This window comes from Cetorhinus maximus, chromosome 21 (genome assembly GCF_964194155.1).
Source record: "Cetorhinus maximus chromosome 21, sCetMax3.hap1.1, whole genome shotgun sequence".
NCBI classification, from domain to species: Eukaryota; Metazoa; Chordata; class Chondrichthyes; order Lamniformes; family Cetorhinidae; genus Cetorhinus; species Cetorhinus maximus.
The window spans coordinates 5,206,970-5,351,148 of NC_135899.1; the positions used below are offsets into that span (position 1 = coordinate 5,206,970).

The 144,179-nt window shown below is 44.9% G+C and overlaps 1 protein-coding gene across 2 annotated transcripts; it reads left to right on the forward strand.

The window, feature by feature from the left end:
- The first annotated feature begins 57,013 nt into the window (after positions 1–57,013).
- Positions 57,014–88,326, forward strand: LOC144695591 (zinc-binding protein A33-like). 2 transcript variants are annotated; one of them, XM_078566486.1, is made up of 6 exons: positions 57,014–57,475; positions 58,673–58,768; positions 59,403–59,636; positions 61,272–61,294; positions 61,388–61,503; positions 87,734–88,326. In XM_078566486.1, the coding sequence occupies exons 1-6, from the start codon at positions 57,044–57,046 to the stop codon at positions 88,309–88,311; spliced, it is 1,479 nt and encodes a 492-aa protein (XP_078422612.1). In that variant the 5' UTR covers positions 57,014–57,043; the 3' UTR covers positions 88,312–88,326. The 2 variants fall into 2 exon arrangements, with proteins under 2 accessions (XP_078422612.1, XP_078422613.1); XM_078566487.1 differs by having other exon boundaries at positions 57,014–57,454.
- The last annotated feature ends 55,853 nt before the right edge of the window (positions 88,327–144,179 follow it).

The following is a 144,179-nucleotide window of genomic DNA, read 5'->3' on the forward strand; positions in this document are numbered from 1 at the left end:
ATGCAGTGGTCAGGGCATTCCTTAAAGCAGAAGTCTCAGGCAAAATTTAGCAAGCTTTACGGCATTGCATAAGATCATCAGAGATAAAGTTTAATCCTGGGGATTTAGTATGCTATGAAAGAGAGAGCGAGAAAGAGTGGAAAGGTCCAGATAAAGTGACAGGGTGTGAACGGAAGACAGTAATTCTCCAACATGGTAGTCAAACTATTAGGGTACATACATCTAAGTTAATTGGGACTGATAATAAACTTTCACAATGTGAGCAATTAATAGAAGATGAACAGGTATCCTGTACCTCACATACTCAAATGTTTGACAGTTAAGAGGAACAGAATACAATGGACAAAGGGCCAGATGAATGTAGACAAAGTGATGCCAATGCACAGGATAGGGCTAAAATATCCAAAATACAACTGCCTAAGGTACTTGGGTAATGTGCATACCAGGAGGATCCGGTGAAAGGAGAGATGTAACCATTATAGGGAGAGCAGGGGAAGCCTCTGGCAATATTTAAACTGGGCGAAATGTCCAACATAGTGGGCAAGAGATATGATCTATGGTTGGCAAAATGAGGTGGAAAGCAAGGAAATGCAGCGTGAGTCCCCATAATGGATCTAGAAGTGACTCAAGCACCAGGAAACAATCACGTTACTGGAAACAGATCTTCTGGTTACGGGAGGGAGGTAGGAGGGCAAGTAGAGGTTGTAGTTTGACTTGGCTATGCGATAGAACAAAGGCAACAGAACAACCCAGAAACAACGCTTGAAGTGGAAGCCCTAATGATCTGGAAGTTTTGTGGATGAAACAAATTGGAAGATAAATTAATAAGAGAGGAAAAACAAAAAGAATATTTGGAAGGAATTTGGTGTCCACCCTAAAGTGCCAGATAGAGTACAGCCAGTCTCATCCCATAGATGGAAAAAGTAATCCCAGATGGGACACGTAAGGCTAAAGTGAGACTGATGGTTTTTGAAGAGAGACTTGTTGTCCAAGATGTTACAGAAGACTCCCCCATGGAAGGAAGAGTGATTGTGAAAGTTCTCTTAGCTCTGTTAGCCACATTCGTGGCAATGTAGGGCGATTGATATGAAAGCTGCATTTTGCAGGATGAAAAATTTCAAAGAAAAGTGTTTTTGAAACTGGCTGAAGAAGTGAGTGATATAGAAGGGAGGCTGTGGAAATTTTTTAAAAATGCATTTCTGAATTGAATGATGCATTAAGGGTCTTGTATTTCTTGGTTAAGCCTAACTTGCTGAAAGTAGGCTGTATTCAGCTGAAAACATGTTCTACTGGTATCACAAAGAGAGACTCACAGGCATCATTATGATGCTTGGTGATTATTTTCTATGGGGAGGCTCTGTGGAATTTGAACAATTGATTCTAGGTAAGATCAAAAGGGAAGTTAAGATTGGAAGTCAGGCCTAAGGCAGCCTTTAAATATACAGGTTTAGACATTAATCTGATTAGGTCAGTAATAACCTGGAATTAACAATCGTATCGAGAAGGCATTAACCATATCATGATAAATTGGGCCAAAATTGTCACAGAAAACTGATCTTCCATCCAAAGAAGGGACTGAACATCTAAGAAGCTTGATTGGACCGAATGACAGTTTTAGGTGTATTGGAACTGATTACTGTGACAAAACACTCTCCATTTAGAGAGATTTTGAGGGCAAATAAAAGATTAAAGAAATTATGTTCGGAAATATGTTTATTCATGTTTCCAGCCCTTGGTGACCCGAAAGATATGAAAATAATTTTTTCCAGCGACGCTTCCCATGTCACTCTACTAGGTGGGTATCCAAGCACAGATGGGTTTATAATATTCTTTCCACATCAAATTGGAAAATGTTGACCCTTGGCCAGGGAAGCCAAGAAAATAGAAAGGTTGGTGAAAAGTACCCTAGCTGCAGAAATGTGGGCTCGAGCAGAAGGGATAGATATGGTCCTTCACTTTTCAAACATTTTGAAGCAAATTCCAGACAAAGGGAAAGAGAAAGGTTTACCCATTGAATGGCATGTGGGTAACCGTTCCTTGTGAGATAATGTACATCTGACCAAGAGCTTGACTGAGAAAAATTTAAGGCTTGACTTTACAAGTATAAACTAAACGTTAGAAAGAAAATAGACCTGTTAAGATACATGAGTCAATCCAAGTCAGCGTTTATTGAATGCTTTACAAAAAGGAATATTAGCTCGAAGAAATTGTTAGAGATCCTAAAAGAGAGATATATTTTTTCATGATGGGTTATATGTAGAGATGGAAAATCAGTTTTTTCCCTGATTGGTTTTGTAATTGCTTGAGTGTGTTTTAAAGTTTTTGTTTAAGAAAGGAAGGGGAATCTGTAAATGGTCTGTTAATTAGATTAAGATACAAAGCTGAAGGGCTATGTTTAATTACTTAGACTACTCATGAAGGGACACTGGTCACTTTAACCCCATCCCCGGAGTTTGTCACAAAAACCCAAAAGATGCTCATCGACTTCTTCTGGGACAAAAAGCTGCACTGGGTCGCTGCTGAGGTTCGGAGTCTCCTGCTTAGGGAGGGCGGTCAGGCGTTGGTGTGCATTCGTACCCAGGTGGTGACCTTCCACCTTCAGACCCTACAACAATACCTTCACGTAAAGCCCTCTCCTAGATGGTGTGCCCTGGCGATGTATTTTTTCACCAGCTGCACGGCCTGAATTACGACGTGCCGCTCCCGTTCATCAACCTGATTCGTGGCTCCTTGCAGGTGTTGCCCATATTTTGCCAGGACCTGATCAAAGCCTGGATCATGGTCACCTGGTGCCGCAGCTCTCACCCATCAGGGAACCACTGCTCAGGAATCCGCAGCTCCACCAATAGCACTTCAGGTGGCTGGCGGAGGGGAGGGCTGTGGTTGCCGGGGTGACCAGAATCAGGAACGTGCTGGGGGGTGGAGGTCTGGGCTTGATGACCCCAATTAAACTGGCTCTTTGTGCGTCAGTGAGTGTCCAGCTCACGTCCAATGTCGTCCAACACCTTAAAACGGTGGTGCCCGGCCACGACGGCACACGTGGTTTAGAGGCGGTTCTGGTGTGCGGTGGGCACCGATCTGACTGTATCCCTGCTCGGACGGAATTCCATGTTGGACCCAAGCCATGGAACCTTCCTTGGGAGCTGGAGCCCAACCACTTGACCTGAGCTGTGGAAATTCTTTCCGTGCCCTTTCGGTGCAGAGGGGTTTTCTGTTTGGGCTGCTCCTGCACACCCTTCACCTCCTTACCCTCACCCGCTGTCCAGACCCGCCTTGACATGCCCTTTTCCCATCTGGCAATGGAGATACCCAGTGGGGAGGTCTATACGCATGAGTCCTCCCCCTTACCATCAGGGACCTGGGCTGGAGGGTGCTGCATGTAGCAGTCAGAAAGAACCGTAGGTTGCGTTGGTTCATGGACTCCCAAGATTCCTGTGTTTTTGCTGCCTTTTGGAGTCCGTGGACCACGTGTATATTAAGTGCATTAAAATACACCCCTTTTTTAGCTTTCTTAAGGACATTTACTTAATTTCTGGTTGCACTTCAGCCCCACGCCCGTGATCTTTGGGCACCCGTTGCAGAGCGGGCGGTGAGGGAGGAGGACCTCCTTGTGGGCCTGTTCCTGAGCCTGGCCAAATTGGCCTTTACCAGGTCCAGGCAGCAGGCAGCTGAGGGGGTCCCCTGGCCCAGCTGTCTGCCCCTTTCCCACGGCTGTGTTCACACTTAGAGAGGGAGCATGTGGTGTCTGCCAGCACGATTGAGGCCTTCTGTAACTGGTGGGCACTGTGGGGGCTGGGGTGCATTGCTGACCCCCAAAACAACATTTTGATTTAAAGTTTAGTAAGTTCCCTTTTCCGATTTTGTTTTTGTTTGTTGGTCCTTTAAGGGACTGCCCCCATTAACTTGTTAATTTGATAGTTTGTCCTTTTGTTATTTTGTTGATTCAATGCCATTTGTTTTTCGAAAAAGAGTATAAAGGGAGACTGGGTGGGACACTGGGTTAATACATAGGAGACAGACATATGTAATGCCACATTCTGTAAATGAACAGGCTATCAAGAATTTGCATCTAGTTTCATATTTCAGCTCTGGCTTAGCATCCATTTATCACTACGGGGAGAAGGCTGGGCAGTGACTAGGTAAATTGCTCCTATGAAGAGGCAATGCAGACACGATGGGCCAAATGGCCTTTCTGTGCTATTAACAATTCTGTGGTACTGAAATTTGTGCTTTAAATTTAAAACCACGACCTGACTCAGGGCCACATCAGACATCCAGTACCTGAGAAATGATTGTCACGGTGATAGAAATGAGTTTGTACATCACCGCCCATCATTTCTAGCTCACTACACATTGTTTCCATCAGCAGGAGGCCTGAACATTAACACCAAAGAGATTCAATATGTGGACTGAAGTTCCAGATAACGTAATAGAGACAAAAGCCTTGCAAACATTTCAGAAACAATTTGCTGTTGCATTGGGAGGATATTAAATTGTGCTGGAATGGATCAAATTGTCAGAATGACCTCCCTTATCTGTAATTATCTTGATATTGAATTTTTTTATATTGTACATTCATGAGATGTGGGCATCACTGGCGAGACTAACATTTATTGCCCATCCCTAATTGCCCTTGAGAAGGTGGTGGTGAGCTGCCTTCTTGAACCGCTGCAGTCTATACAGCTTAGGTACGCCCATAGTGCTGTTAGAAAGGGATTTCCAGTGTTTGGTCTCAGCGACAGTGAAGAAACAGCGATGTATTTCCAAGTCAGGATGTTGAAAGACTTGGAGGGGAATTTCCAGGTGGTGGTGTTCCCATCACCCGCTGCCCTTGTCCTTCTAGATGGTAGTGGTCATGGGTTTGGAAGGTGTTGTCGAAGGAGCCTTGGTGAATTACTGCAGTGCATCTTGTAGAAGCTATTTAAAGACACATCCGAACAATAGTTTTTCACCAACCAATGAATCACGCTTTTCTTGTGATGTTGCTCTTCATTTTTTTCTTCAATCCTATCAGCCTAGAACTGAAGCTGAAACAGCCTCTCTCCCGGGTAAATGTAGGTGTCGCCTGTACCTTCTCCAACCAGGGTCGCTCTCTGCCTCTCTCCTGGGTAAATGTAGGCCCCGAGCTGCGCTCTCTTTACATCCTCACTGTCTCCTGTATGTTCTCCAACCAGATTCGCTCTCTGCCTCTCTCCTGGGTAAATGTAGGCCCCGAGCTGCTCTCTCTTTATATCCTCACTGTCTCCTGTACGTTCTCCAACCAGTTTCTCTCTCTGCCTCTCTCCCGAGTAAAATGAGATCCTTTAAAGTGGGGGATTTTTTTGGTGAATGTTTTTCAGATTGACAGCGGGATCTCGGTTATCTATGAGAAAATGAGTTGGAGTCAGACTGGGTTTGAATAAAATGAGTATATGCAACAGAGCGTGTTTTTAAACTGATTTTTCACAGACTCCGGGTTACTGCCCCAGCAGGATAAGACGTTGTTATCTGGGTGGACATGGAAATCCATTTGTCATTTAAAATGGAAACATGGTTTTGTGGGCACACACTGGACACGTGGTCATGTCAACAAAATAAAACAAAAAGCTAAACAACTGTGTGTGAGACTAATTACGGGAAACTCGATTATTGACCCATTTCCATATCTATTGGGGTTCCCAGTCTCACAGCAGATGATTGAGGTTCTAGTATTGTTTATTTCGAGAGAGAGGGAGATGGAGAGGAGATTATTAGGGTCTCTCTCTCTCCCTCTCTCTCTGCACTGATTAGATCAATTCCTATTGCTTGATTACAGTTTATGTTTTAGAGCTCCTCATGTGTGGCTCTGATTGCTCAGTGGTTAAATGCACCGACTGGTGTGATACTGAGACACACAGAGCAAGGAGGGCTCCTGTACTGAGTTCACTGGTCTCAAACAGAACAGTGCTGGGGATATGACAGTTGTCACAGAGTAGCCTGGGTGATAGATTTCTATTACACATTATTACACGCTACTTACAGCTCAGAAACTGCTCATTCAATCCAGCCCATCTATGTTGATGTTTAATTTCTACAGAAGCCTCCTCTAACCTCTGCTCATCTCACCCCATCAACATATCCCTCACATGTTTATCTAGTTTCTCCTGAAATGTTTCTGTACTAGTACTCAAGTACTCCATGTGGCAACGAGTTCCACAATCTAACCACTTTCTGGGTAAATGTTAGGAAATAGAAATAATTTCATTTAGTCATTTGGTACTTGTGGGTGTTAGGAATGAGTTTTAGCTTTAAAGTTTAAGTTCAATTTATATTTCTGTATCTGTGTGTTAAGAAAAGTCAAATTGAGTTTCAATTTCACTTTAAAAGGTGCCTGCATTTCTAATCAGGTTTTTACGACTGTTGCAACTTGGTTAAACAAACAGGAGTGGAAAAAAAAACAGGGCTGTTGCCTAGCAACAAGGGTCCAGAGAGGCAGGTCCCTCCCACAGACACACACACAGAAAAGCTAGAAACTGCAGTTTGACTTATAAGCTGTTTTGAGTTTAGTTTTGAAGACAGCTGCCAGGCAGAAGCAGCCGTGGAGGCTCAAATAGCCAGTTCCAAGCTGAAGTTGGTTGAAAGTAGGTGCCAGGAGAGACTGGAGCAAAGGGGACAGATAGACAGTCCCAAGCTAAAGAAAAGACCACAACATCCAGGGGATTGGAGCAGGAGAAAGCCCCAAGAAGACCTTCTAGCCAAAGGGAGGACAGGAACCTGGAAAAGGTCTGGTTAAGAGAAGTTAAGAGTGAGGGGCAGATAGAACGGCTCCAAGCCTCAGATTTAGAGACAAAAGCTGCCAAAAGCGAATTCTGGCAATGTCTGGAAGTCCATTCAGTATCTGTGATAGGGAAAGACAAGTGAATGATGTTTTAAATGTTTATCTGTTGATCAGAACCCACGAGGGGGTTTCTGTACCTGAAACACCTTTTCCATTTCAGATTTATTTCATTGGTCGGTTTTATTTTTATAATCTCATTCTCGTCAGGTCTCTGCTGAGACACCAATGAATCCTGAAATGAAGCTTTGAAATGCAAGGAATGAAGCTCGGAACTGAGATGAAGCTGTCGTGTTCAAACAAGCGACCAGCAGCAAACTATCTCCTAAACTCCTCACTACTCACATTGACAATGTTGCTGGCCCTTTTTACCCCACCCTTGGATGGGGTTTTGCCAATTGTGGGCTGCCCGCCTGCCTGTTTTGACTGTGCGACGAGGATGAAATCACACAGGCGGCAAATGTAAAATCAGGTTCCATTGTTCCAGAGTCTGTGGAGAGGAAGGACTAGGTCAGTCTGAGCCCAGAGACTGGATTCTGGACCATTGGACGGTTTGGGGATCAGCTTTTTATCTTGTGTCTCTCCTTCCTTCATTTACTCCCTGCTTCAGTCAGTCAAACCACCCAGTCCCATCCTTCATCTCTTCACCTGTTTCCCAGTCTGTAGCTGGGATTTCTTCTGTGTTTCCATTTCTCACTCTGCACTCAGAACATGAAAACCTGAGAGTGAAATCCAGATATTGAAGGGTGACAATACTGCATTTCCACGGCGATTGGGAATTTACATTTTTCTCTCTTCAACCCCCTCACTTGGAGCTGACCCTTCCCCCAGAGTTCATGCTGAGACTCTCTTTCCACATTCCCTCTCAGTTTAATATTGACACACTCCTTCCTCACACCCTAAAGAACCAATCCGAGGATCTGCCCCTTTCCCTCTCTGCTCCTCTGTCACCCATTTCCCCACTTTCCCTTCATTTCACTTATGACTCTCTGGAACATCACCCATCTCCACCCCCACCTAGCTCACACCCAGTGCCTTATCCCTGCCACTATCATCCCCACACTTGATAACTCCAACACTTTCCTCGTTGAGGTTCCATGTTCCACCTTCAAACTGAGAGGATCACACTGGCAGAGCAGAGCAGAGGTGCTCAAAGCTGTTCCCTAATCATTATCTCTGCTCAATGTTCCTGAAATGTAATAGGATAAAAATATTGTTGGATAGTTTTCTAATATTCTTCAGGAAAATGTGTGCATCCGGCAACAGCTCCATCAGCCCTTTCTCATCACTCCCACTGTCACGTATATTAAAAATCAGGTTAATATTGTATTCTGAAAATGGGAAGATTCCTCGGGTATTCAGCACCTCAAATACACAAATTAGCTTCTTCAAGGATACGGGGAGTTTGGAAATCTTGGTTTTAAAGAGCAGAAATCACACGTGTAAAACACGCGCTGATCCGCTAACGCCAGTTTTGTGACCGCTGATCAAAGTGAAAATTCCTCCCAGTGTTTAACTTTCCCTTGCAGTTCATTGTAGTGCCAATTGCAGCCAGCAGATGGTGCTGTTGAGCTGTACAAAGATCAGTCAAGTTTTACAGCGCAGTACCGCCACCTGCTGCTGGATACCTGGGACTGGCGGCAACACCAAAAACAGAAAATACTGCAACACTCGGCTGATCAGACAATTCAGGCAGGGACCTTTCTTCACAACTGAAAGAGAATTGGATCAGAAAAATAGGAGGGAAAATAAACATGAGCCTGTACTTCCCACTTCCATGTTCCTGTCACACACCGAGTCCCTATCGGGAAATTCCACACTGCCGGTCTGTATAATGTTCAAAAAGTCCAGGTTGGGAGTGTGAAATTTCCCAGTTTGGGATCTTGATGTGTGTCAGGAGAGACAGATTCAAAAAGCTGCGCCTGTATTCTGAGTACAGAGAGGAGATTCACATTTCCAGCATCCGCAGTATTTTGCTTTTAACAGAGAGGATAAGAACTCCCTCATAGTTAAATAACTGGGGACATTGATGGATAGTTAGAATGTGAGAATGAAAGGAAAATTAGACTGTGCAACACCACCACCGCCTGGCCCAGACGGGTATTGCAGGAATAAAATCAGATTGCAAAAAACCGTGCAGCGCCTCCACCTAGTGGCTTCTGGTGATACTGCAACATCAAGTTTCCTGTTCTATTCACCAGCAAATTAAAATAATAAAAACAGTCAGCGCTGGAAAAGTGCCCACCAGATGCAGTCTGTGGGGAGAGAAACAGAGTTGACGTCTCTTCTTAAGATGATTTCCAGCATCCGCAGTATTTTGTTTTAATTACAACAGACCAAATTGTTAAATTGTATAAATATAGTTTATTGGTGCAACAACACTACTTGTCAGCAAAACAGTAAACCTAAAACCACAAACTGTCTACGATTTTTTTCCTAACCGAGTAATTTCTCAGAATCTTTGTTATTTAGTGAGAAGAGTTGGTGGCCATTCAGGCCCTCGAATTTATTTCCATGCTCAATGAGATCACTCAGCTTCATTTACTGCCTGAAAGACGATATCAGAACTTCAGTCACTACTGTCTGATGTTAGCTCTCCAGGGCTCCTGTGTATCGATGTTGATGAAGATAGTTGGACAAAAACACTTTTTTGACATCAAAATCCTATTTTGCATGGAGCAACACCGCCACCTGCGGGCTGTGATCGGGACTCCACGGATTTATTTTCTCCTGCATTACCGAATGTAGTCAGCTGGTGGGGGTAGAGCACCGTCATTCCTTTCTCTTTGGAGCCGATTCTGTTGACTGGATTATCAGCTTTAAATGACTTTAAATAATGACTTTTTGTGCCAGTGAATGGCTCCATTAGTCTGTGTAGATATTAGGGATGGGCAACAAATACTGGCTTTTCCACTGACTCCTACCTGTTCTGAACTGCCACCATCTTCTGAGATTGGGTTTATCTGTCTTGGACACCAGGCGTGGGACTTGGTTCTTTGACAGGCTGTAGACATACTTTAGTATCTGTTTAACAATTGTTTATTAGTACTACTTCTAAACAGATTACAGAGTAGGCAGGTAGCTCTTAGTCATGATTCCAATCTCTCATGTGAGAGTCTAATTCATGACTGACTCATCATCCATGTCATATATTAACATATCCCGTCTGTTAATCCTATATACTACAAGTTAACCTCTCCCCAGGTATGCTGTCCTACTTTTAACAACAGCATGAAACTATGTCTTTAACTATTCACATTGCATTTCTGTGACTTGTTTTTTACAATTTCTCCAAATCCCATTTTGAATTGATCTTTTCCACTCCTTTTTGAACAAAGTCAATTATATTCTCCCTGTGGAGTTTCATAGTTTGTTCCAACACTTCAATTCTTTTGCATAATCCATGAACTATATCATTCCACTCTTTTCCAGGTATAGAATGGTCTTTTGCAAACTGTCCACTTGCCTGGATTCTAACTGCTATATTTTGCATATTAGCACTGGCAAGCACTTTCAAATCAGTGTCTCTGGTCATTGACTTTGCCAGGCCATTTTGCATTTTGTTCTTTTTGTTGGCAATTCTTGATTTCCAATTTTGCAAGCACTTTAGCTGTTTTCACATTGTCCATGACTGAGGTTGATATATCAGTAATTTTACTTGGATCAGCTCTCTGCTCAACTGGGCCACAGTTCAGAGTTTTTATTCACAGGAACAACTTTGGAACTCTGACACTCCATACCACATATCTTCTCCTTCATACTCATTTTATAAGGATTCATAGATCCAACCAATGTTCAAGGTTTTCCAATTCCACCTTATCATGATAAATCCTGAACCAGTTATTATTCCGCATCCAATCACCCGCAGTCCACGTTTCAAATCCGGCAATAGCCCCCAGTTTGTTTTGATCCCTGGACAAGCCTGATCCCAGGGTGGAAGCCAGCTTGATAGATCCGAACTTTTATTTGTTTGATAAGATAAGTGGAGAGTGGCTACTGAACAGTCATATGAGTCAGCTGATGAACTTTTAATAAAAGAATAAAATATTTATTCAACAAGATGAAGTATATTACAATACTCCTTCACCCACCACTATACCTTTAAGATATATGCAGATTTGTAAGGATAACACAAGTTACAAAATTTATCTTATACAGTAATGTTCAAAGAAAATACACAGTACATGTACTAATGGGCACCAACTGATACAGTGCATAAAATGAATGCAACATCCAATATTGATGGAACATCTCAGAATAATTTTTCTTCTCAGTTCTCTGCCCAAAAGCAGTTCAAACCCACAGCACCATGATCTCCAGCGCAGGTAAGACAAGGAGGCAGCTCCCAGATCCACCCCAGCCGGAACACGGATCAAACCCCATGCTGTCGGCACCAATCGGATCCTCACCAGCCAATTGGCCCCACAAAGCCTCTGAGTTGCTGAGGAAACACACACTTTAACACATGGGCAACCATGCCCACATCCCATGAATGAATAAAAAAATGTTGTGATCTGGAGCTATGAATATTGCTGGTAAGTGCTCCAGATTTCTTTCCATCACATGACTGACCAGGAATCGTTCCCATTCTCATCGCTGCCATTAGCACATGTTGGAAGCTTTTTCAGGTTTCTGCTCAACCTGTTTAGCTGCCTTCAAAACAGGTGCCTTGCCATGTCCATCAAGCCCTATGATGGGTCTTGAACTGTCAGCTCCTAACTCAGCGGCAGGGATGGTACCACTGCGCCACAAAACCTCCTCTCAAGTTAATGCAGCACTTCAAACTACACCATGGCTAGTTAGTACAGCACGGTAAAATAATACAGTATGTCAAACTAAATCCCAACACAAACTAATGCTAACTCCACTGCCGAGCTCCCCTCTTATCAACCCCCCCGCTCCCCCCCAGTAAAATTAACTCACTGCCTGTGAATCTCTTCACCTGTGTGTAACTCTACTTTCACTGGGAAACATCTCATGCCTTGAAGCTCTCCCCGCCTGTGAAATTCCCAATCTGAAACACAGCCCCTTAAAATCCTGAACACTGAAATCCCAGGCTCTGTGGAAAGCTCCCTTTGAAACAGGGAAAACGGTGAAACTCCATCAACTGTGAAATTGCTCCCACTATATGTGGAACTCCAAAACTCAGCGTGTGCATTTCCACCCTGTGAAACTCCTCCCAGTGACACCCACCCCCCAGTGAAACTCCTCCCTGTCACACCCACCCCCCACCGCCCTGTGAAACTCCTCCCAGTCACACCCACCCCCCACCGCCCTGTGAAACTCCTCCCTGTCACACCCACCGCCCTGTGAAACTCCTCCCAGTCACACCCACCCCCCACCGTCCTGTGAAGCTCCTCCCAGTCACACCCACCGTCCTGTGAAACTCCTCCTGTGATACGAATCCCCGTGAAATTCCTGCCCTGCGTAAAAAATCCTCTCAATGTGGGACTCCAAAAATACCCCCATCTATCCCCTCCAGCGAGATAAGGTGGCCATTAATGGAACTCAGGAATCCCAGACAGTCTCCCTCACCATCCCCCCATGCATGCAAATTCACAAACATAATTAGGAGCTTATGGCCAGGCCAATATAATTAATTAAAACAAGAACTGAGATTGTATTGATACACTGAATTACTTTATTATTCAAGTTTAAATAATAATTGTTAATAATGACTGTACTAATAACTGATAAAAATACTGGATATATATAATGTAGTAATAGTGGGGATGTGCACAAGACCAGCTCCTCTGCTCCTTTCTCCTTGCCTCCTGGTCCTGTGCTTTCTTCTTCAGTTTCTTTCCTATTCTGTCAAGGGAAATGAGCGTCATTTGCTGCCCATCCCTAGTTGCCCTTGAGAAGGTGGTGGGGAGCTGCCTTCTTGAAGCGGTGCAATCCATGTGGGGTAGATACACACACAGTGCTGTTAGGGAGGGAGTTCCAGGATTTTGACCCAGCGACAGTGAAGGAACAGCAATATATATCCAAGTCAGGATGGTAAATGGCTTGGAGGGGAACTTGTAGGTGATGGTGTTCCCATGCGTCTGCTGCCCTTGTCCTTCTAGATGATAAATGTCCTGGGTTTGGAAGAAAAGAGAACCAGAGGGCACGGATTTAAAGTAATTTGCAAAAGAAGCAAAAGTGATATGAGAAAAAAACTTTCCCACTCAGCAAATGATTAGGCTCTGCAATGCACTGTCTGAGAGTGTGGGGGAGACAGGGCCAATGGAGTGGTTAGGATCTGGAATGCACTGTCTGAGAGTGTGGTGGAGACAGGTTCAATCGAGTGGTTAGGATCTGGAATGCACTGTCTGAGAGTGTGGTGGAGACAGGTTCAATCGAGTGGTTAGGGTCTGGAATGCACTGTCTGAGAGTGTGGTGGGGACAGGGTCAATCGAGTGGTTAGGATCTGGAATGCACTTCCTGAGAGTGTGGTGGAGACAGGGTCAATCGAGTGGTTAGGATCTGGAATGCACTGTCTGAGAGTGTGGTGGAGACAGGGTCAATCGAGTGGTTAGGATCTGGAATGCACTGCCTGAGAGTGTGGTGGAGACAGGGTCAATCGAGTGGTTAGGATCTGGAATGCACTGCCTGAGAGTGTGGTGGAGACAGGGTCAATCGAGTGGTTAGGATCTGGAATGCACTTCCTGAGAGTGTGGTGGGGACAGGGTCAATCGAGTGGTTAGGATCTGGAATGCACTTCCTGAGAGTGTGGTGGAGACAGGGTCAATCGAGTGGTTAGGATCTGGAATGCACTTCCTGAGAGTGTGGTGGGGACAGGGTCAATCGAGTGGTTAGGGTCTGGAATGTACTGTCTGAGAGTGTGGTGGAGACAGGGTCATCGAGTGGTTAGGATCTGGAATGCACTGTCTGAGAGTGTGGTGGAGACAGCGTCATTGAGTGGTTAGGATCTGGAATGCATTGTCTGAGAGTGTGGTGGAGACAGGGTCAATCGAGTGGTTAGGATCTGGAATGCACTACCTGAGAGTGTGGTGGAGACAGGGTCAGTCGAGTGGTTAGGATCTGGAATGCACTGTCTGAGAGTGTGGGGGAGACAGAGTCATTCGAGTGGTTAGGATCTGGAATGCACTGTCTGAGAGTGTGGTGGAGACAGGGTCAAACGAGTGGTTAGGGTCTGGAATGCACTGCCTGATAATGTGGTGGAGACTGGGTCACTCGAATGGTTAGGATCTGGAATGCACTTCCTGAGAGTGTGGTGGAGACAGTTTCAATCAAGTGGTTAGGATCTGGAATGCACTGTCTGAGAGTGTGGTGGAGACAGGGTCAGTCGAGTGGTTAGGGTCTGGAATACACAGCCTGAGAGTGTGGCGGAGGCAGGTTTAATTGACTCATTCAAAAGAGAATTAGATTGTTATTTGTAAAGGGATAATTCGCAGTGTTACCAGGAGAAGGTAGGAGAATTGCACTAATTTATTGGTCATTTGGAGTGTCGGTGCTGACATGATGGACTGAGTGGCCTCCTTCCGCACCTTCTGCTTCCCATTACCTCCCACATGTGTGGTTAAAGGAAGCACAAGTCTTTTTCCCAAAGGATCCTCTGCCCATGACCAGCTGTTGTCGCTGACGGTTTGAGCTCTTCCACCATCACCACCTAAAATTTGCTGGTTCCACCGTGGGCCTTTTCTCCGAACCCTGAGCGAGGAACAATTAGCTGAGCCTGGGCGAACTCACAAAAGGGCGGAGGCAAGCACCCCCTGAGTTCTCACACAACCCTGCTGCCCTAAACAACTGATACATGTGGTGTAAGAATTGGAAATAAAACCAACAACTTAAAACCAAAGTACCCCCCCCTGGAAATGAGCAGTGTTTATCTGTTCCTCAGTGGCTGCTATTGGCACAAGCTGCAGAATGCAGGATGGTCTTTCTCTTGGGGATGGTGAATTGGTGAATGGTGTCAGAGACAGGGACACACTGTTCATCGTGTTGTGGAATGTGAGGGTGGTGTTGTCAAGACAGACACAGCAACCATACAGATCCCATAGGATCATTAGTCACGGACACACACTGATAACTGGAAATGATTTGACATGATATTGGTGTCAACTAATGAGAATTCGAGGCTGGTAGAGGAAACAATTGGCACCACCCAATTTCTAATCTTCATTGGTTAACATAGACTACTTGCGTGTCAAACAGCATAAACAGCAAATGATAGACAGAGCTAACCGATCCCACAATCAACGGATCAGATCTAAGCTCTGCAGTCCTGCCACATCCAGTCGTGGGTTCTGGTGAACAATTATACAACTCACTGAGGAGGAGGCTCCACAAATAATCCCATTCTCAATGATGTGGGAGCCCAGCACATCAGTGCAAAAGATAAGGCTGAAGCATTTGCTGCAATCTTCAGCCAGAAGTGCCGAGTGGATGATCCATCTCAGCCTCCTCCGTAGGTCCCCAGCATCACAAATGCCAGTCTTCAGCCAATTCAATTCACTTCATGTGATATCAAGGAACGACTGAAGGCACTGGATACTGAAAGGCTATGGGACCTGACAATATTCCGGCAATAGTACTGAAGACTTGTGCTCCAGAAGTGGCCGCACTCCTAGCCAAGCTGTTCCAGTACAGCTACAACACTGGCATCAACCTGGCTATGAAGGAAATTGACTGGCCAATACTGCCCTATCAGTCTACTCTCGATCATCAGTAAAGCAATGGAAGGGGTCATCAACAGTGCTATCAAGTAACGCTTGCTTAGCAATAACCTGCTCACTGACGCCCAGTTTGGGTTCCACCAGGGCTACTCAGCTCCTGACCTCATTACAGCCTTGGTTCAAACATGGACAAAAGAGCTGAACTCTCGGAGTGAGGTGAGAGTAACTGCCCTTGACATCAAGGCCGCATTTGATTGAGTGTGTCATCAAGGAGCCTTTGCAAAACTGGAGTCAGTGGGAATCAGGGGGAAAACTCTCCACTGGTTGGAGTCATGCCTAGCACAAAGGAAGATGGTTTGGTTGTTGGAGATCAGTTTGCTCAGCTCCAGGACGTCACTGCAGGAGTTCCTCAGGGTAGTGTCGTCGGCCCAACCATCTTCAACCGCTTCATCAATGACCTTCCTTCCATCATGAGGTCAGAAGTGGGGATGTTCGCTGATGATTGCACAATGTTCAACACCATTTGCAACTCCTCAGATACTGAAGCAGCCCATGTCCAAATGCACCAAGACTTGGACACTATCCAGGCTTGGGCTGACAAGTGGCAAGTAACATTTGCACCACACAAGTGCCAGGCAATGACCATCTCCAACAATAGAGAATCAAAGAAAGCAGGCAGGTTGGCAGAGGGGTGGGGTTGCTTTGTTAGTAAGAAATGAAATTAAATCGATAGCAAGAAATGACATAGGGTCAGATGATGTAGAATCTGTGTGGGTAGAGTTGAGGAACTGCAAAGGTAAAAAAACCACAATGGGAGTTACGTACAGGCCTCCGAACAGTAGTCAGGATGTGGGACACAAGATACACCAGGAGATATAAAGGCGTGTAAGAAAGGCAAGGTTACAGTGATCATGGGGGATTTTAATATGCAGGTAGACTGGGAAAATCAGGTTGGTAGTGGATCCCAAGAAAAGGAATTTGTGGAATGTCTACAAGATGGCTTTTTGGAGCAGCTTGTGGTGGAGCCCACTAGGGAACAGGCAATTCTATGTTTAGTGATGTGTAACGAGGCAGATTTGATAAGGGAGCTTAAGGTGAAGGAACCCTTAGGAGGAAGTGACCATAATATGATAGAATTTGCCCTGCAATTTGAGAGGAAAAAGCTGGAAGCTGGTATTACAGTTGAATAAAGGCAATTACAGAGGCTTGAGGGAGGAGCTGGCCAGAATTGACTGGGAGATGAGCCTAGCAGGAAAGACAGTGGAACAGCAATGGCAGGAGTTTCTGGGAGTAATTTGGGAGACACAGCAAAAATTCATCCCTAGGAAGAAGAAGCATACTAAAGGGAGGACGAAGCAACCATGGCTGACAAGGGAAGTCAGGGACAGCATAAAAGCTAATGAGAAAGCATACAATGCGGCGAAGAGCAGTGAGAAACCAGGGGATTGGGAAGCCTACAAAGACCAACAGAGGACAACTAAAAAAGAAATAAGGAGGGAGAAGATTAAATATGAGGGTAAACTAGCCAGTAATATAAAAGAAGATTGCAAGAGTTTTTTTAGATAAATAAAGGGTAAGAGAGAGGCAAAAGTGGACATTGGGCTGCTGGAAAATGACGCTGGAGAAGTAGTAGTGGGGAACAAAGAAATGGCGGAGGAACTGAAAAGGTACTTTGCGTCAGTCTTCACAGTGGAAGACACGAGTGACATCCCCAATGTTTAAGAGAGTCGGGGGTCAGAGGTGAGTATGGTGGCCATTACCAAGGAGAAGGTGCTAGGAAAGCTGAAAGGTCTGAAGGTGGATAAATCACCTGGACCAGATGGATTACACCCCAGAGTTCTGAAGGAGATAGCTGAAGAGAGAGTGGAGGCGTTAGTGGTGATCTTTCAGAAATCACTGGAGTCAGGGAGGGTCCCAGAGGACTGGAAAATCGCTAATGTAACCCCCCTGTTTAAGAAGGGAGTGAGGCAAAAGACGGGAAATTACAGGCCGATTAGCCTGACCTCGGTCGTTGGTAAGATTTTAGAGTCCATTATTAAGGATGAGATTTCAGAATACTTGGAAGTGCACGGTAAAATCGGGCAAAGTCAGCATGGTTTCATCAAGCGGAGGTCATGCCTGACAAACCTGTTAGAATTCTTCGAGGAGGTAACAAGTAGGTTAGACAATGGAGAGCCAATGAATGTTATCTACTTGGACTTCCAGAAGGCCTTTGACAAAGTGCCGCACAGAAGGCTGCTCAGTAAGATAAGAGCCCATGATGTTTGAGGCAAGGTACTAGCATGGATAGAAGATTGGCTGTCCGGCAGAAGGCAGAGAGTGGGGATAAGGGGGTCCTTCTCAGGATGGCGGCCGGTGACTAGTGGAGTTCCGCAGGGGTCAGTGTTGGGACCACAACTTTTCACTTTATACATTAATGATCTCGATGAGGGAATTGAGGGCATCCTGGCTAAGTTGCAGATGATTCAAAGATAGGTGGAGGGACAGTATTGAGGAGGTGGGGAGGCTGCAGAAGGATTTGGACAGGTTAGGGGAATGGGCAAAAAAGTGGCAGATGGAATACAGCGTGGGAAAGTGTGAGATCATGCACTTTGGTAGGAAGAATAGAAGCATAGACTATTTTCTAAATTGGGAGAGAATTCAGAAATCTGGAGTGCAAAGGGACTTGGGAGTCCTAGTCCAGGATTCTCTTAAGGTTAACTTGCAGGTTGAGTCGGTAGTTAAGAAGGCAAATGCAATGTTGGCATTTATTTCAAGAAGACTCGAATATAAAAGCAGGGATGTGCTGCTGAGGCTTTATAAGGCTCTGATCAGACCACATTTAGAATATTGTGAGAAATTTTGGGCCCCGTATCTCAGGAAGGATGTTCTGGCGCTGGAGAGGGTTCAGAGGAGGTTCACGAGAACGATCCCAGGAATGAAAGGCTTAACATATGAGGAACGTTTGAGGACTCTGGGTCTATACTCGATGGAGTTTAGAAGGACGAGGGTGGATCTGATTGAAACTTACAGAATACTGAAAGGCCTGGGTAGAGTAGACGTGGGGAAGATGTTTCCATTAGTAGGAGAGACTAGGACCTGAGGGCACAGCCTCAGAATATTGGGAAGACCTTTTAGAACAGAGATGAGGAGAAACTTCTTTAGCCAGAGAGTGGTGAATCTATGGAATTCATTGCCACAGAAGGCTGTGGAGGCCAGGTCATTGAGTGTATTTAAGACCAAGATAGATAGGTTCTTGATTGGTAAGGGGATCAAAGGTTATGGGGAGAAGGTGGGAGAATGGGGTTGAGAAACTTATCAGCCATGATTGAATGGCGGAGCAGACTCGATGGGCCGAATGGCCTAATTTCTGCTCCTATGTCTGATGGTCTGATGGAATCTAACTATCGCCCCTTGATAGTCAATGGTATTACCATCAATGAATCCCCCACTATTAACATCCTGGGGGCTACCAATGACCAAAAACTGAACTGACTAGCCAAATAAATACTGTGGCTGCAAAAGCAGGTCAGAGGCTAGGAATTCTCAACGAGTAACTCACCTCCTGAGTCCTCAAAGCCTGTCCACCATCTGCAATGCAAAATTCAGGAGTGTGATGAAATATTCCCCACTTGCCTGGGTGAGTGCAGCTACCACAACACTCAAGAAGCTTGACACTGTCCAGGGCAAAGCAGCCTGCTTGATTGGCACCACATCCACAAACATTCACTCCCTCCATCATCGACACACAATAGCAGCAGTGTGTACCATCTACAAGATGCACTGCAGGAATTCACTAAGGCTGCTTATATAGCAGCTTCCAAACCCAGGACCGTTGCTATATAAAAGGACAAGAGCAGCAGATAGATGGGAACAGCCCCACCTGTAAGTTTCCCACCAAGCCACACACCATCCTGACTTGTAAATATATTGCTGTTCCTTCACTGTCGCCAGGTCAAAATTCTGGTACTCCCTCCCTAACAGCACTTTGGATGTATCTACACCACGTTGACTGCAGCGGTTCAAGAAGGCTGCCCACTACCACCTTCTCAAGGGCAATTAGGGATGGACAATAAATGCTGGCCCAACCAGTGAAGCCCACATCCCATGAATGAATAAAAAGCATCGTTTGGAGTCTTTTCCATTATTTGAAACTGACAATTATTGCCTGTGAATAAAGAGACTATTGGACCAGCCGCAGGATGGCCATTTCCAAATTCCAAATGCTGGACATGAGGACAGCCAATAATGGAATGGAGATGGACCCACTGACCGTCAGACTGTCTGCTACAAAACCTGACAAATGACCACATTACCTCTGAGGCACCCCACTGAGGAACTCCTCCTCACTGTCAGGATCCTCATCTTGTGAGGCTCCACTTCCTGTGAGACTCCTCCCCATTTTAGCCTCCTCCCCCTGTGAGACTCCTCCATCTGTGAGACTCCTCCCCATTAGACGCCCCACCCGTGAGACTCCTCCCCGTGAGGACCCTCCCCCCATGAGACTCCTACCTGTGAAACTCCTCCCTGTGAAACTTCTACCCGTGACACTCTTCCCCTGTGAGACTCCTCTCTGTGAAACTCCTCCTTGTGACACTCCTCCCTGAGACACTCCTCCCCCTTGAGACTCCTCCCCATGAGACCCCTCCCTGTAAAACTCCTCCCTGTGAGACTCCTCCCCGTGAGACTCCTCCCTGTGGGACTCCACCCCCTGTGAGATTCCTCCTTAAGAGACTCCTCCCCTGTGAAACTCCTCCCTGTGAAATTCCTCCCCTCTGAGATTCTTCCCTGTGAGATTCCTCCCTGCAAAACTTCTCCCTGTGAGAATCCTCTCCTGTGAGACTCCTCCCTGTGAGACTCCTCCCCCATGAGACTCCTCCCTGTGAGACTCCTCCCTGTGAGGCCCCTCCCTGTGAGGCCCCTCCCTGTGAGACTCCTCCCCCATGAGACTCCTCCCCTGTGAGACTCCTCCCCTGTGAGTCTACTCCCTGCGAGGCTCCTTCCCACCTCCCCGCTTTGAGTCTCCACCGCAAGTGAAACTTCGCCCCTTGTGAAACTCTTCTCCTTCTGAGGGTCCTCCCCCTATGAGACCCCTCCCCCTGTGAGAGCCCACTCCATGTGAGACTCCTCCTCTGTCAAAAACTACAAGGTGTGGCTCTCCGATCTGCCTTCACTTTCATCACTTGCTGTAATATTTTTAAATGTTCGCCAGCTAACTCGCATACGCTGTTCAACCTTTCTCTGAAGTTTTATGCATAACCCAGGAGAGTCATTTCCAACTTTTGACTCATCAATTTCTCATCAATTTACTTTAGTGGCCCCCTTACCTCATGACCATAGACTAATTCAGAAGGACTAAGATCAGTCAACATATTAGGAGCATCCCGAATAGGAAATAACAAAATTCCTAAATGTCTCCCGATTGCAATTTTATGAGCCATTCTCAGTATTTCATTTCTATACCCAGATGGTATAATATCTGATGCACTTCCATCCATTTATCTGCTGAATCTTGATATGATCGCCACTTTCTCATCAGCACATTACCCTTCAGGTAATAACATTCTGGAATACACTCCTCTGTTTCTGAGCAAGCTGAGTAAACTGCTTTATTCATGGATCCTTTTGCTGTAACTCTATCAACTGCCTTGAGCGAAGCTCTTCAGCTGCATTCTCTTCCATTCTCTCTCTCCTCCTCAACAATCTTATCAAAGGCAGCATCAGCTAATTGAATTTCAACACCTTTTCCCTGCCTTTTAATTCCCTCTTCTTCCTGTTTCAACCTGTGAGCTTGTGATCTTATTATCACACAGTCTGGAAACATTCCAGAATGCTCCTTCTACAGCACTTCTGTTGAAAACACCTCTACTGGTGCTGCTCAACTACCATAGGCAGCACCCACATCTATGGCCCAGCTATATCATTATCTAAAATAAATTGACCCCTTGCAATGGCAATTTTTCCACTCTCCAACAATCACATCATGTGTTTTCCACTTACTCTTTTAATTCACCTTCCACAATGGGATAGGTTTAGCATCTCCATGAACCCTGCTTATTATCACCTGATCCTGCAATACTCCCTTTGAACAACAAATGTCACTATCCCACAACAGTAAGGATTGACTAGCCCCTGTGTCTCTTAAAATTTTAAAATCTTTACCTGCTCCACTCTGTACACATGGAAAGACGTCCCCTTCACAGACAAAATCTTTAGACATTTCTGCAACCTGCTCCTCAGAAACCCTTTGGGTAAATTGTGAACTCATTCCCACTTCTTTACCTATCACTGATTTTTCTTCCTTTACCTGTATAAAAACCACTGGTTTTTCCTGTGCCTGAACCTCAGGACACAAAGTAATTTTCCTTCCACAACTTTTCTGCATTCCAATTATTGCAACAGATTTTTCCTGTAATTTCCAACACATTGACTTCATCTGCTCAACTTTATTACATTGAAAACACCTCAATTTTTGAGTGTCATATCTACCCTCAGCACCTTCCATTGAAGTCTGAGAAAATAAACTTCCTGGGAATTTTCACCTACTCCTTCTGGCTACCTGGCTAGCTACCTCCTCTTATCTTCCCTGATGTAAAAGGATGACGGAAAAAAGTTTAGATCTATGAACTAATTCATAATCATCAGCGATCTCTGCTGCTTGTCTCCCCATTTTAACTCTCCATTCCTCCACATGAGTTCTTCCTACCAAAGGAATTGAATCTTTAAATTCTTCCAAAACAATTACTTGGTTGAAAGTAGTTGCCAGTAGAGACTGGAGCAAAGGGGACAGATATCCTGTCCCAAGCTAAAGAAAAGACCCCAACATCCAGGGGATTGGAACAGGAGAAAGCCCCAAAAAGACCTTCTAGCCAAAGGGAGGGCAGGAACCTGGAAAAGGTCCTGCTAAGAGAAGTTACGAGTGAGGGACAGAGAGAAAGGCTCCAAGCTTCAGATTTAAAAAGACAAAAGCTGCCAAAAGCGAGAACAGTTTGTAAGAGGCAAGGAGGTCCAAATAGATGGCTGAAGGACTGTAACTCTTTGCTCTTGGAGATTGGAGATTGGAGATTGGAAATCCTCATGTGAAAGATGGAGTTCACTGAGACCAGTTGGCTCACAGTGTGACAAGCGTCTGGGGGGAGTTGATGAGAGATCCATAGCATCTGATTGAGGTGGCATCTGGCTCTTGGTTTCAGAGTGTGGTGTGTCTGACCACAGGGTGCCTATTGGTTTACGTGAACTGTGTACTTACTGTGAATACTGAAGTATAAAATAGCTTTTGTAACTAGTGTTATCTTTACACATCTGTATTTATCTGTAAAGGTACAGTTGTGGGTGAAGGAGTACTGTAATATAGTTAATCTTTTCTTGTGTAATAAATGTTTTATGCTTTTGTTAAGAGTTCATCAGCTGACTCCTGTGACTCTGTTCAGTGGCTACTCTCCACACATCTAAACAAACAAATTAAAAGTTAGGATCTATCAATCTGGGGTCAAGTTTGTCCAGGGGTAACCTCAGCTGGGGATCATAACAGTGAAGAGGTTTCTCCCAAATTTCCAATTGGATTTATTGGACCCTAGGTCAGGTCTAACGAGATGTTGAGGCATCAGGTGGAATTGTCCCAGATTTGTAATCCTTCACACAGCGAGTGGTTCGGGTCTGGAATACACTACTGTGAAGTATGACCCTGGCAGCATCAGTCGAGGCATTTAAGAGGGCATTAGATGATTATTTGAATAGAAACAAGGTGCAAGGGTATGGGGAACAAACAGGGCAATGGCACTAGGTCAGACATGATGGGCTGAATGGCCTCCCTCTGTGCCATTAAGATTCAGTGATTCTGCAGGTTCTGGTGGGTAAAGGAACTTTTTATTAGCCGGCTGCAATGGCAGCTTCTCATGCCATATCATCCCAATCCCGCCTAATTATTCATGCATTCCCGGGAAACATGCCGTTTCGATGCTGAGCAGGCTCCGATTTGCTGCCATGCCACCACCTCGCCACTTCGTCACGCCGGACGCCACATTTAAAGTTCAGTCGCGCGCACACCTCTCAGTGCTTCCAGCCCAGGACTGCTGCACAGAAGACATGGCCCCGAAAGGCAAGAATACTGCTGTCCCCAGGTTTAGTGACCCGCCCCTCGAGCACCTTTTGTACACTGTGGAGGCTCACTGTGATGTCCTCTAACCCCACTCTGGCCACAGGAGGGGCAGCAACATTACCACTCAGGCTTGGGAGGCGATTGCAATGATGGTCAGTGCCAATGATGCACAGAAGAGGTTGGCTATCCAATGCAGATAGAGGGTGAATGGTCTCATCCTTGCCGCCAGGGAATGGCAACCATCTCATCACTCTAAACTCACAAACTCAAGCCCATCACACATTCACTGGCATCTCACTCACTGCCAGCTCAAGGGACATCACTGCTCAGTCCCTCACACACACCCTCACATGTCCATCTGGCCTCCTCTGCTCTGGAGACTGCCTCCTCAGCCCTCATCATCTTGAGGCCACTTTCAATCAACAAGATCAACTTGTGCCCCACACACACCCTGGGATACTCCCTTCCCCAGTACAGCCCTCGCCCTGCAGCCTCTTCCCTTGCCTGAGGCCACTTCTCCCCCTTCCCCAAGCAAGCCCTAGCCCTGCAGCTGTTGAAAAGTCATCCACATATGGCTGATGTGGTTAGTAGAAACCTGCCTGTGTGCCCCATGAAAGTGATGTGGCTCTGTCTGTGAAGCCTGGCACTGATGACTGCCCGTGCTGCCCGAAGCAAGATAGGCAAACAAAGCTTGAATTCGCTTGTGAAGTGCAGCCGGCCAGGTGCCCGTCGCTTAACTGATACATTAAACTGGGAACAGGATTTATTTTTACATTGAGGCTCCAGTTCCAGCTTTTGCTCATTTTCTTATTTCTATCCCCACACAATCCCACAGAGCTGAGGAGGGTGGGTGTAATGTTTGATATTTCCAGAAGCTGTGACCTCCCTCTGTGGAAGTCCCAGTGTTTTCTGCTGTTGTCAGATTCTCATTTCCTCCCCTCAGGGCGGCTCTTTTTCATGTTGAGTGACAGGAAAACAAATCAACAACGGTCAGATCGTGGAGAGAATCTCCCCCGATCCCCAGCGAGTCTCTCCCCCGATCCCCAGTGACTCTAATTCTCTGCTTTTCCCTCCCAGTCTCTGTGACCCTGGATGTGGAAACAGCGAATCCCGGGCTCGAGGTGTCTGAGGATCTGAAGAGTTTGAGACTTTTGCAGGCAGAGCAAAGATGCTCAAAGCTGTTCCCGAATCATTATCTCTGCTCAATGTTCCTAAAATAGGATCAAAATATTGTTGGACAGTTTTCTAATATTCTTCAGGGAAATGTGTGCATCCGGCAACAGCTTCATCCAAGCCCTTTCTCATCGCTCCTACTGTCACTTGTATTTAAAATCAGGTTAATGTTGTGTTCTGAAAATGAGAACGTTCCTCAGATATTCAGCACCTTATATAAGTCACGACAAATAAAGATGTGATTGCACTAGAGAGAGTGCATAGGAGATTTACCAGGATGTTGCCTGGGCTGGAGAGTTTTAGTTATGAGGAGAGATTGGATAGATTGGGGTTATTTTCCTTGGAGCAGAGGAGATTGAGGGGGCACATGACTGAGGCGTATAAAATTATGAGGGGCATAGGGTAGACAGGAAGGAACTTTTCCCCTGGGTGGAGGGATCAACCAGGGGGCATAGATCTAAAGTAAGGGGCAGGAGGTTTAGAAGGGATGTGAGGAAATTTTTTTTTCACCCAGAGGGTGGTAGGAATCTGAAACTCACTGCCTGAAAGGGTGGTAGAGGCAGAAAACTTCATAACATTGAAGAAGTATTGGGATGTGCACTTGCGATGCCATGGCATACAAGGCTATGGGTTTAGTGCTGGAAAATGGGATTAGACTAGATTAGGTACTTGTTTGACCGGCACAGACTCGATGGGCCGAAGGGCCTTTTTCTGTACTGTAGACTTATATGACGCTATGACGAAATACACAAATTAGGTCAAAGCAAAATACTGTGGATTCTGGAAATCTGAAACAAATGTTATTGAATGGAGCAGGCTCGAGGGGTCAAATGGCCTCTTCCTGCTCCGATCTCTAATGATATTATGAAACATCATAAAGCAGATACATAAACAGGCAAACACAAATTCCTATTCCCAATTCCCTTAAGCATCAAATTAAAGAGCAGGCTGTCTTGATCAGGAGAAGAAGGGTCGTGCATGGTGGGGGAAGAAAGGCTACAAGATAGAATGGAAACCATATGACTGTTGTCTCCTATTCCTTTGTCAGATGACCAAGTCTCCTCTAACCCCATATTGGGCAATACTGCCCTACTTGACTCTTTCCCTTTAGAGTGGAACCTTCATTTAATGTGAAAACATTACAATTTAAGAATCCCCTGTTTGCCTGGAGGAGGCAATGGTCTGCGATCTGAATCCACTCCAGGTCCACAAAATAAGTTCAGATTGTCAGTTGATGCACCCCAGAGCTCCAGACTGGAGGGAATGTTATCTGAATGGAAATTGGCTGACAGCTCATCTCTGTTAAAATAGTGTTGCTTTGGATTTACACATCCATTTGACCGATGATTTTTCTTTCAATAAATCCAGAACAAATATATTTCATTTGCTACTTTCCAAGCTCAGCCTGTCTTTTAAATTGCACTTCTGATGAACGTCGGCAAATTCAACAATTGAATAACTACAGAACGCAATTGGCGACGAACGCATTGTGAATGTCATCCGTCCCCAAAACCACTCAATGAGAATCCCAGCTCAGTTGCATGTTGCCTGCATGTTGCATGACAATGAAGTTGAACAGCGAAAGTCTTGTTTGGGAATGTGAGAGGATTTGTAAGGAACTATTGAAGGAGTGCAATTTTTTCTCTCTATTGTTGGTTTGATGTAAAGTTGCTCAAATGCTCTCAGGTATGGCAGCGCTTAATGGTGGACTCGGAGCGACCGGCTTGACGAATGGATCGGGTGGCACCATGGACGCACTGACCCAGGCCTACTCAGGAATCCAGCAGTACGCAGCGGCTGCACTGCCCACATTGTACAGTCAGAGCCTGCTTCAGCAGCAGAGTGCTGCAGGCAGCCAGAAGGAGGGTGAGTGCTTGTCTCCCTCCCCCCACCCCCAGCCCTTCTGATTCTTTATCTACTTTGCTGGTTAGCACTCAGATTGCAGAGCTTTCACCTCACTGATACAAAACATCCAGTAAAACCAAGAGTTCATTCCTAGACATTGAAGAGTTTAAGAGACTAAATTAATTAGGTCAGTGCATGAAAGGGAATAATTTGCTCAAAAATTGGATAACTCTTTCAAAAACCCGGCACAGGCAAGATGGGCTGAATGGCCTCCTCCTGTGCTGTATCAGACCATGATTCTATAAAAAAAAATGCTGGGAAAACTCAGCATCTGTGGAGGGAGAAGCAGAGTTAACGTATCGAGTCCGTATGACCCTTCTTCAGAGCACAAATTAGCTTTACACAAATTAGCTTCTTCAAGGATATGGGGTGTTCGGAAATCTTGGTTTTAAAGAGCAAAAATCAGACGTTTGCTGCAATGCTGGTGTAAAACACGCGCTGATCCGCTAACGCCTGTTTTATGACCGCTGATCAAAGTGAAAATTCCTCCCAGTGTTTAACTTTCCCTTGCAGTTCATTGTAGTGCCGATTGCAGCCAGAGGATGGTGGTGTTGAGCTGTACAAAGATCAGTCAAGTTTTACAGCGCAGTATCGCCACCTGCTGCTGGATACCTGGGACTGGCGGCAATGCCAAAAACAGAAAATACTGCAACACTCGGCTGATCAGACAATTCAGGCAGGACCTTTCTTCACAACTGAAAGAGAATTGGATCAGAAAAATAGGAGGGAAAATAAACATGAGCCTAGACTTCCCACTTCTATGTTCCTGTTACACACCGAGTCCCTATCGGGAAATTCCACACTGCCGGTCTGTACAATGTTCAAAAAAGCTCAGGTTGGGAGTGTGAAATTTCCCAGTTTGGGATCTTGATGTGTGTCAGGAGAGACAGATTCAAAAAGCTGGGCCTGTATTCCGAGTACAGAGAGGAGATTCACATTTGCTTTTAACAGAGAGGATAAGAACTCCCTCATAGTTTAATAACTGGGGACATTGGTGGATAGTTAGAACGTGAGGATGAAAGTAAAATTAGACGGTGCAACACCACCACCGCCTGGCCCAGAAGGGTATTGCAGGAATAAAATCAGATTGCTAAAAAACCGTGCAGCGCCTCCACCCAGTGGCTACTGGTGATACTGCAACATCAACTTTCCCTGTTCTGTTCACCAACAAATTAAAATAATAATAAAACCAGCTAGTGCTGGAAATGTGCCCACCAGATCCAGTCTGTGGGGAGAGAAACAGAGTTGGCGTTTCTTCTTCATATGATTTCCAGCATCCGCAGTTCTCATTACAACAGGTCAAATTGTTAGATTATATAAATAGAGTTTAATGGTGCAACAACACTACTTGTCAGCAAAACAATAAACCTAAACCCGCAAATTATCTACGAATTTATTTCTAACCGAGTAATTTTTCAGAATATTTATGTTACGTAGTAAGAACAGGAGGTGGCCATTCAGGCCCTCGAATTTATTTCCATGCTCAATGAGATCACTAGGCTTCATTTACTGTCTGAAAGACGATATCAGGACTTCAGTCACTACTGTCTGATGATAGCTCTCCAGGATTCCTGTGTATCGATGTTTATGAAGGCAGCTGAATAAAAACACTTTTTTAACATCAAAATCCTATTTTGCATGGAGCAACACCGCCACCTGCGGGCTGTGATCGGGACTCCACAGATTTATTTTCCCCTGCATTACCAAATGTTGTCACCTGGTGGGGGTAGAGCACCGTCATTTTTTTGGTTTTGCGAGCCGATTCTGTTGACTGGTTTACGAGCTTTAAATAACTTTAAATAATTACTGCTTGTGCCAGTGAATGGCTCCATTAATCTGTGCAGATATTAGAGATGGGCAACAAATACTGGCTTTGCCACTGACACCCACCTGTTCTGAACTGCCACCATGTTCTGAGATTGGGTTTATCTGTCTTGGACACCAGGCGTGGGACTTGGTTCTTTGACAGGCTGTAGACATACTTTAGTTTCCGTTTAACAATTGTTTATTAGTACTACTTCTAAACAGATTACAGAGTAGGCATGTAGCTTTTAGTCATGACTCCAATCTCTATTTTGAGGGTAATTCATGACTGACTGATGTAAGTGGTGCGAACATACAAACATACAAAGGAACAAGGATCAGGAGTTGGCCATTCAGCCCCTCGAGCCTGCTTCACCATTTAATAAGATCATGGTTGATCTGATAGTAACCTAAAACCTGCATCCCAACTACCCCTGATAACTTATCACCCCTTGCCTATCAAGAATCTATCCACCTCTACCTTAAAAATATTCAAAGACTCTGCTTCCGTCGCCTTTCCAAAAGACTCATGACCCTCTGAGTGAAAAAAAATTGCCTCATCTCTGTTTTAAATGGGAGACCCCTTATTTTTAAACAGTAAGCCAACTTCTAGATTTTTCCACAAGAGGAAACATCCTCTCCACATCCATCCTGTCAAGACCCATCAGGAGCTTATACGTTTCAATCAAGTCACCTCTTACTCATCTAAACTCCTACAAGCCTAGCCTGTCTAACTTTTCCTCATAAGACAACCTGCCCATTCCAGGTATTAATCTAGTAAAACCTTCCCTGAACTGCTTCCAATGCATTTACATCCTTCCTTAAATAAGGTGCCAATACTGTACACAGTACTCCAGATGTGGTCTCCCTAGTGCCCTGTAAAACTGAAGCATTACCTCCCTACTTTTGTATTCAATTCCCCTCACAATAAGTGATAACATTCCATTAGCTTTCCTGATTACTTGCTGTACTTGCATACTAGCCTTCTGTGATTCAGGCACTAGGACACTCAGATCTCTTTGCAACTCAGAGCTCTGCAATCTCTCACCATTTAGATAATATAATTCCCTTTTATTCTTTATGCCAAAATGGACCAATTATACATTTTCCCACATTATACTCCATTTGCCAGATCTTTGCCCACTCACTTAATCTATCTATATCTTTTTGTAGCTTCCTTATGTCTTCTTCACAACTTACTTTCCTGCCTACTTTTGTGTCATCAGCAAATTTGGAAACCATCCCTTCATCCAAATCATTTATATAAATTAATCCCAGCACTGATCCCTGTGGCACACCACTCATTACATCTTGCCAACCTTAAAAAGACCTATTTATGCATATCTGCGTTTTCCAGTTAGTCAGCCAATCGTCTATCCATGTCAATATGTTGCTCCCTATACCATGAGCTTTCATTTACTGCAATAACCTTTGACGTGGTACTTTATCAAATGCCTTCTGGAAATCTAAGTACAGAATATCCACCGATTCCCCTTTATCCACAGCATGTGTGACTCCCCCAAAGAACTCCAATAAGCTGGTTAAACACGATTTCCCTTTCACAATACCATGTTGACTCTGCCTGATGACCTTGAGCTTATCCAAGTGCCCTGCTATGACGTTTTTAATAACAGCTTCTAGCATTTGCCATACGACAAATGTTAAGCTAACTAGCCTGTAGTTTCCCGCTGTCTCCCTCCTTTTTTGAATAATACATTTGCTATCTTCCAATCTAATGGGACCTTCCCCGAACCTAGGGAGTTTTGGAAAATTAAAACCAGTGTGTCAACTATCTCACCAGACACTTATTTTAAGACCCTAGGATGAAGTCCATCAGGACACAGGCTCTTGTCAGCCCACAGCCCCAACAATTTACTCAGTACCACTTCTCCGGTGAGTGTAATTTTCCTGAGTTCCTCCCCCACTTCCATTTCTGATTTATAGCTGCTTCTGGGATGTTACTTGTATCCTCTATAGTAAAAACTGATGCAAAATGCCTGTTCAATTCATCTGCCATCTCCTTGTTTTCCATTACCAATTCTCCAGACTCACTTTCTATCGGACCAACACTCACTTTGTTAACTCTTTTCTTTCTAAATATTTATAAAAACTTTTGCTATCTGTTTTTATATTTCTGGCTAGCTTTGTCTTATACTTTAATTTTTCCCTCCTTATTCGTTTATTAGTCATTCTTTGCTGTTCCTTATATTCTGTCCAATCTTCTGACCTGCCACTTGTCTTTGTGGAAATGTTTGCTTTTCCTTTAAGTTTGATACTATTTTTAAACTTTCTAGTTAACCACAGATGGTGTGTCCGTCCCTTGGCCTTTCCCATACTTGTTGGAATGTATCTATTCGGTGTATTCTGAAACATCCCCTTAAATATTAGCCACTGCACATCTGTTGACCTATCCCTTAACCTAATTTGCCAATTCGCTTTGGCCAGCTCAGAGTTCATGCCTTCATAATTGCCTTTATTTAAGTTTAAAAACTTCTTCTCAGACCTACTCCTCTCTCCCTCAAACTGAATTTAAAATTCAAATATATCATCATCACCTATGTCATATATTAGCATATCCCATCTGTTGACTCAGTAAACTACACATTAACCCTTTATGCTACACATCGCCCCAGGTATGCTATCCTACTTTTTAACAAAAATATAAAACTATTCTTAAACTATTTACATTTCATTTACGTAACTCCTTTTTTTACAATTACAGATTCTACTCCAACTCACAGTATGGAGTCCTCCCATGCCCACCAGCATTTAATGGCATGTGGGGGGTGGTAGAATTCGGCAGGAGGACCAAAAAATGGTTCCACACTGGTGTAAAATGACGTGGGATCTTACTCTCCAACCCGCCAAGGTGGATCGCAATTCTCTCCAGAGGCCAGTGTGAAACTGATTTGCGTCCAGTTAATGGGCGGCGGATAAAGGATCAACCAGAATAACCCCACCAAATTGTACAGGACGCCAGCGGGAAATCACACCAGCCCAGAACACATCTCGACCAACGTGGCATGCGAACGTTGCAACTTATGTTAAGACGACTTTGGACAACCGCGGAGATGAGGAGAAGATGGAGTCTGAGGGTTTCCTTCTCCACTATGGAGTACTATTTCTGATACTTGTTTAGTTTTTTGGAGAAGTACCTGATTGGTTTCTCTATCCCCGATTAGTCTTCCTGGAGGAGGACAGCCTCTATCCCGATGTCACTCACATCGATGGCTTCTTTAAATGCTGGGTTAAAGTTCACCGCTGCAAGCGCAGGCTCACCTATTAAAATGGCTTTCTGCTTTTCGAAAGCTGCCTGGCATTTCTCAGTCCATACTACCTTTGCTTTTTTCTGTGGTCGGCCTGTCAGCTGGGCGGCTACTGTGCTGAAGTTTGGGTCGAACTTGCGGTAGAACCTACACATCCCCCAGAACCTCATGATTTCCCGTTTTGTTGTGGGAATGGGGAACCAGGCTACTGCTTGTACCTTTGCAGCTCTGGGCAGTACTTGTCCTTGAAGATAGGTCACCTGAGCCTTAGTGAACTCACTTTGTGAGATTGACCACTTGGTCAGCTGCCTGTACTTTTTGGATGAGGACTTCCAGTTGCTCTAAATGAGTTTCCCAGGTGTCACTGTACACTAGGAGGTCATCTTGGTTACTATGCAATTGGATAAGCCGCCACTACCTGGTTCATCAGCCTTTGAAAGGTGACTGGGCAATTTCAGAGTCCAAATGGCCCCACACTGGTATAACCCATCCAGAGTTACAAAGACGGAGATTTCCTTCACGCGGGCAGCCAAGGGAACCTGCCAGTATCGCTTGAGTAAACGTATCTTTGTAATGTAGGCTGCTTTACCAACCCTATCTGTGCTGATTCCAGCCGGGGTATCAGGTGGGAGTCGGCTCTGGTCACTGCATTAACCCTTCGGTAGTCAATGCAGAACCTTGTGCAGCCGTCCGGCCTGGGCACCAGCACAACAGGGAGCTCCAGCTACTGCTGCTGGGCTCTATTAGTTAGTGCTCCAGCATATAGTTAACCTCCTCCTGAACTGGGCCAGCTTTCCTGGGCTGAGACGATAGGGATGTTACCTTATGGGAGGGACCTCTCTCACATCCACATTATGTCGAGCTAGTGTGGTGCAGCCTGGCTTGTCTCTGCATAAGCCTTTAAATGTAGTGAGCAGCCTCATCAAGTCTGCTCGCTCTTCTGTGCTTAGGTGGGTGAATAAGGAGTTTCGTTCACTGGTATCTCTGTGTTGGTTAGTCGGGCAGTAGGGGGTTCAATGTGGGTCTCACCCACGTCTCATACCCAGGTTCCCCATAACTTCCTGGAAGATTTGGATATGAAATTTGAGCCCTGATCTGACTGGATCTCGGTGGGCAGACCATACCCGGTAAAGAATTGGGTTAATTCCCCCAGCCACTGTTTTAGCAGATATGGTCCTCAGGGGAACAGCCTCTGGGAAGCGGGCAGCCACGCCCATGGTGGTATGGATACACTGGTAGCTCCCTTTTGTTTAGGGTAGAGGCCTCACATAGAACACTAACACCTTGCTGAATGGTTCCCCAAAAGCCGGAACGGGAATCCGAGGTACAGCTCTTATTGGAGTATGGGGTTTTCCCACAACCTGGCAGGTGTTGCAGGTTCTGCAAAACCGTACTACATCCCTGTGGAGAGCAAGCCAGTGGAAATGCTGGTAGCTGCGGGCTTGGGTTTTGCGTTTACCGACATGCCCAGCCATCGGAATTTCATGAGCTCACCCTAATATTACCCCACGGCACCTCAGCGGCACCACTACCTGGTGGATCACTGTCTGCTCCTCATTTGTAGCTCTGTGAGAAGGTCTCCATTTCCTCATCAGCACCTCATTTTTAAAATTCATTTCACATTCATGTGGGCATTGCTGGCTAGGCCAGCATTTATTGCCCATCCCTAATTGCCCTTGTTCAGAGGACATTTAAGAGTCAACCACATTGCTGTGGATCTGGAGTCATATGTAGGCCAGACCAGGTAAGGACAGCAGATTTCCTTCCCTAAAGAGCACTTGTGAACCAGATGAGTTTTTACAACAATTGACAATGGTTTCATGATCATCTTTAGGCTTTTAATTCCAGATTTTAAAAAATTGAATTCAAATTCCACCATCTTACATGGTGGGGTTTAAACCCGGGTCCCCAGACCATTACCCTGGGTCTCTGGATTATAAATTCAGCAACAATACCACAACGCCATTGCCTCCCCACTCAGGGACAGTTTCTGCCTCAGCTTCAGTGTGGGCAGTCTGAGCTCATGTTTTTAACAGTGTTTTGGTTTGCTGAGCTACAACTAAGGAAGACCTAGTTATTACCTCCTTAGGATCTTCCAGACTCCCAAAAAAGTCACAGATAACCAGACCGTCGGCTCTTCTGCCTGCAGTGCCACTTCAACCTCCACTGACAGAGCTTGTCTGGCCGTAGACCGCATTACCACACAGTCAGGCAAAATGACAGGCACTTTCTCCTGCACCTGTTCTGACTCCTTTACCTCAGTGGGCTTCTCTGAGACAACTGGAGATGCAATCACTTTTGATCCCGCCACGTCATTGCCGAGAAGCAGGTCAACCCTGTTCACAGGCAGACTGGAGACGACTCCCATGGTCACTGGTCCTGACACAAGGTCACAATCCAGATGCACCCGGTATTAGGGGGGATGGGATTGTTGTTGTTAGAGGTCAGTCAACTCAGTGTGAACAGCTGTGTGTGTGTGTGTGTGTGTGTGTGTCTGTGTGTGCCTGCATGTGTCTGTCTGTGTGCGCACAGGTCTGTCTCTATGTGTGTGTGTGTGTCTGTGTGTGTATGTGTGTGTGTCTGTATGTGTGCGTCTGTGTGTGTCTGTGCATGTGTCTGCCTGCGTGTGTCTGCCTGCATGTGTCTGTCTGCGTGCGTCTGTCTGTGTGCGCGCATGTGTCTGTCTCTATGTGTGTGCGTGTCTGTCTGTGTGTGTGTCTGTATCTATTTGCCTGTCTGTGTCTGTCTGTCTGTGTGTGTGTTAATCTGTCTGTGTGTGTGTCCCGATGCTTCACATCGTGTTTTTATTATTTCTCTCGGATTTAGTAGTTAATAAATTTGCTCTTTCTTGGACTCACAAAAACCTTGTTTGATTGGTTCTTTATTGCTCACAGCTTAAATAGTTAAATACATTCTGATTTGGAAAACCTTTGTTGTAATCAACTGAGGGGGTTGGATAGAGGGAAGCCAGTCCACTCCCTCTCACCTGGCTGGAACAAAATTGGGGGCTCATCCAGGAATTTGTTCCCACAGACTGAGGAAAGAATTGGAGTGGGGAAAGTAAACTGTTCCTTCAAAAGCAATTTTAAAACTGAAAAGTGTTTTCTTGGGTCTGTCATACTAAAGTGTTAAAATGTCCACATTCAATGTCAATGCTTTCATAGAACAGGATGAAATAACTGGAGAAAAGTTAAGTGCAATGTCCTTGGAAGAATTAAAAGGTGTAGTTAGGCACTTAGAGCTGGAGCTTTGCCCAAAAGCTAGAAAAAAAGGACATTTTGAAATGGGTGGCAAAACTCTTAGAGGAGGAAATTGAAGAGACTGAAAGACATAAATTAGCAGCAGAGAAATTAAGATTGGAACAGCCGAAATTGGAACTGGACTTTCAGGAAAGGGAAAAAGAGAGGGAGAGAGGGGCAGGGATGGAAGGAGGAGAGATAATGCCAGGAAAGAGAAAAGGAAAGGGAGTTTAAATTAATCTAGCTCGGCTGAGACGAAAGGATTCCACTGTGCCCAGTGAAGACCTGCCTGATAAGGGAACCACACCGAGCTCATAATTAGGAGCTGAGGTTTTCAAGTTTGCCCATTTAATCCCTAGAATTGATGAAGAGGAGGTGGAAGCTTTCTTTATCTCTTTCAAAAGGTTAGCACGGTAGTTCAAGTGGCCAGACCAACACTGGTCCCTGCTGTTACAGAGTAAGCTGACAGGAAAAGCCCACAAGATTTACTCCCTCGTGCCTGAGGAAAGTGCAACGAGCTGTAAGACAGCAAAAAAGGGCTATTTTAAGTGTGTACCAGTTAGTGCTAGGGGAATACCGTCAGAAAATCCACACCCTCAGGAAACGGTCTGATTAGGTGTCCCTGGAATTTGAATGACTTTAGCAGCTTTTGACCGGTGGGTATGGGAACTTAAAACTGAGGCCACCTATGAAAACCTTCATGAAATAATTCCCCTTGAGGAGTTCAAAACGTCTATGCCCTTCCTGATAAGAACTCACATAGAGAAACAGAGAGTAACAGGGGCCAGACAGGCAGCAACCCTAGCTGATGAGTATGAGCTTGTCCAGAAATCCTCATTCCAAAGGAAACCCTTCCCTCAGAACTCACAACCATCTGAGAAGGATAGGAGGTGGGAGAGTGATAGGAAAGTTTGGGTCAAAGATGGACAAAAGAGCTGACCTCCCGAGGTGAGGTGAGAGTGACTGCCCTTGACATCAAGGCCACATTTGACCGAGTGCTGCAGCAAGGAGCCCTAGCAAAACTAGAGTCAATGGGATTGAAGGGGAAAACTCTCTGCCAGTTGGAGACATACCGAGTACAAAGGAAGATGGTGTGGTTGTTGGAGGTCAGTCATTTCAGCTCCAGAACATCATTGCAGGAGTTCTCCAGGGTAGCATCCTCGGCCCAACCATCTTCAGCTGCTTCATCAATGACCTTCCTTTCATCATAAGGTCAGAGGTGGGGATGTTCATTGATGATTGCACAATATTCAGCACCAATCTCAACTCCTCAGATACTGAAGCAGTCCATGCTCAAATGCAGCAAGACCTGGACAATATCCAAGCTCGGTCTGATAAGTGGCAAGTAACATTCGCACCACACAAGTGCCAGGCAATGACCATCTCCAACAAGAGAGAATCTATTCATTGCCCCTTGACATTCAATGGCATTACCATCGCTGAATCTCCCACTGTCAACATCCTGGAGGTTACCATTGACCAGAAACTGAACTGGACGAACAATATAAACACTGTGGCTACAAGAGCAGGTCAGGGGCTAGGAATCCTGCAGTAACTCAACTCTTGACTCCTCAAAGCCTGTCCACAAGTCAGGAGTGTGGTGGAATACTCTCCACTTGCCTGGATGAGTGCACCTTCAACAGCACTCAAGAAGCTTGACACCATCCAGAGCAAAGCAGCTCACTTGATTGGCATCTCATTCACAAACACTCACTCCCTTCACCACCAATGCACAGTAACAGCAGTGTATGCCCTCTAGAAGATGCACTGCAGGAACTCACCAAGGCTCCTTAGACAGCACTTTCCAAACCCATCACACCTACCATCTAGAAGGACAGGGTCAGCAGATAGATGGGAACACCATCAACTGGAAGTTGCTCTCCAAGCCACTTACCATCCTGACTTGGAAATATATCACCATTGCCCATCTTTTGATTGTCCTTGAGAAGAAGATTTTAAAATGTTGCTAGGATTTGGGTTGGCTAATTTCTTGGTTGTGGTCACATGTAGAAACTGTTGCAATTATTACTAGATCTCAGTTCGGTGGTAGGTTTCTGGTAGAGTTGGGCTCTCAAACCAGGCAACACACTTATTCCATAAAGAGCGAGGGAGGCAAAGAGAGAAGCCCTCAGCCCGTTTTCTCTATCGAAGACTTTCTTGACATTGCCTTTGTCACTTGTAATCTCTCTCTATTGCTTGGGCAGCCTTGGCTTGAAATTCTTCACACATTGTGTATTTCCAATTGGTTTTGTGTGGGTCTGTTTGTGACAGCCATTGTTTCAATATCCAGTACTTTGCATTTTTAATATCTCTTCCTCAGACAGTTATGAGTTTCGATGAGTGTCTAGATTATAGGGAGTGACTCTCTGTTCACACTTCCCCGAGGGTGATGTGTTTGTTTCTCACCTTCACTTTGTAATGTGGTTTTGCATTTTTAAGCAATTTGCCCTGTCTCTGTTCAAATTGCCAAATTTCCTGTCAGTTGAAAGATGAAAAATCATATTTTCAAAAATACAATACCGCAGTATAGTTGATGATTTACTCATCTATGACGAGAGATTTCACGAGTTCTAAGACTCTACATACTGCAACATTTGCACCAAGGATATTTGGGCATCACAAAATGTTGAGCCAGAGCAAAGAATTTTGTTTGGTGACCAAATTTCTGATGGTCATTGGAGGAGACGATGTCAAGCCATATAACTTGCGCTATTAATCTTCAGGAAACAAGAGAATCATTGATGTCATCTTCCTTTCTATTACAACCATGGGAATATTTTGGGATAGACCTTTTTGAACAGAAGCAAGATGCCCTTGATCATAGTACACTACTACTCCAGGTAGATAGAACTCAAGCAACTGCAGGGCCACACGCCTTTAGCAATAATTACATCAATGAAGGGGATAGTTGAACACATGGAATCCCAGACATTGCAATCTCAGACAATAGACCACAGTTCACCAATGAATATTTTAAAGAGTTGATGCCATCATATGGATTTGCCCATACTACCAGCTCATTGAGATACCCTCAGGCCAACGGTGAAGCTGAAAGAGTGCATACAGTGAAAGCATTGCTGAAGAAGAATGGAAACATCCAACTTGCACTTCTGAGCTATCGTTCAACTATCGTTCAATGGTCTAGCACCATGTGAACTCCTCATGAGAAGAAGACTGAGAACTCAACTCCCCACCCTCACACACATACTCAAGCCATGAGTACAAGCTGATGACAAAATGAGAGAGAAAGAAGACGAATATCATTCCAGCCAGACGTGGAACTATGACAAGCTCCACAAAGCACACACTGCCAGTTTGGATCCAAGACCAAGTTCACTATGACAAGTGGTTGAACAAACACCACATTCACAGTCTAACCCCATCCAAACAGACAACAGTACAGTGATCAGGAAGAGAAATGCACTGGTTGCCACACAGAAGAAGCCTCCTACTCTGTGGAAGCAGTTAGCTACCCAATCGAACAGGCCAGAGATGCTGCATTCATCCACCAATCCAGATGTCAACCTGGCTGGTGAACCTGAGCCATCTACCAATTTTCCACCCACCCAGCAAGGCTCAAACCCCCAATCCCCTCCAAAGGAGAAGAGGACTCCTTCCAGTAGACTTATGAAACCATCACAGTGGTTCTCCACATCAAAAAGGAATGGGGAAAAGCGGAGGACCTAAAAGAGTGAAAGAAGGTTAAGGACTGCAACACACCAGGGTTAAAGTCATGGTTTGTTTGATCTTCACAATAGAGAAATGGGAATCAGTGACTTGGTGGGAGATGTCGTATATGGGGTTAATTCTAACTGTGTAATATGCTAATGAGAGACAGTGTACATCATTGCAGGAAGTGATGCAATGTCACATGATCTCTCTCATACAACCTCATGGTAAGATGTGGCCCACCATTAGATGTGTTCCAATAAAGTTAGTGTTTTCCTTATCTCAGCAGACTCTGGGACTATTCTTTATTAGCCTAACAATACCACGAATATTATAAAAAGGACTGGAAGACCATCAGTTATCCAACTTCCCTTTCCTCCATCCAAAATCCATATGGAGAGCAGCAGGACCAGACAGGGAGAAGCTAAAGGGCTTCTGCAGGAACATGAGAAGAGTGCGTCCTGCTGCTCTGAATTTTCCCAATTCTCACAATAACCACTAATTGGGTGGCAATCTCATTTTTCCTTTTCACTGATACACCAATTAGCCATAGCATAGTCAAATCCCTTCATTCACATTCTGGTCTATGTTAACTGTTTGTTGAACTGTGACACTCTCTCTGCACTCGGCCCAGATCTCAATACAGTCAGCATTTGGAGGGATGAGCTGTGTAACAAGTAGATCCCTTAACTGAAAATGGGAAATGGCTGCACTTGGTTACCACACTGTGGGTCATGTACACACTCAATGGATTAGGTAGAATATTCAGCACAAAAACAGGCCATTTGGCCCAACCAACCAGTGCCGATGTTTATGCTCCGCTTGGTCCTCTTCCTATCTTCCCTCATCTAAATCTATCATTGTAACTCTCAATTCCGTTCTCCCTCATGTACTTGTCTAGCTTCCCCTTAAATACATCTTTACTATTTGCTTCACCCATTCCCTGTGACTCCCACATTCTCACCATCTCTGGGTAAAGAGATTTCTTCTGAGTCTCGTATTGGATTTCTTGGTGACTATTTTATATTGCTGCCCTCGAGTTTAGCTTTTCCCCACAAGTGGAAACATTGGGCTGATTTTTTTTCAGAAGGGAGTCACGTTCCGCTGCTGGAGCCTAAAGCTGGAGACGACCTCGTTGTGACAGAGAGTGGGACCCTGGAGCAAGATTTTACCGGGGGCGGCCAATTAAGAGGCTGCAGTCAGGGCTACTGGACAATTGAGGATTGTAGGCCGCCTCCTGAGCTGCCAGCCCAAACACAAGGTCGGCAGCTCAGTAGCTTCACCAGCACCACCGCTAATGATGGTGAGAGTGCCTCAATGCCAAGGTACCCTTGAAAGCCGGGGAAGTTAATATTGAACAGTTGGTGGGGGTGGGGCGATGGTGAATATTGCGGCCACAACGCCGTTGATGCAGGTCAACTTTCTTCTGGGGTCCATCCTTGGCTACAGAGCAGCAACAAAGGAAGGCCAACCCCAAGAACCCACTGGGAGGCTGCCACATGGCAGCGGGCCCTATCAACACTGGGAAAATGGCTGCAGGACAGGGTGGCCCTCAATTAGCCACCTGGCAGGTGGCAGTGCCACTTCGGTTCTCACCATTGGTAATAAGCTGTGACATTGCCAGCGAAGCCCACACCCGGTAATAGATTTAAAAAACGTTGGTATCCCCTTGTGATGCCTCCCACCGCCATATGGTCAGAGCTTCCCTCCTCTCAGCCCATCACAACAGGGCTGAGAAAATTCAGCCCATTCTCTCTGTATCCACTCCAGCAAAACCTTTCAGAATTTTAAAAACCTCTATTCCCTTTTCCCAAACTGAGAGATCCAGCCTGTTGTTCTTTTCCTAAGAGGTAGAACATCGCAGTTTAAAATGTTACATTGAAACATTGAAGTACATTCCCCACCCCCGCCCCTGCCCACGTCTCTCCCTCTGCTCCGTGTCTAAACCTTCTCCTTAAATGCAAACATACATGTTTTAGTTGTTGGTTGAATTCCTGCCATTTGATTTCTGTAGAAGTTCACTTTCGCCCCCAATCCACTCTCAGTTCCGGATGTAGATCCGGATTTTGAACACATGAGCTCCCCTGCACTGGGTGAGATGCTGAGCGACTGGAATGTGAACTCACGGTGAACTCAGAACTCCACTGGTCACCCTGCAGTCAGAGATAGGATCCCAACTTCACAGGAGCTGCTGGAGCTCGTCTGCTGGACATCGGGAACCGACTATCTTTAAGGCAATGTTCAAGACAGCCCCATTTTACAAAGCAGCCTCAGTCAGGTATCAGGTCTCCCACATTTACACACTGTAAAGACTCTAACATCTGTTTTAGTGATGGATCCAGGACACCTCTTTTACTATCTTCACCAATATGACAGGCGGCACACTTCAGGTGTGTAATGACCACACGTTCTATACCTGCCCAAGCACACAGCACCAACCTATTGTTTGTCCCACATCTTTCCAAATCTTTCCATTCCTCTCCATCTGTATCAACAATTGGTGAACGTTTGTTGCTGAACACAATGCATTAGATTTTACTCTTTATCCTGGATATTTCCTAATGCTGGATGGGAAAGACTAAAATCTGTCCAATTTTGGATATGATGACAGAAATGACATGATTCACACCATCATATTGTTTACAGAATTCCTGCAGCAGAACAATTTCATTCATGGTGATCATTTACACAATTTACATTATCTTACACAGTGTTTCACCAGGGGGTTTGTACACATTAGCAAGTTCAGTCTGGAGCCTAGCGCAATGGGATACCAAACCCCGTGGCCTCTGACCCCACTCAAAGTGACCCCTACCTGTCTTTCTGGGTTTCCTGACCATTATCCAACCATCCCCATTCCCATCCCTTCTCTCTCCCTTCACTCTGAGTAAAACTCCAGCCCATTGTGTCTCTCATTGGGATTGAGGTTGATTTCCATTATCAGACAAAACAATCAGATTTTCCTTCTACCTCCTGTTTCTATCAGATATATTTAAGAACTCTGGGGTAATTTCTGCTGTCTGATTTTCAAATCTCTCCCGCATGGAATTTTACAGCAATGAAACAGGCCAGGAGCTTATGTTCCACATGAGCCTCCTCCCACTCTACATCACCTCATCCACTCTATTCCTTTCTCCCTCATGGATTTATCCTGATTCCCCTTCAATGTATCAATACTATTCACTTCAACCACTCCCTGTGACAGTGAGTTCCACATTCTAACCTTTCTCTGGGTAAAGATGTTATTCTAAATTTCCTACTGAATTCCTTAGTGACCATCTTATGATTAAGAGACAAATGTTGATGCTCCCCCAACATGCTTTTACCCTATTGAATCCTTTCATTCCTTTATAAAAGCAAAATACTGTGGATGCTGGAAATCTGAAAAAAAAACAGAAAATGCTGGAAAACCTCAGCAGGTCTGACAGCATCTGTGGAGAGTGAAAAACAAAGTTAACATTTCAAGTCCGTACGACCCTCCTTCTGAGACCCCTCTACCCGCCTGCAGAAAGGTCATATGGACTCGAAACATTAACTTTGTTTTTCTCTCTCCACAGATGCTGTCAGACCTGCTGAGCTTTTCCTTTCACACCTTTCCCAGGTCGCATCTCAGCCAGTCTATTCATTCTCCTGGGAGCTGTAACCTGTTCGTTCTGGTAATTATTGTTTTGTTTTGCATTTCACCAGTTCTCCTCTCCTTTTTGTGAAACCATCTTTTTATATGTGTGTCCACAGCAATGAGAATTGGCAATTATCAGCAGTTTATAACAATGTCAGTGTAAGTTCTGCTTTCTGGATGTAGACAGTCAGACTCCTACAACTCAGATTTGTGGTTTGTTTATTTTATTTATTTATTACTGCAACACTTTGTGGAATTCAGCCAGAGATTAATCCATCTCCTTCTCCTCCCCCATCCCAACACATTACCTTTCCTTCCCAGTGGAACCTTTCCTTTTCCACAATGCAGCATTCTCCACTCACCCTAGACCAATGTCTTTTCTCCATCCAGGGTAGTGGTTTGACAATGGGCCGTCACATTGAGTAGCTGCTGCTGTTATTCCTCCGCAGACCTGTTCATTCACTCGACTGAGTTTCTTAAAATTTAATTCTCTCCCTTCTCTTGTGGTTCTCTTTTCCTTCCTGTGATAGTTTCCCTAATCACTTCTTGTATTTTTTTAACTCTACTCTTTCCCTTCTCTCCCTCCCTCTGGCTTCTGTATCTTTCCCCCTCCCCTTATCGGTCACACTGATTGGTGATGTGGGATATCAGGGCTGACACCTCCAGGGTTGACATTGTGTCTCTTCGCCATGTCACAGCCTCTTGACACCGGTTCCTGGTGTATTTCTAAAGGTCTGGGTCTCACTCTACCAACACTGAGACCCGCAGGGGGCTGAGGGCCACAGGATTCCTTGTATCAGGTGAGGATTGAAGCAGGAGGCCAGGGGGCGGGGAAAGGGAAAATCAAGCAGAATGTGGACCCGGGCCCCACTCACCTCTCACCAGGTTGGACAGTCAGAGTGATCCCAGGAAGGTAAACCCCCAGGTGGGAGCAGCTTCCAGTAACCCAACCTTGAGTCATTTAAGTACACCGGAATTCCTGGGAATTCCTCCGAGTGGGATTTTCTTAAAGAAAAGGGTTTGAATAAAACACAGTGAGAAACTGTGTGATTTTAACTTTCTCCCAGCTCCAGCCTCTCTGACTCTGCATCTGAACACACAGAATCCGCGGCTCATCCTGTCTGAGAACCCGACCAGTTTGCTTCTCCCACTGCAATGTAGGAATTGCACAGCCCCATGTGTCCTGGAATCAGAAGGATTCACATCAGGGAGACATTACTGGGAGCTGGAGGTGGGGGGCAGGAGTGGTTGGGCTCTGGGAGTGACCCGAGAGTCTGCCGAGAGGGGAGACAGAATCGAGCCCAGATCTGAGGCGGGATACTGGATTGTGTGGCTAAATCCTCTTGATCCCTATCTTGTCAGAACCTCCCCAACGAACCCCGCCCGCCGCGGCCCGCTCCGCTCCCCCCCCCCGCCCCCGCCTCACCTCGAGTGGGAAACCCCGGAAGATCGGGTCGTCCCTGGACGATGAGGATGGACAGTTGTCATTTTACAATATGGACAACATGTCCCATCTCCACACTTTCACTGAGAGAATCTTTCCCATCTTCACTTCACCACTGGATGAAGAACCACTGACAATGTGGGATTAAAACTTACTAACAGATCCATCCCATAATTTCACACCCTCTCCCAACCTCCTATAAACTGCCGGTGGTCGCTCTCAGTTACAGGTCGTGCAGATGGTCCTATATCTAGTATAACCCAGTGACAATGTCTTGTTGGTTACGTTGCTTTGGCTAATCAGTGCGGAGGAACAAACTGGTGGCAACTGTTCCAGAGACTCCTGTAAAATTAAATCAAACCTCAATAACCTCGAGAATCATTGGGGAGTAGAGACAGCGGCGAATTAAAACACTCAGTACTGCGCTGAAGTTGTGATCTGGAATGCACTGTCTGAAAGACTGATGGAAGCAGATTCAATAATAACATTCAAAGGTGATTGTATCAATAGAGGAAGGGAAGAATTGCAGGTATATGTGAAAAAATACAGGGAAACGGGACTATTGAGATTTCTCTTTCAAATCCAACACAGGCACAATGGGCCTAATGCCCTGCTGTGCTGAATGATTGTATTTTAAACGGGCTGACTACCTGACTTAGGGCTGCACCGGACACCCAGTGATCAACGTGAAGAAATATTAACACCGCCACAGCAATGAGATGGTCTGTCACTGGCCAACACTGAGTCCCTATCACCTTGTCTCCACCAGCAGGAGGCCTGAAACTGTAACCCACTGAATCTTCAGCATGTGAAGTGATGTCCCAGATAGAGTAATGGAGGCAGAAAACCTGGAATTATTTAAGAAACGATTTGCAGTCACAATGCGGAGATATTAAGATCTCTCTAGATGGATGGATGGATCAAGATGGGCAGAATGACCTCCCTTATCTGTTATTATCTTTGAATTTTGTTATTATTCCTGTGTAAGTTTCCAAGTTGTAAATTTTAATGTTCAGGAGTCAAAAGATTATCCAAAATAGCTGGTTTAGAACTCAAGTGAATTTAAGGTAGTTTATTTATTTATTAAGAGTTTAGAGAAGATGCATCAGCTAAATAGACTGGAAAACCACGTGACCGTGACAGGTGAGTGCTGTTTACCGATCACTGATCCCAGAGGATGATCAAACGGATGGTACAGAGGGTGTTGATCTCAATAGCTTGTGGCAGCAGCATTCTGCTCTCTCGCTGAAGTGTTCGGGAATTCTTCTCCAGCCTCCCTCCATCTTTCCTGGTCCATCTTCAATCTGCAGAAGGTCACTGTCTGACGAGGACTGCCCTCTGCCCCCGAGCAGTAGTGAATATATTTTATTACCAGGGGCTGGTAGTTTACCCTATGTAAAACACTTGTTTGTAACCTCCTAACCAATGAATATAGGACAGGAACCCAAAATGTCAGAGATAAAAACAAAAAACTACTGCGGATGCTGGAAATCCAAAACAAAAACAGAATTACCTGGAAAAACTCAGCAGGTCTGGCAGCATCGGTGGAGAAGAAAAGAGTTGACGTTTCGAGTCCACATGACCCTTCAACAGAACTGAGTGTAGTTAGGAGAGGGGTGAAATATAAGCTGGTTTAAGGTGGGGGGTGGGGGGAGAGAGAAGTTGAGGGTGGGGTGGTTGTAGGGACAAGCAAGCAGTGATAGGAGCAGATAATCAAAAGATGTCACAGACAAAAGGATCAAAGAGGTGTTGAAGGTGGTGATATTATCTAAGAAAAGTGCTAATTAAGAATGGATGGCAGGACACTCAAGGTACAGCTCTAGTGGGGGTGGGGTTGAAAGACTGACAAGGTATTAGTTGTAGATTTAAAAATAATGGAAATAGGTGGGAAAAGAAAAATCTATATAAATTATTGAAAAAAAACAAAAGGGAGGGGGGAAGAAACGGGGTGGGGATGGGGGGAGGGAGTTTAAGATCTAAAGTTGTTGAATTCAATATTCAGCCCGGAAGGCTGTAAAGTGCCTAGTCGGAAGATGAGGTGCTGTTCCTCCAGTTTGCGTTGGGCTTCACTGGAACAATGCAGCAAGCCAAGGACAGACATGTGGGCAAGAGAGCAGGGTGGAGTGTTGAAATGGCAAGCGACAGGGAGGTTTGGGTCTTTCTTGCAGACAGACCACAGGTGTTCTGCAAAGCGGTCGCCCAATGTAGAGGAGACCGCATTGGGAGCAACGAATGCAGTAGACTAAGTTAAGGGAAATGCAAGTGAAATGCTGCTTCACTTGAAAGGAGTGTTTGGGCCCTTGGACGGTGAGGAGAGAGGAAGTGAAGGGGCAGGTGTTGCATCTTCTGCGTGGGCATGGGGAGGTGCCATAGGTGGGGGTTGAGGAGTAGGGGGTGTTGAAGGAGTGGACCAGGGTGTCCCGGAGGGAACGATACCTACGGAATGCTGCCGGGGGGGGGGGTGAAGGGAAGATGTGTGTGGTGGTGGCATCATGCTGGAGTTGGCAGAAGTGGCGGAGGATGATCCTTTGAATGCGGAGGCTGGTGGGGTGACCCAAAATGTCAGGGTGGTTACTGACCCAACTCCACCACCTCCCTGTCCATCACTTTAGCTCGAGGTTATCTTTTATTTTAACTCTTCCTGAAGGTCATTTAATAGTGCTTACCAGACACTTGCATAGATAAGAGGGTACAAGACAAGTCCAATTGACTTAGGAATGTCAACATGAATCCTGAATCAGGAGACCCCGATATTTCTAGGGATGTTTATGTGTTTTTCCAGTGTGAGAAAGAAGTTTCTCTATGAACGTGACCTTATGCTCTGCTGACCAATTCCATAAGAATTCTATTCTCATTCTGAAAAGTACCATTTCTTACAGTAGGACTAACGTCATGTATATGTCCATATATACACAGATATTGACTTTACAGATGTATTTCATTTCTGTCACTGTCTCAATGAGAATATCGGGGAGATGGTGTTTTTGAACTCACTTTGATGATTGATCTTGCAACTACTAACTTGATACTTTATTCAGCACAGAAGAGCCAGAGTGTGAATGAGGCTCTGTGATTATTACATTAAAATGCAGCTTATCAGAACAGGTTGCAATATATGCTCTTTGCATAGATTTTATATCATTGAATAATGTAGAGAAAAGTTTATTTTCCTTTTATTTGGCCAACTCAGTTATATTAATAAATTTCATGGTCATGATGATATGTTGTCATTAATCTGCATTTTGTAAGAGCTTGGGAAATAAAATTTTAAACTCCAAATATTAAAAAAATGTCTATATTTCTCAACAAGAGCCAGCAGTGGGGCTTTATTGAAACTTCCTGAACACCACGGGTGAAATAACATTTGGGGCATTGCAAACTCCTGTGTGCTGTAATGGTTTAACATCCAGAATATTGTAATGTCTATTCTATCTCCAGGATGTTGGCAGGGAGGGGACAGGTTCAGACTGCTCAAACACCCCTGAAATTTCTATGTTGTGTTTAGTGTCTCTGACCACTCCTTCTTTGGAAGGCATGTGAATCTGATCACTTGATAGAAAACAGAAAGAACCATTCAGGACCGATCAGTTCTGTAACTTGATCAGAAGAACCCCATTCATTGGGCTTATGCTTCTAGTTATTCACTGTGATATTGAACAAAAACTTCCATTTACATAGCACCTTTGATGTAATGAAACACCCCACAGCGTGTCACAGGATCATTATAAAATTAAGTACGATCCTGAGACATGTAAGGAGATATTAAATGAGATGACCAAAAGCTGGTGAAAAAGTTACGTTTTCAGGAGTGTCTTAAAGGAGGTAAATGAAGTAGAGAGGTGGGGAGGTGAAGGGAGGAAAGTCCAGAGCTTGGGGCTGAGGCAACTGAAGACATGGCCACCAATGGTGCAATGATTATAATTTTGGGGATATACAAAAGGCCAGAATTAGGTGAGTGCAGATATCTCAGAGGGTTGTGGGACTGGAGATTACAGAGAAAGGGAGAGAGATGAGGCCATGGAGGGATTTAAAAACAAGAACGATAATGTTAGGAAATAGGAGCAGGAGCAGGCCATTCAGTCCCGCGAGCCTGCTCCGTCATTCTATATGATCATGGTTGATCGTCTATCTCAATGCTATGATCCTGCTCTCACCTCATACACCTTAACACCTTTAATGTCTAGAAATCTATTTATTTTGTTCTTAAATATATTCAGCAACTTGGCCTCCACAGCTCTCTCTGGTAGAGAATTCCAGAAGTTCACCATCCTCTGAGTTAAAGGATTTCTCATCATCGCAGTCCTAAGTGGCCTAGCCCATATCCTGAGACTGTGACCCCATGCTCTGGACCCATCAGACAAAGGAAACATCATCCCTTCATCCAGCCTGTCAAGCCCTGTCAGAATTCTATGTCTCAATGAAATCTCCACTCATTCTTCTAAACCCCAGTGAATACAGGCCTAGTCAACCCAATCTTTCCTCATATGACAATCCTGCCATCCCAGGAATCAGTCTGGAACCTTTGCAGCACCGGTCTCCGGCATGTATGCCCTTTCTTAGGTAAGGGGACCAAAACTGCATGTAATGCTCCAGGTGTGGTCTCACCTGTACAGCTGAAGTAAGAGAACCTTGCTGCTGTACTTAAGTCCTCTCGCAATGAAGGCCAAAATGCCATTTGCCTTCTTAACTGCTTGCTGCACCTGCATGCTTGCTTTCAGTGATTGGTGTACAAGGACACCGAGGTCCCTTTGTACATCAACATTTCCCAATCTATCATCATTTAAATAATACTCTGCCGTTCTGTTGTTCCTACTGAAGTGGATAACTTCACACTTATCCACATTATACTGATTCTGCCATGTATTTGCCCACTCCCTCAACCTGCCTAAATTGCCTTGAACCTTCTTAACACCTTCCTCACCGCTTGCATTCCCACCAAGTTTCATGTCATCGGCAAACTTGGAACTATTAGCTCCCTCATCCAAATCATTGATATATATTGGGAATAGCTGGGGCCCAAGCATTGATCTCTGTGGTATTCAACTAGTCACACCTGCAACTCCAAGAAAGACCCATTTATTCCTACTCCCTGTTTCCTATCTGCTAATCAATTTTCAATCAATGCCAATATATTACCCCAATCACGTGCTTTAATTTTGCACACTAACCTCTTATGTGGGACTTTCCCAAAAGGTCTCTGAAAATCCAATACACCACATCCACTGATTCTTCCTTATCTATTCTGCTTGTTACATCCTCAAAAAACTCCAGTAGGTTTGACAAATATGACTTCCCTTTCATAAATTCGTGTTGGCTTTGTCTAATCCAATTGATATTTTCTAAGTGTCCTGTTATCACAGCCTTTAAACTACACTCTACAACTGATGTTAGGTGAAAATTTTAAAATCAAGATGTTGCTTGACAAGGAACCAATGTAGGTCAGTGAGCACAGAGGTGATGGCTGAATGGGACTTGGTGTGAGTTAAGACATGGGCAGCAGAGTTTTGGATGACCTCAAGTTTATGGAGGGTAGAATGCGGGAGGTCAGTCAGGAATGTGTTGGAATCGTTGAGGTAATGAAGGCATGAATGTAGATTTCAGCAGTAGATGAGATGAAACAGGGCGGAGTCAGGTGATATTATAGAGATTGAAATAGGCAGTCTTAGTGATGGGATGAATATGAGGTCAGTAACTCATCTCGAGATCATATGTGACAAAAGGTTTCCAACAAACTGACTTAATCTGAGAATGTTGCCAGAAAAATACAAATGGAAGGAGGTGAGAGCAGTCGCACCAGCTGGAAGACAGTGGAGAGGCATTGGAGGAGGATGGTGTGGTCAACCATATCAAAGGCTGCAGACAGGCCCAGAAGGACAAGGAGGGAATGTTTGCCTTTGTCACAGTTACTCAGGATGTCATTTTGAGTTTGATAAGAGCTGTTTCTCAACTGTGGCAGAGGCAGAAACCTGATAGAGAGTTTCAAACATGGAGCTGCAGGGAATATGGGAATGGTTAGGAATGGATTTGAGAGGTGACAACATGTTCAAGGACTTTGGAAATAAAAGAGAGATGGGAGATGGGGAAGTAGTTTGCAAGGACTGTAAGGTCAAGTGTTGGTGTTTTTGAGGAGAGGGCTGATAATGACAGGTTTAAAGAAGAGAGAGACAAGACCTGAAGAATAGAGAACAGTGATGAAGATATGAACAGACTAGTAAACAGGGCTTTGGAAGCTGTAGTCTGACAAGAATATATTTTTCAGTTTTATTTGCTTTCTTTCAATTGTTAGATTAATGAAAATAATCAGTTAATAAGACAGCTGTTAAACCACAGTGACCCTGGTTTGGGTGTAAATTCATTATGAACATGCACTATCAATGAACACATTCTGTGGGTGAAATTGGTTTTGGGCACTAATGGGAAATTCAGTTGGGTCAGGGACTTGGAAGGATGTACGGGAACAACAGCAGCTTATGATGAAAATCCTGGAGGACCCTCTCACCAGTGGGATCTCACATGCAGCACACGACATTGTTGGAGAACTGTGCTCGATTATCCTCCCACTCATCACTTAATAAAAACATCATGGGCAATGAGAGTGCAATGTTTCAATAAACTACCTACACCATGTGAGGCTCCGCCAGTTACACACAGACTCATCAATTCTACCCTGGATCTTCACACTACTGGTGGAATCCATCATATCCAGCACAGATGCACCTGATCATGGATAAAAAAATACATGGGAAATCTACACCACACAAATGGAAAGAAGCCAGGTTAACATTCCGGGTATCAGCCCTGGATCTGAACTGGGAGCTGAAAGATTAGCAAGGACCTGTGTAGGGCTGAGGGAAAGAAAGAGGGGGAGTGAAGAAATAAATAGATGGTGAATTGTGGAGAGGAAGTTAGTGGGTAGAGTGAGCTGTGCACTGCAGGAACCCGGGCGGCCGGGCAGGGAGCTGCTGCCTGTAATGTTGTTCCACAGGCGGAAGGTGAAGCTACAGCGCCGGATTTCAGATGGGTTTCAGTTTGTAGTTTCTTCCTCCCAGGTGTGGAGGGACCGTGACCTTCACTCACTCTGAGACCTGTGGGTGTCCAACACCCAGTTTCACCGCCATCTGATCCCCCAAGGTATTTCCCCTCATAAACCGACTTTCCCCTTCACTCGAGCTGCTTTCCCACCCTGCCCATTGGCTTCAGTTCCCCAAGGGGCGGCCAACTTCACTCACTCTGAGGTGGAACCAGAAGAAATTTCCTTGAATGTACAATCCCTGAGTCTGTTCTGTGATCAGTCTGAGTGAGGTGAAGGAACTTAAATAGGAACGGACGCGTCCAGTGACAATGATGTTGTCAATAAGGGTTTCTAACCCTCACCCTGTCAGATGTGTCTCAGTTTAAACGGTGCGGAACTGTTGAGCAGAGGAACTTGGCCCCGCTGCGGAGTGAGTGAAGGCGGCTGAAGAGCGGCTGAGGTGGGATGGGGAGACCGGGAAACAGCCCAGAGCCCCGGGAAAGACCGGAATTAGAAAGTTCCAGTGTCCAAATTCATCAGTGGAGATATTGAGGGAGACACGGGGACATTGCTGGATAGTCAGACCGCCTCTTCCTATATGTAAAATCAGACGCTACCGAGAACAGCGAATAACAGCAATTCCCTGAGAAGGGCAGTAAATTTAGTCGGGGAATCACTGAACTGAATGTTGAACACAGCGCATTGCTCCTTTAAAGTGGGGGATTTTTTTGGTGAATATTTTTCAGATTGACAGCGGGATCTCGGTTATCTATGAGAAAATGAGTTGGAGTCAAACTGGGTTTGAATAAAATGAGTAAATGCAACAGAGCGTGTTTTTAAACTGATTTCTCGCAGACCCCAGATTACTGCCCCAGCAGGATAAGCCGTTTTTATCTGGGTGAACAAGGATATCCATTTGACATTTAAATTGGAAACATGGTTTTGTGGGCACACACTGGACACGAGGTTATGTCAACAACAGCAAACAAAAGCTAAACAACTGAGTGTGAGAGTAAGTATGGGAAACTCTATTATTGACCCATTTCCATATCTATTGGGGGTCCCAGTCTCACAGCAGATGGTCGAGGATCCAGCGTTGTTTATTTCTCGAGAGAGAGAGGGAGAGGAGGTGATTGGTGGGAAATCTCATGTGTGATAAGGGGCGGTCGGAAGAAGGTTTCCGGGAGCAGGATGGAGTCCAGAGGAATGGACAGGAGGGTCGGGAATGTCCTCGGGACGGAACACGGTAGAAATCTGCTTCTCTATTCCTCTCTCCGTCTCTATATCGGAAAAAGCTTGTGTCATGTCTGGACGGTTTACTGTGTGAACGGTGAGCTGTTTCTGAAGAGATGCACAAGGTTAGTTGATGATATTCTGCCAAACTAATGTGCAGATTGCAGGAATATTATTTTCAGAAGGGGATTAGGTCGGATTTGGAATTCTCCTCGCACCTCTGAGAATTGGCTAATTTCAGTCCAGGCTAATAGCAGAAACATAATTTCTGGTAATAAGGCGATAAGAATCCGATGAGTAGATTAGTTTTGGTTGCTGTAGTACAGCCAGCTCACATAATGGGCTCCTCGATTGTTCTAAACTTTCACATGGGTCTGTGGACTGGGAGTAGAGTCAACAGGATCCACAGCACCAACATTCTGGTAACTTAATACATTACTGGGAAAGGCTGGTGAGATGAATGGAGGAATTCACACTGGGCAGTCATGGTGTCGTGCACTGATGCTGGATCTATGGTACATTGTGGAGATCCTGTCTGATCACTGATCTAGAATTTCTTGATGCTGACACTGGATCCGCTTTCAGTTTGTGAATTTAATTACACGGCGAAGTGAAAATGTGTTGCACATTGAAGTGAAGGACACTGGGTCTCATGGATACCTCATATCACCTTAACCCCGAACCCTCCCCGGGGAAGAAAGATACAATCTGAGGAGGATTGTTATAGTCTGTAGAGTTTGATTAAGCCCTTGAGGTTAAATTTCCATGGGTAGATTCTCTGGACTGTCCACTGTATTTACTGGGAACCTGCAGCGCCCCCGGAGAAATAGTGTAAACGGCACCACAGGATTTCCAGAGAAACATAGAAAATAGGAGCAGGAGTAGGCCATTCGGCCCGTCGAGCCTGCTCCGCCATTCAGTCTGGTCATGGCTGATCATCCAACTCAATAGCCTGCTCCCAGTTTCTCCCCATATCCTTTGATCCCTTTCGCCTCAAGAGCTATATCTAACTCCTTCTTGAAAACATACAATGTTTTGGCCCCAACTAATTTCTGTGGTAACGAATTCCACAGGCTCACCACACTCTGGGTGAAGAAATTTCTCCTCATCTCAGTCCTAAATGGTCTACCCTGTATCCTCAGACTGTGACCCCTATTTCTGGACTCACCCACTATTGGGAACATCTTTCCTGTATCTACCCTTTCTAGTCCTGTTAGAATTTTATAGGTTTCTATGAGATTCCCCCCTCATTCTTCTGAACTCCAGCCGATATAATCCTAACTGACTCAATCTCTCCTCATATGTCAGTCCCGCCATCCCAGGAATCAGCCTGGTAGACCTTCACTACAGCCCCTCTATAGCAAGAACATCCTTCCTCTGATAAGGAGACCAAAAGTGCACACAATATTCGAGGTGTGGTCTCAACAAAGCCCTGTATAATGCAGCAAGACATCCCTGCTCCTGTATTTGAATCCTCTCGCTATGAAGGCCAACACACCATTTGCTTTCTTTACCACCTGCTACACCTGCATGCTGACCTTCAGTGACTGGTGTATGAGGACACCCAGGTCTCGATGAATATTCCCCTCTCTCAATTTATAGCCATGCAGATAATAATCCGTCTTCCTGTTTTTGCTATCAAAGTGGATAACCTCAAGTTTATCCACATTATACTGCATCTGCCATGCATTTGCACACTCACTCAGCTTGTCCAAATCACACTGAAGCAGCTCTGCATCCTCCTCACAGCTCAACCTCCCACCCAGCTTTGTATCATCTGCAGATTTGGAGATATTACATTTAGTTCCCTCATCTAAATCATTAATATATTGTGTGAATGGCTGGGGCCCCAGCACCGATCCCTGCAGTGCCACTAGTCACTGCCTGCCATTCAGAAAAAGGCCCATTTATTCCTACTCTTTGTTTCCTGTCTGCCAACTAGTTTTCTATCCATCTCAATACACTACCCACAATCCCGTGCACATTAATTTTACACGTTAAACTCTTATGTGGGACTTTGTAGAAAGCCTTCTGAAAGTCTAAATAAACCACATCCACTGGTTCCCCTCATCAACACTACTAGTTACATCCTCGAAAAATTCCAGTGGATTTGTCAAACATGGTTTCCCTTTTGTAAATCCATGCTGACTCTTCCGATTCTGCCACTGTTTTCCAAGTGCTCAGCTATTAACTCTTTTATAATGTACTCTAGAATTTTCCCCACGACCAACGTCAGGCCGACTGGTCTATAATTCCCTGTTTTCTCTCTGCCTCCCTTTTTAAATAGTGGGGTTACATTAGCTGCCCTCCAATCAGTAGGAACTGCTCCAGAGTCTATAGAATCTCAGAAGATGACCACCAATGCATCCACTATTTCTTTGGCCACTTCCTTAAATACCCTGGGATGTAGATTATCCAGGCCCTGGAGATTTATCGGCCTTAAATCCCATAAATTTCTCCAACACCATTTCCCTGCTAATATTGATTTCTTTCAGTTCCTCCCTCTCACTAAACCCTGTGTTCTCCAACATTTCTGGCATGTTATTTGTGTCCTGCTTTGTGAAGACAGAACCAAAGTATGCATTTAGTTGGTCAGCCATTTTTTTGTTCTCCATTATAAATTCCCCTGTTTCTGACTGTAAGGGACCTACATTTGTCTTCACCAATCTTTTTCTCTTCACATACGTATAGAAACTTTTACAGTCAGATTTTATGTTCCTCGCAAGTTTACTCTCGCACTCTATTCTCCTCTTCTTAATCAATCCCTTGGTCATCCTTTGCTGAATTCTAAACTGCTCCCAATCCTCAGGCCTGTTGTTTTTTAGCCAATTTGTATGACCCTTCCTTGGATCTAATACCATCTCTAATTTTCTGTGCAATGCATGGTTTGGCCACTCTGTTTTACTTTTGCGCCAGACAGGAATGAACAATTGTTGCAGTTCACCCATGCGCTCTTTGAATGTTTATCATTGCCTATCCATCGTCATCCCTTTAAGTAACGTTTCCCAATCCATCATAGCCAAGTTGCACCTCATACCATCATAGTTTTGTTTATTGAGATTCAGGATCCTAGTCTCAGAATCAACTATGTCACTCTCCATCTTAATGAAGAATTCCATCATATTATGGTTGCTCATCTGCAAGCGGCCTCGCAGAACTAGTTTGCCAATTATTCCTTTCTCATTACACAATACCCAGTCCAGGATGGCCTTTTCTCTAGTTGGTTCCTCAACGTATTGGTCCAGAAAAACATCCCACATACACTTCAGGAATTCCCCCTCTACGGTATTGTTACTAATTTGCCCAATTTATATGCAGATCAAAGTCACCTTTAATTACAGATGTTGCTTTATTGCATGCATCTCTAATTTGCTGTTTAATGCCATTCCAAACATCACCTCTACAGTTTGGGGGTCTATATGCAACCCCCACTAACATTTTTTCCCCTTAATGTTTCTCAGCTCTACCCATACAGATTGTCGGAGTTAATATCTTTCCTCACTGTTGCGTTAATTTCCTCTTCAGACAGCAATGCAGCTCCACTGGCTTTTCCTTTTTGTCTGTCCTTCCTAAATACTGAATGCCCCTGGATGTTCAGCTCCCATCCCTGGTCACCCTGCAGCCATGTCTCCGTAATCCCGACTATATCACACCTGTTTACATTTATTTGCGCTGTTAATTCATCCACTTTATTGCGAATGCTCCTCGCGTTAAGGCATTAAGCCTTAAGGCTTGCCTTTTTAACATTACTTGTCCCATTCCCACTATTTTTCACTGAGGCCCTGTTCGATTCTTGCCCTTGATTTCTCTGTCTATCACTTTTCTTATTCCCCTTTCTGTCTTTTGTTCTTGTCCTTTATTCCCCCTCCTCTGACTCCTTGCATAGGTTCCCATCCCCCTGCCATTTTAGTTTAAACCCTCCCCGACCACTCTCGTAAATATTCCCCCGAGGACATCAGTCCCAGTCCTGCCCAGGTGTAACCTGTCCAGTTTGTACTGGGCCCTCCTCCCCCAGAACCAATGCCAAGGTCCCAGGGATCTGAAACCCTCCCCCTCACACCATCTCTTCAGCCAAGTATTCATCTGATATATCCTGCTATTACTACTCTGACTAGTACGTGGCACTGGCAGTAATTCTGAGATCACTACCTTTGAGGTCCTACTTTTCAGTTTACTTCCTAACTCCCTATATTCTGCTTTTAGGACCTCATAACATTTTTTAACCTATGTCGTTTGTACCAATGAATACCACGACCACTGGCTGTTCACCCTCCCCCTTCAGAATGTCCTGTAGCCGCTCTGAGACATCCTTGACCCTTGCACCAGGGAGCCAACATACCATCCTGGAGCAGTTTCCACTGCTCATCCACCGAAGTTACAGCCAATTCTGGGCACCGCACTTTGGGAAGAATATCAAGGCCGAAGGAATGGTGCAAGGGGAGATTTACCAGAATGGAACCAGGGATGAGGGACTTCAGTTAAATGGAGTGACCAGCAAAGTGACGATTGAGAGGATCATCGTGGATTAAAAGGGGCAGGTCAGGAGGAGCTGGACAATATGTTTCAGTTTGTAACAAAAACCTGGAAAAACTCCACAAGTCTGACAGCATCTGCAGAGAGGAATACAGTTAACATTTCGAGTCCGTATGACTCTTCATCAGAACTGAGGGAATACAAGAAATTAGGTTAAATATAAACTGGTTGAGGAGGGGTGGGACAGGTAGAGCTGGGTAGAGGACCAATGATAGGTAGAGGCAAAGGAGAGATTGCCAAAGATGTCATAGACAAAAGGGCAAAGGGGTGTTAACGGTGGTGCAAACATCAGGAGAGAAATGGAAAGCAATGAAGGTGATCAGGGCAAAAGAGACAGGCGGAAATCCTGTCAGAGAGAAGAACAATACTTCTTCAAGGTAGGCATTCCTTGAAGAGGAGTGGCAGTCAATTAATCATTAAGATAAAAGCAAAATACTGCGGAAGCTGGAAATCTGAAACAAATACAAAAATACCTGGAAAAACCCAGCTATTTTTGTTTTTGATTTCCGGCATCTGCACTATTTTGCTTTTATCTTAATAATTCTTGTGTATTGTAGTGAAAGTCCTGAGGGAATTACCGAACTGCATGTGTTCAGCAGCAGTGCAGGAACATTGAAACTGAAAGTGGTTTGAATCAGGAAGTGCTGAGTGTGAACATGGCTTCCAGACAGCCGGAGGAGAGTTGGACTGAGGAGGCAATTTGTCCCATTTGTCTTGATTTCTTCACCGAACCGGTTTTACTGGAATGTGGACACAACTTCTGCCGCTCCTGTATCACCCAGAGTTGGGAAGAGAAGGAGATAAACTCCTGCCCGGAATGTAGAGAAGAGTTTCCGGAAAGAAACCTCAGAATAAATCGGGCCTTAGCGAATTTGGCTGAGAAAGCTGGAAAAATGAAGGTGAACCTGAGAGAGAAGGAAAGTAAACTTCACTGTGAGGAACATGAGGAAGAACTGAAGCTGTTTTGTGAAACTGACAAGAAATTGATCTGTCTGATTTGTAGAGATTCGCGGGAACACAGAGAGCACCGCTTCATGCCGATTAAAGAAGCTGTCGGAATGTACAAGGTAAAAGAGAACAGAAATGAAGTAAATAAATAGATTCTTGAAAGGGAAAAACAACAGAGGTAACGGGCGTCGCTGTTTTAGGATTTTATAAAGTTATTACACAATGTTTTATTACAGATGCAAACTTTAAAATCGAGGTGTTTTTTGCGGGAGCAAATGTAGGTCAGCAAGCACCGGGGTGATGGGTGAATGGGGCATGGTGTAAGAAGATGGGCAGCAGGGTTTTGGATAGCCTCAAGTTTATGGAGGGTAGAATGTGGGAGAGCAGCCAGGAGTGCGTTGGAACATTCTGGAGGTAACAAAGGCATGATGAGCTTTTGTTCAAAATTCAGTCCAGGTCGACTGTGATTGCTCAAGGCTTTGCCCTGGGGAGTGAACCAGGGAATGGCTGTTCCCCAAGCTTTTGTTTAGTTGTAAAAGGTGCAGCACGTGGGCTCCTTCTGCCTGCTAAGCACAGGGCCCTGTGTGTGAATATTTGTGGCTTCTAGCATGCATAAGTGAGCCACACTGAAAGACCGACTGATAATCTTAAATTGATTTTTAGTGTAATTCTTAGCACAATCAGGATTAGACAACACTTGCTAAATGTTGTGTTCTCAATACCCATTTGCTGGGACTAAAGAATACGGGTTGCACGCATGATTCAGGATGGCCGAGTTGGTACAGAAGAAAGAACAGATCAGCAGACCAATATTAGATGAAGCACATACTGTTTATTTACAAAAGAGACACAGCTCTTACACTTGTGTGCTTCTAACACAAAACCTAACTCAAGACGACTAACTACAGAGGTAGCCTGAGCTACACAGCTATTGGATGACAAGATCATGTAATCATCCTGTATAACATTCTTCTTAAAGGTATATTACACATCAAATTATCACACTAAACAATCAAATTCGCATCTGGACAGTTAACTGTTCCATGCTGCATTCTCCATGGCAACGCCTCCACCAATCAGAGTCCACTTGCCAACCAATCAGCACTCTTCCCAGCAGTGTAAATTGTTGTCCCCTTAATGTTGCCAATTTCTTGTGAATTGTCCTGATGAGGGCAAGATGAAAACCTTTGATAGCATTTTTCAACCAAACTGCTGAATGTGAAGCAATAGGTACCCCACAATAAGAGCCTTCAGATTTTTAATTTTAACTGTAGGATGTTTAATTTTGGGTGTTTATTTCTGAAAAATATACAAATTAATTGTCCTTCTTTCATCAGGAGGAACTGCAAAATTTACAGAAGCCGATCCTGGACAAGAAGAAGGAATGTGATGCTGTAAAAAGTGATTATGAGAAAACATTAACCCACATTCAGGTACTTCTGATCTTATTTTGTTTGACCCTCTGTACAGAATTATAGACATCCAGAATTGTACTGTGCAGAATTCTGGTCTCCATATTACAAAAAGGATAAAGAGGCAGTGGAGAAGGCGCAAAAATATAATTACAAAGATGATACCAGAACTGAGAGGTTATACCTTTAGGGAAAGATTCAACCAGCTGGAAAAGAGAATCTGTGAGGTGACCTGAGAGAGTCCTTTAAAATTATGAAAGTTTTTGATAGTGTAGATGTTAAGAAGATGTTTCTGTTTGACAGGGAGTCCAAAACTTGGGGTTTTAAGTACAAGATATTCACCAATAAGCCAATTGAGAAATTAGCAACTTGATCCTCAGTTAGAGCTCCCTCTTCTGAATAAATTATCATCTGATCATATATCATCTGTTATATCTAATGTATAATGAAGTAACTAGATTTCAGAACATTAGAGAATAACTTTCTCTGTTTAAAATAAATCATACATACATCTCAATAAATTATCTGGATGTGGATTAACTAGATTGGGAATATTTTTTCTGTATAATATTCTGATATGAACAGAACTGCTCAGGCTGAATAACCTTTTTAAAATCCTCATTTAATTTATCAACCTCACTGATAATTTCCAAAGGACCAAAGTGTAAAGGCAGAGAAACAGATTACAGCCGAATTTGAAAAACTGCACCAGTTTCTCCGTGAGGAAGAGAGAATCGTGTTGGAAGATCTGAACCTGGAGAAAGAGAAAAAGAGTCAGGAGATGAAGGAGAGGATTGAGAAGATAATGGAGGAAATCTCATCGCTTTTAGTCACTGTTCGGGATATTGAACAAGAGCTGAGTGAACAGGACAACATCAAGTTTTTAACGGTGCCTGTTATTTATTTCTCTCTCCTTCACCTCTTTTCTTTGAGACTGTCGTGAAGAATGAACAGGTTGTGTCATCAATATCTAGAATATAAAATTCACTGACCAGAATAATGCCAATCACCTGTGACATTTTGTTTCCTCTGTCTCACACCCAAGGTCACTAACGGCTGCCTTTAACTTGGAAATTACTACATCTGGAGCTTGTTTATCGTGATATTCTAGGAGGTCAATTCCATTAAATTGAACAATGAGGAAAAGCAGCTTCATACAGAGTGAGAAACCCTCAGAAGGGTCAGACCATTCTACCCTGGGTGTACTTTTCCAGTTCAGCTGTGACTGGGAACTGCAGTCCAGGATCCATCCAGGCATTACCATGTTTACAATGCTTTGCTCCTCACTGGCTAGATCTGTAATGATTCTGTCCAGGAGAGAGCTCTCCACAGGCTCAGATACACATATAGGTAAAATTTTCTCCCAGCAGTTAAATGGTTAAATGTCCAGAGAGTGGGAGGGGGAATCTCCACTCTGCAAACATTTAAATTAAGATCAATTTGAATTGAAGAATTTCCCAGCAAGTTCAATGAACACCCTGTGTCCTTACTTTTGTTAATTCTCTGCTGTATATTTAAGTGCTGATTAATCTATTTTAACAGTGCTGGCTGGGGGATAAATGTTAAACAGGACATTGCGAGAACTCCAGTGCTCTTCTTGGAAAAGTGTCTTGGGAATTTTTCCCTTCACCTGAACAGACAGAAGAAGCCTCGGTTTAACATCTCAGCTGAAACCCGGTACCTCTGACAATGGAGTTCCCACTCAGCTGGTTGGTCATTGAGCTCAGTGGGACTCACAGCAAGTGTACCCGATATTATCATATTCTGTATGGTTCAGGTTTTCAGGTTACACAGAGTAGCCTGAGACGCTCTCTGTAGTATAACTGCGGACAAAGATTCAAATACAAGTTTGATTAGCCCCAAGACTGAACGTAAAATAACATTGCAGATTTACCCATCTTTCTAGGATAGTCCATGATTTCTATTGGACAACACTGGTACAGAGTCACAGAAACTTTTGTCTCCAGGACACATACAAATTATTAAATGAAATCATTAAAGTAATTCTCTTTAACCAATTAATTAATTATTGCTGAAAAGAGAAAATAATCTTTTCATCTGAAATTTTTTCACAAGTAATGTCTCTTTTCATCAATATTCAAGTTCTGTTCTACCAAGCAACTATTTTGTTTATTCCTTCATGGGAAGTGGGCATTGCTGGCTAGGCCAGCATTTGTTGCCCATCGCTAATTGCCCTTGAAAAGGTGGTGGTGAGCTGCTTTCTTGAACAGCTGCAGTCCCTGTGGTGTATGTATACCCACAGTGCTGTTAAATTAATTCCAATAATTGAACATCCATCAGGGTTTTACAATTGGATTGTATCTCTGTGAGTTGTGTTATGCAGTAAGATCGAGTCATTTGTAATATTGTGGAGTAACTCACAGTCCAGTGAGGACAGGAAGAGGCAGTCCAATAACTTGCGAAATTTATAATGTACTTTTCTGTGGAATCCAGTTTGTTTCTTTACTTTTTGTGATAAAATGCTCTCAAAACACAAACATAAATAATTCTTCTTGTTCCACAGAAAATTCAAGATCGACAGAAAAGGTAAAATTTAGACCCTTGATTTGATTTTTATTTCTAACATATTTCTCCCTCACCCTGGAAAGATCCAACACTGACCTTTATCTCCTGTTTCAGAGTGAAGCGAACTCTCCCAGAGCCACAGAAGGTTTACCCTTTAATAAATGTGGGGAAGTACATTGGGCCACTGCAGTACAGAGTGTGGAAAAAGATGCTGACGGTGATTAATACAGGTGGGTGTGAGCTTCCTGACACCAGCTATTAAACAGCTCTCTCTGTTATTAGTACAAGGGACCTGTCTCTTTATAATAAATATCTCATTGTATTTGTAACTGATTAGATTTTACTTCAGTTAGTTTTCTGTTAAAATATATAATTGTCTGATCTGTTTCCATTTGACATTTTTTGGTGAACACATAGCCTGGCCCAGAATTCCCAATGGAGGTATTTTCGGGACAGATCTGGGAACGGCTGAAATTCCATCTGTCCTGTTCCCGACACTGTACCAAATCCTGGAGTCTTGGGGATTTCCATATTGTCCGTCGGTGCCAATTCTATTTCCCACTCGATCAGTAGACTGGTCAGAAATGTAAGGGACAGGAGGGAGCTACATTTGAAAACTGAAAAATGCTGCTGCTTTTACTGGAGGCTGGTTTTCTGAAAGCCCACAATCAATCAGTGATCGATTACATTTGGGAATCAAACCTTTCAAATGTTCAATGTCCCCCATGTCTTCAGTTACACTGGACATAAAATAAACATATTAAATGATAGGGGGTGTGAGTGGGCCAGTGAAATTTGTTTGTCTGGATTGTCCTATGATTTCCCTCTCACTGTGGGTGCTAAATGGAGTTAAATAGGCAGGAACTGTGACTGCCTTAACTCTGTTGGTTTATAATTCACCTCAACAAAGTGTCATTTCCCTAATGTCCACACAGAGTCCACTCCACCACAGTGTGGGTGGTCAGCCCGCCCACACAATTTTTAAATTATTATTCATTCATGGGACGTGGGCATTGCTGGCTAGGCCAGCATTTGTTGCCCTTGTTCAGAGAGTATTTTAAGAGTCAACCACATTGCTGTGAGTCTGGAGTCACATATAGGGCAGACCAGCTAAAATGTCCTTCCCTGTAGGACATTAGTGAACCAGATGGGCTTTCACAACAATCAACAACACCATTAGACTTTTTTCAATTCTACATTTTTTTATTGTACTCAAATTCCACCATCTGTTGTGGTGGGTTTGGAACCCAGGTCACCAGAACATTACACTGGATCTCTGGATTTCCAGCTCAGTGACAATACCACTATTCCACTCCCAATTTAATCCTCAACCTCAACTCTAGTTAATCCCAGCAGTACATGGGGGATCCCCACTCACCAGGATTGATGATCAAGAAGATGACACTTAGATTTCTCAGTTCCTCACCTCCGAGGAGGGTGCAGCCTCTCCCCCAGTGGATTTTAGGGAGATTTGTCCACTGATAGCTGGACTTTCACCTGGACAATATCGGCTGAACTTTACGGACCACTCGTGGGCAAACAGGCAGGTGGACCTGTAAATTAGGGTGCCATGTCCTTGGTGACATACCCGCCACTGGTTCACCCATTCCCACAGAAACATAGAAACAAGGAACAGGAGTAGCCATTTGGCCCTTCGAGCCTGCTTCATCATTCATTACGATCATGGCTGATCATCCAACTCAATAGCCTCCTCCTGCTTTCTCCCCATACCCTGTGATTCCTTTCGCCCCTAGTGCTATATCTAACTCCTTCTTGAAAGCATATAATGTTTTGGTCTCAACTACTTTCTGTGGTAACGAATTCTGCAGGCTCACCACTCTCTGGGTGAAGAAATTTCTCCTCATCTCAGTCCTAAATGGTCTACCCCATATTCTCAGACTGTGACCCCTGGTTCTGGACTAGCCCACCATCGGGAACATCCTTCCTGCATCTACCCTGTGTAGCCCTGTTAGAATTTTATAGGTTTCTATGAGATCCCCCTCATTCTTCGAACTCCAGCGAATATAATCCTAATCAACTCAATCCCTCCTCATATGTCAGTCCCGCCATCCCAGGAATCAGTCAGGTAAACCTTCGCTGCACTCCATCTATAGCAAGTATATCCTTCCTCAGATAAGGAGACCAAAACTGCACACAATATTCCAGGTGTGGTCTCACCAAGGCCCTGTACAATTGCAGAAAGACATCTCTGTTCCTGTACTCAAATCCTCTGGCTATGAAGGCCAACATACCATTTGCCTTCTTTACCGCCTGCTGCACCTGCATGCTTACCTTCAGTGACTGGTGTACAAGGACACCCAGGTCTCGTTGCACATTCCCCTCTCTCAATTTATAGCCATTCAGATAATCATCTGCCTTCCTGTTTTTGCTACCAAAATGGATAACCTTACATTTATCCACATTATACTGCATCTACCATGCATTTGCCCACTCACTCAGCTTATCCAAATCACACTGAAGCATCTCTGCATCCTTCTCACAGCTCACCCTCCCACCCAGCTTTGTGTCATCTGCAAATTTGGAGATATTACATTTAATTCCCTCATCTAAGTCATTAATATATATTGTGAATAACTGGAGTCCCAGCACTGATCCCTGCGGTACCCCACTAGTCACTGCCTGCCATTCCGAAAAAGACCCGTTTATTCCTACCCTTTGTTTCCTCTCTGCCAACCAGTTTTCTATCCATCTCAATACACTACCCCAATCCTATGCGCTTTAATTTTACACGCCAATCTCTTATGTGGAACTTTGTCGTAAGCCTTCTGAAAGTCCAAATAAACCACATCCACTGGCTCCCCCTCATCAACTCTACTAGTTACAATCTCGAAAAATTCAAGTAGATTTGTCAAGCATGAGTTCCCTTTCATAAATCCATGCTGACTCTGTCTGATTCTGCCACTGTTTTCCACGTTCCAGCTATTAAATCTTTTATAATGGACTCTAGAATTTTCTCCGCTACCAACATCAGGCTGACTGGTCGATAATTCCCTGTTTTCTCTCTGCCTCCCTTATTAAACAGTGGGTTTACATTAGCTACCCTCCAATCTGTAGGAACTGTTTCAGAGTCTATAGAATCTCGGAAGATGACCACCAATGCATCCACTATTTCCAGGGCCACTTCCTTAAGTACTCTGGGATGTTGATTATCAGGCCCCGTTGATTTATCAGCCTTCAATCCCATCAATTTCCCCAACACCATTTCCCTACTAATACTGATTTCTTTCAGTTCCTCCCTCTCACTAAACCCTGTGTTCTCCAACATTTCTGTTATGTTATTTGTGTCCTCCTTTGTGAAGACAGGACCAAAGTATGGATTTAGTTGGTCAGCCATTTCTTTGTTCCCATTGTAAATTCCCCTGTTTCTGAATGCAAGGGACCTACATTTGTCTTCACCAATCTTTTTCTCTTCACATACCTATAGAAACTTTTACAGTCAGTTTTTATGTTCCCTGCAAGCTTACTCTCGTACTCTATTTTCCCCTTCTTCATCAATCCCTTGGTCCTCCTTTGCTGAATTCTAAATTGCTCCCAATCCTCAGGTCTGTTGTTTTTTCTGGCCAATTTGTCTGCCTCTTCTTTGCGTCTAGTACTGTCTCTAATTTCCCTTGTAAGCCATGGTTTGGCCACCTTTCCTGTTTTACTTTTGCGCCCAACAGGAAGAAACAATTGTTGCAGTTCACCCATGCGCTCTTTGAATGTTTGCCATTGCCTATCCACCGTCATCCCTTTAAGTAAACTTTCGCAATCCATCATGGCCAACTCGCACCTCATCCCATCATAGTTTCCTTTATTAAGATTCAGGACCCAAGTCTCAGAATCAACGACGTCACTCTCCATCTTGATGAAGAATTCTGTCATATTATTGTCGCTCAACCCCAAGGGGCCTCACACAACTAGATTGCCAATTATTCCTTTCTCATTACACAATACCCAGCCTCACCCCACCTCATAATTTTATGGCTAGCAGGGGAGGTGTCAGGTGGTCACCTGACTTTGGCCGAATTGAGGCGAGTTGACTCAGCAGCAGTGTGATTGCCCCTGAAATTTACATGAGGGTGTGTGGATCCCACCCTCAGCATAAAATCCAGCCCTATTACTGTTCGTGGCAGTCACGTTACTGCTGTCCTGAATTTCTCTGCACCTGGATCCTTACAGGCAACAGGGAGGCAGTGGCATTGTCATTGGACTAGTATTCCAGAGGCCCAGGGTAATGCCCGTAGAGCGGAGCCTTGACAAGGTGGACTTCGAAAGGATGGTTCCTCTTAAGAATGAGTCCAGAACTAGGGGGCACTGTTTTAAATTAGGTGTCGCTCTTTTAGGACAGAGATGAGGAGAAATTTTTCCTCTCTGAAGGTTGTCGGAATTTGGAACTCTGCCTCAGAATGTGGTGGAGGCGGGGTCACTGAATATTTTGAAGGCAGAGGTAGAGAGATTCTTGTTAGGCAAGGGGACCAGAGGTTCCCGGGGGTAGACGGGAATGTGGAATTTGAAGGCACAAGCAGATCAGCCATAATCGTATTGAATGGCGGAGTAGCGTCGAGGGGCTGAATGGTCTACTTCCATTCCCATTTCTTATGCTGTTTGTCTGTCATGCTCCCACTCCCTATGTTGTGCCTCTGCTTGTCGTGGCCACCTGTCACTCTCTCTAACTCCCTCTCTCTCTGCTCGTCACTCTCTGTCTCTCTCTGTCTCTCTCTGTCTCTCACTGCCAGTCACATGCTCTCTCTGCCTGGCACATTCTCTCTCTCCCTCTTTCTCTCTGTTTTTCTCACCGTCTCCCTCTCACTGCCGATTATGCCCCCTCTTTCTCTCTCTCCCCCTCTCTGTGCATGTCACACACACTCTCTCTCTGTCAGTCACGATCTCACCTCTCTCCGCCTGTCAATTTTCCTCTCTCTCTCACTCACTGTAAGTTATGCACACTGCTCTGTGTTTGAATGTCACCTTCCCCTCTTTCAAAGAAGTTTAACTATTTACAATACATGCTCATGTTTAGTCCCCATTACACAAGTGCATAGAACTGATGAATCTGTGAGTCTCTAAAGCGTAAAGATAATCAGCTGGCACTCCCAGATCTTGCAATGGTAACCTCGTCTGGAGGTTTCTTTAATTGCTCACAGTGATCTGTGGGATTGACATTCTTGGATGTTGTTCCTGGTTGTATTTGGGATCTTGTCCTGGATGCAGTAGGACTGTACGGTGGTCGAGGAGCTGGAATGGATCTGATTTGTCTCCGGTTATGCTTCACTGTTGCACCTTTGTGTGTAATGACTTCATAGAACCTTGATTCTGAACAAATCCTTGTCACCTCAGCTGGTTGCTTGTGGGATTCTGGATGTAAACTCATTGCCCCAACTGTAAATTTCACAATTCTGTACCTGAATTTTTATTGTACACATTAGTCACCTTATCTTGTAGTTTTAAAATTTGCTCTCTAGTTTCTGAGGAATTCGAGTGGGTAAGAGTTGCTATGCACTGGTCTGCCAAGCATGTGCCCTGCTGGTGATGGAATAGTTGCATTTAAGGTGTTGTCTGAGATGTAACATTGCAATGTGTAGATCTTGCTTGGTCTGTCTACATTTGAGAATTAGGGATTTCACTGCATGAATGATTCGTTCAGCTAGGCTGTTCGATCTAGAGTAATGAGGAGAAGAAGTAGTGTGATTGATATTCCATTTCTCATACATATCCCAAAATGGTTTACCAATAAATTGCAGACTGTTATCCATAATGATCTGTCTAGGCACACCAAATAAACTGAAAATAGCCCTTAAGATTGCATGTGGCAGTTATGCTTAACATATTGTGCAATTGTCGAATAATTGGGTATTTGTAGTCGACCATGATGATGAAGAATGTGCCATGGACATGAAAGAGGTAGAATCTGACGTTGGGCCAAGGATGCGTAAGAACTTTATGTGGAATCAATGGTGCTTTGTGTTGATTGACATGTGCTCTTGACATGCCTTGTATTTCTTGATGATGACTTCACTGTCATTGTTCATACCCGGCCAATAGACTGACCCTCTTACGAGTCTTCTCGTCTGATCTATGCCCATGTGTGAGTAATGAAGTTGTTGAAGAGTATCAATATCGTCAGAGAGCCGCTGCTCAGGAATCCGCACTTCCACCATTTTCGGTGGCTGGCGGAGAGGAGGGCTGTGGCTGCTGGGGTGACCAGGACAGGGGATGTGTCGGATGGCGGAGGAGTGGGCTGGATGCTTCTGCAGGATTTGGCACATAGTGCATCGGTATGTATCTGGCTCACAGCCAATGCCATTCAAGACCTTAGGATGGTCATGCCCAGCCCTGATGTCATTCTGGGTCTCGAGATGGTGCAGGTGTGCGGTGGCCTTCCTTCAGAGCGTACCCCTGTTTGGACAGAATTCCACATTCACCCCAAATCTCAAACCCTCCTTCTGGAGCTGGGGCCCTGCAACCTGAGTCGCCTCGCGGAAATGCCCTCTGTGTCCTTTAGCATGGTGCGAAGGGGGTTCCTGTATGGGCTGCCGCTGCACACCCTTCACTCCCTTGCCCTCAGCCACTGCCCAGACACGCCCTGGCATACCTTGTTGCCCTTCAGTGGCAGAGGTCCCCAGTGGGGGGGGGCTCTCTACATGGAAGTCCTCCTCCTTTCCATCAGGGACCTGGGGTGGTGGGTGTTGCAGGCAGCAGTCCCATACAACCGTAGCATGTGTCGGTTCACGGACTCCCAAGATGTCTGCGTCTTTTCCGGCCTTGTGGAGTGCGAGGACCACACTTATATAGGTTGTTATAAGCTGCACCCCCTTTTTAGTTACTTGAAGAACCTTTTGCTTCTGTTTTGTTTGAACTTCAGTCCCACGCTCCTGATCTGCGGGCACCCAATGAGGAGGGAGACGGGGAGGGAGGAGCATCTCCTCGTGAACCTGCTCCTGGGCCCGGCCAAGTTGGCCTTTATCAGGCCCAGGCAGTGGATGATCCAGGGGGTCATCAGGCCCGACTGTCTCCCCGTCTTCTGTGCCTATGTTTGCAGCCGGGAGTCCCTGGAGACGGAGCACGCAGTCCCCGCTGGCATCGTCGAGGCCTTCCGTTCTCGGTGGGCACCGTGGGCACTGGGGTGTTTTATTGATCACTTTGATCACATTTTGGATTAATGTTTGTAAGTTTGCTTCAAATTTTGTCTTTTGTTTTTGCAGTTTCCCTTTTAAGGGGCTGCCTTTTCATTTGTCCCTTGGTTTGTTAATTTAGTTTATTTGGTTTTGACTCGAAAGAGTTACAAAATGAAATTAAATGCCACACTCAGACAGACGTAACTATTTACCCCCATAAACCTACTTTACAATAAACCAGAAAAATATTGTGAAAATTATGACACCTCATGACATCCACTATGGCCCTGGTGCTGCTGTGACTCTCATTGTATCTCCTTTCTGTGTCAGTTCTGGACACCCTCACAGGCATCATTAGAGATCTTTTCAGTGAATAGCTCTTAATGTCTAGAATCCGTCCCTCTAACCCATCCGGGCTGGTGAAGAGGTCTGGAATCTGAGAGTTCCTGAGGATGTATGAGTCGTGTCTGCTGCCCAGGTACCTGGCACACACCTGCATGACCTGCCGAATATGGTCACACACCAGCTGGACATTGATCGAGTGGAAGCCCTTTCTGTTTCTGAAGGTGCATGGCTGTCCAGCAGGAGACTTAGTGGCTACGTGCATGCAGTCAGTGGCTCCCTGCACCCGGGGGAAAACTGCAATCGCTGCAAATCCTCAGCCTTATCCATTTGGCCCTGGACATCCTGCGTGAAGGGGATGTAATTCCCAGCCCTTTGGAATATTGTATCTGTGAACACCTTGATGCAGTGGTGTGCAGCAGGCTGTGTTATCCCACTGAGATCTCCACAGGCTGCCTGGAATGTGCCTGTTGTGAAGAAGTAAAGCTCCACTGTTACCTTCAATGTGACAGGCACCAGGTGGTTGGGTGAGATCTCCCCTGTCAGCATCTCACATAGTGATGTCACAGTGACTCCTGAAAGTCACGGAGTCTCACTCAGTTGCAGGTAGCTGAATCTCTGCCTGTATATTCTTGGGACAGAATAAGTTCATTTGTGCCTCTGCTGAGGGTTTCTGGGTTCCTCCTGCCCATTGGGGTCTGGCATTACTCTGCCTCCTTCCTGAGGAACCACAGCATCCTGAGCGCCCCTGTGCTCCCTTCTTCCTCTCACCTTTCTCATCTTGCTTCTCCTGTTAATCGTTCTCTCCTCCTCACTGGAGGATGTCTCTCCAGCTGAGACCACAATGCCATCTGTCTCCGAGACTTTTCACCCCAGGTAACAAACAGCAAAATAATCAATCGAAAGAACCCTCTGAACCAGAGGAGAGTCCTCCTGATGAAACAGTATCCAAAAGGTTCCTCTGCTCAGTCACACGAGCAGTCTCTGCTGTCAATGAAGTGTTAATTGCAAAGCTGAGACTCTGGTGTGAGCTGCAGTTTTAAAACCCGCCCAAACAAGCTCGCCTATGAAAAAAACAAAATCCTCACCAGTCGTGATTCTCACCCTGAAGGGGTATTATTATCTTTTGACCGTATTATTGCAGTGAGATGGGTAGTTAAATAGCTCTATTGCCTTTTAAATTGATATTTAAATATCGTGGGCAGGTTCCTGACTTTTTGACCCGCCCGCGTACTCTATTATCAGCAACCGGCGTGATGATGTCATAAACGCGCCCGACATCATCATGTCCCATAATACTCTCCGTGAAGCTGGGTACGCTTCTGATCTCAGAGCTGATTATTCAGCTTTTCATACCTGTTTGCTTTCATAGTCCTGCTCTTTCAATCCATGAGCAATACTTTGCAATGTGAACTAATTAAATTAGACAATTCAATATAATCCAAATGGATGAGGCGGATTTTCAAATTGGAAGCAGGAACCTGACATCCGGATGAAATGGATCTACTTATCCACTCTATCTAGACCTCTCCTAATTTTATACACTTCAAATAGGTCTCCCCTCAGCCTCTTCTGTTCCAAAGAAAAGATCCCCAGCTTATCCAATCTTTCCTCATAACTAAAATTTCCTCTGTATTCTCCATAGTGCAATCACATCTTTCCGAGAGTGCAGTGAACAGAACTGCAGGCAGTACTCCAGATGTGACCTAACTAGTGTTTTATACAGTTCCAGTATAACCTCACGGTGAAAGTCATAAGATGATTGGCTGGTGAGTATTGCTGCTTAGGGACTGAGTTTAAAAAATGTTAAAAATATTACCTAATAATAACAAATTAGTAGCTGGCGAGTTTTATCTTCTTTTTTTAAGTAAGGTTTATTCCCACTAGTAAGGCATATTAAGTATTAGTAGGGTTTATCAATATTAGTAAAGCTTATTAATACTAGTAAGGTTTATTAGTATCGGTAAATCTTTATTAGCAAATTCCGAGTGTGAGATTTTCCACGTGCACAGAATCGAATTGAGATGAGCACATGGGCAGAATGAACCTGAGAGGCTCGACTGGGGATGCAGCCAGAAGTGTGGCCTGGTGAAATATGTTGCTTTGTTGAGTCTGGAGCCTGAAGCAGTGGATTATCTGTGAATGTTCATGTCTGGGTTTTGAGTGTAGTGTGGTCCTATATGTGACAGGGATATAAGATGGTCAAAAGGGTATACGGGATCCTTGCTTTCATTGGCTGGGGTATAGAATATAAATGCTGTGAGGTTTTAGTGGAGCTGTAAAAAAAACTTTTCACAGTTTGCTTTCATTTTGAAGCCCTGTAACCATTTTCTGTCCTAAATCACTATTTTGTGGGTGAAGCATAGAGTTAAACCAGGAGAGAAGAAACAAAGCTGAACAGCAATGCCATTGCAGTCAAGCAGCAACCAATGATCATCTAAGGCAGTTGCCACTTAAAGTGCTGCAACCTGGAGCTAAACTAAGTTCAAAAGCTGTAAAAGAAAATCTGAATAGCTGTTACAACTTTCAGATAGCATTAAAAATCCTGAAAAAAGCAAAAAGATGACCACAAAATTTCTAACACTCAACTGGAAGGCAACTGATCTTCTATCTGAGTTGACTTTGTTCTGATAACGCGTCAAGCTGTGTTTTCTGGACCTCAATATTTCTGAACGTGATAAACAACATTGAAATGAAAATTGCTGTCGGGAATGAAGGTCTCCACAGACTGAACATGTCAAGTCCGTCAGATGGCCACCTTAAAAATCTGAATAAAATATGGTCTAACACTCGAAGATCAATTACGACTGAAGCTCAACTTCAGAATACACCTTCTGGAATTCATGTCCTTTAGTGAACAACCGACAGAGACCATTGATCAGTAGCTGTCGATACAAGGGGTGTGATTGTGACTTCACGGCAGCAGAGCTAGCCGACAGAATAATCGAGCTTGTTATAGCATCTACTCCAATAGAAGTGTTCCAAAAAGACCTCTTGGACCAGCCCAAAGTCTACACTATAGAAGTGACTACAAAGCAGATACAAGTATGAAACCAGACTATTGGGTAGAAAAAGTCTACAGGCTATGCCGAATTTATCCACCATTGGCACCATTGCCAATACAGGTTAGACTAGTAAGCAATGCAGGAGATACAATCTCATACATACATCCAGAAATTGCCCAGCTTTTAATGCTGTATTCAATGTATGTGGCATCAGAGGACATTGGAAGTGTGAGTGCTGAAAGCAAAGGCCAAAAGAAGTGGGTCAATGTCATGAGAAACCACAACCAGAGGCCGGACAGATGCAGCATTCCAACAAACCAAGGGTGTGCACCAAACAGCATCAAGAGAAGATCCACGACATGTCTGGCCAAGCTACACGGTCAGGTGAGAATGACCAGACCACCAACAGTGAAAGTGAACAAACAATCAGCCTGGTGAACATCAAAGAATATATTGGCACAGTGATACCAACAGAAGCCTTTGCCAACATCCAGATAAATATGCCCATAGCTGAAGGGGCAGCATAACCCACGTGCAAAACTGGATACCAGTACAAGTGTAAACATCATTCCATTTCACACACTGAAATGTATGTACCCACAGAAATGGCAAGTGATGATTCAACCAACCAACGCCAAACTCACTGCATACAATGACCGGGAGATTCCATCCCTGGGATCTATTACATTCAAATGTCACTTCAACAACTCACTCTGATTACCCCAGATATTTTACATTGTGGACACCACGGGTCCAGTGATTGCAGGCCGACCGGCGGGCAAGGACCTGTCCTTGGTCACCATCCATAGTAACATCAAGACAAAGATGAGGAAGACAGAGCCCAAGGAGAACCATTGGAAACCCGGTGCTTACATTGGGAGAATATCACCAAACTCTGCAATGCACATCATCGGCCAGCAGGCTGAGCGGCACAATTTGAGCTGAATTTAATTTTTTATTATTCATTCATGGGATGTGGGAGTCACTGGCTAGGTCAGCATTTATTGTCCATCCCCAGTTGCGCTTGAGAAGGTGGTGGTGATCTGCCTCTTTGAACCGCTGCAGTCCATGTAGTGTAGGTACACCCACAGTGCTGTTCAGGAGGGAGTCCTAAGATTTTTGGAAAATTATGAACATATTTGCACTTCATTACCTATCACTGGTTCCTCCTGTTTTATCTGTGCACAAACCACTGGATTTTCCTGTGCCTGAAACTCAGAACCCACTGTCCTCTTAATTCCAGAACTTTTCTGCACCCCTATAATTCCAACAGATTTCCCCTGCAATTTCCAGCGGACTGAGTTCATGTGTCTAACTTTATTACAATGAAATCATCTCAATTTTCGAATGTGACTTCTACCCTCAGCACCTTCCTTTGTATTCTTAGGAAAAACATCCTGACAATTTCCACCTACTCTTTCTCACCCCTAACTACAAACCTTCCTTTCACATTCCCACTTTCTATCCTTTTCCAATTTGAAAGGGTGACGAAAAAAAGGTTTAGCTTTCTGAACTAACTCACAATCATCAGCTATCTCTGCTGCTTGCCTGACAGATTCAACCCTCTGTTCCACCACATGAGTTCTCACTACCGAAGGAATTGAATCTTTAAATTCTTCCAAAATAATTACCTCTCTAAGAGCTGCATATGTTGTCTCTATCTTTAATGCCCGTATCTACCGGTCAAAATTACTTTGTTTTACTTTTTCAAGCTCAATATAATTTGCCCCGGCTGTTTTCTCATATTCCTAAATTTCTGCCTATCTGCCTCAGGAACCAACTCGTCTGCACTCAAAATAGCCTTTTTTCACCACATCATAATTCATTGACATTTCTTCTGACAGCAAAGCATAAACCTCATGTTCTCTACCCACCTACCTGGATTGTAACAACAATGTCCAGTTTTCCTGTGGCCATTTCATCTCTTTAGTTATCTTCTCAAATGAAATAAAGAATGCTTCAACATCTCTTTCCTCAAACTTTGGAAGAACTTGTACAAATTTAAACGTCTCCTCACTGGGTTTTAAATTAAAGGTTTTTACATCATCAGAACGTTCCTCAGAATATGAGGTCTCTTTTTTAACTTCCAGCCTTTGAAGTTGGTATGCCCTTTCTCTTTCCTTCTCACTTTCCCTTGCCTCTCTTTCTTTATCCTTCTCTCTTGCCTGGAATTCCAGTTCTAGCTTCCTTTCTTTCTCTTGTCTTTCTGCTTTCTCACTTTGAAATGCCCTTTCCTTTTCTGCTGCCTCTCGCTCAATTTTTCTCGTTCCTTTCTTTATTCAAGTTTAAACTTCTTCATTTCTAACTGAAGTCTCGCTACCTCCAGCTGTGACTCACTAGTGCCAGGTATCACTTCCAACTTCAAATGTTGTGTTATACCTTCAATTATATCTGCTTTATTAACCCCTGCAGGTAACCCCAATTGTAATGTATCCACCAATTCCAGTAACTTAACTTTAGATATCTTTTGTAAACAGGCCAAACTATAATTTCAACTCCCAAACAAGTCTGAGCAACTGCCAAAGCCATATTGCAGCCTCACCACTACAAAAGGCCTCAGCCAAACTTCTCAATTCAAAGTGCTTCTCCTACTCGTAGCCTTAAGATTCACCAACTCCAAACAAATCAAGGAATTTCAAATATATCCCACAAGAATGTTATGACACAGCCGACGGTAAATGCTGAGCTGTTCAAATCCCAGAGGGAAACTTGAAACAACTGTCACAATTAATTTTCAATTTGTATAAATGTTGAGATGCCTGCCTTGAATTCAGTAGTAATAAGACCACCAAATCTAATAGGTTTTTTTACAAAACTAGAGTGAACATTTACTAATAGAGAAATGATTTTTAATCCATACACAGATCTACAAATTACTACTATGATAACTTCAAATTCCCTACTCAATCTAACTCCAAGTTACACTTTTGTCAAGGCAACAGAAAGACACATAGATTTTAAAAGACCCAGGCAAAGAATCATGATACCCTGAACAAGTCGCATTCGGAGCGCATTTTCTTCACTTTAGTCCCTGGAGACAGCAGCTTGAGGCATAGATGCTGAAGGCTTTTTCACATACTTATAAAATTTTAAAAATGCCATCCCTTACAAAACAGTCTTTATACATATCTTCCTCTTTGAATGCAAATACCCATTGTTTCACTCTGTCTTTGGACTTTATCCCCCTAATAATAAAACCCTCTTATAGCACTAAGTTTTTCCAGTAATCTTCAGGAAAAATAAACACACTGTTTCTAAACTTCACCTGACGAGGTGACACATTTCACCCCTCCTTTGAAAACAATCTAGTCTGGTTTATTTCAAAATGCAAAGGTTCCCCTGACACCTATCTTTCTAAACTTCCCCATGGTTATCTATCTAACATTTCAAAGCTGACCTCCCTTCTTAGACCAAAGCACCCAGACTAATTCATTTAAGTCTCATACACACACTGACACGTATAGACACACAGACACATCCCACTATTAGTCTATTTTACAATAAATTCCAATAACATTATAAGGATTATTACATCTTCTTAACAGTTATTCGCTACAGGATTCCTAGCCTCTGACCTGCTCTTGTAGCCACTGTATTTATATGGCAAGTCCAGTTCAGTTTCTGGTCAATAGTAACCCCCAGGATGTTAGAAGTGGGGGATTCAGTGATGGTAATGCCATTGAATGTCAAGGGGTGATGGTTTGATTCTCTCCTGTTGGAGATGATCATTGCTTGACACTTGTGTGGCGTGAATGTTACTTGCCACTTGTCAGCCCAAGCCTGGATGTTGTCCAGGTCTTACTGCATTTGAACATGAACTGCTTCGGTATCTAAGGAGTCGTGAATGGTGCTGAACATTGTGAAATCATGTACACCTATTCCAACCATGTACACTTCATCATACTGCAGAACCAATACAGAATTACTATTCAGTGAACAAGCGCAGACAAATCTCCCAAGTCATCACCTGTCAGTACTCCCAAGAGATGTGACGTATTACACGAAAAACAAGGGAATGGGCACTACAAAAAGGAAAACCAATCTTGGTGGATTTCTGCAATGTTCATGCACAGAGGCTTTTAAATATGTTGATAGTATCTTATTGAAACTTATATAATCCTGAGGATCTTATTGAAACATATAAGTTTCTTAGGGTACTTGATAGGGTGGATACCAGGAGGGTATTTCCTCTTGTGGGGGAGACTAGAATTAGGGGACAAGGTTTAAAAATAAGAGGTCTCCCATTGAAAACTGAGACAAGGGGATTTGATTTCTCTCTTAGATGGTCATTAGCCTGTATTCTTTTCACTAGAGAGCAGTGGAGGCTGGGTCACTGAACTTATTCAATGCTGAGTTTGATAGAATTTTGACACACAAGTGAGTCTAGGGTTATGGGGCTGCAGACAGGAAAGTAGAGTTGAGGCCACAATCGGTTCAGCTATGATGTTATCAAATGGGAGAGCAGGCTCGGGGATCTGCCTGGCCTACTCCTGCTCCTTGATCCTGTGTTCCTATGTCAACTCAATCCAAATTATGGCCCTTCGTACCCTTATACCTAGTGTACACTATGTACAGAATTAATGAGTCATATAGTAACAATGACCTGTGTGGAAGTGCTATAAAAACACCCATTCACAAATCGTCTTTTGAAAAAAACACTGTTGTTCCTACAACCCTGTAAAAGTGTCAGTCAGACAGACCATTAAAGTATCAAACACAGCAGCTTCAACACCTCTTAATGTTGTGAAAATAAACACTGAGACATCAACAAAGCTGATCACAGACAGAAAATGTATTATAACTACTGAAAGGTGTCAATCAAGCAAAGGCAAGCCTTCTCTCCAGGTGTCAAAACAGAACCTCACTGAGATAATCCTTTAATGAGTCTGGACTCTCAGCCACTTCGGCTGTAAAAACAGTAATACGTTTTCAAAAGACAATTTGTGAATAGCTTTTTATTTCTGAGCAGTTCCCCGAGTGCCATTGTTACTTACTGGCTCATTGGTTCTATACATTGTGTACACTGGGTTAATGGGCATGGAAGGGCCATGAGTTCACATGGAGGCTATAAGGGGTGATGGGATGGATGGAGGGAATGGGTTGGCACTGGGTTGGAATGGAGGGGGGAATGGTAGGTGCATGAAAAGGACATGGGGGGCATAAGTAAGACCTTTTGACCTTAGCTTTCAAAAGGCTCCTAAATCCGGACTATGTGTCACAACTCCTCTGTGAGGCCATGAACCATGAGTCATGGAGAAGCTGGCCCGACTCGACAAAAATTCGGGAGGGCTATGATTCACCTGACCCCACAATGGAGCTGGCAAGGTCGAGAGTGCAGAGTGTGGGCTTGCTCCTCACAACCTTATCCTCTGTCAGCAAAAATTGGGGTGTGGTGGGGTGCGGTGGCGGGTTGGTGGGGGTGGGTGGCGTGCGGTGGGGGTGGGGGTTGGGGGTGGGTGGGGAATGGGGAGGGGTGCGGTGGGGGGCTGGTGGGGGTGGGGTATCTCCTTCATTTATCCTTTCTCTCCCTTAAACCAATTTTCAATTTCTGATGTTTGCCACTTAGCCTCATTTGGAAAAATAGTCAGTAAGACATGACTTTAATTGGATGTCTACCAAAAGCAATAGTAGTTTCCTTTTAAAGAAAAGTTCCTCTAATAAAATTTCAGCAGTGTTTTTAAAAGTTCAAATTGAATTTCAGACTTCAAAGCTTCAAGGCTGAAACTTAACTCATAAACAAACTCGCTGGTCCTGTTGCCTTTCCATACAAATTTTTTTTTAATATTTATTTTTTAATTTTTATATATTTTTTTCTCACCTATATTTCTCACCTACATTTCTCATATCCTGGCTCACTTCAAGGCCAAAAGGCAGGAATTTGTACTGTCCAAAACATGTGCTGAATGTTGTCACAGTGAAGATTCTTTGTCAAGCTTTAAGTCCAGTAGCCATTTCTGGCATCAAACATGGTGAAAACCTTTGCCCCTGTTGGTGCTGGTGTGATCTCTTCCAGTGTTGGAATGGGGCAGTGATCTCTCTTAATTGCTTGATTACGATCTTTGGGATCCAGGCAAACTCGTAGACATCCATTTGGCTTCTCTCTCATAATGATGAAACTTACCCAATCTGTAGGCTCTGGGACTCTGACAATCACTTTCTTTTCTTCCGTCTCCTGGAGTTCGTTTTCTAGGTTTCCTTTTAATTCTATTGGTATTTATGTGATTGGTGAATCATCAGCTTCTTCTCTGGGTCAATGGTGATGTGATAAATCATTGACTCTATACTTAAGATCTTTGGATTTTTGGTTTCTCAGTGAATTAAGGGAAATGGGGAACGGGCAAGAAAATGGAGTTGAAGACCCAAGATCAGCCATGCTCGACAGGCCTACTCCTGCTCCTATTTCTTGTATTTTTGTACTCAAAACTCTCAAAGCATCCAACCGTCTCAACAAAACACTCTGGGTACATTAGGACCAGATCTTTCTTGCATCTGATTGGAGGACATTTTCCAGTGGATGTACTACCTACAACCCTCAGTGACGCCTCCATCATCTCATGGTTTACTGAGTAAGCTACAACTCTTCACATCTGCTCAACCCAGGAAAGCAGGACCACCTGTTTCAGCAACGCAGAACACGCAGTTGATGGCTTTCCCTTTGTGTGTCCCTCTGATTTGGGACATTCCAAGCTGTCGAATCTCAGTTCCACCAGATGCTGTCAGTTTGACATTGCTGAATTTCAGAGCATCTTTCTTTAGGTAACCATTTTCTTTCAAATTTTCAGGAAAGATCTTCTGATATAGTCTGAGCAGGATGATGTTACTCTGTGCTTCAGTATCAAGCTTCAGCTACAGATTTATGTTTACTTCATGTCAATTTACACTCTTGTTTAAACTTATCAAATGCCTCCATAACATCATTGGCCTCCCATTTCATCCTGAGTTAGAGCTGTGTATTCATGGTTGTGGCAGCAATCATTTCGTTTTCATGCAGTTCACTCAGTTTTTTTTCATTCTATACTAATTTGAGTTGATTTTTCTCAAACTAATTCAGCATTTATTTCATTTATATGGTTTGGGGTTTACTCACAAACACTTGCTGCCACCATGTTACGTCTTATGGTTCCCAGAAGTCCAAAATAATTAGAATTTTAGATACAAATATCGGAGCTGAGATGCAGTGCATTTCTCCAGAACTCTCCATGTGCTGTGGAATGATACATTATTACTTTGGTAAACTAACCATCATGCAATAGTCAGTGATGTGGCATTCTGGATATATGTGTATACCTACATGTCAAAATATAGTTCCTAAATCATTTTGGAATATATATAACGACCTTGTAGTCTATAACATGGAATAAGGGGGAAGAATTTCCAATATCTCCTTTATTTATCCTTTCTCTCCCTTAAACCAATTTTCAATTTCTTAGCCTCATTTGGAAAAATAGTCAGTAAGACATGTCTTTAATTGGATGTCTACCAAAAGCAATAGTAGTTTCCTTTTAAAGAAAAGTTCCTCTAATAAAATTTCAGCAGTGTTTTCTGGTCCCGTTGCCTTTCCATTCAAAACAGAAAATGTTTTCTATTCATTTGTCTGAGCAGTTTTAACCTCTGTTGTGGGACTTTTAAACCTATTTTTTCTCAGGTGGGGGTTTCAGGTGGGGTTCAGTTATTGCCGGGCAGACCCCTTTCTGACCCTCTATCTGACTCTCCTTCACTCGGATGCGTGACCAAGAGTCACAGTGACTAGCTCCACCTGCTGGGCACTCATAGTATTGGGCAGGGATATTGCTCATTCAACCCCCCTTTGTGGATCATTAATCCAGCATTCTGTTTTTCTTTTCATTTTTTTCCCCCTTTTTTCATGTCAAAGACTACAAGGTCATTGTTATATATATATTATTCCAAAATTATTCAGGGGTTATATTTGACATGTAGGTATGCACTTATATCCAGAATGCCACATCACTGACGATTGCATGGCAGTTAATGTACCAAAATAATAATGTGTCATTCAACAAACAGAAACTAGAGCCATCAACATAAATATCTCATCCCTCAGGGTGGATTCCTGCCTTGAATCCTCCCTCAGTTTCCCAAACCCCCTGTAAGGTACAAGTAAGGGGTTCTCCCAGATAGTTGAGATTAGCTATGAGTTTAGGGTCATCCATTCTGTTTACCGTAATGTTTTTCCCACTTCGCAAGAAAGTCCATCTGGTTGTTCTGGCACTAGATCCTGTTCCTTCTTTCATTTTTCTGTCCAACAACAGTCGGATTGGGTTGTGCTGGGTCAGTAATGGATGCCGGTGAAAATGGTAAAATGTTTCACTGCCCAACAGGTCACTAACAGATGTCCCTCACAGAGGGAAAACCCCTTTTCCACGTCTGCTAGGACTTTGGACACATCGGCTACTGGTCACAAGTGACCGTTTGTTTCCTGCAGAAGGACTTCACTGAAACTGACGTCGGTGGCTGCAGCTTCCAGATAAAAGTCCTTGTCAGGGTCCACAACTCCCAGAGCTGGGCCAGTCTGCAAGCCCATTTTCAGTTTAATGAAAGCCTTTTCACATTTGTCATCCCAGTCCCAATGCTCCCTGTTCCACTAGGGAGGCTACAGCCTTTTCCAGGTCTTTCCCCACTTCCTTAGGGAAAGTATATTGTTTCTATGGTTGGGACATGGGGTCTCCCTCTATCCTGACTTCTCCCCCAGTCACTCATCCACAATCATGTTTGTGAACAGTGGAGACTTCCCTATTTTCTTCTACTACAGTCCTATACATTTCCCGTGTCCAAGTTCTCAGAGTTTTTAAATAATAGGATCCTATTGATGTCATTTCCCATGTCTCACCGTGACGTGGAGGAATAACCAACACCTCATCCGCTATCCGTTCCACCCCACAAACAGTTATTTACCACGAGAGGCAACTTCCAATCTGAACCTAAAACTCCCATCCCAGGCTGGTCCCATCTCACTAAAACACACGTCCACTTTATTGGGGTCCCACCCTTAACATTTAAGGGTTTGGATATCGCTCCAGCCACTGTGTCACCTGTAAATCAGTCTTCACAGTGGAAGACACGAGTGACATCCCCAATGTTTAAGAGAGTCGGGGGGCAGAGGTGAGTATGGTGGCCATTACCAAGGAGAAGGTGCTAGGAAAACTGAAAGGTCTGAAGGTGGATAAATCACCTGGACCAGATGGATTACACCCCAGAGTTCTGAAGGAGATAGCTGAAGAGATAGTGGAGGCGTTAGTGGTGATCTTTCAGGAATCACTGGAGTCAGGGAGGGTCCCAGAGGACTGGAAAATCACTAATGTAACCCCCCTGTTTAAGAAGGGAGTGAGGCAAAAGATGGGAAATTACAGGCCGATTAGCCTGACCTCAGTCGTTGGTAAGATTTTAGAGTCCATTATTAAGGATGAGATTTCAGAATACTTGGAAGTGCATGGTAAAATCGGGCAAAGTCAGCATGGTTTCATCAAGGGGAGGTCATGCCTGACAAATCTGTTAGAATTCTTTGAGGAGATAACGAGTAGGTTAGACAAAGGAGAGCCAATGGATGTTATCTACTTGGACTTCCAGAAGGCCTTTGACAAGGTGCTGCACAGGAGGCTGCTCAGTAAGATAAGAGCCCATGGTGTTAGAGGCAAGGTACTAACATGGATAGAAGATCGGCTGTCTGGCAGGAGGCAGAGAGTGGGGATAAGGGGGTCCTTCTCAGGATGGCGGCTGGTGACTAGTGGAGTTCCGCAGGGGTCAGTGTTGGGACCACAACTTTTCACTTTATACATTAATGATCTAGATGAAAGGAACTGAGGGCATCCTGGCTATGTTTGCAGATGATACAAAGATAGGTGGAGGGACAGGTAGTATTGAGGAGGCGGGGAGGCTGCAGAAGGATTTGGACAGGTTAGGAGAATGGGCAAAGAAGTGGCAGATGGAATACAACGTAGGGAAGTGTGAGGTCATGCACTTTGGTAGGAAGAATAGAGGCATAGACAATTTTCTAAATGGGGAGAGAATTCAGAAATCTGGAGTGCAAAGGGACTTGGGAGTCCTAGTCCAGGATTCTCTTAAGGTTAACTTGCAGGTTGAGTCGGTAGTTAGGAAGGCAAATGCAATGTTGGCATTTATTTCGAGAGGACTTGAATATAAAAGCAGGGATGTGCTGCTGAGGCTTTATAAGGCACTGGTCAGACCACATTTAGAATATTGTGAGCAATTTTGGGCCCTGTATCTCAGGAAGGATGTGCTGGCCCTGGAGAGGGTCCAGAGGAGGTTCATGAGAACGATCCCAGGAATGAAAGGCTTAACATATGAGGAACGTTTGAGGACTCTGGGTCTATATTCGATGGAGTTTAGAAAGTTGAGGGGGGATCTGATTGAAACTTACAGAATACTGAAAGGCCTCGATAGAGTGGACGTGGGGAAGATGTTTCCATTAGTAGGAGAGACTAGGACCCGAGGACACAGCCTCAGAGTAAAGGGAAGACCTTTTAGAACAGAGATGAGGAGAAACTTCTTTAGCCAGCGAGTGGTGAATCTATGGAATACATTGCCACAGAAGGCTGTGGAGGCCAGGTCATTGAGTGTATTTAAGACCGAGGTTCTTGATTGGTAAGGGGATCAAAGGTTACGGGGAGAAGGCGGGAGAATGGGGTAGAGAAACTTATCAGCCATAATTGAATGGCGGAGCAGCCTCGATGGGCCGAATGGCCTTATTTCTGCTCCTATGTCTTATGGTCTTACGGTCTCTCTGCCTGTTGTGATTTTGTTCTGTCAGTCGTACGTTCTCTTTCTCTGCCTATCGTACGCTCTCCCGCTGCCTGTTGCACACACTCGTGCTCTCTCTCTCAGCCTTGGGGATGGTTCAAATGAGATTTACTAGGTTTTTAGCTGGAATGAGCGGGTTGTCTTAGGGGGAAAGTTTGGACAGGCTGGGCTTGTTTCCACTGGAGTTTAGAAGGGCGAAGGGTGATTTGATTGAAGTATACAAGTTCCTGACCAGTCTTGGCAAGGTGGTCGTGAAAAGGATATTTCCCTTGTGGGTGAGTCCAAAACTAGGGATCACTGTTTTAAAATTGGCGATCGCCATTTTAGGACAGAGATGAGGAGAATTTTTTCCTGTCAGAGGATTGTGCGACTTTGTAACTCTCTGCCTCAGAAGGCAGTGGATGCAGGGTCATTGAATATTTATAAGGCGGAGGTAGATGGATCCTTGTTAGGCAAGGGAATCAGAGGTTACCAGGGGTAGATGGGAATGTGGAATTCGAAACACAAGCAGATCAGCCATGATCTTATTGAATGGCGGAGCAGGCTGGAGGGGCCAAATGGTCTACTCCTGTTCCTATTTCTTATGTTCTTATGTCTGTCATGCTCTCACTCTCTCAGTTGTGCCCCTTCTCTCGCTCTGCCTGTCGCGACCTCGTTCTGCCTGTCATTCTCTCTATCTCCCTCTCTTTTTGTTTGTCTCTCTCTCTCACTGTCAGTCATACCCTCTCTCTGTCTGGCACATTTCTCTCCTTTATTTTTCTCACCCTCTCCCTCTCCCTCTCACTGCCTATTACGCTCTCTCTCTCTCTTTCTCTCTCTGCCTTCATGAACTAATTCTGCCCTTCCCACCCTTAATCTCTCTGCCAGTCACTCTATAACCCTCTCCCTCTCTGTGCATGTCATACACACTCTATCTCTTGTCAGTCATGATCTCACCTCTCTCTCTCTCTCTGCCCACCACATGCTCTCTCAATCTCTGCCTGTAACACTCTCCCTCTCTCTACCTGTCACGTTGTCTCTCCCACTCTCTGCCTGTCACATTATCTCTCTCACTCACTTTAAGTCACAGTCTCTGCTCTCTGTTTGTATGTCACCTTCCCTTAATCTTGCTGCCACCTGTCTTACCACTGCTGATCACCATGTCGTGTTATTAGAATGATATAATACCTTGGGCTTATTTACTCTACAAGAGACAAGGCACCAATTTCTTATCGGTGATTGGGTAAACACGTTGTGGGTCAATCATTAAGACTAGGCACATGGTTCTACATAGGTATAAAGCTTGAAGGCATCAGAGCTGTGTGTGTGTGCTCTGCTCAAAGCAAAATGAACCAAGACTGGATCACGTGGCATACTTACCTTCTAGTGATATCACTTAAAGGCATATTATAATCAGTGCTCTCTCTGTGTCATTCATGCTCTCTCATCTCCCTCTCACATGCTCTCTCTCCCTCCTCACCTGTCCCTCTCACTCTATCACAATCTCGTTCTGCCTATCACACTCTCCCCCTCTGTTAACCTCTCACTTTCATTTTATTTATTCTTTCATGGGATGTGGGCATCACTGGTAAGGCCAGCATCTATTACCCATCCCTAATTTCTCTTGATTTGAGTGACTTGCTCAGCCATTTCAGAGGGCAGTTAAGAGTCAACCACATTGCTGTGGGTCTGGAGTCACAGGTAGGCCAGACCAGGTAAGGATGGCAGATTTCTTTCCCCTAAACAACATTAGTGAACCAGGTGGGTTTTTACAACAATGGTTTCAAAGTCATTATTACTGAGAACAGCTTTTAGTTTTAGATTTTATTCATTGAATTTAAACTCTACCAGCTGCTATGATGGGATTTGAACCCATGTCCCCAGAGCATGAGCCTGGGCCACTAGATTACTGCTCCAGTGACATTACCACTAAGCCACCATCTCGGTCATGCCCCTTGCCCTCTCTGCCTGTTATGACCTAATTCTGCCTGTTGTACACTCTCTTGCTTTCTGCCTGTCACTCCCCCTTCCTTTCTCTCTCTCTCTGCTGCGTTCCCTCTTGCTCTCTGCCTGTCGTGACCTTGTTCCGTCTGTTGCACTGTCTCTGCCTGTCATGCCCCTTCTCTCTCTTTCTCTGACTGGCATATCCTTGTTCCATCTGTTGCTCTCTCTCTCTCTCTCTCACACCATCAGTCATGCCCTCTTGTTCTCTCTCTCTCAGATGCGCCCTCCCTCTCTGCCTGTCTCTGTCTCTTTCTGGTCCTATCTCTTTCTGTCTCACTTCCCTTCTCCCACACTTCTCTCCCTCTTTCTCTACCCCTCTCTCTCCCTCCTTTGCCTTGCTCTCTCTTGCTTCTCCCTTTCCCCTTCTCTCTTCCTCTCTCCTTCTATCTGCCTGTGTCTCTCTCTTTCTCTCCACCTCTGCCTGTCCCTCTCTTCCCTCCTTTCTCCCAGTCTCTCTCCCTGCTTGTCTCCCTCTCTTTCACACTTTCTCCCCCTCTCTCCACCTGTCTCTCCCCATCTCTTTCTGTCTCTCTCTCTTCCTCCCTCTCTGCCTGTCTCTCTCTCTCTCCCACTCTCTTCCCCTCTCACCCTCTCTCCGTCTCTCTCTGCTCTTTGTTCCTCTCATTCTCTCTCTTCCTATCTTTTTCTCTCTTTCTGCCTGCCTTTCTCTCACTCTGCCTCTCTCAATCTGTCTCCCCATTTCTTCCTCTGTCCCCTTCTGTCTTTCTGCCTGCTTGTCTTTCTCTCTGTCTCTGTTCCCCTCTCTCTCCCTGCCTGCCTGTCTTTCTCTCTCTCTCTGCCTGTCTCTCTTCCCCTCTCTCTCTCCCTGCCTACCTGTCTTTCTCTCTCTCTCTCTGCCTGTCTCTCTTCCCCTCTCTCTCTCCCTGCCTGGCTGTCTTTCTCTCTCCCCGTCTCGCTCTGTCTCTCTGCCTCTTTCTCTCTGCCTGTCTTTCCCCACTTTCTCTCTTTCTCTGCCCGTCTTTCCCTCTCTCTCTCTCTCTGCCTGTCTCTCTCTCTCCCTCTTTTCCATGTGTTCTTGTTGTCTTTTGGTTTCCAGATGTTGTTAATAATCACACTTTATATTTGTAAAGATAAAAAACTGTGTTTAATTTTGCCACCCCGTCTGATTCAAAAGAAGAAGCAGATTGAACTGGTTACATACACATCGCTTCAGTCTCTGGTGCAGCTGTGAAATTTGGCCTCCTGGAACACTTGCACATAACACATTAGTTTGAGATAAGTAGTTCCCTGAAGCTATTTACAGTTATTTACAGATAAAACAACATATAACTGTCTGTCTCTCTATCTGCCTCTTCCCCCTTTCTCTCTCTCTCTCCCCTCCTCTCTCTGCCTTTCTCTCTCTCTCTGTCACATCCTTTCCCTCCCTACCTGGCATGACCTCACTCTATCTGTCATGCACGCTCTCACTCTCTGCCTGTCATGCCCCCTCACTCTCTCAGCCTGTGCCCTCTATCTCTGTTGCATCTTCTCTCAGCCCATCGCACCCCCTCGCTCTCTGCCTGTTGCGCTCAATCTCTCTCTTCCTGTCATACCCCTCTTTCTCTGCCTGTCACCCTCACTATCTCACTGCCTATCAAGCCCTCTCTTTCCTTTTCTCATTGCCTGTCCCACCTCTCTCTCTTGCCCCTGCCTGTCACACCCTCTCTCTCTCTGTTTCTGCCTGTCACACCATCTTTCTCTTTGCCTGTCACACTCTCTCTCTCATTGTCTGTCACCCCTCTCTGACTGCCTATCAGTTTATCTCTTCCTCTCTGCCTATCATGACCACATTCTGAATGTTGCTCTCTCCCTCTCTATCACGCCCTCTCTTGCTCACCGCCTGTTGTGGGATCATTCTGCCTGTCGCACTCTCGTCCTCTCTGCCTGTCACTGCCTCTCACTCTTTCTCTGTCTGATGCACTCTCACTCTGGCTGTCGTGGCCTTGTTATACCCTCTCCCACACTCTCTTTCTCTCCCTGTCTGTCACATTCTCTCACTGTCAGATACTATCTCTTCCTCTCTCTCTGCTTGTCTGCCTCCGTAATCTCTCTGCCTCTTTCTCTCTACCACACCCCCTCTCTACCATTCTCTCTTGCTCACCCTCTTTCTCGCTCACCCACTCTCTCATTCACCTTCTCTCTCACCTCTCTCACACTCCCTCTCGCTCGTTCTCCCTCTCTTGCTCTCCCACTCTTGCCCTCCCTCTCTCTTCCCCTCCCTCTCTCTTCCCCTCCCTCTCCCTCACCTTTTCTCACACTCCCTCCCTCTCACTCACCCTCCCTCTCGCTCACCCTCTCTCGCTGACCCTCTCTTTTGCTCAACCTCTCTACATCTCCCTCCCTCTCTCACTTGCCCTCCCACTCTCTCTCACCCCCCCTCTCTCACCCTCCCTCTCTCTCTCTTGCTCTCCATCTCTCTCACTCATCCTCTCTCTCTCGCTCACACTCTCTCCCGCTCACCTTCTCTCTCGCTCTCCCTCTCTCAACTTCTCTCGTTCACCCTCTCTCGCTCACTTTCTCTCTCACTCACCCTTTCTCTCTCGCTCACCGCTCTTGCTCACCTTCTCTCGCTCACCCTGCTCTCTCGCACTCCCTCTTGCTCACCCTCTCCCTCTGCCCCTTTCCCTCCCTCTTTCTCTGTGCCTTTCTTTATCTCTGCCTGTCTCATGCTCTCATCTTGTCTCTCGCTCTCCCTCACTCTTCTCTTTTTCTCTGCCTGTCTCTCTCTCTCTGCCAGCCCCTCTCTCTCTGCCTGTCTCTTTCTCTCTCTCTCTGCCATTCTCCCTCTCTTTCTGCAAGCGTCTCTCTCTCTCTCTCCATTGCTCTCCCTGTGTGTCTCTCTCTCCCTCTCCATCTCTCTCCTCCAGTCTCTCTCTCTCTCTCTGCCTGTCTCTCTCTCTCTCTCTCTGTCTCTCTCTATTCCAGAAACTGCAGATCCCTGATTCAGTGCAGTCCTGGGGCCTTGTCACCACCCCCCCACCCCCCTCGCCCCTCCCCCTCCCTAGCCCCTCCCCCTCTCTGTAACGGGGTTTCCTCAGCCTCACTGCAGGGTGTGGGCACCAGGTAAAACCTTCCCCCGGGCAGTGTCTTCCCGTTTCCCCTGTGCTCTGTTTAAACTCTTCCCCGGGTGGGGGGTGAATTTCTCATTCTGGTTCATTGCTGATTTTCCCAATCACTAACCGGCTGTGAAAGTTACAGTGAGTGTGACTAACATTTTATTTGTGTCCATCTGTTCCCAGCTCCAGTGACCTTCGACCCTAATACAGCCCATCCTGAACTTCTCCTGTCTGAGGACCTGAGGAACGTGAGATTCACCGGGAAACGGCAGCAGCTTCCCGACAATCCGGAGAGATTTGATCCCGGTCCCTGTGTCCTGGGATCAGAGGGATTCACATCAGGGAAACATTCCTGGGAGGTGGAGGTGGGGAACAAGACTGAGTGGGATGTGGGTGTGGCCAAGGAATCCAGCAATAGGAAGGGGAAAATCTACCTGAGTCCAGGTAACGGATACTGGACAATGTCGCTGAGAGAGGGAAATAAATACTGGGCGTGTGAGAAACCATCGAAACTCTTAGAGCTGAGTGTGAAACCGAGAAAGATTCGAGTCTGCCTGGATTATGAGGGAGGGAAGGTGTCCTTTTATAACTCAGATAACAAGTCCCATATCTACACTTTCACTGCTACATTCACTGAGAAACTCTATCCTTACTTCTATCCAGGTACCACTGATGGGGGTAAAAACACAGACCCACTGACAATCTGTCCCCGGACAGTAACAATCCAGGAGGATGAGGGTTTTATCCCTTCATCCAAATAAAGACTGTTTCTTGTATGTGGGTGGGAGAGGGGGGATTTGTTCCTCTGTCGATGAGGGGCTGGTGTCCTTCACGGATCCTGCCCCCCCCCCTCCCATTATCACACACTGTCAGCGGGGGTCGTCCATTCCTCAGGAACCACGGGCTGATATCCCCAGGACCTGCTCGACCTGGTCGAGGATTCAATTAAAAAGGCCCCACACACTGGGTCACTGGGCGGTGGTGGGGGAGGGGAAGTCCCCACTTCTCCATTTCTGATTTTGGCTTCGGGGTCACTGGTTCTGGGATGGAGCTTTTCCCTGAGTCGTCGTGTGACCCGGTGCTTGAGGCAGAGCGGGGCCCTGAACCACTGTCACCCTCCGACCCAGAACCTCCAGAGCAGCCCAGGGAGGAGCCCTTTGTCGTCGATCCTGGGGGCGGGATGGTGACAGACGAAGGGCCGACTGGTGTGGCTGGGCCGCCCGCTGCCCTCTGTGTGGTGGGGGGAGGGTGTTCGATCACTGACAGTGACAACCCGGAGGAGGAGGGCAGGGGAATGGGGGGGAAGAGGGCGGGGGGATGAGGGCAGGGGGATGGGGGGGGAGGAGGAGGGCAGGGGGATTGGTGGGGGGGAGGAGGAGGGCAGGGGGATTGGGGGGGGGAGGAGGAGGGCAGGGGGATTGGGGGGAAGGAGTAGGGCAGGGGGATGAGGGGAGGAGGAGGGTGGGGGGATGAGGGAGCTGCTGGTGGACACTGGGCGTGATTTAGTCCATCACGAGTGAGTTGGTGGACACCCTCATGTCCCCACCACGTCTCCCCTCATCCCCCTCGGGGAACTCTGGGAATTCCTAGCCGACAGCTTGGGTCAACGTAACAAAGTCCAGCTGGCCCTCGACCGCTGGTCGGAGCTGACACTGCTCGACAGGTCCGCCTCACAGAGGGCTCATGTCTTCTGTCAGGAGCACAGAGGAGGTGGAAGGCCAGCTCGAGGGGTTGGAACAGGAGGTGCTCGACCTGGAGTCCCATCTCGGTCAGGCCGATGAGGATCCGGCCCTGTGGAAGGTGTATGAGGTGAAGAAGGATGCGCTGAGGGACCTGCAGCTTATCCGGTCCTGAGGTGTGTTCGTGGGGTCACAGATCCGGCTCCTTCAGGACCTGGACTGTGGCTCCCCCTTCTTCTACTCACTGGAAAACAGGCAGGGGGTCCGTAAGCAGCTCCTGGGGCTGCTGGCCAATGACGGATCCCTGGTCTCAGATCCACAGGGTCTCAGTGTCCTCCTCCTTCCCACCCCCAGGGTCCGTGTCTGTCTCCAAGTCCCCAACAACCACCCCGCCGACCCTTCTCTGTTACCAATGCACCCTCACCCTCCCACCCTACCAGCTCCCTCTGCCCCCTCTCACACTCACCATTCCCTCCTATCATGCCCACACTCAGTTCATTCCCCAGGAAGCAGTCACTGACTCCATGGACCCTTCCCTTGCACATTCACCTTGGCATCCTCACCCCCTTATTCCCTCCTCGACCCTTAATTCCTCCTCCATGCTTTCTCCCTCCTCCCCGCTGGACACCTTCCCTCCTCCAAACTCCCTCCTCCCTCAGACAACTTCCCCTCCCCAAACTCCCTCCTCCCCTCAGACACCTTCACCCCTCCGCACTCCCTCCTCCCCTGGACATCTTTCTCCCTCCAAACTCCCTCCCTTACACCGTCCCCCCAATACCTACCTTCCCACTTGCAGCATTCTGCCCCGTTACACCCTCCCACCCCCCAATACTCCCTCTTCCCCCTCCCAACCTCACTCCCCCGACATCTTCGTCCCCCACCTCCCAACTCACCACCACCCTGCCACCCCCACTCCCACTCACACCTAGACCTTCCTCTCTCCTCCCCACCCCACCCCCTTCGCTGATCTTCTTTAACAGCCCAAGGCCAAGTCTGTGATGTTCTGAAGCAGACCTGAAGCATCAACTGAGACCTTCCACCTTCCAAGAGCTGCTTCGTGGCTGGGCCATGTCTATGTGGATCCACCCAGCATGTGATGCATGTGTTCCTCCAGGGTCCGGTGGCTGTAGGGTTCCAGCATCTTCTTCTCCTCGGATATCCGTGATCTAAGCAAGGCTCTAACACTAAGCCCTGACTCCTGCTTGTCACACTGATCCAGATGTGTTCTGAGCCGGTGTGTTTTCCCGCTGGCGTAACGGTAAATCGGGCACGGGGCGGGGAGACAATTCCAGTCGGGCCTCACTTTGCATCTCATGACTGGGATGCAAACGGGGTTCACGCCGGCCTCCACGGGATGGACATTCTGCCGTGGCGGACACCATCGGATGATCCCACTCTGATTTCACACCAACATGAAACTGATTTCTGCTCCTCACACTGACTTGTCCCCACCCCTCTCCCCACACCCGCCATGATACCCACCACAAGCAGGACCAGGCGATCCCTCCCATTGAATAAAATGTTTAAAATTCTATTATCTCTATAAAGATACACTCATTACTAAGTCAATGACGCCTTTGCTGGCTCAACCAGATTCATCAGATGGACAATGACCATAACCCAAAGATCTTGTACAGTGAACTGGCCACTGAGTCACCTTCCAGCAGGTGAAGTCCATACCTCTGCAACAAGATCACCTGCAAGTGAGATATGAAGATGATGGACATTGACACTGACAACTGGGAGACAGCTGCCAATGGTTGTGAGCTCTGGAGGCTGACTGTTTGGAAGGGCATTGGAAGAGGTGAACAGAAAGGGAAAGCTCAGCTGGCAGGGAAGAGGGCCCAGAGGACACAGAGGCCAGAGAATGGTGCATCTGCAGGGAATGCAGCAGAGACTGCCATGTCAGAGTGGGGCCCGATTTACCGTTACACCAGCGGGAAAACACACCGGCCCAGAGCACATCTGGACGAGTGTGACATGCAGGGGTCAGGGCTTAGTGTTAGAGCCTTGCTTAGATCACAGACATCCAAGGAGGAGAAGGTGCTGGAGCCCTCCAGCCAGTGGACCCTGGAGGACAACATGCATCACATGACCACCACAGCACAGACCATTGTCTCACATGATGCCAGAAGATCGATGCAGAGAACAGTGGGTGGTGCTGACAATAACAGACACTTTGTAAAAGCAGACTATCAAGCAAAGTATGAAATCACTTATTAAACATTGTTTAACACGCTTTCACAAGTACTTTATACAAATTGCAACCCCAGCGTCCTTTACAATTTCTGTTCAATCAGTAATTCCCATGTCTCACTTTAACTGGATGGAAGTTGGCAGAATTTCCCACAAGCTTTAATGACAGTTTCCATTTTAATTGTCCTTTCTTTCATCTTGTGAAATGTCATCTCAGCATTTCAATTTGGTTCTCAAACTCTCTGTTCATTACATTTGTTTCCTAAGTTCCCAGAACATATGCTTCCATTCAGATAAATAATAACTTTGACATCTTCGAACGGCAGTAGTATGATGTGAAAGTGAGGAGTTTTATTGTGTTATTAGCATCAAATTTTCCAATAAAATCCACACCCCCCACAATATCATACAATTGTAGATGGCTGTCATTATAAATAGTTATTTGTTTATTTTTAAAATTATGCTTTATTTCAATAATTGAATAAACACTCCTCTAAACAACATCACACATTAGATGTTTGAAAACTTGCAGATTGCACAGTTACCCACAAGTGAACTTTAACAGAAATAAATTCAAGGTGAGGCAGTTTGAACAGAAAAACAGAAATATAAAGTATATATTTGAAAATAAAGAAACTCATGGTGTGATGGAATCTCTAGTTTGGAAGTTGTTGTCTGCACTGACTGTGCTTTCAAAGCCTATGTTTTATTAAGACAGTCCTGAACCGAAACAGAAACCAAGGGTGGAATTTGATTACCTGCCCCTTGGCGAGTTTGGTGGCACGGGCATTTAATTGGATGGGAGGGTAACAGGTGGGGATGCCATCATCTTCCTGTCTCTGCCTTGATTTAGTCCGGGACAGAAGGAACCAGGAACGGCTTTCCCGCCCAATGCCAATTGAGGCCCTGAAGTGGGCAATAAATGCCCAGTACAGGGCCTCATCCTGCTGTTGTTGAGGTTGCTCGCAGGCTCCCAGGAAGTTTCCCTCCTTCAAAGCTACTTGGTGCCCAATTGAGGGACTCAGTATCAGTGGGAGGGAGGTACAGAGAGTCTCACTCTGACCCCCACCGTGCAAACATCTCCCACCCCACTTCCGCTGCCATCAGTCACCTGTGCCCAGGTCCTTCAGCAATCCTGAGGCCAAGTGGTTGTAGTACCAGTAACAGCCACTGTCTCCTGGTGGCATTGCTGAGCAAATAAGAGCTGCCAGCCTCTAATGATAAACCGACATTGTATACAACCCCATATCCCCAGATTTCTGGGAGGGTTCGGTATAAATTAGAATTCCAGTCTGTAACATCAGACTTCTGAGAACCCAGCCTGTGGCTTAGATTGCCAGTGAAATGGAAACGGATTCGAAAGTAAAGAAAACAAACCGGAGAGGTTGAATTTCAGCCAGTGGTCAGAGTAGACACAAGGGCCAGAATTTTCCGACTTCAGCGCGCGGCATCGTGATATTTCAGTCGGCGGGTGCGCTCAGCAGCGGGGCGTTCGGCCGCCATTAAGTGAAGGCCTCGTTAAAGACTTTAACTTGCCAATTGTGCTGGATTTTGAGGGGCCCGTGCGAACTTCAGGTTGGCGCACGAGCCCAATGGGCAGGCGGGTAGGACATTTTATAATAAAACTCATGCATGTCAGGATATGTGGACCCAGAGGGGTTGTTCATGTTTTACATGAAGTTTTAATTGCTGATAGTGTTTAAAAGTTGCCTGTGTGCTTGTTAGCAGTTCTCATCGATTTCCAAGAGCTTTTTTTATACTTTGAAACCAGTCTGCAGACAATAATCTTTCTCGGGCCTGCAGCTTTCTGGAAGCCTCCATTTAACCTGGGGGTATGGGTTCTGACCTCTCCACTGAGGCAGCTCCCCTGAGGAGGAAGGGAGGGATAGAATAAGGAGGAGGCCAGGACTGGACAATCAGCCTCCAGGGGAGCCACCTTTGGGAGTACAGGCGCAGGCACAAGGGACACAGGGACAAAAGCTTGTCCAAGGTGGAAGGGGCATGAGAAGACGCCACTATCCTGCTGCCAGGGTATACAGGCGGTGAAGCAGCTACCTCAATATGAGGTGCAGTGCCGAAGGAGGCTCCAAATCTCAAGGGAGGCAGTCAACTATATCTGTCAGATGATTGGCCCTGAGATCTCCCCTAACTGTGTGGGTGGACATCTCATGCCAGCGGCTCTGAAGGTCACAGTTGCCCTCCACTTCTATGCCACTGGTTCCTTCCAGGGCTCAGTGGGTGATCTTTGCGGTGCCTCCCAATCAGCTGTCCCCACTTGTGTCAGCAGGTTACAGACGCTCTGTTCAGACGGGTATCCACCTTCATCCACTTCCGCTGCGACCAGGCAAGTCAGGCACAGTGATCCAGAGGCTTCGCGGCCATTGCTGGCTTCCCCCGCATCCAGGGTGCTATAGACTGTACACATGTGGCCATCAAGGTGCCAGCAGGTGAACCCGGTGCTTTCATCAATAGAAAGGGCTTCCACTCCATGAACGTGCAGATAGTGTGTGACCACAGGATACTGATTCTACAAGTCTGTGCAAGGTACCCAGGCAGCTTCCACGATGCCTACATCCTCAGACACTCCCAGGTGCCGCGGCTCTTCAGTGCTCCGGCTCGGCTGGATGGTTGGCTGCTGGGTGACAAGGGCTGTCCCCTCAGAAGGTGGCTCATGACGCCTCTTCGCCATCCAAGAACAGAAGCTGAGCAGCGGTACAATAGGAGCCAGGGCACCACAAGGGCTGTGGTGGAGAGAACCATCGGTCTTCTCAAGATGCGCATCCGTTGCCTGGACCGCTCAGGGGGCTCACTCCAGTAGCCCCCAGAACCCGTCTCTCTGATAGTGGTAGCATGCTTCGCTCTGCACAATCTTGCGCTGCAAAGGGGGGATGCAGTTGACAATGAAGACCTTGACGCAGTGGATGAGGCTGCAAATGATGAATCCAGCAGTGGCTCAGAGGATGAGGAAGCACAGGGCAATGATGAGGGCCACAACGACGACCCGCGTTCACACCAAGGAGGCAGGGACACCCGGGACACTTTAATCCAAAGAACCTTCAGCTAGCTCCACACACATGGATCAGCAGGAACAGCATTGCCTGGCACTTCCACACGTGGCACTTAGGTGCCACATCTTCCACCTGTTTAGCTGCAACTAAGGGCTTAGGACAGAAACATCAATGTCCACTCAAACACTCATGATAAATATGTGAAAAAGAAAAATGCACCACAAACAAAACACCCACAGCCATGGTAACAAAAGTGGACTTTATTCTGTCCAAAAGAAAACCAAACAATTCTCCATTGCAATGAGAAAAATTTGGGTCCCTATTCTCAGGCCAAAACAAAATCACCAGTGACATATCCGTGGAGTGCCTAAGGTGCCTTATGCTTACGTTTTCGGGTGCTACGTCTAGGTGCCGCCCCATCGCTCGGAGTGGCTTGAGAGACTGCCTGCTGACTCTGCTGTCCTGGTGGCCTCGATTACCTTGGCGGGCGTCCTCTGGCCCGTGAAGCCTGTGACGGCTCCGCCTGGGAGGAAGTGGCCAGTTCCAGAACTGGCACCTCCCCAGTTGTTGCAGCCTCAACGGAAGAAACGTTGACTGGCAGAGAGGCGGAGGAGCTGCTGCCTTCATCCGGAGCGCCCTGAGAGGAGCTCGCAGCGACGACAGGCAGCTGCTGCGCCAACATGAGGTCCAGATCTACCTCCCTGCTCACCGCAGATGCATGGGCACCGAGTGCCGACGCTTGGTGCCCACAACATTTCCCACATTGGGAATGACCACCCGTGGCCAGTACCACTGTGAGGGCTTGCAGGTCAGAGGGTATCCCAATCATAAAATGTTCCATTCAATCGAACCCGCTCTCTATGAGAGTCGCCGATCTCTCATTGGAGGAAGCCTGAAGCTCTGCCCTGAGGGTCAAACCTTCACGTGCACTCTGCCTGGACTCCTCCGTCGCAGAGACCAACTGATGCATTCCCTCATGCAACCCTGCCAGATGCAAACGCACTTCCTGCCGCCTGTCCTGCAACTGCTGCATTGGGGACAACTCCAGAGACATGTCATCAGTGCCAGACTCAGCATGTGCCTCATTCCCTGCAGCTCTCCAGCTGCTGGCGCCATCGGCACTCTCTGCCCCTACCATCTCCTCCAGCGATTGCGGTGTGCCCTCTCCACTGGAACCCAGGACACTTGCCGACGGTAAAGACCCCATCGAGGTGTATGTGACTGTGCTGGTGCCTGGCTGGCTGAAAAGATGTGCTGCAAGTTGCACATGTTGGCCCTCAGGTGTGGACGGGGGGCTGCGGGGTCGGGGTGTGGGTCGCTGTGGTGGTGATGCTGAAATTAACAACAAGGACAGTGCCTCAGTTAGCGGACAGTCAGTTCAACCTTTCATCCCTTTCCCCCCCAGCCTCATATGTCGCTCACCCCTCAAGACCCTCAGGAGACGAACATTGGTGAGGTGGAAAAGAGTCAAGAAGAGCCCCAACCATTAAACGCACATGCAGACAGGCTGGCCAGATGGCCTCAGGAATGCCTCATGGCATGTTATGTACCATTGGAGCGGGGAAAGTGCAGAGGTACCTGACCTGGATGCATTCTGGCCTGGAGAGTTGCAGGGCTGAGGAAACATCGCAAACACTTGCGGCATTTGCTGAGTAACATGGTAGCATTTATTTAGGTTGAGTGCCATGAGGTTCACAGCTGAGGTGCTGAGGACCTTTTGGACAGAGTAATGTGGGGCGCACTGGCTGAAAGGGTGGTGGAGGTCCCAAACCCCCTAAGATGCAATAACTCTTTGGCTGTGCAGCAGCGATCCAATGGCATGTTAGACCATGGTGATAATGGTCACAAATGGGATAGGGTGACTTTGGAAGGTGGTGGAGACACGAATCTTCAAGAGGATGAGCATCCCTTCTGTATGACCCACACATCAGAGTGTCTCACTCTATGAATGAGCATTGTTTCAGCATTAACGATTGAAGCAACCATCAGTGGTTTGGATGGTGGGCAGACAGAGTGGATGGAACTGTGGACCTCAAATACCTGGTAGCTGGACCCCAGCCTCACCGCCCCCAGCTGCCCTGGCCTCCTGCCCAGCTCCATGGCCTGCTCTTCAAAGGTTGTGAGGTGCTGGAGGAGGGCGTGCCCACCTCCAGTCCTCTGGCGCTCCCGGGCATAGTGGCAAAACAGAGAAGAGGATTTATTGGGGCTGATAACTCATGTACTCTGCACGCGCACGCCGCATCCCAACCACAGTGGCCCATCTGAGGCCTCCAGCGGCTCCTGTCCACACTACTTGTGATCAGTCCCCAGAAGATAGTACGGCTGGTCCCAACCCCCACCCCCAACGGCCACCTTGGACACATTCGGCGTCCATCACTTTGATAACACATGGGTCTTAGCGCCCATGGCAAGGAGGCGCAACTAAGTGTGGCGCCGATGCCAGCAGATGTCACTTGGCCAAAACACCTTGAGGCTCCCCTTCCACCATCTCTTCCACCATCAATATGACATGTGTTGGAGTTCTGAGTATGTGTCTAGCTGCCTCCCCTGCAGGTTGCCCCCAGACTACTCAAATGCCACACACACCAACATATGCTGCAGGGAAAACCCTCCTTCTCCTCAACCACTAAGGCTGGTGTAAGCATGGTTAGTACCCGTTTGGCCACCCAGCATGCACCAGATGCCCTGTGCAGTAACGACAGCAAGACATGGGGAGGGGGGTGTCAAAGGCTAAGGCCACCTTCTGGGTCAAATGGCCAAGACTGACATGGTAATCACCCGTCCAGAGCGCAGCAAATCATTGAATCTTTTTCTGCACTGGATGCCAGTGCACTGCACATCATCATGGGCACTGACAGCGTCACCCACCTCCTCCCACGCCTAGCTGTGGAAGTCGGGTGAAGTAAAGCTGCTGTCAGATGGGTCTAATTCCTGCATGAATAAAGAAGCTGAAATTCTACCTGGTAAGAACAATGTTTCGAGGGACTGCACATAGTGCCATATGTGCTGGAGAACTACCAGTGAATCTGTGAGATCTACCTTTCTTAAATCAGCTGTTTAAAGTGCATGGTCGCTACTGAGCACAATGTGCCTGTTAATTTATGTTTAATTTAAATTGATTTTGGTTTGGTTGCTGCAGTGAAAGTTTTAAAAAGTGAAATCTTGCCCATCGGTTTCTTCTTGAGGTTGTTTTGGGAGTCTGGTTTCTTTACATTATTGGTCTCCATGGTGACCGTAACAAGGGGTAAAATAACAAAGGTGTCTCAGTGTTTCGTTACACAAATTCTTAAAAACAATTGCAGATCAGCAAAAAAGTTAAAAAAGCTAACTTGGAACTTGGAATTATTTCTAGGGCTATAGAATTCAAAAGTAGTGAAGTTATGTTAAACTTGGACAGGACTTTATTCAGGTTGCACTTAGTGCTGTGCACAGTTCTGGTCTCCAGACTGAAAAAGGAACCATAGAATGACTGGGAAAAGTGTAAAAAAAATTTCCAGAACTGGGATATTGCAGCTCTTGGGAAAGATCAAACAGCTCAGGTGTTTTTTCTTTAGGAAACAGGAGACTCAGAGGAGATCTGAGGGAGATGTATAAAACTGAACGGGTTGTAAAGGGTAGATGTGGAGAGAATGTTTCCACTTGTGGGAGAATTCAATCATAGGGGCCGTAAATACAAGAAATGTTTCGAAGATACTAATAAATCCAACATGAAATGAGGAATTATTTAATTACTCAGAGTGGTTAGAATGTGCAACTCACTACATAGTTTAACTGACTCCTGATGGATGAGCTCAGACAGAATATAACAAACTAGTGGCCCCATCACAATAGAAATGTTAGAAAGAGATAGTAAATTATTAATCAAATTTTTTCCATGCCTGAGCTCAGACAGTAGATTTTTAAAAATGTATTCACGGGATGTAGGTTTCACTGGCCAGGCCAGCATTTTTTGTCCATCCCTAGTTACCCTTGAGAAGGTGGTGGTAAGCTGCCTTCTTGAACCGCTGTAGTCCATGTGGTTTAAGTACACCCACAGTGCTGGTAGGAAGGTAGTTCTAGGATTTTGACCCAGTGACAGTGAAGAAACGAAGTCAGGGAGATGAGTGACTTGGAGGGAACTTTCAGGTGGTGGTGTTCCCATCTATCCGTTGCCCTTGTCCTTCTAGATGATAGCGGGTTTGGAAGGTGCTGTCAAAGGTGCCTTCATAAATTCCTACAGTGCATCCTGTAGATGGTACACACTGCTGCTGCTGTGCATCGTTTGTGGATGTGGTGCCAATCAAGCAGGCTGCTTTGTCCTGGATGGTGTCAAGCACCTTGAGTGTTGTGGGAGTTGCTCTCATCCAGGCAAGTGGGGAGTATTCCATCACATTCCTGACCTGTGCCTTATAGATAGTGGGACAAGGTTTTGGGAGTCAGGAGGTGAGTTACTCGTTGCACGATTCCGAGCCTCTGACCTGCTCTTGTACTCATAGTATTTATTTGGCTAGTCCAGTTCAGTTTCAGGTCAATAGTAACCCCCAGGATATTGTTAGTGGGGGATTCAGTGACGGTAATGCCATTGAACATCAAGGGGCGATGGTTGGATTCTCTCTTGTTGGAGACAGTCATTGACTGACACTTGAGTGGCGTGAATGTTACTTGCCACTTATCAACCCAAGCTTGGATATTGTCCAGGTCTTGCTGCACTTGGACATGGACTGCTTCAGTATCTGGGGAGTCATGAATGGTGTTGAACATTGTGCAATCGTCAGTGAGCACCCCCACTTCTGACCTTATGATGGAGGGAAGGACATTGATGAAGGAGCTGAAGATGGTTCGGCCGGGGACACTACCCTGAGGAAATCCTGAAGTGATGTCCTGGAGCTGAGATGACTGACCTCCAACAACCATAATCATCTTCCTTTGTGCTCGGTATGACTCCAGCCAGCAGAGATTTTTCCCCCTGATTCCCATTGACTTCAGTTTTGCTCAGGCTCCGTGATGCCACCCTTGGTCAAATGCTGCCTTGATGTCAAGGGCAGTCACTCTCACCTCACCTTGGATTTTAGCATGCAAAAACTGGAGCAAACCATTCAGTTGTCAGAGGTGAAAATTTGAAAATCTCCTCCCTGACTGCCTCTAATCTGCTTACTAATGTGGTTTATGGATGTACAACAGGGGGCAGGTAGCCAACCCCTCCCAAGAGGCACATTAATAATGTAAATATTGTAATGAGGCTGGCAGCAGCTGATTTGACCTGTTTCACAGGTTTCACTGTCATGGTCTGGTTTCCCAAGACTCTAAGTGTGGTGTTAGGGGGTTGGTGAGGAATTGGAAACGAACCAGGTCAAAATTCTGATCCTCTCGGGATCAATGTGCAGAGATGGGACTATCTGAAGCTCTTCCCCACCTACATTACCTGATCCTAATAATATCCAGGTCAAAGTATTTCAGCAAAGCCAAAGTAGTGAAAATGCTCCAAATGAAATAAAACACAGAAAATAAAGAAAACACTCAGCAGCATCTGTGGGGGGGGAAACAGAGTCAATGTTTCATGTCCATGGCCTTTCAGCAGAACTGGAAGATCTTTGCGATTAACTTTTAAAATGAATGAATGTGGCAAATAATGGTGGAGTTGGAGGAGGAAAGCACAGAGAGGAAAGTCTCTGATTGGCTGAAGGGCAGGAGGGAGGGATTCAATGACCAAAAGGAAGGTGGTACAAGGTGAATGGGGTTATTGAAGAAAGTAAAGATGGATCCAGAGGAAGTGTCCATGGCTGTAGCAAAATAACCAAAGGGAAAGGGAGCAAAGAAAACATGTCTGGGAGGAGAGGCTCCCATGTCACAGGAATAAAGGCGGGGGAGGCAGTGGTGCTGTGGTAATGTCAGTGGGTGAATAATTTAGAGGCACAGACTAATGCTCCGGGAGCAAGGATTCAAATCCCACCAATGGCATCTGGTGGAATTTCAATTCAATTAATAAACATGGATTTCAAAAAACAATCATTAATGCCATTGAGGGAAATCTGCCATCCTTACCTGGTCTCACCTACAAGTGAACCCAGAGAAACAGCAATGCGGTTGGCTCTGAAATGGCCTTGCAAGCCATTGAGTTGTATCAATTCACAACTGGACGGACCATCCGGCATCGGCCTAGGCACTGTAAATGACCAGGGTTCACCTAGCCCTGTCCACCCTGTGTAAGGTTCTCCTTACTAACATCTGGGGGATTGTGTAAAAATTGGTATAACTGTCCCACAGACTAGTCAACCTACAACCTGACATAGTCATACGCACAGAATCATACCATAACAACTGTGGCTGTACGTACATGACATGGCCTGCAGTGGTTCAAGAAGGCCACTCAATACTACCTTCTCAAAGGCAATTAGGGATGGGCAATAAATCCTGGCCAAACCAGCGATGACCCACACCCTGTGAAAGAATAATAAAAAGTGATGTGCACCAGCCCACTGACCACCAGTGAAGCCCCACCCAGAGCACCAGCACAATTCTCCTCCACTTCCAGTGACTCTGAAATTGCCACCTTCATTCCCAGCACGTGTCATTGGAGAGGTGATTATGATCAGATGGTTTTAATCCCAGTACTCAGTCTGACAGACAATGGCACGTCTAATGGGAAAACAGGATGCTATTCCTCATTCAGCTTCAAAGTAGAACACTCTAGCAGGCAGAAGATCGAGAAACCAGAGTCGATGTTTTATTTCCCACCCCAGAATGTGAGAGAAATTCCAGTGGGAATGACACATGAATGGAACAAAACAGATCAATTCCAGATGGGACATGAGGAATACCCCAGCAGGACAGCATGAGGGTGGGCAGAATGGGGGGAGGGTGAACTAATCAGGCAACAACATTATGGTATCAATCAAGACGCCTTATTCTGAAACTGTCCCCCTAGTTTTATATTCCCCCACATCCTCTCAGCATCTACTCTGATAAGCCCTTCAGAATCTTCTCTGCTTCAATAAGGTCATCTCTCTTTCCTCTAAACTCCAATGTGTATAACCTCAATGTGTTCAACCTTTCCACATAATTACAACTCCTTTATCCCAGGAATCATCCTACTGAACCTTCTCTGAAATGCCTCCACGCAATAACCCCACTTAAATAAGACAACCAATGTTGTATTGAACTCAAAATAGAAAATACTGGAAAAACTCAGCAGGTCTGTCAGCATCTGTGGAGGGAGAAACAGAGTTAATGTTACGAGTTGTGTGGCACTTCTTCAGAGCTCTGAATACACACTCGAAACGTTAACTATGTTTCTCTCTCCACAGATGCTGCCAGACCTGCTGAGTCCTTCCAGGATTTTCTGGTTTAATTCAGAATTCCAGCATCTGCAGTATTTTGCTTTAATTTTAGACCAAAATTGTAGGCAGTACTCTCAGCGTGGTCTCAGCAACTCCCTGTATAGTTGTATGAAAACATACCCGCTTTTATATTCGTTGGTACTTGTATCAAAGGACATTAAAACCATGTTGACTCTACTTGATTGTATGATTTTTTAAATGTATTGCTACAACAAAAGCAGGACTAGGGGTTAAAGGTCTTTATTTAGAAAGAATCTAACCATCACCCCTTGACATTCAATGGCATTACCGTCATTGAATCCCCCACTATCAACATCCTGGGGGTTACCATTGACCAGAAACTGAAGTAGACTAGCCATATAAATACTGTGGCTACAAGGGCAGGTCAGAGGCCAGGAATTGTGCGAGCAACCCACCTCCTGACTCTCCAAAGTCTGTCCACCATCAACAAGGCACAAGCCAAGAATGTGATGGAGTACTCCCCAATTGCCTGGATGAGTGCAGCTTCCACAACACTTAAGATGCTTGATAACATCCAGGACAAAGAAGCCCACTTGATTGACACCACATTCACAAACGCTCACTCCCTCCACCACCAATGCACAGTGGCAGCAGTGTGTACCATCTACAAGATGCACTGCAGGAATTCACCAAGGCTCCTTCGACAGTACCTTCCAACCCCACGACCACTACCATCTAGAAGGACAAGGGCAGCATATAGATGTGAACACCACCACCTGGAAGTTTTCCTCCAAGTCACTCATTAGCCTGACTTGGAAATATATCGCCGTTCCTTCACTGTTGCAGGGTCAAAATCCTGGAATTCCCTCTCTAACAGCACTGTGGGCATAGCTTCACCACAGGGAGTGCAGCAGTTCAAAAAGGCAACTCATCACCACCTTCTCAAGGGCAACTAGGGATGGCAATAAATGCTGGCTAATCAGCGAAGCCTAAATCCCGTGAATGAATAAAACAAATTTAGACTGGTGGAAGATGAGAAGTGATTTCCACAAGGACCAGGGCTGTTAACCATTGGGCTAAATGATAAGGAGTCAGGAAGCAGAAGCAAAAATGCAGAATCTGTAGACAAAATAGTAATTGGAAATGCAGTTAATAGAGAGAGTAATGTGTGAAAAAAATAATCCTGCAGCTATTAATAAACTTGCAGATTGGTTGTTTTACGCAAAAAATTATTTCAATACAAATGTGAGGTATTCGATAGGAAGAATGAAATTCCCAAAAATTCTCTGAAAAATTTGAATGGGAGAGATGGGCAAAGATTTTCACATGTGCAGAATCAGAATGAATCTAAAGTAACAGCACATGTTAACAAGGCCATAAACAATAAAACACTGGAGTTCATTCTAGAGCAAGGAAATGAAAAGCTAAAATGTGACATTGGACTCGAATGGAACCTCGGTTATCAGACACTGGGTGCAGTGTGAACAGTTTTGGTTTCCATATTTCCATGTATCAAGACAGAGAGGTTATTTTTACAAAGATGACACCAGATTGAGATATTATAACTCACAGGAATAACTGAACAAGGTGGGCTCTATTCTATAGGTATGAGGAGGCTGAGGGGTGAGCTAGTTAAGATCTCCGAAAAGATCCAGGTCTGTTGTGAGATTGAGATAAAGAAGGTATTTCCAGTTGAGTGGGTACAAATTGGACTGCAGCAGTTGAAGAAGGCAGCTCCCCACCTCCTTCTCAAGGCAATTAGGGATGGGCAATAACTGCTGGCCTAGCCAGTGATGCCCACATCCCATGAACAAATGAAGGAAACCTGGAGGTTCATCAAGGTCACTAATAAATCCAATAAGGGATGTTGGAGAGATTTTGTTTCTCAAAAACGGGTTAAATTGTGGAACTTGTCAAAACATGGAGTAGTCGAGGCGATAAACAAAGCTGGATTTAAGGGGAAGAAGGATATGTACATGAGAGAGAAAGGTATGGAAGGTTATGCTGTTAAGATTAGATGGGCTTGAATGGAGAGAAGCTCACCTCAGAATTCCCAGCCTTTGACCTGCTCTTGTAGCCACAGTATTTATGGCTGGTCCAGTTTCTGGTCAATGGCAGGATCCAGCATGTGGATGGTGGGGATTCAGTGATGACAATGCCTTTAAATGTCAAGGAAATATGCTCATTGCCTCATACTTGTGTGGTGTGAATGTTGCTTTCCACTTATCAGCTTAAGCCTGAATGTTGCCCATGTCTTGCTGCATGTAGGCAGGGTCTGTTTCATTATCTGAGGTGTTGCGAATGGTTCTGAACACTGCAGTTATCAGCAAACATCCCCACTTCTCCCCATTTATGAGGAGGGGAAGCTCACCTCAGAATTTCCAGCCTCTGACCTGCTCCAGTGGCCACAGTATTTATATGGCTGGTCCAGTTTCTGGTCAATGGTAACCTCCAGGATCTTCATGGTGGGGGATTCAGCGATGGTGAGAAGTTGTGTGGTATACCTTCACTAAATTGACGGCAGTGTTTGGATGGGGTAATATTTCTGGATTTCTATGTGTAAAATTGAGAAGGGGGCTGTTGCCAAGTCATTTACTTGTGTGTTCTGACCAAGTGGGGCTTTTTGGGGGGATGTTTTGTAAGATTGTTTTAACTGTGTGACGTTAATCTTGAGTGCTTAAGATTTTTTCCTTCTTGCTAATAAATCTTTTAATTTTAAAATCCTAAAAAGTGTTCCTGGGATTCGATTTTTCTGGGATCAGTAGTTCTTTCCTTCATTTTCAAAATATAAAGAAAAAGGTTTTGATCAGTCAGACAAGTTTCCCTCTGGGTTTTTGCTTGCTGAATAACATCAGCTATGGTCATAACATTTGAAACTCTCCTCCTCAAAAGGCAGTGGAGGCAGAGTCTTAGAATATTTTTAAGGCAGAGCTGGATAGATTCTTGATTAACAAGGGGGTGAAAGGTTATCAAGGGTAGGTGGAAATGTGGAGTTGGGGTTACAATCAGATTAGCCATGATCTTATTGAATGGCAGGGAAAGCTCGAGGGGCCGAGTGGCCTGCTCCTGCTCTTAACTCTTATGTTTATATGTTTGTAAGTATGACAGTGAATCTTTGGGTATCGTATTTACTGAATTGATTATTACCAATCACATATCTGCATAACGATCATCATTAGACCAGAGTGTAACATTATCGGGCACAGGCAAACTCAGGAACCAGCTCAGATTTATAAAACTTCAATCGTTATCGTTACTTACCAGGAATACCAATAAAGGCAAGGACTGTGTAGTATATTTCTTCAACACCATCAATTGGTAAATGCATTTTCTATGTGAAGAAATTTGTCCCTTTGTGCTACAGGTTATCCCTGTGATTTAAAATAGAGGCCGTACATTCTCAGAGCCTGTAATTTATTTCCTGTGGGATCTCCACAGGGACACTGAGGTTGCAACGTCTCCCAAAACAGTTGTTTTTTAAATTTGAAAAAAAACAGATTACGACAGTTGTGCTAAATCCCAGTTGTGATAGTGCTGAGATTGAATTAGAAAACCTCAAAGATTGTACAATTCTGCTCAATTCATTAACTAAAGGAGATTGAACACTTTAGCCTTAGGGTGATCGTCCTTTCCTACGAACACTACCAGCATCATCTGTAAACCTCATATTGTTTCAGGGATGTCTTTCAATCTGCTATTTCTTTAGTCATTAAATTTCAAATGGATGAGTTTTCTCTCATGCTGCTTCCTGAACCCTGGGATGTGTTTGCTCCCTTTTCCTGTAGCAATTCAGTAATTAATTTTTATTCATTTACAGGATGTGGGCTTCGCTGACCAGGCCAGCATTTGTTACCCATTCCTAATTGCCCTTGAGAAGGTGCTGGTGAGCTGCCTTCTCGAGCTGCTGCAGCCCATTTGGTGTAGGTACACAGAGTGCTGTTAAGGAGGGAGTTCATGAATTTTGACTCAGCGACAGTGAAGGAACAGTGATATTTTTCAAAGTCAGGATGGTGAGTTGCTTGCAGGGGTGGTGTTCCCATGTACCTGCTGCTCTTGTCCTTTTAGATGGTAGTGGTTGTAGGTTTGGAAGGTGCTGCCTAAGGAGCCTTGGTGAGTTCCTGCAGTGCATCTTGTAAATGGAGAAGGGAGTGAATGTTTGTGAGCTGCAGCATGAACTTCATTACACCGTCACACTGCTGTAGTCTGAGGCTGCCTCAAGTGTGTTATCAGCCACAGGCTCTGTCGGTAGCTCTGTCTCCGAGAAACAATCCCTACAACTTCTGCAGACCCTGGAAGACTACAGGGGTCTGTGACCCACTGAGCATGTAGGAGTCATGCGCACTGCCTTGAAAACGTGTTTCGGGTGGTCGCACACCAGCGGCACATTCAGCGAATGGAACCCCTTGAAGTTAATATAGTTCACCGTGTGTTTCAATAGAGGCCTGAGCTCCAAATGAGTGCAGTCGATTGCACCCTGAACCTGTTGGAAACCGGAGATCTAGGCGAATCCAATCACTCTTGCATCCTGGCTGTCCTGGTCCTAGGTGAAATGCACAAAGTTGTGTGCCCTCGCAAAGATGGCATCCGTGACCTCATGGATGCATTTGTGGATGGAGGCTTGTGAGATCCCACATGTGGAGCCCTGAAAGGAGACACTGGTGAAGAAAATGGGCGCCGCGGTCAATTTCACAGCCACTAGCACTGGATACCCTCCATGCCCCCATGGCGCTAATTCCTGCAGTAGCTGGCAGATGTGACCGACCAGTTCTCTAGATAATCGCAGTCTTCAGTGACACTGGTTGTTGGTCAGCTGCAGGAGTGACAGGTGGCGTCTATAGGCGCTGGGTGTCATTAGGCGTCAACCAGTGACAGCTCGCTGTGGCTCTTCGACTGTGTGTGTGGGAGACCCAGCTGCTCCTTCTTCCTGAGATTGCTCCTCCTGCCTCTGAGCAGCCAGGAGCCTCAGTCACTCTCTCCTCCGACGTCTTCACTCTCTGTAGGCCATCAGACATAGAGCTAGGTCACCACGCTCCATGATCCTGGAAGAAATGCAGTTGGAAACTTGAGAGAATCTTCTTCACTGTTATGATCCCCAGCTGAGCTTACCCCTGGACAAGCCTGACCCCAGAGTGGAACCCAGCTTGATAGATCCTAACTTTTAATTTGTTTGTTTAGATACATGGAGAATAGCTACTGAACAGAGTCACAGGAGTCAGCTGATGAAATGTTAACAAGAATAAAACATATATCCAATAAGAAAAGATGAAATATATTCCAATACTCCTTCATCCACAACCATACCTTTACAGGTTTATACAGATTTGTAAGAATAACACAAGTTACAAAAGCAATTTTATCCTGACATGTCCTCAGTAAGTACACAGTCCATTTACCAATAGGCACCCTGTGGTCAGACACACCAGACTCTGAAACCAAGTGGCAGATGCCACCTCAACCAGATGCTTTGGATATATCCTCAACTGCCCTGCGCCGCCCCCACCCCCAAATGTTTGTCACACCGTGAGCCAACCAGTCTCACTGCACTCTCTTTTTCACACGTGGGTTTGTAATCCCCACTCTCCAAGGACTCGATTTGGAATCTTCTCCCAAACTGACACTTTCTCTCTGACGCCTTCTGCAAGGGTTCACCTGCAGGGTTTCGAGCTATCCTTCTGATGTTCCTCTTCCATGGGTCACCACATGCATTCAAGCTGTCTTGCACACACCCATCTCACCGACTAAGCTGACAACGGCATGCCGCCGCTTTTCATGCCCATAGCAAAGATTTACAGACGTTCAATTGTCTCTTTGGACCTTCTTGCCTTTTCTGAAGCCTTTACCTCTTTAAGCTTGAAACTATCACGTTGAAGCTTGGAACATTTCTCTCTGCCCACACTCTTCACTTAAGATTCCTGTCATTCCTTTGATGAGAAGGTCTGCTTGGGACTTTCCCCTGTTCCACTCCACTGGATTTTTGGGTTTTTTCTTTAGCTTGGGACTTGCTATCTGTCCCCTCCTAGGCTGCTCCTGCCTGGCAGCAATCTTCAAAAGCAGCTGAACTCCAACAGCTTCCAAAACAAACTGCTGTTTCTTGCTTTTCTGTGTGTGCCTGTGGGAGGGATCTGCCTCTCTGCGTTCCTGTTGCTAGACAACATCCCAATTCTTCTACTCTTATGTTTGCTTTACTTCTTAAGTCATAAACTCTCATTCAAAATGCAAGCACCTTTTTAAAGTGAAACTAAAACTTCATTTGATCTTTCTTAACACACAGATATGAAAATACAAAACATTAAAGATAACACTCATTCCTAACACCTCCAAATACTATATTTCCTGAAACCCACCCCTTTGGAGGGAAGAAAGCTTCACAACAGTGAAGGTTTCTTTACAATGGCCTTACGTCTGCCTCACACAAACTTACCATAAGCCTCTAGCAATAGCAAACCTCTAGCAATAGCTTATTACATACTATATAAAAGAAGTTTCACATTTCGTTTCACAGTTAGACATGTTGTCGTACAATTACAAATATTTAAGCAAAACAAAGTCAACGTAATATTAGTCGAGTTTCCACATCATTGTATTATCATAACTCAATTCGTATGTTTCTTTATCCTCTATCCCTCGTCATGAACTCAGCAAAAAATGTTTCATTTAAGCCGACAGCCCAATTGTCCTTTTTGTTCGCTCTAGGTGTAATTCCATCTTCAAGCTTACTTTCCAAACACAAATGTGGTAAATTCTCATTTTGATTTAGCAAAGTCACAATTGAATACTTGTGCATTAACATTTCATTTCTTCTCTGACCAAAATCTCTTATTTCCGTTTCAAGGATATTATTGAGATGCTTCTTTTGTTCACACAAAAGTATTTCATAATCCTGCTTGGTTTGATCTTTAATCTTTGTGATATTGCTGTTTCTCCAAATCCCATGTCAAAAATATATTTTCCACTTCTTTTTGAACAAAGCCAATTATATTCTCCCTGTAGAGTTTCATAGTTTATTCCAACACTTCAATTCTTTTGCATAATCCATGAACTATATCATTCCACTCTTTTCCAGGTTTAGAACGGTCTTTTGCAAACTGTCCACTTGCCTGGATTCTAACTGCTATATTTTGCATATTAGCACTGGCAAGCACTTTCAAATCAGTGTCTCTGGTCATTGACTTTGCCAGGCCATTTTGCACTTTGTTCTTTTTGCTGGCAATTCTTGATTTCCAATTTTGCAAGCACTTCAGCTATCTTCACATTGTCCATGACTGAGGTTGATACATCAGTAATTTTACTTGGATCCGTTCTCTGCTCAACTGGGCCACAATTCAGTGTTTTTATTCACAGGAACAACTTTGGAACTCTGACACTCCATACCACATATCTTCCCCTTCATCTTTCCCAGATGGCTTTAAAGTTCAAGAATCTCATTATTCTTTTCACGACAAAATCCTGACAGTTCGTTAGTTTTGGTTTTTAATTCTGCATTCAACCAATTCTGATTGACCAACAATTCCTTTTCCGGTTCAAGGCAGTTCCCCTGATATTTCATAGCAACTGCCGATGCTTGAAGTTCATCAAGTTTTAATTGAAGATTGATTTTGTTAAGTTTGCTTCTACAAGTTTATCACTTAGACATTTCAAGTCCTCAGTCAAGTGTTCCACTTTCTGTGACTGATTCTCAGTTGATCTAATCAATTCTCTTCATTAGCAAATACATGAAAGTTATTTTTCTACCGTAATTAGGTGTTCTTCCAATTGCTTGTTATCTGCGGTAAGTGTTTCATTCTCAGCCATGGTAGCTTTCTGAAGTTGGTTGAAGCCAGCATGATCAACTGCCTGCTGCAGTACAGTCATTGCCACATTACTGGCTCCACTAACCAGATCATTACTCAGAATAAAATCTACCCCTTCAACAGGTGATTTAGGAATAGTTCCCATCGTAACAATTCCATTCACAAAGTGACTTTGTAAGTTAAGTTGACATAAAGAAACAGGTTCAAAAATTATATTAATACCTCTTATCAATATTTTTTCTTTCACAAAACTACCTGGAACTCAAATTGGACCATCAGCCACCATTAATGATTGATCTGCCCCTGTATCTCTCAAAATTTTAATCTGTTTACTTATTTTGTTTGAGGAGTAAGGGAACATGTCTCCCTTTGACATAAAACATCCTGGTTAGCCTGGCTTCCTTCACCAGTAATCAAAGAAGAATTCTCTGGACTCTCCTATACCATATCCCCCTTTCCTGTATGTTCTGATGGAGCACGTTTCACCTGCAGCACTGCTACAGTTTTAACAACAATTTCCTTTTCTGATGCAATCTTTTCTGAGGATTCCTTTGGCATTCCTACTAATCCAATGGGGCTATGATTTAATCTCCAGCAATCTGCCCCAACATGCCCCACCTCATTACAATGAAAACGCTTAGGCTTTCGAAGTCACTTCCAACCTCAGCACCTTCCTTTCTAGTCTGAGGAGAAATTTCCCGGGACTTCCCAACTGTCCCTTCTCTTCCCCGGCTACTTGACTTCCTTTCACCTTCCCATCTGCTCAGGTTTATAGGGATGACAGAAAAAGGATCTAAATTTATGAACCAATTCATAACCATCAGCCATTTCCACAGCCTGTTTAGCTGTTTTAGCCTTCTGCTCTTCAACATGGGCCCTAATTACAAGAGGAAGTGAATCTTTAAATTCTTCCAGGAGAATTATTTCCCGAAGAGCTTCATACATTGTCTGTATTTTTAATGCCTGGAACTCACAGTCAAAATTAATTTGCTTTACCCTTTCAAACTCAATATAGGTTTGCCCAGGCTGTTTTCTTATATTCTGAAATTTCTGCCTGTATGCCTCAGACTAACTCATATGCACTCAGAGTAGCTTTTTTGACTGCATTATAATCTGCCAATTCTTCTTCTGAAAGTGAAGCATAAACCTCATGAGCTCTACCTACCAACCTACTCTGCAACAGTAATGTCCAGATTTCTTTTAGCCACTTCATTTGCCTAACTATCTTTTCAAACAAAATAAAGAATGCCTCAACATCCCTTTCCTCAAACTTTGGGAGAGTTGCACAAAATTAATCATCTCACTAGTAGGTTTGAGATTGACGGGTTTCTCATCATCAAATGTTTCCTCAGAATCTGAGATCTCTTTTTTAAGGTCAAGCCATTTACGCAAATATTCCCTTCCTCATTCCTTCTCTCTTTCCTCCATTGCTAAATTCTCCCTCTGAAGGTCGAATTTTCGCATTTCCATTTTTCTTTGAAATGATCTCTCTTTTTCCTTTTCTGACCTTTCTGTCTCCATTTCTTTTCCCTTTGCCTCTAATTCAAGTTTTTTCAGATGCAACTGAAGTCTCACTACCTCCAGCTTTGACTCACCTGCCTGGAGAATGTGGTCTTTCTGTTATCCCTTCCAGTTTTAAATGCTGTGCTATAATCTCAACTATGTCTGCTTTCCTTGTCCTGGCAGGTAACTCCAACTTACCCCCAACTCCATTAGCATACTCTTGGTTAATTTCTGTGAACCAGTCAGAGTAACACTTTCCATCTGTAGAAAAGTCTTAGCAACCTCCAAAGACATTTCAAATTCCAACCTGTATAACAGACCTCATAGCAACTCCAATTCATATGTCCAGTTCCTCTTTACTTCCACATATTTATTTTATAAGGATTCACAGATCCAACCAATGTTCAAGGTTTTCCAATTCCACCTTATCATGATAAATCCTGAACCAGTTATTATTCCACGTCCAATCACCCGCTGTCCACGTTTCAAATCCGGCAATAGCCCCCAGTTTGTTTTGATCCCTGGACAAGCCTGATCCCAGGGTGGAAGCCAGCTTGATAGATCCGAACTTTTATTTGGTTGGTTCGTTTCGTGGAGAGTGGCTACTGAACGGAGTCATGAATCAGAAAATGAACTTTTAATAAAAGAATAAAATATTTATTCAACAAGATGAACTATATTACAATACTCCTTCACCCACAACCATACCTTTAAGGTATATACAGATTTGTAAGGATAACACAAGTTACAAAATTTATCTTAGACTGTAATGTCCAAAGAAAATACACAGTACATGTACTAATGGGCACCAACTGATACAGTGCATAAAATGAATGCAACATCCAACATTGATGGAACATCTCAGAATATATTTTCTTCTCAGTTCTCTGCCCAAAAGCAGTTCAAACCCACAGCACCATGATCTCCAGCACAGGTAAGACAAGGAGGCAGCTCCCAGATCCACCCCAGCCGGAACACGGATCAAACCCCATGCTGTCGGCACCAATCGGATCCTCACCAGCCAATTGGCCCCACAAAGTCTCTGAGTTGCTGAGGCAACACACACTTTAACACATGGGCAACCATGCCCACATCCCATGAATGAATAAAATAGTGTTGTGATCTGGAGCTATGAATATTGCCGGTAAGCACTCCAGATTTCTTTCCATCACATGACTGACCAGGAAGCGTTCCCATTCTCATCACTGCCATTAGCACATGTTGGAAGCTTTTTCAGGTTTCTGCTCAACCTGTTTAGCTGCCTTAAAAACAGGGGCCTTGCATTGTCCATCAAGCCCTATGATGGGTCCTGAACTGTCAGCTCCTAACTCAGAGGCAGGGATGGTACCACTGCGCCACAAAACCTCCTCTCAAGTTAATGCAGCACTTCAAACTACACCATGGCTAGTTAGTACAGCACGGTAAAATAATACAGTATGTCAAACTAAATCCCAACACAAACTAATGCTGACTGTACTGCCGAGCTCCCCTCTTATCAAACCCCACCCAGTAAAATTAACTCACTGCCTGTGAATCTCTTCACCTGTGTGTAAATCTACTTTCTCTGGGAAACACCTAATGCCTTGAAGCTCTCCTGCTCTGTGAAACTCCCAATCGGAAAAAAAAACCCTTAATATCCTGAACACTGTGAATTCCCAGGCCTTGTGGAACGCTCCCTTTGAAACAGGGAAAACAGTGAAACTCCATCAACTGTGAAATTCCTCCCACTGTATGTGGAACTCCAAAACTCATAGCGTGTGAATTTCCACCCTGGGAAACTCCTCCCAGTGCCACCCACAACCCACCCCACTGTGAAACTCCTCCCAGTCACACACAGACCCCACCGCCCTGTGAAACTCCTCCCAGTCACACCCACCCCCCACCGCCCTGTGAAACTCCTCCCTGTCGTAACCACCCCCCACCGCCCTGTGAAACTCCTCCCAGTCACACACACCCCCTACCGCCCTGTGAAACTCCTCCCAGTCACACCCACCCCCCATCGTCCTGTGAAACTCCTCCCAGTCACACCCACCCCTCACCGCCCTGTGAAACTCCTCCCAGTCACACCCACCCCCCACCATCCTGTGAAACTCCTCCCAGTCACACCCGCCCCACACGGCCCTGTGAAACAGTCACACCCAACACCTACCGCCCTGTGAAACTCCTCCCAGTCACACCCACCCCCCACCACCCTGTGAAACCCCTCCCAGTTGTAACCACCCCCCACTGCCCTGTGAAACTACCCCTGTGAAACGAATCTCTGTGCAACTCCTGCCCTGAGTAAAAATTCTCTCAAAAATACCCCCATCTATTCCCTCCAGTGTGATAGGTTGGCCATTGTTGGAACTCAGGAATCCCAGACACTCTCCCTCACCATTCCCAGTGCATGCAAATTCACAAAAATAATTAGGAGCTTATAGCCAGGCCAATATAATTAATTAAAACAAGCACTGAGATTGTATTGATACACTGAATTACTTTATTGATCAAGTTTAAATAATAATTGTTGATAATAACTGAACTAATAACTAATATCAGTACTGTATATATTGAATATAGTAATCGTGGTGATGTGCACAAGACCAGCTCCTCTACTCCTTTCTCCTTGCCTCCCGGTCCTGCGCTTTCCTCTTCAGTTTCTTTCCTATTCTGTCATGGGAAATGATCATCACAGCGTTAATCGAGTGGCTAGGCTCTGGAATGCACTGTCTGAGAGTGTGGTGGAGACAGGGTCAATCGAGTGGTTATGATCTGGAATGCACTGCCTGAGAGTGTGGTGGAGACAGGGTCAATCGAGTGGTTAGGATCTGGAATGCACTGCCTGAGAGTGTGGTGGAGACAGGGTCAGTCGAGTGGCTAGGCTCTGGAATGCACTGTCTGAGAGTGTGGTGGAGACAGGGTCAATCGAGTGGTTAGGGTCTGGAATGCACTGCCTGAGAGTGTGGTGGAGACAGGGTCAATCAAGTGGCTAGGCTCTGGAATGCACTTCCTGAGAGTATGGTGTAGGCAGGGTCAGTCGAGTGGTTATGGTCTGGAATGCACTACCTGAGAGAGTGTGGTGGAGGCAGGGTTAATTGACTCATTCAAAAGAGAATTAGATTGTTATTTGTAAAGGGATAATTCACAGGGTTACTAGGAGAAGGCAGGAGAATTGCACTAATTTATTGGTCATTTGGAGTGCCGGTGCTGACATGATGGACTGAGTGGCCTCCTTCCACACCTTCTGCTTCCCACTACCTCCCACATGTGTGGATAAAGGAAGCACAAGTCTTTTTCCCAAAGGATCCTCCGCCCATGACCAGCTGTTGTCGCTGACGGTTTGAGCTCTTCCACCATCACCATCCAAAATTTGCCGGTTCCACCGTGGGCCTTTTCTCCGAACCCTGAGCGAGGAACAATTAGCTGAGCGTGGGCTAATTCACAAAAGGGCGGAGACAAGCACCCCCTGAGGTCTCACATTACCCTGCTGCCCTAAACAACTGATACATGTGGTGTAAGAATTGGAAATAAAACCAACAACTTAAAGCCAAAGTACCCCCCCTGGAAATGAACAGTGTTTATCTGTTCCCCAGTGGCTGCTATTGGCACAAGCTGCAGAATGCAGGATGGTCTTTCTCTTGGGGATAGTGAATTGGTGAATGGTGTCAGAGACAGGGACACACTGTTCATCGCGGTGTGGAATGTGAGGGTGGTGTTGTCAAGACAGACACACCAACCAGATAGATCCAATAGGATCATTATTCACAGACACACACTGATAACTGGAAATGATTTGACATGATATTGGTATCAGCTAATGACAATTCGAGGCTGGGAGAGGAAACAATTGGCACCACCCAATTTCTAATCTTCATTGGTTAATATGGGTTACTTGCATGTCAAACAGCAAAAACAGCAAGTGATAGACAGCTAACCGATCCCACAACCAACGGGTCAGATCTAAGCTCTGCAGTCCTGCCACATCCAGTCGTGAATGGTGGTGAACAATTAGACAATTCACTGGAGGAGGAGGCTCCACAAATATCCCCATCTTCAATGCTGTGGGAGCGCAGCACATCAGTGCAAATGATAAGGCTGAAGCATTTGCTGCAATCTCCAGCCATAAGTGCCGAGTGGATGATCAATCTTGGCCTCCTCCGGAGGTCCCTAGCATCATAGATGCCAGTCTTCAGCCAATTCAATTCACTCCACGTGATATCAAGAAAAGGCTGAAGGCACTGGATACTGAAAAGGCTATGGGCCCTGACAATATTCTGGCAATAGGAAGGAAGACTTACGTTCCATAACTTGCCGCACCCCGAGCCAAGCTGCTCCAGTACAGCTCCAACACTGGCATCTACCCGGCTATGTGGAAAATTGCCCAGCCAATTACAATCAGTCTACTCTCGATCATCAGCAAAGTAATGGAAGGGGTCATCAACAATGCTATCAAGCAACACTTGCTTAGCAATAACCTGTTCACTGATGCCCAATTTGGGTTCCACCAGGGTTCCTGACCTCATTGCAGTCTTGGTTCAAACATGGACAAAAGAGCTGAACTCTCAGGGTAAGGTGAGAGTGGCTGCCCTTGACATCAAGGCCACATTTGACCGCATGTGGCATTAAGGAGCCTTAGCAAAACTTGAGTCAATGGGTATCAGGGGTTAGACCTTACACTGTTTGGAGTCATACCTAGCACAAAGGAAGATGGTTGTGGTTGTTGGAGATCAGGCTAAGTTCCAGTGCATCACTGCAGGAGTTCCTCAGGCTAGCATCCTTGGCCCAACCATCTTCAGCTGCTTCAACAATGGCCTTCCTTCCATCATACGGTCAGAAATGTTCAGTGACGATTGCACAATATTCAGCACCATTCACAACAGATACTGAAGCAGTCCATGTCCAAAAGCAGCAAGACTTGGACAATATCCAGGATTTGACTAACAAGTGACAAGTAACAAAACAAAAACAGAATTACCTGGAAAAACTCAGCAGGTCTGGCAGCATCGGTGGAGAAGAAATCAGTTAACGTTTCGAGCCTTCACGGCCCTTCGGCAGAACTGAAGCATAGTTAGGAGGGACAAGTAACAATCGCACCACACAAGTGTTAGGCAGTGACCATCTCCAACAAGGGAGAATCTAACCATTGCCCCTTGATGTTCAATGGTATTACAATCAATGGATCCCCCACTAACAACATCCAGGCGGTAACCATTGACCAGAAACTGAACTGACGAGCCATATAAATACTGTGGCTGCAAGAGCAGGTCAGAGGCTCAGAATTGTGCGATGAGTAATTCACCTCCTGACTCCCCAAAACCTGTCCAAGACATAAGTCAAGAGTGTGATGGAATACTCCCATTTTGCCTGGATGAGTGCAGCTGCCACAACACTCAAGAAGCTTGACACTGTCCAGGACAAAGCAGCATCTTGATTGGCACCACATCCACAAACATTCACACAGTAGCAGCAGTGTGTACGATCTACAAGATGCACTGCAGGAACTCAGCAAGCCTGCTTACACAGTATCTTCCAAACTCACGACTGTGACTATCTAGAAGGACAAAAGCAGCAGATAAACGGGAACACCACCACCTGGAAGTTTCCCTCCAAGCCACACATCATCCTGACTTGGAAATTTATCACTATTCCTTCACTATCGCTAGGTCAAAATCCTGGAACTCCCTCCCTAACAGCACTGTGGATGTACGTACACCACATTGACTGCTGCAGTTCAAGAAGGCTGTTCCCCACCAAATTCTCAAGGGCAATTTGGGATGGACAACAAATGCTGGTCCAGCCAGCGAAACTCCCGTCCCATGAATGAATAAAAAACATTGCATGGAATCGTTTCCATTATTTTAAACTGACAATAGTTGCCTGAGAATAAAGAGACTATTGGACGAGCCAGGCTGGCCATTTCCAAATTCCAAATACTGGACATGAGGACACCCAATAATGGAATGGAGATGGACCCACTGACAGTCAGACTGTCTGCTACAAAACCTGACAAATGACCACACTACCTCTGAGACACCCAACTGAGAAACTCCTCCTCACTGTTAGAACCCCTCCCCCGTGAGACCCCCTCCCCCATGAGAACCCCCTCCCCCGTGAGATGTCGCCCTGTGAAACTCCTCCCCGTGAGGCTCCTCCCTCTGAAACTCTTCCCTGTGGAACTCCTCCCCGTGAGACCCTTCCCTGTGAGACTCCTGCCTGTGAAACCACTCCACCTGTGAGTGCCCACTCCATGTGAGACTCCTCCCCTCTCAAAAACTATGAGCTGTGGCTCTCCGATCTGCCTTCACTTTCATCACTTGCTGTAATATTTTTAAATCTTTCCCAGCTAACTCACATGCTCTGTTCAATCTTTCTCTGAAGTTTGACACATAATCCAGGAGATTAGGTTCCAAATTTTGAGACATCAATTTCCCATCATTTAACTTCAGTGGTCCCCTTACCTCATGACCGCAGACTAATTCAAAAGGACTAAAATCAGTCAATGCGTTAGGAGCATCCCTAATAGCAAATAACAAAAATGGAAATCCCCTATCCCAATCCTGTGGATAGTCCTGACTATAAGCCCTCATCATGGCTTTTAAAGTTTGATGCCATCTATCCAAAGCCCCTCGTGACTCAGAATGATCAGCTGTTGATTTAAACTGTTTTATACCCAAACTCTTCATTATTCCCTTAAACAGCTGTGACATGAAATTTGAACCCTGATCCAATTGTCTTTCTTTTGGTAATCCATATCTTATAAAAGATTGAGTCAACTCTTCCACAATTCTCTTTGCTGTAATATTTCTCAAAGGTATCATTTCAGGAAACCTTGAAGAAATATCCATTGTTGTCTGATTTCCACTTTTCGTCTTAGGGAGGGGTCCTGCTAAACCAATCATGACCCTAGTCAAAGGTTCCTCAAATGATTGCCTTGGAATTAAAGGTGCCATGCTGGCTTAATCACTGCTTGTGATCTCCGTATCACCTGATATATGTGACATGTTCTCCAGAATTTGATTACATCTCTATGCAATCCAGGTCAGTAAAAATGTTTTTGTATTTTCGCATGTCTTTCAAACTCCTAAATGCCCCCCTATTGGAATTTCATGAGCTATTCTCAGTATTTCATTTCTATACTGAGATGGTATAACACCTGATGCACTTCCATCCATTTTTCATCTGCTGGAGCTTGATATGATCTCCACTTTCTCACTAACACATTACCCAGAAGGAAATCGCATTCTGTACTACACTCTGCCTCTGTTTCTGAGCAAGCTGAGTAAACTGTTTTATTCATAGATCTTTTTGCTGTAAATCAGGAACTGCCTTAAGCAAAACTCTTCAGCTTCATTCTTTTCCAATCTCTCCTCCTGAACAATCTTATCAGAGACAGTATCAGCTAATTGAACTTCAACACCTTGTCCCTGCCTTTTAACTTTCTCTTCTTCCTGTTTCAACCCGTGAGCTTGTGATCTTAATACCATATAATATGGCATCAATCCAGGATGCTCTTTCTGCAACATTCCTGTCGAAAGCACCTGTACAAGCTGCTCAACTACCATAGGCAGCACCCACATCTGTGACACAGCTATATCAGTATCTAAAATAAATTGAACCCTTGCAATGGACAATTTTTCCACTCTCCAACAATTACATCACCTGTTTTCCACTTACACTTTAAATTTACCTTGCAAAATGTGAAAGGTTTAGCATCTCCATGAACCCTACTTATTATCTCCTGATCCTGCAATATTCCCTCTGAACAACAAATATCACGATCCCACAATTAAGGATTGACAAGCCCCTGTGCCTCTTAAAATTTTAAAATCTTTACCTGCTCCACCCTGCACACATGGAAAGAATTCACACAAAAAATCTTGAAACATTTCTGTAACCTGCTCTTCAGAAATCCTTTGGGTAAATTGTGAACTCATTCCCACTTCTTTACCTGTCACTGATTCCTCTTGCTTTGCCTGTACACAAACCACTGGTTTTTCCTGTGCCTGAACCTCAGAACACACAGTAATTTTACTACCAGAACTTTTCTGCGTTCCAATAATTGTAACAGATTTTACCTGTAATTTCCAACGCATTGGCTTCATGTGCCCAACATTATTACAATGAAAACACCCCAATTTTCAGTGTCGCATCTACCCTCAGAACTTTCTTTTTAGGCTGTGAAAAAAACTTCCTGGGAATTTCCACCTCCTTCTTCTCTTCCCTGGCTACCTACCTTCCTCTCACCTGCTCTGATTTAAAAGGATGATGAAAAAGTTTAGATCCAAGAACTAACTCATAATCATCAGCTATTTCTGCTGCTTGGCTTATTATTTTAACTCACTATTCCTCCACATGAGTTCTCACTACCAAAGGAATCAAACCTTTAAATCCTTCCAGAAGCATTGCTTCTCTAAGAGCTGCATATGTTGTCTCAACCTCTAGTGACTGTATCTACCGGTCAAAATTACTTTGTTTTACTCTCTCACACTCAGTATCAGACTGTTTCCTTATATTCCTAAATTTCTGCTGTTATGCCTCAGGAACCAACTCATAGGCACTCAAAATTGACTTTTTTTAAAAGCACATCATAATCCACCAACTCTTCTCCTGACAGTGAAGCATAAACATCATGAGCTCTACACATTAATCTGGGCTGTAAAAGCAATTTCCAGTTTTCTTGTGGCCATTTCATCTGTTTATTTATCTTCTCAAATGAAATAAAGAATGCCTCAACATCCCTTTCTTCAAACATCAGAAGATCTTGCACAAATTTAAAAATACCCCCACTGGGTTTTCGATTGAATGTTTTTCTCATCATCACAACCTTCCTCAGCACCTGAGGCCTCTTTTTAAAAATCCGGCCTTTTAAGTTGGTACTCTCTGTCTCTTTCCTTCTCCCTTTCCTCCATTGCTAACTTTTCTCTCTGGAAGTCAAGTTTTCACATTTACATTCCTCTTTGAATGCCCTCTCTTTTTCCATTCCTTTTTCTGCTGCCTCTCATTCCATTTTTTTTTCATTTCCATTGCTTGTCCAAATTCAAGCTTCTCCATTTGTAACTGAAGTCTCATTACCTCCAGCTGTGATTCACTAGTGTCAGGTATCACTTCCAACTTCAAAGGCTGTGCTATCACTTCAACTATGTCTGCTTTCTTTGTCCTGACAAGTAACTTCAACTGCAACTTATCCGCTAACTCTGTTGCACTAAGTTGCTTTTTGTAAACCAATCAGAGTTATATCTTTTACTTCCAAAAAAGTTTGAGCAGTTGCCACAGCCATTTTTGCAGCCTCACTGCTTTGAAATCCCTCACACTAACTCTTGAATTCAAAGCGCTTCTCATACTCGTAACTTTAAGTTTCACCGACTCCAAACAAATCAAGGAATTTCATGATGTGTGCCAGGTGGACCAAATCCATCAGGGAAACTTGATGGTGCTATCACAATGGTTTTGCAATTTGTATTTACTTTGAGATGCATGCATTGAGTTCAGAAGTAATAAGTCCACCTAGACTTTGAGATTTTTTTTTCAAAAAACAAATTAAAATATTTATTAACAAAAGAAAAGATTTCAAGTACATACATAGGACTACAAACTACTATTATAATAACTCCTAACATTCCCAATTAACCTGACTGCCAGGTCCACCCCCTTTAAGGCAGCAGTCAAAAAATAATATTTTAGATTTTAAACAGATCCAAGAAATTAACACGATACCCTGGACAGTGGAATTCCAAAAGGCTTTTTTCCAGCTTCAGTTTCGGTAGACAACAGCCTAATACACAAATCCAGGAGGCTTCATTAAGGCTACTTGACACACTTCTGTTAGGTCTCACAATGCCTCCTCCTGACACAGAGCCTCATTCTCCTTTATGTAGGTTTCCCTCTTTTTTCGTGGGTAAATTCTATTATCACATATGTCTTTGAAACTGTATCTTCCTCACAATATAAAAACTTTAATGACGCTACTCTCTATTGTCAATAACCCTTGGGAAAAGTGAGCACATTCCTTCACCTTGCCTATCTGGCAATTTGTAAACAAACTAAAATCGCTTTGAAATCCAAACCTCCCTTTGTCTATCTAGCAATGCAAATTCCCTTCACGTCTTGCATGCTAAAATAGCATCCATTATTACTCATTAGCATATTAAGCATCTCGCTTTTGATTAATTAAACTTGCAGTCTACTTGACTCCAAATGTAATTACATCACACACAGACAGAGCCAACTACTTATTCCCATAAGCTTACTTTACAGTAAACCAGAAAAATATGAAAAATATTATACCTTTGTGGCGCCGATGCACAGTGGCAGCAGTATGCATCATCTACAAGCCGCACTGTAGAAACTTACCAAGGTCCCTTCGAAGCACGTTCCAAACCCATGACCACTACCATCTGGAAGGACAAGGGCAGCAGATGCATGGGACCACCACCACCACAAGTTCCCCTTCAAGACACACACCATCCTGGCTTGGAAATATATCGCCGTTCCTTCACTGTTGCTGGGTCAAAATCCTGGAACTGCCTCCCTAACACAACATGGACTGCAGCGGTTCGAGAAGGCAGCTCACCAGCACCTTCTCAAGGGCAATTAGGGATTGTCAATAAATGCTGGGTGAGGCAGCGACACCCGCATCCCATGAATGAATATTTTTAAAAAGTTGCAAATATTCTATTTGGAAATTCCTGGGTTAGCTCATTGTCACATTGTTGGGTTTTGCTGAAATGCTGCACATGGATAGGCAACTGGTCTTAACTGGAGTGAGATTCTCAGAGAGAGACACACTTTTGGGTCAGATGTCTGATGCTTTAAAAAAATTCCTGCAAAAGCAGTCATTTGCAGCAGCCTTCGTGAGACAAATGGAACATTCAGTAGTGTCATAGAAGATGGGGGAACTCAATGGTCGCAGCCTTTTGAGCTAGTTCAGATCCAGGGTGTGGTCAACAATATAACAGAAAAATCACGGACAAAAGAAATGAGACATTTCTGCCAGATCTAACAGTCAATTAGAATGGAGCAATGATAACAGAAGAATGAGCCTCAGGAATGTCCGGGGAATTGGTAACCAGTGTTTCAGATGTAATTCAAAATATCATAATGCGGTAAATTGTACAAAATGGAAAAAACAGACTTTTTGGGGCGACCCTCGACATAGAAAGTTCCAAATTGGAGGATGATATTGATCAAGCTGAGGGAATTGTACCTGGTCACAAGAAGCTTCAGCCCAATAATTAGTGCACTGCTCAGATTTATTTAATTGTGCCGTGTTGGATAGTGGTTGCACATCGAAAGTATGTGGAATGAATTGGTTGAAATGTTATTTAGATTCACTCGGTAGTAATGATTGAAGTAAGACCAGGGAATATGAAAGGTCTATTTGTTTCAGGTTCAGGGATAACAGTATATTGAGGTCACTGAAAAGATTGGTGATTTCATGCAGAATAGCTGGAATAAGCCATTTTGTTAGTACAGGTGTAGTCTCCAGTGAGGTATGTTGCTGCTGTGCAAGCCTTCCATGAGAAAAAGCACAAATGAAATTGGACATGGAACATAATAAAGCAATTGTCTTTGGAAAGTAAGTGATTTGCAATTTACCCAATCAGGACATTGTTGCATTCATTTAACAAAACCCAGCATCTCTAATCCGAATGTTAAAAATGTATTAATGACATCAGGCAGTAGGTGTTTGAGAAAAAAGACACGTTTTCTTAAAGTGACATCGACAATTTGCTCATCCCTCTTCTCTGATTAAAAATCCTACTAAAGAACACACGAGTGGCTGATGAATGCACAAAGCTTGTTGAAGAGGTTAGTGTAAATGTGATATATGCAAAAGTATTGGAGGATGCCATCACAGTCTCTTTTATGTCTCACATTAGTATGAGACTTTAATGAAGGTGCAGCAATGGATTTAAAGATGTTGAACAAGGTTAGAAACATTTTAAATTTTAATTTTATTGATATGGCAAAACAAGATTCAGTCTGTCTACAGTAATGTATGTTAAAACAAGGAATAATTGTAGATAAAATCATACAGACTACAGTAGGGGCACCAGCGAAATTCCTAACTGACAGTGAAGGGAATTTGCCAATGAATATTTTAGAGACTTGTGCGAAAATATGAACATTGTAGTGATGAACACTGCAGCTGAACGTCTCTTTTGTAATGGGCTTTGTGAAAGAACTCCTGTGGTGGTTGATGGGATACTCCATAAAATCTTAGCTGACCAACAAACTTGTCAGCTAATAATCTAACACCAGTCCTGCCATGGGCAGTCCATGCAAATCATTTGTTTCAAATGATTGGGGCCTATAGTCTGTATAAGTTGGTCGATAGGAGGAAACCCAAAATATCTTCTGTGCTGTTTGATAATGTACGAGCCCAGAAGGAAATACAATTAGTTCCACCTTCTCTCTGCACTTAAATGCTTTACATGCAGTGGTCAGGGCATTCCTTATAGCAGAAGTCTCAGGGAAAATTTAGCAAGCATTACGGCATTGCATAAGATCATCAGAGATAAAGTTTAATCCTGGGGATTTAGTATGCTATGAAAGAGAGAGCAAGAAAGAGTGGAAAGGCCCAGATATAGTGACAGGGTGTGAATGGAAGACAGTAATTCTCCAACATGGTAGTCAAACTATTAGGGTACATACATCTAAGTTAATTGGGACTGATAATAAACTTTCGGAATGTGAGAAATTAATAGAAGATGAACAGGTATCCTGTACCTCACATGCTCAAATGTTTGACAGTTAAGAGGAACAGAATACAATGGATAAAGGGCCAGATGAATGTAGACGAAGTGATGCCAATGCACAGGATAGGGCTAAAATATCCAAAATACAACTGCCTAAGGTACTTGGGTAATGTGCATACCAGGAGGATCCGGTGAATGGAGAGATGTAACCATTATAGGGAGAGCAGGGGAAGCCTCTGGCAATATTTAAACTTTGGGCGAAATGTCCAACATAGTGGGCAAGGGATATGATCCCATGGATTGGCAAAATGAGGTGGAAAGCAAGGAAATGCAGTGTGAGTCCCCATAATGGATCTAGAAGTGACTCAAGCACCAGGAAACAATCACGTTACTGGCAACAGATCTTCTGGTTACGGGAGGGAGGTAGGAGGGCAAGTAGAGGTTGTAGTTTGACTTGGCTATGCGATAGAACAAAGGCAACAGAACAACCCAGAAACAACGCTTGAAGTGGAAGCCCTAGTGATCCGGAAGTTTTGTGGATGAAACAAACTGGAAGATAAATTAATGAGAGGAAAAACAAAAAGAATATTTGGAAGGAATTTGGTGTCCACCCTAAAGTGCCAGATAGAGTACAGCCAGTCACATCACATAGATGGAAAAAGTAATCCCAGATGGGATACATAAGGCTAAAGTGAGACTGATGGTTTTTGAAGAGAGACTTGTTGTCCAAGATGTTACAGAAGACTCCCCCATGGAAGGAAAAGCGATTGTGAAAGTTCTCTTAGCTCTGTTAGCCACATTCGTGGCAATGTAGGGCGATTGATATGAAAGCTGCATTTTGCAGGATGAAAAATTTCAAAGAAAAGTGTTTTTGAAACTGGCTGAAGAAGTGAGTGATATAGAAGGGAGGCTGTGGAAATTTTAAAAATACATTTCTGAATTGAATGATGCATTAAGGGGTCTTGTATTTCTTGGTTAAGCCTATCTTGCTGAAAGTAGGCTGTATTCAGCTGAAAACATGTTCTACTGGTATCACAAAGAGAGACTCACAGGCATCATTATGATGCTTGGTGATTATTTTCTATGGGGAGGCTCTGTGGAATTTGAACAATTGATTATAGGTAAGATCAAAAGGGAAGTTAAGATTTGAAGTCAGGCCTAAGGCAGCCTTTAAATATACAGGTTTAGACATTAATCTGATTAGGTCAGTAATAACCTGGAATTAACAATCGTATCGAGAAGGCATTAACCATATCATGATAAATTGGGCCAAAATTGTCACAGAAAACTGATCTTCCATCCAAAGAAGGGACTGAACATCGAAGAAGCTTGATTGGACCGAATGACAGTTTTAGGTGTATTGGAACTGATTACTGTGACAAAACACTCTCCATTTAGAGAGATTTTGAGGGCAAATAAAAGATTAAAGAAATTATGTTCGGAAATATGTTTATTCATGTTTCCAGCCCTTAGTGACCCGAAAGATATGAAAATAATTTTTTCCAGTGACGCTTCCCATGTCACTCTACTAGGTGGGTATCCAAGCACAGATGGGTTTATAATATTCTTTCCACATCAAATTGGAAAATGTTGACCCTTGGTCAGGGAAGCCAAGAAAATAGAAAGGTTGGTGAAAAGTACCCTAGCTGCAGAAATGCGGGCTCGAGTAGAAGGGATTGATATGGTCCTTCACTTTTCAAACATTTTGAAGCAAATTCCAGACAAAGGGAAAGAGAAAGGTTTACCCATTGAATGGCATGTGGGTAACCGTTCCTTGTGGGATAATGTACATCTGACCAAGAGCTTGACTGAGAAAAATTTAAGGCTTGACTTTACAAGTATAAACTAAACGTTAGAAAGAAAATAGACCTGTTCAGATACATGAGTCAATCCAAGTCAGCGTTTATTGACTGCTTTATAAAAAGGAATATTAGCTCGAAGAAATTGTTAGAGATCCTAAAAGAGGGATATATTTTTTCATGATGGGTTATATGTAGAGATGGAAAATCAGTTTTTTCTCTGATTAGTTTTGTAATTGCTTGAGTGTGTTTTAAAGTTTTTGTTTAAGAAAGGAAGGGGAATCTGTAAACGGTCTGTTAATTAGATTAAGATACAAAGCTGACAGGCTATGTTTAATTACTTAGACTACTCATGAAGGGACACTGGTCACTTTAACCCCATCCCCGGAGTTTGTCACAAAAACCCAAAAGATGCTCATCGACTTCTTCTGGGACAAAAAGCTGCACTGGGTCGCTGCTGAGGTTCGGAGTCTCCTGCTTAGGGAGGGTGGTCAGGCGTTGGTGTGCATTCGCACCCAGGTGGTGACCTTCCACCTTCAGACCCTACAACAATACCTTCACGTAAAGCCCTCTCCTAGATGGTGTGCCCTGGCGATGTATTTTTTCACCAGCTGCACGGCCTGAATTACGACGTGTCGCTCCTGTTCATCGACCTGACTCGTGGCTCCTTGCAGGTGTTGCCCATATTTTGCCAGGACCTGATCAAAGCCTGGATCATGGTCACCTGGTGCCGCAGCTCTCGCCCATCAGGGAACCACTGCTCAGGAATCCGCAGCTCCACCAATAGCACTTCAGGTGGCTGGCGGAGGGGAGGGCTGTGGTTGCCGGGGTGACCAGAATCAGGGACGTGCTGGGGGGTGGAGGTCTGGGCTTGATGACCCCAATTAAACCGGCTCATTGTGCGTCAGTGAGTGTCCAGCTCACGTCCAATGTCGTCCAACACCTTAAAACAGTGGTGCCCGGCCACGACGGTACACGTGGTTTAGAGGCGGTTCTGGTTTGCGGTGGGCACCGGTCTGACTGTACCCCTGCTCGGACGGAATTCCATGTTGGACCCAAGCCATGGAACCTTCCTTGGAAGATGGAGCCCAACCACTTGACCGAAGCTGTGTAAATTCTTTCCGTGCCCTTTCGGTGCAGAGGGGTTTCCTGTTTGGGCTGCTCCTGCACACCCTTCACCTCCTTACCCTCACCCGCTGTCCAGACCCGCCTTGGCATGCCCTTTTCCCATCTGGCAACGGAGATACCCGGTGGGGAGGTCTATACGCATGAGTCCTCCCCCTTACCATCAGGGACCTGGGCTGGAGGGTGCTGCATGTAGCAGTCAGAAAGAACCGTAGGTTGCGTTGGTTCATGGACTCCCAAGATTCCTGTGTTTTTGTGGCCTTCTGGAGTCTGTGGACCACGTGTATATTAAGTGCATTAAATTACACCCCTTTTTTAGCTTTCTTAAGGACATTTACTTAATTTCTGGTTGCACTTCAGCCCCACGCCCGTGATCTTTGGGCACCCGGTGCAGAGCGGGCGGTGAGGGAGGAGGACCTCCTTGTGGGCCTGTTCCTGAGCCTGGCCAAATTGGCCTTTACCAGGTCCAGGGAGCAGGCAGCTGAGGGGGTCCCCTGGCCCGACTGTCTGCCCCTTTCCCACAGCTATATTCACAGCCAGGTACACTTAGAGAGGGAGCATGTGGTTTCTGCCAGCACGATTGAGGTTTTCTGTGACTGGTGGGCACCGTGGGGGCTGGGGTGCATTGCTGACCCCCAAAATAACATTTTGATTTAAAGTTTAGTAAGTTTCCTTTGCGATTTTGTTGTTGTTTGTTGGTCCTCTAAGGGACTGCCCCCATTAATTTGTTAATTTGATAGTTTGTCTCTTTGTTAGTTTGTTGATTCAACACCATTTGTTTTTCTAAATAGAGTATAGAGGGAGACTGGGTGGGACACTGGGTTAATACATAGGAAGCAGAGATATGTAATGCTACATTCTGTAAATGAACAGACTATCAAGAATTTGCATCCAGTTTCATATTTCAGCTCTGGCTTAGCATCCATTTATCACTACGGGGAGAAGGCTGGGCAGTGACTAGGCAAACTGTTCCTATGAAGAGGCAATGCAGACACGATGGGCCAAATGGCCTTTCTGTGCTATTAACAATTCTGTGGTACTGCAATTTGTGTTTTAAATGAGACCAAGACCTGACTCAGGGCCACATCAGACATCCAGTACCTGAGAAATGGTTGTCACGGTGATAAAAATGACGCTGTACATCACCGCCCATCATTTCTAGCTCACTACACATTGTTTCCATCAGCAGGAGGCCTGAACATTGACACCAAAGAGACATCAATATGTGGACTGAAGTTCCAGATAACATCATATAGACAAAAGCCTTGCAAACATTTCAGAAACAATTTGCTGTTGCAATGGGAGGATATCAAATTGTGCTGGAATGGATCAAATTGTCAGAATGACCTCCCTTATCTGTAATTATCTTGCCATCGATTTTTTTTTTATTATTCATTCATGGGATGTGGGCATCACTGGCTGGGCCAGCAGTTATTGCCCATCCCTAATTGCCCTTGAGGAGGTGGTGGTGAGCTGCCTTCTTGAACCGCTGCAGTCTATGTGGTGTAGGTACACCCACAGTGCTGTTAGGAAGGGATTTCCAGTATTCTGTCCCAGTGACAATGAAGAAACGGTGATATATTTCCAAGTTAGGATGTTGAGAGACTTGGAGAGGAATTTCCAGGCGGTGGTGTTCCCATCACCTGCAGCCCTTGTCCTTCTAGATGGTAGTGATCATGGGTTTGGAAGGTGTTGTCGAAGGAGCCTTAGTGAATTATTACAGTGCATCTTGTAGAAGGTGCACACTGCTGTTACCGTGAGTCAGTGGTGGAGGAGGTGAATGTTTGTGGATGGGGTGTCAATCAATCTTCTTGAGCTTCTTGAGTGTTGTGGGATCTGCACTCATCCAGGCAAGTCGAGAGTATTCCATCACACTCCTGACTTGTGCCTCATAGATGATGGACAGACTTTGGGGAGTCAGGAAGTGAGTTACTCGTTACAGGATTCCTAGCTTCTGACCGGTCTTGCAGCCACAGTATTTATACAGATAGTCCAGGTCAGTTTCTGGTCAATGGTAACCCCTAGGATGTTAATAGTGGTGATTCAGCGATGGTAATGCCATTGAACGCCAAGGGGCAATGGTTAGATTCTCTCTTGTTGGAGATGGTCATTGCCTGGTGCTTGTTTGGCACCAATGTTACTTGCCTCTTCTCCACTCAAGCCTGAATATCGTCCCGGTTTTGTTGCATTTGGACATGGACTGCTCCAGCATCGGAGGAGTGACGAATGGTGCTGAACATTGTGCAAACATCAGTGAACATCCCCACTTCTGACCTTATGATAGAAGGAAGGCCATTGATGAATCAGCTGAAGATGGTTGGACCGAGGACACTACCCTGAGGAACTCCTGCAGTGATGTACTGGAACTTAGAAGACTGACCTCCAACAACCACAACCATCTTCCTTTGTGCTGGGTGTGACCCCAGCCAGTGGAGAGTTTTCCCCCTGATTCCCATTGACTCCAGTTTTGCTGGGGCTCCTTGATGCCACACTCGGTCAAATGCAGTCTTGATGTGAAGGGCAGTCACTCTCACCTCACCTTGGGGGTTCAACTCTTTTGTCTATGTTTGACCCAAGGCTGTAATGAGGTCAGGAGCTGAGTTGCTCTAGCGGAGCCCAATCTGGGTATCAGTATGCAGGTTTTTGCTAAGCAAGTGCTGCTTGCTATCATCGTTGATGACAACTTCCATTACTTTACTGATGATCAAGAATGGTCTGAGTCGTTGGCCGGCTTGGGGTTGTCCAGCTTTTTGTGTACAGGTCATCCCTGGGCAATTTTCAACATAGCTGGGTAAATGCCAGTGGTGTAGCTATACTGGAACAGCTTGGCTAGGGGCACGGCAAGTTCTGGAGCGCAAGTCTTTAGTACTATTGCAAGAGTATTGTCAGGGCCCATGGCCATTGCACTGTCCAGTGCCTTGAGCAGTTATTTGATATCATGTGGAGTGAATTGAATTGGCTGAAGACCGGCATCTGTGATGCTGGGGACCTCCGGAGGAGGCCGAGATTGATAATCGACTCGATACTTCTGGCTGAAGATTGTAGCAAATGCTTCAGCCTTATCTTTTGCACTGATGTGCTGGGATCTTCCATCATTGAGGATGGGGATATTTGTGGAGCCTCCTCCTCCAATGAGTTGTTTCATTGTCAATCACTTTTCACGACTGGATGTGGCAGGACTGCAGAGCTTAGATCTGATCTGTTGGTTGTGGGATTGCTTAGCTCTGCCTATCACTTGCTGTTTATGGTGTTTGGCATGCAAGCAGTTCTATGTTATAGCTTCACCAGGTTGACACCTCATTTTTAGATGTGCCTGGTGCTGCTCCTGGCATGCCCTCTTGCACTCTTCATTGAACCAGTGTTGATGCACTGGCTTGATGGTAATGGTAGAGTGGGGGATATGCTGGGCCATCAGGTTACAGATTGTGTTTGAGTACAATTCTGCTGCTGCTGATGGTCCACAGCACCTCATGGATGCCCAGTTTTGAGTTGCTAGATCTGTTCGAAATCTATCCCATTCAGTATGGTGGTAATGCCACACAACACGATAGAGGGTATCCTCAATGGGAAAGCAGGACTTTGTCTCCACAATGACTGTGTAGGTCACTCCTACCGATACTGTCATGGACAGATGCATCTGCAGCAGGCAGGTTCGTGAGGATGAGGTCAAGTATGTTTTTCCCTCTTGTTGGTTCCCTCACCACCTGCTGCAGACACAGTCTAGCAGCTATGTCCTTTAGGACTCGGCCAGTAGTGGTGCTATCGGGCCACTCTTGCTGATGGACATTGAAGTCCTGCATCCACAGTGCATTCTGTGCCCTTGCCACCCTTAGTGCTTCCTCCAAGTGTTGTTCGACATGGAGGAGCGCTGATTCATCGACTGAGGGAGGGCGTTACATGGTAATCAGCAAGAGATTTCCTTGCCCATGTTTGTCCTGATGCCATGAGGCTTTATGGGGTCTGGAGTCAATGCTGAGGGCTCCCAGGGCAACTCCCTCCCGAATGTGTACCACTGTGCCGCCACCTTTGTTGGGTCTGCCGGTGATGCTGGTGTCTGGGGCATTGTCTGTGAGATATGACTCTGTGAGGATGACTATGTTTCTCCCAATTTTGGCACTAGCCCCCAGATGTTAATAAGGAGGACTTGCAGGGTCAATGGAGGTGAGATTGCCATTGTCATTTCTGGTGCCTAGGTCGATGCTGCGTGGTCCGTCTGGTTTCATTCCTTTTTTGAGACTTTTTGTCATGGTTTGATTCAGGTGAGTGGCTTTCTGGGCCATTTAGGAGTCAACCACATTTCTGGCCAGACCAGGTAAGGATGGCAGATTTCCTTCCCTTAAGGGCATAATGAAACAGATGAGTTTTTACAACAACCCATAATGGTTTCATTGACATCATTAGACTTAATTCCAGATTTTTATTGAATTCAAATTCCACCATCTGCCATGGTGAGATTCGAACCCGGGTTCCCAGAGCATTACCCTGGGTCTCTAAATTACTAGTCAAGTGACAATACCACTGCTACCTTCTGAAAATCGCTTCATTCCTGATTGAAGGTTTTAACATCTCTCAGCTAAACTGTTTGCTTCCATGCCAGATTAGCCTTTTCTAATCTGGTTTCCATCTTTTCCTTTTCTGTTTGCCTTGTCTCCCATTTTGCTTTCACAGATAGCCAAGTCTCTTCCTGGTGAAATCTTGATTTGTTTCAGTTCGGTGGTTGAGCTACTCATGGCTTCATTTTCCACTTGCATCTTGGGAAGCTCTACAACTCTTCCGTTCAATGCCTCATTGCTTCATTCAGCTGATTCTTTAGTTGTTCAGTTTCTTCCTTGTATCTCTTGGCTTCCTCCTGGAATATAGAACTTCACTGAGTCTTCTCTGCCAAGTGTTTCTTCAGTTTGTTCAGAGTGGCACTAAGTTCATTCTGTTTCTCTTCATGATTTTCCAGAGGAGCCAACTTTGACCTGAGGGATCCTTGCATCATGTGAAGGTCCTTCAATTCTCTTAACTCGTCTAACTCTGGCATATTCTCTTAACAGCTCAGGAATTCCTCCTGTTCTAACTTGAAAAATTTCTGACCAGTTTAACTTAATTCTTTGCAACCAGTCGGCCTATGAGACGAGGCCCTTCACCTGTTACAATGATCACTGGAAGCAGGGCTGAGTGTTGCCTGTAGTGGACAGGTACAGCGACGATGCCTTCTACCCGTATAGCCTCTCCAGTGTACATCTTCAGCTGAGCCGAGGTTTGCTCCAGTTTTAGTGGCTGGGTACCTTCGCTTAGGTATTTAAATGTGTGTTCTCCCACCACTGTGGTCGATTCTCCTGTGACTACCTCCACAACTAGGGGCTTCCCATTCGCTTGAAGGGTGACGGTGATTGGTTCAGTTTTTACGGCTTTGTCATTGTATAGGGATTAAGTATCAGCATTAGCAGCTTCTTGTTCGCTTATATTGTGCACTTCAATCACCTTGGCTTGCTGCCTGATTGGCTGTCTTGATTATATGCCCTTTTTCTGACAGTAGTGGCATTTGGCCTCTTTAAATCTGCAGGTTTCTGATACATATTTACGCCCACATCAGTAACAATTTAATTTCTGAATCATTGGTGAGATACCTCCAGTATGCCTTTTCATTTTTTGAGCAGTAGAGACTGTCTCCCGCTTTGCGGCTGTCTCTCTGGTTACAGCTACTTGAACGGAAATCAGTGATCAGACTAGTGGGAGGTATTCAAAGACGAGGTTCTATGGGCACATTGTAGACATGCCCCCACAAAGAAAAAGTGTGGTACTGCCAAATCTACAGCCCCCTGGTTATCTAGAAGCATACAAGGTAAGATAAGGCAGAAAAAGAAAGCTTATGACAGTCATCAAAAAAGTTAATATTGTAAAAAGCATAGTGGAGTATGGAAAGTACAGGAAGTAAAGGAGGTAATTAGGAAAGCAAAGAGGGGATATGAAAAGATATTGGCAGGTAAAATCAAAGAAAATCCAAATATGTTTTACCAGTACATTAAGAGCAAGAGAATAACGAAGGAAAGGGTAGGGCGAAGCAGAGATTTATGTGGTACCTTGTGCTCTGATGCTGAAGGTGTGGGCAGGGTTCTGACTGAGTAATTTGTCTCTGTCTTCAATAAAGAGAGGGATGAAACAGATATTCTAGTTAAAGAGGAGTGTGAAATATCAGATGCAATAAGAATAGTGAGAGAGGATGCACTGGACGGACTGACATCCTTGAATCACAGAATCACAGAAAGGTGGATAAGTCACCAGGGCCAGAAGAATTATATCCCAGGCTGTTTAATGAAGCCAGGGAGGGAATAACAGATGCTCTGAGGATCATTTTACAATCCTCACCAGATACAGGTGAGGTACTGGAGGATTGGAGGTCTGCAAACAGAATCACAGAATCACCGAATCACACAGTGCAGAAGAGGCCCTTCGGCCCATCGAGTCTGCACCGACACGTGAGAAACACCTGACCTACCTACCTAATCCCATTTAACAGCACTTGGCCCATAGCCTTGAACGTTATGACGTACCAAGTGCTCATACAGGTACTTTTTAAAGGATGTGAGGCAACCCGCCTCCACCAACCTCCCAGGCAGCGAATTCCAGACCGTCACCACCCTCTGCGTAAAAAAGTTTTTCCTCATATCCCCCTTAAACCTCCTGCCCCTCACCTTGAACTTGTGTTCCCTTGTGACTGACCCTTCAACTAAGGGGAACAGCTGCTCTCCATCCACCCTGTCCATGTCCCTCATAATCTTGTACACCTTGATCAGGTCGCCCCTCAGTCTTCTCTGCTCCAACGAAAACAACCCAAGTCTATCCAACCTCTCTTCATAACTTAAATGTTTCACCCCAGGCAACATCCTGGTGAATCTCCTCTGCACCCCCTCCAGTGCAATCACATCCTTCCTATAATGTGGTGACCAGAACTGCACACAGTACTTCAGCTGTGGCCTCACCAAGGTTCTATACAACTCCAACATGACCTCCCTACTTTTGTGATCTATGCCGCGATTCTCCAACCCTTCTCAAATAGCGGAACCACATTAGCTGTTCTTCAGTCCCCTAGCACCTCCCCCGTGGCCAGAGAGGAATTAAAAATTTGGGTCAGAGCCCCTGCGATCTCCTCCCTTGCCTCCCTCAGCAGTCTGGGGCATCCGGACCTGGAGATTTGTCCACTTTTAAGCCAGCCAACACCTTCAATACCTTGTCACTCCCTATATCAATTTGCTCAAGAACCTCGCAGTCTCTCTCCCCAAGTTCCACACCTTCATCCTCATTCTCTTGGGTGAAGACGGACGTGAAATATTTGTTCAACACTCTAGCGATGTCCTCTGGCTCCAACCATAGATTTCCCCCTTGAAACCTAATGAGCCCTACTCTTTCCCTGGTTATCCTCTTCCCATTGATATATATATAGAATATCTTGGGGTTTTCCCTACTTTTACCAGTCAGAGCTTTCTCATATCCCCTCTTTGCTCTCCTAATTGCTTTCTTATGCTCTACCCTGCACTTTCTGTACTCCACTAATGCCTCCGCTGATTTGCTTCCCTTGTACCTGCTGAAAGCCTCTCTTTTCCTTCTCATCCTATCCTGAATATCTCTGGTCATCCATGGTTCTCTGAACTTGTCGCTCCTTCCTATCACCCTAGAAGGAACATGTTGAGCCTGTACCCTGCCCATTTCCTTTTTGAATGTCCGCCAATGCTCCTCTGTAGATTTCCCCACAAGTAGCTGTTCCCAGTCTACCTTGGCCAGATCCTGCCTTATTTTACTAAAATCCACTCTCCCCCAATCCAAAACATGTTTTTGCAACTTGTCTATTTCTTTGTTCACAACAAGCTTAAATTGTACCATGTTGTGGTCGCTATCACTAAAATGCTCCCCCACCACTACCTCAGCCACCTGTCCAGCTTCATTCCCCAGAATTAGGTCCAGCACTGTGCCGTCCCTTATTGGACCCTCTACATATTGACCTAAAAGTTCTCCTGTACACATTTCAAGAAATTCACTGCATCCAAGCCCTTCACACTATGTCTATCCCAATTAATGTTGGGAAAGTTGAAATCACCTAATATAATTACCCTAGTGTTATTGTTTTTACACACCTCCGCAAATTGTGCACATATTTGCTCCCCAATTTCCTGCTAACTACCTGAGGGTCTATAATAAACACAGAACAATGTGGCTGCCCCTTTTTTATTCCTAAGCTCCACCCACAAAGATTCATTCGGTGCTCCCTCCAAGATGTCATCTCTCCTTACTGCAGTAACTGACTCCTTTAGTAATAATGCAATGCCTCCTCCTCTTTTACCCCCTCCCCTGTCTTGCCTGAAGATTCTATATCCCGGAATGTTGAGCTGCCAATCCTGCCCCTCCCTCAACCATATCTCAGTGATGGCTAATATATCACAATTCCACGTGTCAATCCTCACCCTTAACTCATCCGTTTTACCTGTAATACTCCTGGCATTAAAGTAGAGGCCATCCAGCCTTGCCTTACTCCCTTGAAACTTAATGCAGCTGTACTCCCTCTGGCTTGATTGATTTACTGTATTATGATGTGTCCCTATTCTGCTAACATTCTATGTCCCCTCCCCCTGCCGAATTAGTTTAAACTCCTCCCAACAGCACTAGCAAATCCGCCCGCAAGGATGTTAGTCCCACTCGGTTCAGATGTAGTCCGCACCGCTTGTACAGGTCCCACCTTCCCGAGAAACTGTCCCAGTGATCCAGGAATCTAAAACCCTCCCTCCTGCACCAACTCTGAAGCCACATATTCATCTGCGCTATTCTCCTATTTCTGAGCTCGCTAGCTCGTGGCACTGGAGTAATCCAGAGATTACAACCTGAGAGGTCTTGCTTGTTGTCCCATTATTTAAAAAGTGTGCGAGGGATAGACCAAATAATTATAGGCCCGTCAGTCCGACTTCTGTAGTGGGCAAATTATTGGAAATTTTTCTGAGATACAGGATAAACTGTCACCTAGAAAGGAACAGATTAATTAGGGATAGTCAGCATGGTTTTATTTGGGAAGGTCATGTTTTAATAACTTAATCAAAATTTTTGAGGAAGTAACAAGGAGGATTGATAAGGGTAGTGTAATGGATGTTATCTACGTGTATTTTAGAAAGACATTTGACAAGGTCCCACATGACAGACTGGTCAGAAAATTAAAAGCCCATGGGATACAGGGGAATGTGGAGTTGGATTCAAAATTGGATCAGCGACAGGGAACAAAGGGTAGTGGTTGATGGATGTTTTTGCAAATGGAAAATGGTTTCCAGTGGCATTCCACAGGGCTCAATGTTGAGTCCCTTGCTATTACTGTATATGTTAATGATTTGGGCTTAAATGTGAGTGACATGATTGGGAAATTTGCAGATGACACAAAAGTTGACCATGTAGCTGATAATGAAAAGGATAGCTGTTGCCTCCAGAATGATATCAATGGTTTAGCTGAGTGGCGGAAAAGTGGCAGATGGAATTCAATCCAGAGAAATATGAGGCATTGCATTTGGGGAGGGAAAACAAAGCTAGGGAGTACACAATAAATGGGAGGATATTGGGAGGGGTAGAGGAAGTGAGAGACATTGGAGTGCATGTCCACAGGAATCTGAAGGTGGCAGGATAGGTGGATATGATGGTAAAGAAAGCAAATGGAATTAATTCCTTTATTGGATGAGGCATAGAATACAAAAGCAGAAATGTAATGATGGAACTTTATAAAATGCTGATTAGGTCACTGCTGGAATTGTGTGTACATTTGTGGTCGCCACATTACAGGAAGGTCATAATTGCTCTGGGAGAGTACAGAGAAGATTTACAAGAATGCTGCCAGGGCTTGAAAATTGCAGCTCTGAGGAAAGATTGGATAGGCTGGTGATGTTTTCCTTGGAGCTGAGGGGTAACCTGATTGAGGTGTACAAGATTATGAGGGGTCGAGATAGAGTAGACAGGGATGGCCTGTTTCCCCTGGCAGAGAGGTCAATTACCAGGCAGCATAGATTTAGGGCGATTGGCAGAAGGATTAGAGGGGACATGAGGAAAAGCTTCTTCACCCAGAGAGTGGTGGGTGTTTGGAATTCACTGCCTGGTTTGGTGGTGGAGGCTGAAACCCTCAACTCATTTAAAAGGCACCTGGATCTGCACCTGAAGTGCTGTAATGCAAGGCTACAGACCAGATGCTGGAAGGTTGGATTAAAATGGGCAGCTAGTTTTTTTTAAATTTTTCTGTTCAGGCAGCACTGACAGAATGGGCTGAATGGCCTCGTTCTGTGCTGTAACTTTTCTATGGTTCTATGATCTGCTATCACCTGTTTTGTGTCTGGTGGTAAAAATGAAAATTCATTCGAGAGCCTCACTTTCCTGTGCAGCTCATTGTAGTACCAATTTCAGACTGAAGGTGGTAGTAATGAGCTGTAGAAAGATCAGTAAAGTTTGACAGTGCAGAATCATCACTTGCAAAGGCTCAAGGCTCCCACAAAGATCACAAAACAGCCACCAAGTGAACTCTTGTTTGCTGATGCCTGTGCTCTCATAACAGATATTTCAGATGACATCCAGCTGCTTGTTGGCCGCTTTGTCCAGGCCTCAGAAACACTTCGGCCTCACAATGAGTCTGTAAAAGAGATTTTATACCAACCTGCCCCTGGCCACAAACTCTAAGACCCCAGAGTCACAATTCAGTCCTCAACTCAGTTCAGAGGTTCCCCTATCTTGGGAGGATCCTCCCCAAATGATGAAATTGTCCTTCACCTGGTAAAAGCAAGGTCAGCATTCGGCATTTAAATAAACTTCAAAATTATTAAGTGAGTGCTGAAGATGTGAAATTTATTTCTGGGGGTTGCCTGAGCAATACTTTAGGTAAAAGTGAGTGGAAACAGTGAGTGAATGATCATAGACAATGCCCGGGGTACGTGTCAGACTGTTACTTCAGCCCTTGGCCCAGGATTTGAATCAAACAACAACAATTTCCATTTCTACAGTAGCTCTGCAGAGTAAAATGTCCCAAGGTGCTTCACAAGATCATTATCTAACAGAATTTGACACTGAGCCACATAAGGAGATACGAGGACAGATGAGGAAAAGCTTGATCAGAGGCAGGATTTATGGAGTTCTTAAAAGGGGAAAGTGAGGGAGAGAGGTGAGGAGGTTTAGAAAGGGATTTCGAGAGCTGAGTGTCTAGTCAGCTGAATACACGACTGGCAATGGGGGAGCGATGAAAACTGGGGAAGCACAAGAGGCCAAAAAGGGAGGAGCACTGACATCTGGGAGGCTTGTAGGACCGAAGCTGGTTGCAGAGATAGGGAAGGGCGAGGACATGGAAAGTAAGGATGATTATGTTAAAACTGAAGCATTTCTGACGGGTAGCCAGTGTAGGTTAGTGAGAACAGGAGTTATGGATGAATGAGATCTGGTGACTGCTTGGTGCAGCCATGACCAGTTTACCTGGTGCCAGGGTCTAGGAGTCCATTCAGATAACTAAAAACCCAGTAGAGTTTGGAAGTTGTAGGATCAAAGCCCACACCCTGCTGAACACATAACCTGAGCTGATCCTGAGGACAAATACTGAAGAAATCAAGAAGAAAGAATTTACATTCTTCCTGGTCTTTCCTGAGCGATGCCATCTTGTGACGCTCTCTGCCTCCTCTATCGGATGTTAAAGATCATGAGACATCTTCCTTCTTCAATAAGTTGATGGATCTGGAGGAGTTGGACATTGGAATATGCACTTATTTACAAATCTGACATGATACATTACAGAATCCCAAAATTATTAGAAGCAGGCCATTTGGCCCATTGAGTCTGCACCAGCTCTTCAAATGAATATTATGACTTCGTGCCATTCTCCTGCTTTTTCTCCATAACCTTGCACATTGTTTCTATTCAAATAATCATCTATTGGCCTCTTGAATGCCTTGTTTGAACCTGCCTCCAGAACACTTGCAGGCAGTGCATTCCAGACCAGAACCATTCGCTTTGTGAAAAAGATTTTCCTCATATCACATTTGATTCTTTTGCAAATCACTTTAAATCTGTGTCACCTCGTTTGCGATCCCTTGAACAGCAGGAACAGTTTCTCCCCCATCTACTCTATCCAGTCCCCTCATGATTTTGAACACCTCTCTCCTCTAAGCCTTCTCCTCTCCAAGGAAAACAATTCCAATCTCTACAATCTATCTTCATAACTCAAGTCTCTCATCCCTGGAACCATTCTTGTAAACCGCTTCTGCATTCTCTCCAATATGTTCACTTCCTTGCTATCATGTGGTGCCCAGAACTGTAAACAATACTCCAGCTAAAGTCGAATGAGTGCCTTATATAAATTCAGCATAACCTTCCTGTTCTTGTACTCTATGCCCCTATTAATAAAGCCCAGAATACTATATGCTTTATTAACTACTCTCTCCACCTGTCCTGCCACCTTCAATGATCTATGCACATATACACCCAGATCTTTCTGCTCTTGCACCCCTTCAAAATTTCACACCTTGTTTTAGATTGTTTGTCCATGTTCTTCCTACCAAAATGCATCAACTCACACTTCTCTGCATTGAACTTCATCTGCCACCTATCTGCCCACTCCACCAACTTGTCTATGTCCTTTTGAAGTTCTATACTGTCATCCCCACAGTTCACAATGCTTCCAAGTTTTGTATCATCTGCAAACTTTGAAATTGTCCCCCGCCCACCATGATCTGGGTCATTAATATATATCAGGAAAACCAACGGTGCCAATACCGACCCCTGGGTAACTCCAGTACAAACTTTTCTCCAGCCCGAAAAATATCCTTTGACGATTACCCCCTGTTTCTTATTTCTCAGCCAACTTTGCATCCATGTTGCTGCTGTCCCTTTTATTACATGAGCTATAACTTTTCTCACAACTCCGTTGTGTGGCACTGTATCGAATGCCTTTTGAAAGTCCATGTACGCCACATCAGCAGCATTACCCTCATCAACCCTCTCTGTTACCTCTTCAAAAGACTCCAGCACATCAGTTAAACACAATAGCCCCTTTAGAAATCCATGCTGGCTCTTTGTAATCAACCTACATTTTTCCACGTGACTATTAATTCTATCCTGAATAATTTACTCTTGAAGCTTCCCACTACCAAAGTTAAACTGACTGGTCTATAATTGCTGGGCTTATCCTTACAACCTTTTTTGAACAAGGGTGTAATGCTTTTAAATCTCCAGTCCTCTGGCACCTCCCCTAAGTCAAGGAATCACTGAAAGATTGTGCCAATGCTCCCGCAATTTCCACCCTTACCTCCTTCAATTTTTGGATGCATCTCAACCGGTCCGGGTGCCTTGTCAACCTTAAGTACTGACAGTTTATCCAACACTTCCTCCTTATCAATTTTGAACATTTCTAGTGACAGAGTTTCCTCCTCTGTCAATGTGGCCTCGGTAGCATCTGTTTCCTTGGCAAAGACAGATACAAAGTATTCGTTTAACACCTCAGCCATGCCCCCTGCCTCCATGTGTAAATCCCCTTTTTGGTTCCCAATCGGCCCTACTCCTTTTATCACCCCCTTACTATTTATGTATCTATAGAAGGCTTTGGGATTCCCCTTTATATTGGCTGCCAGTCTTTTCTCATGATTCTTCTTTGCTTCCCTTCTTTGCTTTTTCAACTCCCCTCTGAGCCTTCTGTATTCTGCTAGGTTCTCAGTTGTATTTTCTACCAGACACCTGTCATAAACCCATTTTATCTTCCTTATCTTAATTTCAATCTCCAATTTCATCATGGGAGCTCTGGATTTGTTTGCCCCACCATTCCCTTTTGAGGGATCATAGCTTGACTTCTTCTTTGACAATAGCCAATTGTTCAGCTACAGTTTTTCCTGCCAACCTATGGTTCTAGTCTATCCGGCCCAGCTCCCTTATTGCCCAATTGAAGTCGGCTCTCCTCCAGTTAATTATTCTTACTCTGGATTGCACATTATCCTTTTCTAGCATCATCCTAAAACTTACAATACAATAATCACTGTCTACTAAATGTTCCCCCACTGATACTTGATCTACTTGGCCCACCTCATTTCCAAGAACCAGGTCCAACAGTTCATCCTTTCTTCTTGGATTCAGTACATACTGCTGGAGAAAATTCTCCTGAACACAATCTAGGAAATCTTGCCCCTCTCTGCCCTTTACAATACCACTGTCCCAGTCTACATTCAGGTAATTAAAGTCCCCCTTTATAACTACTCTATAATGGTCGCATCTTCCTTTAATTTCCCTGCAGATGTGTTCCTCTATGTCCTTCCGACTAGTTGGTGGCCTATAAACTGCACTGAGCAATGTGATTGCACCCTTTTTGTTCCTTAGCTCTAGCCAAATTGATTCTGACCTTAAACCCTCTGGGACATCCTCTTTCTCCAGCATGTCAACGCTCTCCTTAACCAATACAACCACCCCTCCTCCTTTTCTCCCTGTCCTATCTTTTCTGAACAGCTTGTACCCAGGGATATTTAGTACCCAGTCCTGCCCTTCTGTGAGCCAGGTCTCTGTCATCATCACAAAATCATATTTCCACATGACAATCTGCGCCTGTAACTCCCCAATCTTATTCACTATACTCTGTGCATTCACATACATGCATAGTGTAGTAATTATAGTTTTGATAAATGTAGGATGGTAGCTTTAAGACTTATTGTGTTGCATTGTACCACATGATCGGTGGAAACAAACCAGCTTGTGGTGCGAGGAATCTTAGAGGAAAGTTCTTCTTTAGTTATGGAGCTTGATATACATATGTAACTGCTGCTCTTGCCCTGTAAATAAAGTGCAATGTTTAACCAAGAAAAGCTGCCTGGAAAATCAAGTCCATAACACACAGTGACCCTGATTTATACTTCATGACTTTCTCCCTTAATCCAACTCCACCTATTAACTTACTATTCTGTGTACTAGTGCTATCTGCCTCTCCTAGTATTTTGTGCACCTTGATATTCCTCTCTAATACTCTCTCATGGTTCCCACATCCCTGCTGAGTTAGTTTAAAGCACCCCCCAACAGCACTAGCAAAATGCCCTAAAAGGAACTCCATCCTGGACCTGTTCAGGTACAACCTGTCCAGCTTGTACAGGTGCCATCTCCCCCAGAGCCAGACCCAGGAAACTAAAGCCCTCCCTCCTGCACCATGCATTCATCTGCCTTATCCCCCTATTTCTGTACTCACTTGCAAGTGGCACTAGGGGTAATCTGGAGTTTACTACATTTGAGGTCTTGCTTGCTATTTTTCAACCTAGCTCCCTAAATTCTGATCACAGGACCACACCTCCCTTCCTACCTAAGTCATTGGTACCGATGTAGACCACAACCTCTGGCTGATCACCCTCCCCCAGACGAATGTCCTGCAGTCGCTCGGTGACAATCTTGACTCTGGCTCCAAGGAGGCAACATATCACCCTGGAGTCACATCTACTGCCGCAGAAGCACCTGTCTATTCCCCTAACTAGTGAATCCCCTATCAATATTGCTTTTCCACTCTTCTTCCTCCCTTCCTGTACTCCTGAGCTGCTTGTGGTGCCACAAACGTGGCTCTGACTGCACTCCTCTGAGGAACCAACGCCCTCACCAATATTCAAAACAGAAAACTGATTTGTGAGTGGGATCCCAGGGGAGTCCTGCACTCGCTGCCTGGTTTTCGTGGACTGCCTGGCGGTCACCCAATCTCTTTCTGTCTGCATGTTCCTAGCCTGCAGTGTGACCACCTCTCTGAACATGTTATCCACGTAGCTCTCAGCCTCATGGATAAGCCACAGTGACTCCAGCTGCCGCTCGAGCTTCAAAACCCAGAGCTCAAGTTTCTGCAGCTGACAGCATTGGCTGCACATGTGGTCATCTAGGACACCAGCAGTGTCTACAACTTCCCACATATTACAGGGCACGCATTCCACATGACAGAGCTGCCCTGCCATGTCTTAACTTCACTTCCCTTACGTTAACTTTAATGCACTTTGGTTTACTTATATTACTTTATTTTACTGGACCTGACTTAAATTTACTCCCCTATTCAAAGTGTTTCACCCTAAATCCAAGTAGCTACGTCTTTAAAGATGATATGCTTTTCTAATTTACAGCTGTTTAAAGACACCCTAACAGCAGTTTTTCACCAACCAATGAACTTGTGGTATTCTTGTGATGTCGCTCTTCATTTTTTTCCTTCAAACTTATTGTTCTAGAACTGAAGCTGAAACAGCTGTCTCCTGTGCATTCTCCAACCAGGGTCGCTCTCTGCCTCTCTCCTGGTAAATGTAGGTCCCAAGCTGCTCTCTCTTTATATCTGCGCTGTCTCCTGTACATTCTCCAACCAGGTTCGCTCTCTGCCTCTCTCCCGGGTAAATGTAGTTCCCAAGCTGCTCTCTCTTTATATCCTCACTGTCTCCTGTGCATTCTCCAACCAGGTTTGCTCTCTGCCTCTCTCCTGGGTAAATGTAGGTCCCAAGCTGCTCTCTCTTTATATCCTCACTGCCTCCTGTGCATTCTCCAAACAGGTTTGCTCTCTGCCTCTCTCCCGGGTAAAATGAGATCCTTTAAAGTGGGGGATAATTTTGGTGAATGTTTTTCAGATTGACATCAGGATATCAATTAATTACGAGAAAATGAGTTGGAGTCAGACTGGGTTTGGATAAAATGAGTAAATACAACAGGGTGTATTTTTAAATTGATTTTTCACAGACTCCGGGTTACTGCCCCAGCAGGATAAGCCATTGTTATCTGGGTGAACAAGGAAATCCATTTGTCATTTAAAATGGAAACATGGTTTTGTGGGCACACACTGGACACATGGGCATGTCAACAAAATAAACAAAAAGCTAAACAACTGTGTGTGAGACTAAGTACGGGAAACTCGATTGTTGACCCTTTTCCATATCTATTGGGGTCCCCAGTCTCACAGCAGATGATTAAGGTTCTAGTATTGTTTATTTCGAGAGAGAGAGAGAAAAGATGATTATGGTCTCTCTCTCTGTACTGATTAGATCAATTCCTATTGCTTGATTACAGTTTATGTTTTAGAGCTCCTCATGTGTGACTCTGATTGCTCAGTGGTTAAATGCACAGACTGGTGTGATACTGAGACACACAGAGCAGGGAGGGATCCTGTACTGAGTTCACTGGTCTCAAACAGAACAGTGCTGGGGATATGACAGTTGTCACAAAGTAGCCTGGCTGATAGATTTCTATTACACATTATCACATGTAACCTCCAGCTCAGAAACTGCTCATTCAGTCCAGCCCATCCATGTTGATGTTTAATTTCCACATAAGCCCCCTCCAAACTCTACTCATCTCACTCCATCAACATATCCCTCACATGTTTATCCAGTTTCCCCTGAAATGTTTCTATGCCATTCCCCTCAACTACTCCATGTGGCAATGAGTTCCACATCCTAACCACTTTCTGGGTAAATGTTAGGAAATAGAAATAGTTTAAGTAATTATACTGGTATTTGTGGGTGTTAGGAATGAGTTTTAGCTTTAAGTTTAAGTTCGATTTGTATTTCTATATCTGTGTGTTAAGAAAGGTAAAATTGAGTTTTAGTTTCACTTTAAA

Excerpts from the sequence above, each read along its gene's own strand:
- LOC144695591 (XM_078566486.1), top strand. The coding sequence starts at position 57,044 with ATGGCTTCCAGACAGCCGGAGGAGAGTTGGACTGAGGAGGCAATTTGT. Across the intron at positions 57,476-58,672 it reads TAAAAGAGAACAGAAATGAA|GAGGAACTGCAAAATTTACA; the intron begins GTAAATAAATAG and ends TTCTTTCATCAG. Across the intron at positions 58,769-59,402 it reads AAACATTAACCCACATTCAG|GACCAAAGTGTAAAGGCAGA; the intron begins GTACTTCTGATC and ends TAATTTCCAAAG.